This window comes from Pipistrellus kuhlii, unplaced genomic scaffold, assembly GCF_014108245.1.
Source record: "Pipistrellus kuhlii isolate mPipKuh1 unplaced genomic scaffold, mPipKuh1.p scaffold_m20_p_1, whole genome shotgun sequence".
Lineage (NCBI taxonomy): Eukaryota > Metazoa > Chordata > Mammalia > Chiroptera > Vespertilionidae > Pipistrellus > Pipistrellus kuhlii.
In genome coordinates, this window is record NW_023425404.1 from 184,988,533 (window position 1) to 185,132,711 (window position 144,179).

At 39.5% G+C, this 144,179-nt stretch overlaps 1 protein-coding gene across 7 annotated transcripts; it reads right to left on the reverse strand.

Annotated features, from left to right (window-relative positions):
- Positions 1 to 20,874: 20,874 nt before the first annotated feature.
- On the reverse strand, positions 20,875 to 108,744 carry TBC1D19 (TBC1 domain family member 19). Of its 7 annotated transcripts, none has more exons than XM_036418961.2 (21): positions 108,517 to 108,744; positions 93,429 to 93,501; positions 92,705 to 92,750; positions 89,876 to 89,951; positions 83,830 to 83,904; positions 82,645 to 82,708; positions 81,600 to 81,646; positions 78,893 to 79,003; positions 73,990 to 74,062; positions 69,654 to 69,692; positions 68,018 to 68,130; positions 66,581 to 66,655; positions 62,920 to 62,982; positions 51,597 to 51,681; positions 49,078 to 49,122; positions 37,004 to 37,036; positions 35,621 to 35,730; positions 33,413 to 33,504; positions 27,253 to 27,368; positions 22,768 to 22,838; positions 20,875 to 21,555 (listed from the first exon to the last, which is right to left on the reverse strand). In XM_036418961.2, the coding sequence occupies exons 1-21, from the start codon at positions 108,613 to 108,615 to the stop codon at positions 21,481 to 21,483; spliced, it is 1,581 nt and encodes a 526-aa protein (XP_036274854.1). In that variant the 5' UTR covers positions 108,616 to 108,744; the 3' UTR covers positions 20,875 to 21,480. The 7 variants fall into 7 exon arrangements, with proteins under 7 accessions (XP_036274854.1, XP_036274905.1, XP_036274881.1 ...); XM_036419012.2 differs by having other exon boundaries at positions 93,425 to 93,501; positions 108,517 to 108,555; XM_036418988.2 differs by lacking the exon at positions 78,893 to 79,003.
- Positions 108,745 to 144,179: the final 35,435 nt, after the last annotated feature.

The window sequence follows — 144,179 nt, forward strand, 5'->3', positions numbered from 1 at the left end:
AAGCCGGGACTCCTTAGCCTTTCGGATCCTCAGAAGGCAGGCTCTGATTTGCCTTTCTAGCCCCACCAGCCTCAGGCTCCAGTGAGCCTCCCGAAGGGATCACAAGGGTGTCTCCAACTTTTCTGGGTTCATGCTCCCATCATGCTGCTCGGTCAGAATGCCCTTTCCCGCCTTCTATCCGCCTCGGTCCCATCCTGCCTCAGGCCTGCTTCCAGCTCCTCTGTCCTCCTGGAAACTCCTCTGGATCATCTGGATCCTCGCTAATATCAATAAGCATAATTGCTCTTTGAGTGCCTGCCACAGGCCAGGTGTTTGACAAGCCTTAACACATTTCATTCCTTCAGTGAACTTGCAAGGCAAGCACTACCATGGGCATTTTGTAGGGGAGGACATCGGGTTTGAAGGGGTTAAGGAAATTCCCTGAGGTCATGCAGCTAGCAAAAGACAGGACAAGCAAGCAACTCTTGGCTTTGAACCTGCCAAGGCTTACCCTGTTTTCACCGATGGGCAGGCTGGGAGGCTGACAGCCACTTTCCGGAGGACCAGGAACCAGAAAGTCATGTTTTTAGGTGGCCAGGGCCAGGGGAGGCTTTTCAGGAAAAGGTCAACCGACGAAGGGCTTCTTTTCAGCGTCTTTATAGCCAGAGTCTCCTGGAACCCAAAAGAGACATGAAAATAATGATCGTCGTCAACACAACTCATTAAACCACTGCTTTGGGTCAGAATTCTTTCGAAACCTTTTGACAGGTACACACTGCTGTCAAGAAAAGTCTGCAGCATGCATGGACCTTCAGCCCTGAGACTGTGATCACAGGAAACATAGTGTTCCGTCTCCTAAGCAACCGTCCACCTCTCTCTTGCCATCGCGCCTGGCCCTTTGTATTGCCATGGGATCCTTGATGGCTGGAGTACAAATTCAAAATGCTCTTCAATAGCATCCAACATGGAGGAGCTATTGAAAAACACCCCTGGGCATCCTGGCCTTCTGTAGCACAAGGAGCAGAAAAGGACCTGAGCAGCAGGTGTCTGACCTATACTTCTGTTCCTGTTGACACTGATGGGTTGAGCAGGCCAGCTCATCCCACAGGCGTCCATCCATAGGCACACACGGACCTCGGCATGGTGACTGGCCGCTGTGGTCCCACCCGCACCCCTGCCCCCTTCTATTTTTAAAAAATATATTTTATTGAATTTTTACAGAGAGAAAGGGAGAGGGATAGAAAGCTAGAAACATCGATGAGAGAAAATCATCGATCAGCTGCCTCTTGCACACCCCCTACTGGGGATGTGCCTGCAACCAAGGTACATGCCCTATCGAACCTGGGACCTTTCAGTCCGCAGGCCGAAGCTCTATCCACTGAGCCAAACCGGTTTCGGCCCCTGACCCCTTCTAGGCTGAGATTTCCTCTCTCCAGTCCTGGTCACTTGGGGCATGATTCTTACCTTGTCGCTCTACGACCATCTATCTGCTCACTTGAATGCTCCGTCCACTAGGCTGCGAACTCCTGGAGAGCGATAACCATGCCCTCACGGCCATCCTCCTCGCAGTGATAGTTCACATTCTTCAGCACTAGCCGGGTGATGGGCACTGTGTTAAGCCTCCACGTGCATTGTCGGAATCCAGTCCAAACAACCCCGTGAGGCAGGCGCTCTTGGAGTTCCCTGGGGCCATTTGATTCTCAGCAAGGCCTCTCTTATTCTGAAAGCTCTTTGAAAAAAGCTACATAGAAGCATTATTTTCCCCCTTTAGCAAGGGCCTTGTCTTCCTGAGATAGAAACTTTTGGAAAGGGATTTTTAAAGAGCTGCAGTGCAATGTCAAAATAATAGGTAGGAAGTGTGGGGAGCTCAAAGACAGGCAGACCTAGATGTGAAACAGCCTCTAACAGGCTGCATGATCTTGGGCACATTCCCTCACCACTCTGAACCTCAGTGTGTGTTTTTGTTTGTTTGTTTTTTATTTTTTTGTTTAAAAAATATATTTTATTGATTTTTTGCAGAAAGGAAGAGAGAGGGACAGAGAGTTAGAAACATCGATGAGAGAGAAACATCAATCAGCTACCTCTTGCACACCCCCTTCTGGGGATGTGCCCGCAACCAAGGTACATGCCCTTGACTGGAATCGAACCCAGGACCTTTCAGTCCAGAGGCCGACGCTCTATCCACTGAGCCAAACCGGTTTCGGCTGTTTGTTTGTTTTTTAAATATATATTTTATTGATTTTTTTTTTTTTTTTTTTTTTTTTTTTTACAGAGAGGAAGAGAGAGGGACAGAGAGTTAGAAACATCTATGAGAGAGAATCATCTATCAGCTGCCTCCTGCACAGCCCCTACTGGGAATGTGCCCTCAACCAAGGTACCGTATTTTTCGGACCATAAGACGCTCCGGACCATAAGACGCACCAGTTTTTAGAGAAGGGAAATGAAGAAAAAAGATTCTGAAACAAATAGTGTCCTAAAATATTTTATGTGCATTAAAACCCAACATCACAGTCATAAACACATGTAATCAACCCTGTAAAGTAAACAGCAGCATTTAGAACTATTTTAGAGCCGGGCAAGCACACAGAGACCACACAGAGCCGGGCAAGTAAAAAAACATTTTTTTAAAAGTATATGTGTAGGCTATATTTGGACCATAAGACGCAGGGACTTTTTCCCCCCACTTCTGGGGGAAAAAAAGTGCGTCTTAGAAAAATACGGTATATGCTTTTGACCGGAATCGAACCTGGGACCCTTCAGTCCACAGGCCGACGCTCTATCCACTGAGCCAAATCGGTTTCGGCTGAACCTCAGGTTTTTTTTGTGTTTTTTTTTGTTTTTTTAATATATTTTATTGATTTTTTTTGCCCCCCTCCCTCCCTCCTGCACATCCCCTCCCTCCCCAGAGTTTTGTGTCCATTGGTTGTACTTATATGCATGTATAAAAGTCCTTCTGAACCTCAGTTTTAACAAACGTGAAGTGGGTATGATGAAACCTGTCTTGCGGTGTTGGGAAAACTAAGGAGATTATAGGCACAGAGTCTCAGTGTCTAGCCTGGTGCATGACCCATGGTAGATGTTTACGACATTACAATGATTATCATGATTTTCGTGGCCGATACTCACCCGTTAATACTAGAGAGTAAGCCAAGCTGGTGCTGAGCCTGAATTTATGTCAAGGCAGTTTTCAGTTCTCTACAAATAATTAGCCAATGTTCCCCAAGGCAGAGAACTGCTTCTCCCCTCATAAATTCAGCAATGGCTTAGCGTTAGAACATGAACTTGGCAGATGAGGATGTTGGGGTCCAGAGTGAAGATCATTTGCGTCATCAGAAGATTCACGGGACCCGCTTCAGATGAGGGTCACCGTGAAAACTCTTGCTATGGGTCAGGAGTTCCACAACCATCCGGAGCTCCTGGTCCAGGCGGCTGGGAGGCCTGAGGAGCTGCCCCCGAGGACAGAAGCAGAGGTGGGCAGAGAGCCCTTGGCCATGTCTTCTGGGTAAATCCAAAGGCGAACTTTGGAAATGCTCATGAACAACAGCTCTTGCTGTGTTTCAGGTTGCATCTGGCTGGTCGGCCTAGTCATTCCCGGGCCCAGGCATCTGCCAGTGGCCTGCAGGATGTAGCCAGCCCCTGCCTAGGATTCCAGGCTGGGCTCCTGGGCTCCTGCCAAGTGCCTGGGGCAGTCACAAGATGACTTGGGGGCTGAGAGATAAGAAGCTTAGACAAATGTCTTTAACCTCTCCCTGGCTTTCCCATATCAGATGAAAGCTTCTAGCAAAGACACAGCCTCCAAGATTCTTTACTGGGGAAGCACTGGAGGCGAAAGGACCCTTCAGATTCTTGGAGAGCCTTCTCTCCATCTGGCAGTCACCATGCCTTTGGTCTCGGCCTGGGCAGAGGAGAAGGGAGAAGGTTAGCCTCTCCCCCCCCCCCCCCCCCCCCCCGGTAGGGGGAACAAATTTATTTATAATAGATTGCTTTCTATACCTGGTAAGGGGGATGAAAGAGTTCTTACTGCCAGAAACCGGCTTGGCTCAGTGGATAGAGCATCGGTCTGCAGACTGAAGGGTCCCAGGTTTGATTCCAGTCAAGGGCATGTACCTTGGTTGCAGGCACATTCCCGGTAGGGGGTGTGTAGGAGGCAGCTGTTTCTCTCTTATCGACATTTCTAGCTCTCTATCCCTCTCCCTTCCTCTCTGTGGAAAATCAATAATATATATATATATATATATATATATATATATATATATATATATATATATTTTTTTTTTTAAAGAAAAAAGAAAAAAAAAAAAAAGAAAGAGTTCTCACTGAGGGTGGAAAACAGGAGAGACCACTGAAGAGCTAACCCTCTCAGTCAGGTTAGCAGCAGGGGCAGGAGTGTGCGCTCTGCTCTGACCTGGCTCCCAGGGACAGAGGTGGGGAGCCCCCAGCGGGCACGCTCAGGCACAGTTCTGCCGTGGGCCCTGGGCCAGGCCTCTCAGGCCAGGTCTCTCAGGCCAGGTCTGAGGAGCACCCATGTGTCTAAATTAAAATCTGTGAGGAGTGTTCCTTCTGTTTAGTCACCCCATCTCCACCCTCCTCTCCCCATCTTATCTCTCACCCGTCTAGCTATTATTTTGACATTGTATTGCCAATCTACACTTCAGTTCAAAAAGCATACCCACCTAATTTCTCAGGAATGACAAGCTCTTTTGCATTAAAGAGGGAAAATAGGATTGGTTGGTGTTTCTACCAAATAGGGTGGGTTGTTATTGTTTTTTTAAAGTGCTTTAAAAAAAAAAATCTCAGAATAAGATGTTCCCATTTGTTCTGATCTTCCTGGTCCATTCAAAATGTTTTTCAGACCTCCCCCCACCCCCACCCCCATGTGGCTCGGTGGTTGAGCACTGACTCATGATCCAAGAGGTCCTGGTTCTATTCCTGCTCAGGGCACATGCCTGGGTTGCAGGCTTGATCCCCAGTAGGAGGCGTGCAGGAGGCAACCAATCCACGTCTCTCTCTCCTCTCCCTCTTAAACAAAACAAAACATGTTTTTCAGAAACCCTTCATTCTGAAACCAGATTTTCTTTCCCCTCATACATTTAAAAAATATATATTTTATTGATTTTTTTTTTTTTTTTTACAGAGAGGAAGGGAGAGGGACAGAGTTAGAAACATTGATCAGCTGCCTCCTGCACACTCCCTACTGGGGATGTTACCTGCAACCAACATGCATGTCCTTGATCGTAATCGAACCTGAGACCTTTCAGTCCACAGGCCAATGCTCTATTCACTGAGCCAAACCAGTTTCAGCTCCTCTCACACATTTCAATAGAAGGTGTTTCTCTAACACATGGCAAGTCATCTTGGCATCTAGAATCAATCACTCCTCGTGCCCTTAATTAAATCTTCAAGTTGGAAACCAAGTAGTGAGATCCTTTATTCAAAATACCAAAAGGGAACACAGGTAGGTTTCATTGCTCATTGCAGATTGCCAGCCTCCCAGGACCTAACCCGCACTTGACAGCAGTGGACCAGGACCTTACTTCAAAGCCCTGGACACACTTTTACAGCCTGGGTGCCCCGGATGATGACAGAGGACCATCTCTGGTCATGAAAGATGTGAGTACGTTCTTTATACCAGATGGAAGCACCACCCCGGCAGTGAGCTATGTTTCTGTGTGAGTCTGACTTGAGACTCAGGCTGTCTTTTGTTATCACAAGGTGTGGTCTCCAACTGCAGGATTACAAGTCACCCTGTTATTGACAATATTTGAAAGGAGATTAGCTGGTGACTCACACGTCCGGCAGCCATATTTTGCAGAAGAGCGAGAGTCATGTGTGGTCATAAAAAAATGAAAATATTCTCACAAATAAGACTAACAATCTGTATTCTCTTCCCTGAGCGAGCTGTGTTCATTACCAGGAAAAACTCATCAATGCATTGCTTTCAGAATATATGCTATGTTTTTTTTGTTTTTTTTCTTCCATGAACTTTTTTTTTTTTTTTTTAATAAGGGGGAAATATCAATTTGTTTTTCATCAACACAGACTTCTGGAGTATAAACAAATAAGTGATATGTTACAGGGAAAGCCAGTACTGCCACCAGATGCCTATGAAAAAGAAACTTGATAATAACGCCTGTGGTCACCCTTAAACAGAACATGCAATGCAAAATTTAAGACAAAGATGGGAAACTGTGCAAGTCATAAAAAATCTAACTCCAGTTTTGGTGTTTGGCTACGGACAATGCTCAAGCCCACCGCTTCACTTTCCCTGTGTGCCCCACATCCGGACCAGCTGATGGAAAAGCACAGGTGCCTCCTCCTGGGGCCAGTGGGGCATCCAAACCATGTGAGGGCCAGTCAGTGAGCAAGAGGCCTCATCTAGCCCCACCGCTAGCCACAGTAACACCCCACGCCAGCCTCCCTTCCCTGCTCTTTCGATACGTTTATAGAGCTCCTTGGAAGGCTGCCTTGCACTCCCCAGAAAGCCTCAGAATGTGAGGAATCAACTTTTTCATAGCCTCTTGGCATAGGTGTTGCATCATTGGTTTTGACAACTGAACTGAATTGTGTGTGTATGTGTGTGTGGGGGGGGGGGGGCACGATCATAATACAATATGATCCTATTAAAAAGTTTTTACATATGTACACATGTTAATAACTAGAGGTCCGATGCACAAAAATTTATGCACTGGAGGGGTCCCCTCAGCCCAACCTGCTCCTCCCACAGTCCTAGAGCCCTCAGGAGATGTCCTACTCTCCCTTGGGGAGTGGGCCTAAACCACAGTCTGGACTCCCTCTGTAGGAGGCGTCTGGAATGATCAGGGAAGGTGCCGCCCTCATCATCCCACTGCTGCTGCTGCTGCTGCCACTGCCAGTTGCAGGGGCTGCAAAGCCTGAGCTCTGGACCTCTCAGCCCTGGGCCTCGCAGCTGCCTGAGCCCATGCCTGCCATGAGCCCAGTGGCACACAACGTTGCCTGCCCTGCCTGTGACCACTCCAGGACGCCCGAGCCACCATGCCAGCTCAGGCAGGCCCCTCTGCCTTTGTCTCCATCTCTGCTTCAGGCCTCACCTGTGCACAACCTCCTCCTATCTGGTCATGACCCCTTATGGAGTCCCAGCCTAATTTTCATATTACCTCTTTATATAGAGAGAGTATAATTGTCAGCGGAAAACAAAACCACACAGAAATACACTGAAACATTGACAGTGATTATCTCTGAGCAGTAGGAGGATATGGGTAGTGTTTTCCCTCTTCATATATCTCTGTATTTTCTAAAATTCCTGCTATAAATATGTATTATTTTACATGTAAGAAAAAAGTAGTAGCATGTAACAATCTACAATAGCTAGAATTTGAAAACAGCCTAGGTGCCCATCAGCAGATGATTGGATCAAAAAACTATGGTACATCTACACAATGGAATACTATGCTGCCATAAAAAAGAAGGAATTCTCATCATTTGCAGCAACCTGGATGGAACTGGAGAACATCATGCTGAGTGAAATAAGCCAGCCAATGAAAGAGAAACACCACATGACCTCACTCATTTATGGATAATAAAGAACATTATAAACTGATGAACCAAAAGATAGATATAGAGACAGTAAAGCAACAAGCAGACTGTCAAATTATAGCAGGGAGGGTAGGGAGATCTGGGGGAGATAATAGATCAACTGAAGGACTTGTATACATGCATATAAGTACAACCAATGGACATAAAACTCTGGGGAGGGAGGGTATGTATGGGGGAGGGGGGAATGTTAAAATATGTACACAGATAATAATTTAATGAAAAAAGGTAAAAATAAAATAAAATAAATAAAATAAGTAGTAGCATGCAATAAATGGTCAAGAATATTTTGTCTGACTCTTCCCAGGTTGCTCAGTTAGTTGGAGAGTTGTCTTCTACACCAAAAGGTTCCGGGTTCGATTCCTGGTCAGGGCACATACCTAGCTTTCTAGTTCTCTCTCTCAAATTAATAAAAATACATCCTCAGTGAGGATTTTTAAAAAAATTCTGCCTTAAGAGAAAAGAAGAAAAAAAAATGCTCAGATCATTTTGATTAGTTTTGTTAGCTTTACTAAATCCTGAAGAACATACACAGAAAAATCAAATCAAGCTTCACATGATCAATTCTTCCTCTCTGTCTTAAGACGAAGAAAAAGAAGCATAATTGCATGAAGTTAACTTTCAGCTTTTAAGAAAGTTTGAAATTAATCTCTGAAACTATTTGGATTAAAATCAGCATATGAAACACATTTCTGCTAACACACACACACACACACACACACACACACACACACGCACACACAAACAAGAACCCTTATCCTCAGAACTGAATGGCTGAACTAAACCCTTTTAACCTAGAATCATCTGAGAATGTTAATTAAAAATGTATTAACATTGGCATCCTATGTGTGTGTGGCCATTCCCTGGGAGACAGGCTGATCCTGAGAGAATTCCCCCAATCACCACCTGGGACAGGGTCTTGGGAGCTTGTTGAGCTACCCACCTGAGGAGAGAAGCATTCCTGTGGCCATACATCCTCTGGGGAACAAGGAGTTAATTGTGCTACCAGCAGAGAGGAGAGCCTGTGTAGATTTTGAGCTACATTAACCCTTTGAGGTCCCAGAGTGGCTTTCTCTGAACCCTTGGTAACTGGCAGGAAATTAAAGAGTCTCAAGAATTGGGGAGAGGGAGGAAAAGAGGTGTTACTCCATAGGGTGAACAGGCCGAGTTCTGATGACTAGTTTTACGTGGCATGTGGTAAAATGCCTTGTGAGTAGTCTTAGGAAGTGTCAGCGCACAAGCCCTGAATAAAAACCACAGTGATTCCAATGCAATACTGAGACTTACAGAACCCCTACCTGGCTGCTTTTGCGTGGGACGTCCTAAGTCTCCGCTTTACCCTTCCCTTCCCATCCCTTCGCACGCTTCTTTCCTTTCTGCCCAACCTAGAGAAAGGTGAGTCCGTTTGCTCTGCTCTAAAGGTAAGCTTTTGGCCCACTGGGTTTCTGGGTAAGTGTTTCACCGTCTCAGAAACAGGGCAAGGTAAGGCTGTGGGGGAGAGGGCTTCCTTAGCCTCTAGGCATCCAGAGGGAAGCCCTGGCTCAGCCTTTGCTTCACAAACAGCCATCCCCGCTCAGCCACAGGCCCCAGAGTTTTGAGTCAGCACTCTGGGCACCAGCTGAATCCAATATGAGCCTGCCTCCCGTTCAACAAGGTCCACACAACCTGCTGATGACAGTGGCTTGGCTTTTGCCAAGGAGAAAATTATGTAAATTAGAAGCTCGAGTGAGAACAGTACGTGTTAAGTCCTGTCGAGCTACAGTTGTCAGACCAAGTCTTGCATGTCACCAATGGAGCCAGGGCGAAAGCCAAGTCAGGCTCCATCACGCCATGTCTCCTAGGCACTCATCCCAGTCCCCATTCTTCTGGTGTTTGCTCGCTTCTCAGGGTCAGGGCCTGCACAGCGCTCCAGGAACTGCAGGGATGCAAGGCTCAGGGCCCCAGGGACACGGGAGAGCAGGACAGACTAGGCCAGTGGTCGGCAAACTCATTAGTCAACAGAGCCAAATATCAATAGTACAATGATTGAAATTTCTGTTGAGAGCCAAATTTTTTAAACTTACACTTCTAACTCCACTTCTTCAAAATAGACTTGCCCAGGCCGTGGTATTTTGTGGAAGAGCCACACTCAAGGGGCCAAAAAGCCGCATGTGGCTCACAAGCCACGGTTTGACGAACACTGGCCTAGGGGAAGAAAGGGAGACAGACAGCGGTGAAGGCACAGGCATCCAGAGAGAAGAGTGTACCTGCGAAAGCTCTTGTCCTGGGCCTGCAGTACAGCAGGCGAGCCGGCTGGCCCCTCAGCCCAGGATCCCCAGCCCACTCAGTCAGTGGGGCCATGCAGCCCAGCACCAGGTGTGAAGTGACCTGGGAGGCCCGGGAGAGCCTGCAGCTGCCTGGCTTCCCACAGGCCAGCACTGTGCCTTAGGGAAGTTTGCCTTGATTCTCTACTCTTTGTACTTATTGGTATTAAAACTATCCCAAGTCGTTCATTTCACTTTCAGAAACGCCCCAGGCCAGCAGCGTCTGTCCCTGGGAACTTGGCAGGAATATAGATCGCCAGGCCCCACCCCAGATGCACTGAATCAACGTCTGCAACTGAAGATGCTCCCAGGTGACTCCTGGGCACATTAAGGGCTGAGCCAGGGCCTCAATCATTTGGTTCTCAACGTGGCTGTACTTTGGGGAAGTTTAAAATGTACGGATTCCTGGGCTCTGTCTCCAGAGATTCTGACTTCATAATAGGGGCTGTGGCCCTGGGTATCAGGATTTTTAAATGATTCCAAGGTGATTCTAGCTGTACATTTTGAGAACCAAGAACTAAATTATTTTCAGATCTTTCCCTAGACTAGGGGATCTTGTAAAAATTCAGATTTTCATTGCATCATCCTGAAGGAATGAAGCTTCTGCAGTTCTGTGAGCCCCACGGGACAACAATGCTGCTAGTCTAGCCCAAGGACCTTACTTTGAGAAGCAAGGTTTTAAGACATATCAGAGTGACCATTTGGAAAGAAACACAGTGAAATAAACACAGAGGGAAAAAATCTAATTGTGCAATATCTGGACCCAAACAGTAGGACAGTATGGGAGAAAGAACTCAGATTCAGAAAAAATATATAAACAAATGGGACTATATCAAACTAAAAAGGTTTTCATAGCAAAGGAAACCACCAACAAAATAAAAAGACAACCTACTGAGTGGGAAAACATTCGCCAATGATATACATGATAGGGATTAATATCCAAAATTTATAAAGAACTCAATACCAACCCCCCCCCCCCACAATTCAATTAAAAAAGAGGCAGGGACATAAATAGATACTTCTCCAATGAGGGCATATAGATGGCCAAAATGAAAAGATGCTTAATGTCACTAAGGCAAACCATAGTGAGGTATTGCCTCAAACCTGTCAAATGGCTATCATCAGTCCTATCTAATAAAGGAGTAATATGTAAATTAACCATCACTCTACTACACCCACAAGCTATGTCCATCAGCCAATCAGGAGCAAATATGCAAATTAACTCAACAAAGATGGCTGCAGTTACAGAGTGAACAGGAGGCTTGAGTTTCTAATATAATTCCATTGTAGTCAGAGAACATACTTTACATGACTTGAATCTTTTTAAATCTATTGAGACTTGCTTTATGGCCCAAAATATGTTCTATATTTATAAAAGTTCTGTGTGTACTTATGAATGTAAATTTTGCTGTTGGAGTACTATATAAATGTAATAAAATTTGGTCAATAATGTTGTCTTATATTCTTACTGATGTTTCTGCCTACCTTTTCTATAAATAATGGTAGAGGGGTGTTGAAATTACTATGATTTTATATTTGTTTTCCTTGCACTTCTTTCAGTTTTGTTTCCTATATTTAGAAATTGTTATTAGTATAAACATTTAGGTGTCAGGTGGATCCTTAGGAATAGAGTCAGGAGGGTAAGGTGCGAGGTGTCCTTTCCCAGCAGCTGAGGGTTTACGATATATTGGTAATAGAAATCTGGAAAGTTAGGGGGGATGTTGTTCCTGTCCTCTGGATCATGGCACTGACCTTGTCCGAGGGCTGCAGTCCTGGGTTGGACTTCTTTATCAGGAAGTCACTGTACCTCATAGAGTGCCCCTGACAACACTTCGGTACTTAGCCACCAGCCTAACAATTTCCAGACTCTGACAGAGTTAGAGACCTCTCTCAAGATGGTATCCTATCAGTCTGCCCAGAAACATAAATCTTTCTTTCTTTACATACATGTATTCAGGTCTTTCTGTTTTATTTTTTAATATGTGTTTGTTGATTTCAGAGAGGGAGAGGGAAAGATAGAAACATCAATGATGGGAGAGAGTCATTGATCGGCTGCCTCCTGCACACCCACCCCTGGGGATTGAGCCCACAACCCCAGCATGTGCCCTGACCAGGAATCGAACTGGGACCTCCTGGTTCATAGGTCGATGCTCAACCACTGAGCCACACCAGCCAGGCTCTTTCCATTTTCTTGAGGCTCTCACACATGAAATACCTAATCACTCAGCCCCATTTCTCCTACACGAGGTGAGGAAGGCCTTCACTGAGGGTAAGGAAGACACAGTCCTGACGAAAGGTGTCAGAGGAAGAGGAATACCTGCCTATTTCTTCCGGTGGAATCTTAGCACTGACATTCTGACCCTCACATTGTCTCCCCACTGCCCCATCAGGGGTCAGCCCATCATTGGGCCTGCCATGGGCACAAGCTAAATTGTATACCAGAGATAACTTTTTGTTCTCTGTTTCATGAAAACTTTGCAATGATTCCATTTATAAGGGAGGGATTCCTCCCTCCCCTCCTTTTTTTGGGGGGTGGGGGTGGGTCTGTAATTAAAATACTCTCTATCTAAATCCTGAGTATATTGAAACAATGAACCAATGAATAGGCAGAAGCCAAGAGAGAGAGAGAGAGAGAGAGAGAGAGAGAGAGAGAGAGAGAGAGAGAGAGAGAGAGAGAGAGAGAGAGAGAACCAAATTATTGTGAAAGAAAGAAAAGCTAAGTCATCAAGTGAGTGCAGTGCTAGAGCAGAGACAGCCACAGATCTGGGTGTCTGAGCAGCAGCTGACCTATTAGATCAGACCATCCTCAGGCTGCCCGAGGGAGCAGCTGCCCCACCCGAGAGAGAAGTGGTGTGGACCACCCCCGCAGCAGGACTGACTGCTCAGTCACCTCCGAGAGGCTCAGCAAATCCATCCCTGTCTGTCCCACTCTCCTCAGAATTCTCTGCTTCTAGTCATCAATTCCCTAAACTTGCTTCTCTTAATCTGACCTAATTCCCACCCATCCTCCTCCACCCCCTCCCTAGAAAACCACTCCCTTCTGCTGCTGGCATTCCCAATCCCTGTGTGAGGTCAATAAATGCCTGTATTTCCCCTTCTTCTCTGAAGGTTCTAGTCACCTCCTCACTTACCTAAAAGCTGGTTGTGCTCAGGGGACTGGCCCTCCAGTGGACAAATTCCTTTCTCATGTGCCCGAGGTGGTTCCACAGCCTTACTTTACCCCGGGCCAAGTTTAGAGTGTCACTCCCCCTTCCCTCTTGTGAATGATCTGCTCCTTTAAGGCTCACCCCATCTGGTCATACCACTCTTCCTCCTCCAAGGTACAGCCCCCTTCTGGACTCAGGGACTGGGACATGAACATCAGTGGGGGACCATTATTTTCCTTTCCTCCTCATTTATTCTCAGTGAAACGAACTTTTACAAGCAACTCAGTTTTCTTCTGCATCCCTCCTCCTATAGTCTATCTGCCATTCTTCTTGGTGGCCTCAGCGTGCATGCTGGCAGTTCACCCACCCCCATGGACTCCGGATGTCTTGACTTCCTCGTATTTTCAGTGATGTTGTCTTCTCTTTTACCTCAGTTATCCACCAGGCCTTAGATCGTGGCATCAACAAACATGGCACCACATTTTCAAATGCTAATATCTCATTCTGACTGCAAATAGTACCCTTCCACGTTCCTTGCAGAAGTATCCTTCCTTCCAAAGTGCTTTGACCTTTGTATTGTGACCTTCAATCCACCCATTCTTCTTTACTCAAATCCACCATGACCCCTCATTACCCTTCATTTCTCTTATTTCTTATATCCTATGACTCATCGTGATAGTCTGTTCCTTATAACCCTAACATCTTTGCCACTGAATGAGCTTCAGAGGTTTAATAAACAGCACCCTCCTTCCTGCCTGAGTTGTGAGTCGAAAAATGAAAATCTAGGCAGATGGAAGCAAGTGATGTCATCTTTCTTACGGGAAGTTCATAGGGAATATGATTCAAACACAGGCTTTTCAAAATCAAGTCTCAGACACCTCGTCAGCCCTGTTCCCTCCCATCCCATGGGGTCCAGACTTTCTAAAGCTCATGGCTTAGAGCAGTACAAACCCTGTTTGCAGTGAGCTGCTGGATCCCAAGAGAAAGATGAGAAAGGGGTTGGCATTACATGCCTGCACCGATCCCAACCTCATCAGTGACCTCCCTCTCTCTACATGGGAGGAAACAGCAGGACTTGGGGGTACATTTCCCCTAATAACCTCTCTTTCTCCCTTAAACTTCCGGGGGTCATTTTCCTATCAGCATCAAAGCAATAGAAAGTAGTTTTCAAAGAACTTTTATAGATGTTATTTTATGTAATCATTATAAAAACTACAGGAGAGAAGCACCTATTTTACAGGTAAGAGAACTGAAACAATGCGAACTTACTGTCCTATGTTACAGTTGATATGCTAAACCCAATGTATCTGAGAGGAGGTTAATATATCCTTAGGATTCAGGGACTGGGGCATGAACATCAGTGGGGGGCCATTCTTTTTCTTACCATTGGACCTACATTGCCATTACTTAAAAAAAGAAAAGAGGTGTTAGTATTTATTTCCATAAAAAGTGCTGTCTCTTACCACATTTGTTATTGAAAAGGCAAACACACAAATATATATAAAAACTATGAATTCCCAGCACACTACCTTGCTCAAAGAAAGCATTTGATGTTGGTTGAATATGCATGTTTACCACACATCTAAAAAAAAGTCTTAAGAGCAGAGAAGTAATACCTAAACAATTACCTAATTTACATTATAAAGGCACTGACAGTACTTGAAGCCAAATGGTTAAGTTTAAAAAAAAAACATTTGAAGAAGCCCTTTGGATAATCAGCAACACAAAAATTAGATAATTTATCTTGTGTATTGGTATCTCTCTGCACCTCATTCTGCATCTGCCTGCCTCCTTCCCTCCCACTGTTTTATCGCTAAATTGGCCAAACTATTAAATTGCTAATTTTTAAAATATTTGTTGCACTTATTAAAAAAATAAGTATATTTAATGGAAAATTAGGTTAACTGCAACACTTCTGTATATTCCATTGCAGGTTCTAGTCAGTGAATAAAGAGGAAAAAATAAAAGGCATATAGATTTGGAAAAAAAAGTAAAATTGTCTTTATTGATATTTGTAGTTAACATTATATATGTAGAAAATCCTAGGGAAGCTTCAAAAAAGTTTAACAAGGTCTCAGGATACAAGATCAATATAAAAAAACCAATTGTATTTTCTACATATTAACAAACCATAAAAAACGAAATTAAAAATATCATTTATAACATAAATATGTAAACAATTAGGAATAATTTTAACAAAATATGTGCAAGACCTATACATGGAGAACTATAAAATATTGCTGAGTGAAATTTAAAAAGACCTAAAGAAATGGAGTGAGATACCATATTCATGTATTGGAAAACTCAATATTGTTAAGGTATCAATTGTCCCCAAACTTATCTTTAGATTCAACACTATCTCAATAAGAATCACAGCAGCTTTTTTTTTTTTAGTACAAATGGAAAATCTGATTGCAAAAGTTATTTAGAAATGCAAAGAACTTAAAATAGTCACAATACTTTTGACATAGGTAAAGAAAATTACTTGATTTCCAGATTTATTCTAAAGCTATAAAAATCAAGACAGTGTGGTACTGGAACCAGGATAGAGATATGACCATGAAACAGAATAGAGAGTCAAGAAATAAGCCCACAGATATGATGAATTGATTTCATAGAGGTGCTATTATAAAAAGGAAAAGACAGGGTGTGCTTTCCTCCCCACAGCAAATGATGTCAGAATAATCATATATCTATATGCAAAAACAGGATCCTCAACCTTTAACTTATATCATACACAAAATTTAACTAAAAAATGAAAGGATCAGAGGCCTAAAAGTAAGGGCTAAATGATAAGTTTCTAGGAGAAAACAGGAAAAAAAATCTGTGAGTTATGCAGATTTGAGATACGATATACAATGTGAATCATTAAAAAAAAAAAAAAAGGATAAACTGGACTCAACAAAATGAAAATGCTTGCTCTTTAAATATAGTTAAGAAAATGAAGAGACTAGCCTATAGGCTGGGAGAAAAATTTACAATCTGGAAGTATACCCAGAATAAAGAATTGGGCAAAAGATTTGAGCACTTTAAAAAGAATAATTGTAAGTGAAAAATAATTATGAAAAGATGCCCAACATCATTAATAATTAAGAAAATGCAAATTAAAATCACCTATTGGAATGGCTAACATGATAACAGTGAGAGTTGGTGAGGATTTGGAGCAATCAGCGCTCTTTTATACCGCTAGTGGGGATGTGAAATGGCAGAACTACTTCAGAATGAGTTTGGGCCGACATATGACCCAACAAATTCACTCCTAGGTATTTACCCCAAATAAATGAAAATATATGTCCACATGAAGGCTTGTGAACAAATGTTGATAGTAACTGTATCCATAATACACTGAAGCATGAGAACAACATGGATGTTTATTAATAATAACATATAAACCAATTGTGAAATAATCATTTAATGAAATATTACTCAGTGATAAAAAGAAATGGACTACTAATTACACAACATTGATGAATCCTGAAACATTATGCTAAGTAAAGGAAGCCAAGAACAAAAGAAGAAATATAGATACTAGTATATATGATTTCATTTACATGAACATTTAGAAAAGACCAATCTAATCTTTAGGGACAGAAGCATATCAGTGGTTGTCTGGAGTCAATGTGTCTATGGGGGACTGAATGGGAAGGGGATAACGGGAACTGATTTAGGTGATGAAAGTCCTGTGCCTTACTGTGATAGCAGTGGTGTGGTTATATACATTTGTCAAACCTTAGAGAACTGTATACTTAACATGCACACATTTTATTCTACGCAGACTATACCTTAGTGAAGTTGATATAAATGAGAAATATTGAGTGAGCTTCAGCATTTCCAGGTTTGTTTTTTCATTCAAAATATTTTTCCCTTTTGGGCCTTCCCAGACAACTCCACAAATCTTTGTTGGTAAAATAGTTGTGTGACTTTGGACAAGTAAGTTGTTATTAAGAACTGAGCAAATTTCCTCATCAGTAGAATGAGTGGATTACGCTATTAGATGATTTCATCCATTCATTCAAAAAACATTAAAGCCCACCATGGAGTAAGCACTACACCAGGCTCTAGACAGATAGAGTTGAGAAAGAAACTGTTTTTCCTTAAGGAGTCACAGTCCAGTAGAAGATAAAGACAATCACATAGTATAAGATTATGGTACAACTATGTATAGTTAGGGTATGAGGGTAATTCATAAGAGAAGCAGTCTTCCCTGATGATGCAACACCTGAGTTGGGTTTTGAGGTACCAGTAAGAGTTACATTAAGAGGAAAGAGAAGGTGTTCCAAGCACAAGGTGCTGTATGGGCGCAGGGCCAACGCAGAGAGACATACTATGTGATCAAGGTACTTCAGGTAGTTTAGTAGGTCTGGAACATAGAATTCATGCTTATAAGCTCAGGGTGGGTATTGATTTAAAAAGTTAAAAAAAAATTCCTCTTGCTTAAAATATTAGACAGGAGTCCCACCAAACAATGATTCTCATCATGATACAATGGATCGCCTAAATAACTGTACTTTGTTTAGGGTCCTCTCTGGTGCAAAGAGAATCTTTTGGCTCCGGTGATGAAATAGTCCAGGGGTAGACTGGTGGAGTGTGACCTGGACATCAACAGGTCAACAGAACAGCTTTTCATCCTTCCCATTCCTAGGCTGCAGCCCATCCAGACCCTATATCGAGCTTCCCTGAATGATTAAACCAAAGCCCCGTAATCAAGTTTCATTGGTCCTCACTGGTCTGAGATTTTGCACTGATCCTGAAGCAATCCCTGTGGCTAGAAGGTTAGCATACGGTGGCTGGCTTGGTGAGGACCCAGAGGTCCTGGGGGTAGGAGTCAGCCTCACCTGAAGTTCACAGGGTAGGGGGTAATTACCAAATAAACAATAGAGGAGAAATGATGTTTTAAGAAAAACAGATCCTTACAATTTTTAGAACAGGTCCTGGGATACGAATGCATAAGGACAATTCTCTTCTTTCATATTCCATACTAGAGATAGTCCATGGAAACTGACTTGAGAATAAAGTGATGTGAGAATCAGAACATGTATACAAAAAGCCATCACTCAATATTCCAAGCACCAGGTGAGTGGATGAATAGTTTTATGAGAACAAAGAGAAGGGCCTAATTAATTCTAATTGACAGCTCCAGGTGTCATCACAATAAAGATGTTTGAGTGGGGTCTTCAGAAAGGGAGTTCCTGATAGACAAAGTGGATGGGTTTGGCTGGTTGAGGATCAGCGTGTAATCTGTGAGGCTGAAGTGCAGGATCGTGGAGCAGTGTGGGAGCACAGCAACGGACAGACCAAGCTGCAGAGAATTTCCCTACTTTGCTACAGAGCATGGACTTTATCTGTAAGCAGTGGGGCACCATTTAACTTAAGCATGTAAGTGGCCCGTTGAATCTGTATAGACTAGTAGAGAGCTGTGGGACTAGAGTAAACATTTCCTGAGATAAGAAGGAAGGAGATAAGTATAAAGGGTCTAAAGCTAAGTTGTGAAGTGGAGGGCTGTGAAGGAGTTCAAGGAGGCTAATGGCCTCTGTTCTATGAAATAGAAAGAGTACTTGCTGAGTGGAAGGGGGTGCTGTGCAGCTAAGATAAGCTGGAAATTTCAATTAGCCAGCATGCTGCATTACCAAATGTTCTGATCAAGAAGACTGTTCAATAAGCTCTTCTAAAAGGTCACACATATTTCATTAGTGGGTGAACTGAAATCCAGAAGAGCCAAATATAGCTTAGTCTCTGAGTCTATTTCACCATCAGTGCAATGCCGTAGGTAGAATGATTACATAAGCATCCCTGGTCCCTCAGATCCTGGTGAGCACCGGCAGAGCAGATGTGAGGAGGTGTTCGAGGATGGCAGGAGTCAGTGAGGAGAATGCAGAAGGAAGGAAGCCAACAGAGGCAGTGGAGGAGGAGCAGTTAGAGATGGAGTGGGCAAAGCAGCAGACTGCCCTGAATGCAGTATTCTAAGACGCATCCGAGAGCAGCGCAGGGCTGAGGGGTTTGCGACAGCAGCAGAACGCCTGTGGCCTCCAGAACTGGCTGGAGTCACCTGTTCCAAATGCAAGGACCTTACTATGCCCTGATACGTTCGTGGTTTTTTTTTTTTTTATAGACACCACCTCACATAATCAAATAAAACCATACAGATGCTAATGAGGATGGACAGTCTTCACATGCTAGCTTCCACCACTTGACCTCAAAATGCCATCGTTAAAATTAATTACCAACATTTTATATTGGCTTGGTGCGTTGCAGTTTAAAAAGTCCCTTTCAAATATATTTTCTCATTTGCTCTGACTTAATCCTGGAAGGTACACAGAGCAAAGACAATCATTTCCTGCTACCTGTGCTCCTTGCCTGCCCCTTAATTGCAGATAAGAGAGTAAATTATCAAGGGACTCATAGGAAGAAACAAAGCTAGCCACCCTAGTGTTTTTCTACTAGACCACAAGCTGCTTTTAAAAAGGCTTATGAATACTCTCATAAAGAAAGAGGCCAATGATGGAACCTCTGTATAAGTTCGACCATAGTCGTTTAAAATTCTCTCTCTTCCTTACGTTACTTCTCATTTTCTCAGAGAGAGAAGGAGGGAGACAAGTCATAGGTGTGTGCATAATTATCCTCTGGGTGAGTGTGCATCTGCACACACAAAATGGCAAAGCATATGACCTAACTGCATCACCTGCAAAAACAACAACAATGGTTGTGTTAGGAATCAATCGCTGAATAAATTAATCCTTAGTAAGTCAATAAATACCTGATGAATAAAAGCACATAATATTTTCAAATATCTAGCTATACCAAACTCCTCTACACTTACAGTGTTATGCTAAGACTCATGTATTTCTTAATATATATATATGATTCATTAATACATTTGGATAAAACAATACAATTCTAGGCATTCAGTAAGAACACTGATATACAGTGAAACCTTGTTTCTCGAACTTCATTCATCCTGGAAGGTTGTCTGAAAACTGAATCATTTTTTCCCCATTAGAAATCATGTAAATTGAATTAATCCATTCCAGACCCCCAAATGATTCCGTTTTAACCTTTCTTATATACAGTACATGTCTATGATGCTGTTTATTCTATAAATAAGCATTTTAAAAACAAAAAAAGACATGAAGTATAAATGAAAATTTAACAAAAAAGAAAGGAAATATATAGTAAAAACTGAAATTTAACAATAATTATAAGCAGCAACAAAAGCAAAAAAAAAAAAAAAAATTCACAGCACAACATCCTGAGATTTTAACAGTGGTAAACTTATTCATGCATTCTGTTCTCTTTTGCTTGTCACCTGGGAGATGTGTGACTGGCCATACAGTATCAGCATAAAAGGGGAGCTGGGTTGAGAAGCAAATGGTTTGAGATGGGAGACGTCCGAGAAACAAGGTTCCACTCTATGATTTAGACTTTCGTTAAATTGATCAGCATCTTGAATTTGAGACTAAAATAAAAAGAATGGTGTTTGGACTTCTTTTTTTTCATACTATCATTCCCAATTACAGAAATGGTAGGCCTTTAGAAAGTAATATACGATGAGACCCTTCACTTATAATAAAGACCAATACAACAAGATTGAGCCTTGCATGATGTCAGTTCTGGAGGGAATGTTCAGTACCTATTGCTGGTCTCGCAGCTGCTCTGCCCTAGAAGTAAACCTCATTAAACAAACCGTCAGAAAAGCAAACATGGTTTTGATATTTCGTTCCCTTCCTTGAATCCTTAGGTATCCTCCAAAGTAACAGAATCTGGCAACAGGCCTCAGCAGTGTCATCTTCTAATCGCAGGATGAAAGGGTGAGAAGTTTGAACAAATTATGCCATAATTTTGACTTTCTCCCCTACCCCAGAAAATAAAGAATACAATACTGGCAGGTGGACACAATTGTATTTGACCTCTCCTAGTACAAACATTAAGTGAGAAATAAAGTGGAGAGAGATCTAGAAAAATCTCTGGGGAAAGAAACCTTGTTAAAAACACCAAAGCACATTTGAATTTCTACTTAAGAGCGTTATCTTTTCAAGTCTTCTTCCCACATCCTACCCCTCCCCTGGTTCTGAGTGAAGAACAATTTATAAGATAAAACAATACATTATCTAGAGATAAATTTACAAACTGACATAAGAGAATTGTCCCAGAGGCTGCATTACTTCTTCCAGTTTATTACAGCATCTTTAGTTCTTATTGCATATGTTGTCGCATGCTTTTTACGGGTCAGGATTGAATCTATAGTACGCTCAAGTCGCCAGAAGTTCAGTCTATTGCTTCTCTCTTGAAAATCAGCAGCATGCAGTGCAATATTTGGTGTGCCGAGTTATTTTTTCAAAAAGCAAAGAATGACTTAGGTTTAACTGAGGAGGGAACATGATCTTTATTGGCTTATATACGAAGTGGATTTTGGTTTTATGCAGTTTGCATAGTTCATGATTAGCTTCTAATGAAAAACTCTGTGTTGTCAGTGACCTTGAAGAAGATCAGGTGACAGTAGCAAACAGAAAAATCTGAAGAAGAGGCATAACTTTTAGAGTAGAAAGGTCAGCGAGAACTGCCTGAAACAAACAAACAAACAAAAGAAGAATTGTTAATGTCAGTACTCTCATCAGCAAAGGGAAGCCTGTGAAATAAGGGGCAACAATGTGATGCTGGCATCGACGCACCCTCTAAATTCTTCAGACGCGTTCTAACCTCTGCAATAAAGCTACAATGGTCCTTTTCTTCTCTGTGTATCTTAATGTCAGAGCATGTGCAAAATGCTAGCGTGGACTTTAGCCTTGAGCCTTCTTCAAATATACAAGGTAGCATGAGTTTATAAGAGGTCTAACATTTCAACTTGCTTCTATAAATAAACGTACATTAGGAATCCTCATTCTGAGGTAGCAGTATAAGGAGGAACTGACTTCAGGAAGTCATTTCGAGATGGGACTAATGTTTATTCAGTTGCAAGACGCATAAACATCCTCTTCCCTTTAAAAAAGAATGTAGGTGGCTATTTTAAGGATAAAATGTATGATTCTATGAGAGATAACAAATAAGAGTAATATGGTAAGCCACTGTTTACTTTAACCATGTGTCAGGTATACTACTGAAAAGAAACCAGCTTTAAGTAATTAACTCACAATTAGAAACAACCAAGGAAGCCCATTTATCATTAGTATAGCATACAAACCAGTGGTCGGCAAACTGCAGCTCGCGAGCCACATGTGGCTCTTTGGCACCTTGAGTGCGGCTCTTCCACAAAATACCACATGCAGGCGTGCACGTACAGTGCTATTGAAACTTTGTGGCACATGCGCAGAAGTCGGGTTTTGGCTCTCAAAAGAAATTTCAACCATTGTACTGTTGACATTTGGCTCTGTTGACTAACGAGACTGCCGACCACTGGTCCAAACACATGCCCTTTAACCCTCTCAGCTAGTTTTTCTTTGTTTTATGAGCTTAACACATGGATGCAAACACTAGTAAGAAAACATAACATAAGACCCAATAGTTTCTATTAAAATTACTAGGCATATTGTTTCCCCATAATAATTAGAATGGCTTTCTACAATAATCTTGTTTATGACTCTCTCACAAGATTATTTTCAAGTCATTAAAGAATTTTGAATACACAATACTACTTAGCTCAGAACTTACAGGTTTTACCCACGTTCAAAACTTAGGCTGTGAGTAAAGTGTGTCTCAGGCATCTGAGACTCGAGTGCCCGAGGCTGGCAGGCCCTCAGGAGCTATTTCCATCCCTTTGGAGTGAAACTTATCCTTACTTCAGCTGCAGCCAGTGATGTCACCTCCATCAGGTTGACTGCTCGGAAGGCAAACACGGCAGCTGCCAGGACTGGAAGAGAACGCACACTATTTCAACTGCTGGCCTCATCAGCCCCACAAGTGCACTGCTGTGCCCACAACCCCGCACGAGAGCTCAGAATGGGTGCTTTGCACTGCACACGCCCGCGCTGAGCGCAGGTCCTGCTACAGATCTCCAGAGCTTGCCTCTGGAGAATAGTGCCTGATAAACTGTATCTCTCAGTGTTGGGGAGAAGCAAAATTCAAAGGTCCTGAAAAGCCATTTAATAAATTGCTTCTTTCATCCTTACAACTTAAATTATAATACTTTTTCAACGGCAGGAAGCTCTAATGACTGTCTTTAAATTAAGGTTTATTTTGATGCAGGTGTTTCTTACTAATGCAATAGAGAGGCTTCTAAAAAAGTTATAAGGAGACTGGATTTTTTTTTTAATATATCACATTGTGTTTCCTATGCATTGAGATGGCATCATGACAAAAATGTGGCAAGAACAGCTTTTCTTAAAATCATCTCCACAATATTTTGTTGTATTCATATTGTTATACCGAGCATTGCTCCTTCTTTGAGGCTCACAAATGGACTTGCCTGTGGGGAGAGCTGCTGGGAGGCTGAGCCTGCATTTGGCTACAGGAAAAAGCTGAAACTGAGAAAACCATTATAAACATCTTGAAGGTTAATGTTCTACATTGAAGAGAAAACAACCTTTGGGCTTTTGTTTTCATTAAACATAAGCATAAGAAAAACGAGCAATGCTAACATGCACCACTTCTTATGTAATCTCCCACAGAAGGCCCTGTGAGAGAATGAGTCAGCGTGAGCAACGGGAGGGCCCGTGGAAGAGGAAGGCAACCCGATAAGGAGACGGTGCTCCCTGGAGATGATGCCTGACTTCTCCCTCTCCCTTGTTTACTCCGTCACCTGAGGTGGTAATGCATTCACTGCCCAATGAGGAGTGAAGTCTAGGAAATGAAATCTACAAAACTATTGGAAGTCTGGTTCCTAAGTACATTGTATAGCTAGAACCCCCCCCCCCCCTCACACACACACACACCCACACACTGGAAGACTGGTTCCTAAGTACATTGCCTAGCTAGATCGAACACACACACACACACACACACACACACACACACACACAGATTTTTACTATGGGAATAATGAAAATAGCAATTAATTATTATATCAACTCTATGAGTAAAATACTACTATCGCCCCATTTTACTACTGTGGAAACTGAGGCACTGTAAGCTTGGGTGACATGTTTAAATTACACAGATATAAAACAGTAGACTGAATAGATCTGGGCTCTGGCCAGGACAGCTAACCACCATGTGCTGACATTACTGACATGAAGGTTAGAGTAACGATTTATTCTTGACGTGGAAATCTGTGTGCTTCCTAAGACTGTCTCCTCTGCTATCCCTCAGGGTAACTTCTGAGATAGCATGAAGGGTGATGCCAGGTGGCCCTGGTGGAAGGGGAAGTCAGGGTGAGTCCCCTAATTTTCCCAGTGACAGGGAAGCACAGGCATTTTTCTAGAGGAAGACAAATTTTTGACAGCTTTGCAAAAAAAGCATGAACATTAGCCAGAGAGGAAAATTCTGGGGGGCATATGGTAGTGGTAAACAGAATTTAAGAAGTGAAGTCAGCTGGCATTATTTAACGTGTAGCAAGGCATACAAGAGATCCGCAACACAGAATGTTCCCTTTAGTTGAAAAAGAGAAAACTTGAGTACTTTACAGTCATCGAGCTTCTTTGCTTACAAGAATACTAAAAACAATCACGTATGTGAACCAGCAGCGTCTTCATGGTTTCCCAGTACCTGGAACATGTTTGACCAGGAAGACGTGTAGAAGCGAAGGCGTGTGAGCACGCCTTCCCCTCTGTGCGTAGTTTAACAGAGTCAGTGAGAGTTGGCAGGAGAGTCAGATCTGCTGTGCAGGAAAGAGTTTGCATGGCGGGAAATTGTTTTTCCAAATGCAGAGGAGGGAAGAAAGAGCAGGTCACTACGTGACCTCAGCGCCCAGAATGCTCGTGTGCTCATAACCTTTATTTATCTTGGTGTCGCATCACAGACGTTCCTCCCTGCCTGCTCTTGTTTGCTCTGCCCAGCCCTTCCACAGCATGGCTTTGTTTGTCCGGGAGGAGAGGTCTATACTTTAGGGTGTTTTCCACTGAAATCATGTTTCATCTGATATATAGAAAAGCTAATATTTACTTTGGTCTTTTGAACTATTCTCATTAATTTTAAGCAAATCTATCATGAACATTAAGGCACCTTTGCTTTAAACTGTTCTACAAAAGGCTCTGATTAATTCACAACTAAAGCCAGTCATATTTACTAAAATATTTCTAACGACTATATTTAATACCCCATTTGAGCAAAAACGGTGGATCCCAAATATTCAGAACAAAAAAATAGCAAAATATTTTAAGTAATCAAAACTAATTTGTATCCATTTCCCTGAAGTCGTCTGCCCTGTGGCTCTTTATTGGCATCCCATGGTGGAGCACCCCTCAGTCCAGTGCCATTCTACATGGTCGGTAATTCTTCCCTGTTGGTTTTTGATGGCTGCAACAGTGTAGACTGAGTTTCTACCTATTCATCATTAACTTTTTACTTCAGGTATTGCGTTCATAGCATGTGTCTGCTTAGAGCAAATGCAGTATTCAATATTAATTTATTCCTCTTTTACGTCAGCTTGCTGAAGGGCGATAAGTCACAGAAAGAGAACATTTAAAGTGGAAGAGACCTTGAAGGCCTTCTAATTCAGCATTTCTTTCTTAGCAGAAATTTCAACCCTTCAGGTGATAATTAAAAAGTCCATCTACTTTTGGAAAGTTCTAATTATTAGAAAGTACTTTCTTATACTGAACCCTTTTCATTAACACACTCTAGTCATTTTCTTTTTAAATGATACAAAAAGCTAGATACAATACTTTCAAAACTTAGGATCCACCCTGAGGAGTTATTTGGTGGAAAGACTAAAATCCTGTTGCCTGAGAACTAGGAGCAGAAAACAAGTCCATTTATTAATAGCCGGGAAAATAGGAGACTTTGTGGAAAAGAGGGGTTTCTGAGGATAGAGAAACCATGCTGATGACCCTGGCTTACCCAGCGTACACTTCGGCAAGTTGTATTATCCAGAAAGAAATGGGCGACCTGGTAAGACAGGGACCTCCCTGCACCAAAGTGTTCAGGGGATGAGGACTGCCAGAGAGAAACGCGGGAAAGAAGTGATAGCTGAGGACTTCTAAGACCCTTCTATCTCCAGTTTATATAATTCACTTCATTCAGCCAGAAGAGACGAGGGCAGACCATTCTTTCCTACTCATATTTAGATGGGGTTTAAAAACCATTTGATATAGAAAACATCAGTAAGCAATACCTCTGAGTACACCAGGGGTGATATTTATCTTTGTGACATTTTATTATTACTCTAATTTTCCTTTTCAAAATGCCACTCAATTACTCTAGACCTCTCAGCAGTCAATAATATGTTAATATGGTCCCTAGACAACCTTGGACAAGAAAAACACCTTCACTTAAGCATTATTTCTACAGAATCCCAGAAAGGTGTCATATTATACTAGCGATATAAGATAAGGAAACAAAGACTTACACAGGTCAAATAGTTTATTCAATATCACACAACTGGAGAAGGCCGGACCCTGTGCCCTGCCTGCTTTTCCGCTTTCCATCCATTGTTATAAAAACCTTGTAATACTTATTTGAATTTTCTGATAATATCAATGATAAAAATAGTTGAGTCTACTTTGTATAAGAGAAGCAAAATAATATAATCAGTGAGAATCTGTGCTCTATGTGTTATACAGTTGCCTGTGTAATATCTGTTGTAAAACGGCTGAATTATTAAATGAGAGGTGAATCTGACTTCCTGGGGGGGAAAACATAAAATATTTTTGTCTAAGAGAATACCTAAAAGAGGAAATTCAGCCACCAGGGCAGGAGTCAGGGACCACTAGCAAAAGGAAAGGTTTTGAATTTAGCATAAGTTGAAGTACAGAAGCATGGGGAGGCTCAGTGTCAGGATTTCAGGCAGCAGCTGGGCTGGAGCACAGAACAAACGCTAAGACAGTCGGAGGAATCCAGGGTAGAGTGTGTAGCTACACTCTGTGCACAGGCCTCCCAGGTGCTGAACGGTAAGCCCTGGCTGGGCTGAAAGTGGTGAAGGGGGAGAAACGAACTTCCCTGGGAGCCAAAAAGAAAGACTGGGAATAGACTGGTGTTGGGCAGTTACATGGAAGTACCTAGATCACAGAACCTCAGTACTTGCCTTCCAAGGCAGATAACATGTTCATGAATTAACAATGACAGATAAGTTTAGATGTAAACTCCAATTACAGATGGTGAATATTAGAAAGGAAAAGGGCTTTACTATAGAAACAGCATGTGTTTTACAAATAAGTACTTACTCTTACCAGCAAGAATTTCTAGAGAGTTGTATCCTAGGATTCTATCCCACAGAAGCAAGAGTTGATCTGTAGCTAAGTATCCTGAGAAAGCTCGAACCATCCATTTAAATGATATGCGAAGTCTGCAAACAAAGAAAAATAAATAAATTTTACCAATGTTTTTTTTCTTTCTTCTGAAAAGGCACTATCTTACAAAAGGCTGGAAGAGCCCAACCAATTCTGTTATTAAATGAATCTTAGAAATCACCTGAGCATTTATAACACCATGAGTCTTCAAATGATTGGTCTCAAAGTATTGAGAGGAAGAATTATATCTGCTTGATTTTCCTTTATGCTACAGCCCAGTCTTTCGAAGACTCAATTCTACCTCCTATTTTTCAGGGTATGTACTAATTAGCTCTCAGTGAATTGATCTTGTAGTCTTGACAGTTTCAGGCAAGCCATGATCATTGGAATTTTTTTTTTCCAAAATACTTGAAAGAGATACCAGGAGGAGGATCCAAGATGGCTGCACCCAGGTGAACACCTAGCCGCAGCCGCACACAACAATTTCAATAAAAAACAACTAAAATATAAAACGGTCATTGCCCAGAACTACAGGAAGGTTGACTGACTGGAAATTCTACAGCGAGAAGCAAGGAGAAAACCAGAAGGAGGCGCGGAGGAGCTGGAAAAGCCCAAGGTACGGAGACGCGGTGTGCGGAGAGGACGGAGCCGGAGAGGAGGGAGGCCGAGTGCCTGGCGGGCGTTCCCTAGCGGAAAGGAGATAAAACTCTGACTGTGCTGGGCCCCCGACTGCTCTGAACCCCGGTTCTGGGCCAGACCCCGGGGACTCAGGCTCAGCCATAGGGAGCCGGGCTGTAAGGCGGAACCCCGGGGAAGCAGCAAAAGGAGGTCCCGGAGGCGCGCACTCTGCACGCAGATCGGCTGTGCCGCGGGATTGCCCTGACGGGAAGGAGACCTGGGCTCCAGACTGCTCTGAACGCCACCTCCAATCCCACTACCAACTGAACTGAACCCCAATACCGGGCTCATTGGGAGAGAGCATAGACTGTTTGGCAGCAGGCGAAAATCGAGGGCACCTTTCTCTCAGAGGCGCCGGCAGCAGCGAGCACTGAAGGACCCGCATAGGGCGGGGCTGACAGAAGCCAAAGCTGCAGGCTCCACCCTGAAACCCCGTCCCATCTGTAACTGCGAAATGCGACAACAAAATAGATCACAAACGAAAGAAATGGAGGACAAAAAGCGTCTGGATATAGAGTTCAAATCTACGCTTATAAGGTTTTTCAAGAATTTCCAAGAAAAGATGGATAAGGCCTATGAGGATATGAAAAGAGATCAACTAGAATTAATAAGGAGTCAACAAGAAATGATAAGAGATCAACAAGAAATAAAGAATACATTGTCTGAAATAAAAAATATTTTACAGAGTCCTAAAAACAGAAGGGAAGATCGCAAGAATCAAGTCAAAGATTTGGAACATAAAGAGCCAGAAGACACTCCTCCACAGAAGCTAGAAGGCAAGAGAATCCAGAAAATTGAAGATAATGTAAGAAACCTCTGGGACAACTTCAAGCGAACCAACATCAGAATTATGGGGGTCCCAGAAGATGAGAGAGAGCAAGATATCGAAAACATACTGAAAGAAATAGTGACAGAAAACTTCCCCCATCTGGTGAAAGAGTTAGACTTACAAGCCCAGGAAGCACACAGAACTCCAAACAAAAGGAATCCAAAGAGGACCACACCGAGACACATCATTATTAAAATTCCAAGAGCAAAAGACAAAGAGAGAATATTAAAAGAAGCAAGAGCAAAGAAGGTAGTAACCTATAAAGGAGCACCTATACGATTGTCAGCTGACTTCTCAACAGAAACCATGCAAGCCAGAAGGGAATGGCAAGAAATATTCAAGGTGATGAATAGCAAGAACCTACAGCCAAAAATAATCTACCCAGCAAAGCTATCACTCAGAATCGAAGGCCAGATAAAGAGCTTCACTAATAAAAAAAAAGCTAAAGGAGTTCATCACCACTAAATCAGAATTATATGAATTGCTGAAGGGGGTTCTTTCAGAAGAGAAAGTAAACAAAGATAAAAATTATGAACAACAAATACGTAACTATCAACAAGTGAATCTAAAAACCAAGGAAATTAAAAAAATCTGATGAACAATATTAACTGTTGAACATAATAGAATCAGAGGTATAGAAGGGGAGTGAACTGACGATTCTTGGGGAAAAGGGAAGGGGGGCGTGGGAAGAGACTGAACATAAACTGTGCACCTATGGATGAGGACAATTGGGAGAGGGGAAAGGGCAGAGGGCGGGGGAGAGCAATGGTGGGGGGGAACATTTGTAATAATATGAACAATAAAAACTTATTTAAAAAAAAAAAAGAAATAACAAAAAAAAAAAAAAAAAAAAATACTTGAAAGAGTACTTGATAGCTGCATAATTTCACTACTCAATAAATTATGTTCCTACATCCCAGACAAATGGCTACATAAGTTGAATAAAAGGAATTTTTGAAGACAAAGAAAAATAGTTTTAAAATTAAAAGGAAACTAAGAAATAGATTTCTAATTTCAAACCCTTCATTTTAAAGAGGAGGGGTTACCATAACTCTGAAAGATTGACCAGAAAATGCAACTAAATTCCACCTCCTCCCCACCCCTCAAAACAAACAAGAAACAAAACAAAACAAAACAAAAAAAACCCTAAGAGGTATGAAAGCCCACTATTTATAAGCAGGTTATGTTACAACAACAATTTATCTCTGGAATCAGGAAATGAACTCTTTGGCCTGATCCCTTCTGTACTATCTATTACTATCTAAACATAATTTTCATCTCCCTGAGAGATGCTAGACAAACTCTTTGATGGAACTGTTATACTACTATGTAGGTAAATATCTGTGCTATTTTCTTAAAGCAAGAGAAGGGCCCAGGTATTGTCTTTGTTGGTGTCATATTAACTTTCGTAAGACTGAAAAAAGACCCAGAGTTTCAGAAATTTCTCAATATGAAAGAAAAAACTATTGTTCTAATAGAATAAAATACAAAGTACAAAATAATATTGACAAATTAGATGTTTTAGATGGTTTTAAAATGACTTTTTAAAGATGTCAAAGAAACTTTTGTCCAATGGATATTTAAAAATTTTAAATTCATTTGGTTTTTAAGTCTAAATTATTATCTTCAACTAATCTCATTTTACTGGATCTCTCATAGCATCTTCTTAGAACAATAGTACCATATTGTGTTCTTCCCTCCCTAGCTGGCCCTGCTCCCAATCAGCCCCACCACCCTGAATGGGGGAGGGAGGGGTTGGTGAGGTGGGCCAGCCAACCACTCGCAGCCCCTCCCCCAGCAGGCTGGACTCCACCAGTGCATGAATTGGTGCACCAGGCCTCTAATCTATATAATAAAAGCCTAAGTGACCATTAAGGCAGAACTACCATAATGACTGGTCACTATGATACACACTGACCACCGGGGGGCAGATGCTCAATGCAGGAGCTGCCCCCTGGTGGTCAGTATTTTCCCACAGGGGGAGCACCGCTCAGCCAGAAGCCAGGCTCACGGCTGGCAAGCACAGTGGTGGTGGCGGGAACCTTTCCCACCTTTGCAGCAGCACTAAGGAGCAGTGAGCCAAGCAGTAAGGAGCGAGGGGTCCCAAACTGTAAGAGGGATGTCCAACTGCCAGAGGGTGCAGGCCAGGCTGAAGGACACCTGCCCAACCCCCATCTTAGTGTATGAACATTGTGCACTGGGCCTCTAGTCAATAATAAAAAGATGATAGATTTTTACAAATATTTTGAAATTAAACAACACACTCTATATAACCCATAGTCAAAGAGAAAGTCACAAGAGAAATTAAGAAATATTTTGAATTTAATGACAATGAAAGCACAAAATATCAAAATTTGTTGGATAAAGGTAAAGCAGTCCTTTGAGGGCAATTGATAACATTATTAGAAAAGAAGAAAGCTCTCAAACCACTGATCTAACTTTAACCTTAAACAAGTAACAAGGCAAGAGCAAAATACACTTAAAACAACCAAAAGGAAGAAAATAATAAGTATAAGAGCTTATGCTATGATATTTAATGCAGAAAAACAATAGAGAAAATCAATAAAACCCAAAACTGGCTCTTTCAAAAAAGAATAAAATTAATAAACCTCTAGTCAGAATAAAAAAGAGAAGATACAAATATAAATCTCAGGGTTGGGAGAGGTGAAGTCACTCTGAGTCTAGATATCAAAAGGCTAATTGGGAATAATTAGGGAATATTATAAGTAACTTTATGTCCATAAATAAGATAACAGATAAAATGAACCAAGTACCAAAGCTTAATCAAGAAGAAATAGGTAACTTGAATAGTTCTATATCTATTAAATAAATTAAATATTGAATTAAAAAACTTTCCAACACTATCAGTTTTAATTCATGAAAGCCTTTAAAAAATTTATTTCTAGCTTGACAATTGAATTTTTATACTTTTTCCTGTATAAGATTTTTTTAAAAATATACATTTTATTGATTTTTTTACAGAGAGTAAGGGAGAATGATAGAAAGTTAGAAACATTGATGAGGGAGAAACATCCATCAGCTGCCTCCTGCACACTGGGAATGTGCCCGCAACCAAGGTACATGCCCTTGACCGGAATCAAACCTGGGACCCTTCCGACCGCAGGCTGACGCTTTATCTGCTGAGCCAAACCGGTTTTGGCCTGCATAAGATTTTTAATGTTTATCATGTCTTTAAAATAAATTTACTTTTAATGATTAAAGTGTATAAATAGGCTAGAAAAAATATCAAATATCAGAATTTTAGTTTTTAGCAATCAACTGTCTTCATTCTAGTAAAGTCTACAATATACAATATTTCTACCACATTCTTGTCTTATAATCTTCATCATTAACAGGTTCCTGTTTTTTAATGGCTACCAAGTAAATAATATCAACTTAGTATTATCAATGTATGATATAAGATGTTGTTTTTATAAATGGCAGTTCTAAGATCTAAGAAGTTTGAAATTCAATGGTGCTTTATTGAAAAAAAATAGAGACAAAGAAAAAGATCTACATATTATCTATCTAGCTAGCTAGCTAGTTAGCTATCTAATCATTCAATCTTGACACAACTACATGAGATAGAAATTCTCTTGATTTAAAAAAAGAGGAATTTAAACTATCTTGATTTAAAGGAAAAAAAAATTGAGACTTAATTTAAATAACTTTACCAGGATTATACAATTTAGCAGAGCTAGAATTTGAATCTGGGTCTGTCTCTAATCCACCCACTCACCCATCCATCTGCTGTGGCTTTAAGATAAACACTAAACTGTTCCATTTCTCATTAACTCCTTTTGTGGCTTCAAAGAGTTAATGTTCCTTTCAAATACGCCCTCCTGAATAGGGGGAAATTGCTGCACAGAGAATATAGTAACAAAACACTGTAAAGCCAATTAGAAATTTCTGTTGCCTTATATACATTGTTATTTTTAAAAAAGGGAGAAGAGAACCAATGGGATTTAAGTCCAGAGGTATCCTGCATATTCACTGATAACTCATATTGAGAAATATGAACAAATATTCTAACTTTTGGAAGGAAAAATCATAGTGTACAATCATTGATAGGTAACTGGTTTAGTTTCCTTTAACAAGAGCAAATTTTAAACTTACATAGCTTTCATAAAGTGCTCTCTGATCAATTTAGCCTAAATGGACTTAATTTTAGTATTATCACATTTCTCAGGTTTCCACAAACTTTTTTTTATTTTTTATTTTTTTATTAAGGTATTATATGTATATAAATCTTTCCATTGCCCCCCCCCCCTCCTCATACCCATACATGCCTCCCCCCCCACAAGTTTCCACAAACTTTTGCTTCAGTTTTGGCCAACACCTTTCATTATGAATAGAAATTAGTTCATTTTAGTGATAATTATACCAGGCACAAAAATCCTAGCAAATAATCCTCCCAAGAATTTTTGGTACAATGCAGACTTACAATTTACTATTTGATAACTGCTTTATGGGGAAAATTGTTAGTTTAATTTCTCTGAAAAATTACCGCATCTTTGCAAGTGATTTACAATGATGAAACAGAACCTTCTAATGTCACAATGTATTCTTCAATTAGGAGAGGAAAATACTCACGGTTGAGCCCCAATTTCTCGTAGATGATAAAAGAGTTGAGGGAGATAAGTTTGAAGAAGAGTCTCAAATAGCAAACAGAGTGACACAATACCCTGCCAACAGTAAGTCACAAGAAGAAAACATATTATAGTATTTAAAAGTGAACTCTGCTGATAAATTATTCAAATGAAAATGAGAAAACCAGTATCAACATAAATATTTTTGTCAACATATTTTTACATTGTTTAAGGGTCAAAAACAGGACATACACGAATGATTTCAACACTATATTTAAAGATACATTTTATTGCTCTTTATGGAAACCTACAGATATGCAGTGGAGCCTCCTTTCAACACAATAGGCCCCCACATAACTTGGTATGTAATATTCAGAGAGTCCAAAGAAAACATCATTTTATAGGAAAGCTGCTACTTTGTAAGCCATGCATTATCACTTAGGCCCAGCAAATTAGTTTTCTCTGGAAGCATGCCAGTTTCCAGGTATTTCTCTGGTGCCACAGCCACACCCTTTACTCTCTCCCCCCACATATCTCTTCTCAGCCAGCTGCCTCACCCAGCAGGGAAAGAATTTCCTGATTTTTTCCACTTTCTTTGAAATCCATCCATAGGGAAAGACTGACTGCTGACTGCTTGAGAGTTGCACCAGAAAGTTATCAAACAAGATTTCTTTATTATTTCATACAAAGATTATTTTTTACTGAAGTCTACTTTCCTAAAAGGGCATTATTTGTAGAGGACAGGAAGTAACCAATTTAACCAGATGTTTTGCAAGTGCATTTTTTTACTTGACAACTCTGAATGAAGTCTTTCTTGCAGCTTAGCATTCCTCGGGGTTGATTTTGGTAAGGAAGTTTTAATCCTCTTTTTGAATTTCTAAAGAAAAAGAGCTGTAATGGTTCCAAATAGTTTAATCTAGCTGTAAGCCAGGAAAGGAGCCGGCCACTTCTAAGTCTTTATTCCACGGAATAAAGAAAGGGCAGAGGCAGGGCTGGCCCAATCAATGAACTGAAAAAGGACACCTCGGGGTCCGTATGGAGACAGAGGAATACCCAGACGGCTCAGTGTTGAGCTCTGTACGGGGAAAACCCAGGGGTGTGTACTGAGCAGCCAGGTCAAAACTCTGAAGCATAAATGGTATAGAATATGAGTGTAAGAAATCTGATGCTAAGAATGAGGCATTAGAAAAGAGCATTCTTAATATACTTCTGAGGATTCAAGATTAAGCATTCATGTAAATTAAGCACTAAATCAAGGTGTCTCAGAGAGAAGAGACCAGGATAACTGGTGGTGCTCCTTGGTGCAGTCACACCCTGGTTCCTGTTATTTGCCAGCTTTCACTGGCGATGCGATGCGTGAGAGTAAACTGGAGGTGGGGGAGGGGAATGGGAATGCACAGTTTGCTGAGGGAATAAAGGACAACCATTTAGTTTAGCAGCTGTGACAGGGGCCTCTTTGGGGAAATTTGGTAGCCCCGACACCTTCCAGTTTAATGTTTCTTCCGGAAAGTAAGTCAAGTTGCTCAAAACAGGCCCAGAGGTGGAAAAAAGTGTAACTGGAATAAAATAAGCACTGCTTTTACTCAGGCTCATAGCAGGGAGAAGATACAACAAAGGACCAGCCAAAATAAAACAGATAAAAATGTTCAATGCCCAATCTGCTTCTCCTTGACTTCCATATTGAGGCCAAAGGAGCTACTTATTGAATAAATACAAGAAAAATATCTAGTATGATAACTGAGAATTAGCCAAACATGAAACTGAAAAATAAGTGACAAATACATTTTTGACTTTCATTAACAAAGAGGTGATAATGATAATCATAACAATAAAACCCGCTATGTTCATTGGAACCTGCCATGAGTCAGTGCCTCTGCAGGCCACAGAACACAACGCCAACCTCATTCCACAGGTGAGGAAATCAGTCTTCAAGAAAGGTGGGCATTTTTGCCAAAGAGGAGAATACAGACATTGCTATGTTTTTCTTTTAATATATAAAAGATCATGTAATGCAATTGATAAAGGACTTTCCCTCTTTTAATTATTACCAAAATATTTAATTATCAGTTTCTTCTTCTCATGTTTGTTTGTAAAATCTTGTTGGCAACATCAGAAGTGAAAATTTGCTGCTTTATAGTTTAATTGAGTAAGATTTTTTTCTTGGATAAAAAACAGATTAGAGTCTGATTTGATCCAGTTTTTATGAACTTACAGAAGGATGAGAAGAGATGGAATGAAGTCTGAAGAAAAAACGCACATACATCTCACGGAATATCTGATACAATTTGGAAGGCTCATTGTATAGAAAACAAAGTGGTGCAACTGGAAGAATAAAAAAAAATCATTGGTAATATTGCAGAACTACTAAAATTTAAAAGATAAATTTATGAAAACGAAAGAGCAAGTCCATCTCTTATAAAAATATTCATTCATCGATAAATTTAAACTAGAGGAAAGATTTAATCAAATTTTAAAAGACATAAATATTATAATTTGAAAGAAAGACAGTAACTAAAACTGAAGTGGTAAGGGACTAACTAGAGTTCCTGGGGGATGACTGTGATTATTCTAATCTACTGGTTCTAAGCAAATAAGTGGTTGCGGCTCAAGTATTTGTGATGCTTACATACTGATGCTTAACATATTTTTCTAAGGTAGTATACTTAACCTCTATAGCATCATCTATTTCCTTAGCAAACATTTCCTCCCTGTGTGTATAAACCTTAGACTTTTTCAATGACTAGAAATGTGAACAACCAGGAGTTGATGCATTTTGTGCTCTGAGAATTGTTAGATTTAAACTTTTGAAATCATTAATTGTCCTCCAAATCATTCAAGTACCCTTTTTAAAAACAATTTGCTCGAAAAATTCTTGCAGATGAAAATATTAAAACAGGACAAAAGGGCTAGCATTTTTTATTATTAGAGGTAAAATTTATGTCCTTAACCTTTGTAGGTTTTCTATTTTAAGTTCCTCTTATAAAAGAGATAAAGCAGAGCACCCTATAATCCACAAATGTGCACAGCGACATTACATTACAGCCTCAGTCACCCCAGCCAACACCATCAAGGAGAGCATAAGGCAAAGGTCTTAGGCCCCGACTCCTTTTCACTGAAGGCTAGTTTTCAACGTTTGGTATTACATCATTCACCATGATTATCTCATGTAGAACACCGAGGGCCTTTTTACAAAGAAAAGTATTAATTTACTGCTGATTCTTTTCACAAAAGTAAAGCACTAACGTATTTCTGTTTAGCCTAAAGGTTGGGGCAGCAACAGTGGGGACAACAATCTGCTGTCACCATATATTTGGCCCCCTTTATCCTTTACCACCTTCCTTCCCTCCTAACCACCATACTGTTGTCTGTGTCTATGAGTCTCAGTTTGTTTTAATTCTAATTTGTCAAGCTCACCATCTAAGCAATTATGATGACATTGTGTGTTTTTTTTATTGGACATATAAATAAATACAAACTCAATGTTTAAAAATGTGCACAATCACTTAAGTGTGTGGTGATGTGCTATAAAGTGTGATCTCCATGCTTAGTTGTCTAAAGTGTAATAAAACAGTGAATATTTTCAAGTTCAACTTACCATACATTGAAAATCCATGAAAAGGGATTACACCTAAAAAAATAAAAAAGTATTTCTTTTCAATTAGTATGCACACTGATTATTAGATAAACTTTAAGGATTAACTTTTAAAGGATTAAAACTGAGAAAAGAAAGTTTTCCTATTTTTTGTTTCTACCTTGTTCATGAATGTCAGAAAGACTTAGTGGTGATAACTAACAAAAGTAAATGCTTTTTAATATCTTAAAAATAGCAAACTAGAGGTTTGTAATGTATATCCAGTTAATTTTCTATTGATAATGTTGAAAAATTAAAACTTTGAATATATACTATAAAAACAGGGTAAAACTAGAAAGTAGTTCTCAGAACTAAGGTAAAGAACTAATTATATGGTCTCAGAAAATGAATAGATATGTCCTTCCTGAAAAAAATTTATCCTGTAAATGTGAAAACAATCTGTTAAAAGGAAAGGGAGCATTCCAAGGTACCCTTATATAGATACATTCCTCTGTAAACTTGTCAAAAAATTCATCATAGAATGTGGTTTAGAAAAAGTATTGGCAGGATATAGTATAAATTCAGTGTAATCTTTGGCAAGAATTACACACATGTAAATGACACATCCACTTTAGAGAAATACTCAAAGCCTAACTCTGTGTGCTAAACATCTTGTCACATTGTAAGTGAAAAATCAGAATTTGTACAACTTAGGTTCAAAACAGAAGTTCTGCAGAATACACACACTGAATATCTATCACTATGCCAAGTAAGGCTGCAAACACATTACAGGAGAAAGCTGAGAAGTTTACTGTTTTGGAAAATAGTATAGATATGCTTTAATCATCGACATGCTCAGAGGCAGAGCCCTCCGAGGTCATCTGGAGTGAGTTATAATACATTCTTATTCAGTCTCCATTTAAAGCACGTCCAGAGGCAGGGCATGCATTAGCTCCCGATGCAGCCGATTGCAAATGTTGAACAGGTTGAACTTGGCGGAGTTATTTCTCATGCTGAGTTGAAATCTGGCTCTGTGGAAGCCTCATTTATTATTCCCAGGTCTGACCACAGAGGTGACATGGAACAAGTCTAACCTGTCCTCACATAGTGGTCCTGAAGAGTGTCTTTACTCCATTTCCCCTGGACCAGCTGCAGTGAGGTGACTGAAAGCGCCAAGCATTTTCCCTTCCTGCACACCACACAGCTAAGACACTGCACAGCTGTTTCTGACCTAAGTAAAGGATTATATTCTCACCTCTTTCACATTTGTTCTTTGGTGAGCCATCCCAGTTTGGGACAAACCCTTCTTGTTCGCACCGTATTGAAGTATTCTAAGTATACCATCTAAGTCCTCATCTAAAAGTCTGAACAAGGCAGAGTGACGATAGGACTTGTCACTAGAGAAGCCCTCCATGCTGATAGTAATTCATTAATTAGCACCTTATCATGGTAAGTTAAGAGCACAGACTGAGTGTCAGACAGATTCGATTGGGTTCATCTAACTCTATCATAACAAGTTTGTGCCTTTTGGGTGATTCTTAACTTCTTAAGCTTCAGTTTCCTCACATGTCAATCAGAGATAATGCTAGAGCCTCATGATATGATCAAATGAGATATGGCTGTATCTTAGCCATCCTATATAATAAAAGGCTAATCTGCAAATAGACTGAACGGTGGAACAACCAGTCACTATGATGTGCGCTGACCACCAGGGGGCATGCATGGAACATGGCAGGCGCCAGCTGGTGGGATGGAGGAGTGGGTGAACGGGCACACCAGACCAATGTGGGGCACCAGTGAGCCTCTGTGGTTACTGAAAATTCTTTGCTCCCATGTGCCACAGTCCCACCTGGCACTTCCACCTGCTGCTGGCACCGGCCCTGCTCACTCCCAATGCTGGAGCCTCCTTGCTCACACCTGCTGCTGCTCACACCCTCTACCAGTGCCAGCCCCGGTTGTACCTGCAGCTGGCACCGGAGCCATCGCTCACACCTGCTGCTGGTGCCCAATGCTGGTCCCAACTGCTCAGCTGCTGCCAGCGCTGATCGCCCCTGAGGGCTTCTCCACCTCCCCCTGCTCCTGAGGGGCAATTGGGCAGCAGCTGCTGATGGCACCAGCCCCAGTCGCTCTGCACCCTCAGCGGTGCAAGCAGAGCTGGTGTCATTATCGTGTGGAGGCAGAAGTGGAGTGATGGTAGTGGGGCTGCCAGCAGACAGGGACTGTGGCAGGAGGGGCCAGGCAGGGGCATGGAAGATGAGCGGAGACCCAACCCTGTGCCTGCTGCAGCCTTGCAGCCCACAGTTCCTTTCAAGGTGCATGAATTTGTGCACTGGGCCCCTAGTTAATAAATAATCATCATAGGCCCTTAATAAAGCTTAATGTTGATATGATCATTCACAAGTAAGTTCATATCCCTTTGTTGTTTCTAGAAGTAATTCAATCAAAGAATATGAACAAAGTCCAATATTATTGGGAACAACCATGCCACCAACCACCTTTGGATTTTCACAGGGTATCCTTCCCCCACATCCCCTCAATCTTCCAGAACACACCTGTTCATGTTGTCCATCTGTGGCTGAATGCTGTGCTGCTTATCAATGTTCTTGTTCATCTCTGTCTGAGTAGCCATCCTGTTCTTCTAGCCTCTCCTGCTCATCACACCCAATGCCAGGACTCGCTTTGCTCCTCAGAGGAGGGAGTGCGAGGGGGATGCTGTGAGCCCCCTGCTGCCTGTTCATCACCCCGGTGTCCCTCACATGTTTCAGGTTTTCTCACTTCCCTGAGGAGCTGACAGCTTCACCAGTACCCCAGGCCCTGTTCCCTGACTTCCCCGCAGTGGGCAAGCTAGTCAGGTCCCTGGCTTGTTTCTGTGCAGCCCATGAGCTAAAGACGGCTTTTACATTTTAAGGGATTATTTCTGAAAAGCAACAAAGAAGAATGTGTGATGGAGACTGTGGCCAGAAAATGTAAGATATTTCCCACCTGGCCCTTTGCAGGAAGAATTGGCCAACCTCGGCTTTGGAATCCTGCCTATCCATTCTCTCCTGCTCCCAGCAACACTCAGCAAATATGTTTGAGCCTCCACATGTGCCGGACACGGTCCTGACAGTTAGAGCTTCCTTCTTATCAGGGACAGAAATATCATAACGAAATAGTGAGTTACGCTGGACAGTGGTGAGTGCTATGAAGGGGAACCAAGGAGGGCAGGGGGAGGCCTCACTGACAAGAGCCACAGGCGCCAGGGAGGTGAGAGTCCGGGTGGGGTGGCCTGGAAGCCCAGCTTCCGGTGGTGACAGACAGACTGCCATCAGTCTGTGCAGATTAGCAGGCTCCAGGCGGAGAGCGGGGCATCTGCTCTCTCTGCCACTAATGGAGGGAGGCAGGGGTGGGTGGGTCCTAGCAAACTACTCATGGCTCCAGTCGGTCCTATTCCGCGGCAGCTTTTCAGCCAAGGATATGACACATTACTATAAATAACCTCAACAGTGTCACCATTAGACATCCATCAAACGAATCTCTAGTCTCTCTTCTTCCCATAAAGCTGGGCTTAATTTTTTTGAAAATTATCTAAATTAACTTCCTTTATGTTCTCATTATATGTCCTCAACTCTTCGTAAACTGGTTTCTATAACCCCAACTTCTACTGCTAAACCCAGGGATCTCCTCCGTGTGTCTTGGCCCAGAGCAACTAAAAGTTCCTTCTGCAGTTGGAGCCTGGGAGGCACTGATGCCCCTGGCAGATCAGGCTCCCTGCCTCCCAGAAACTCCTGCTGTGTACACGTTTGTGCGTGGGTGCATGTGTGCATGCGTGTGGCCACTCCTTACCTGTAGCTACTCTATTGTATTTGTTTTCTCTCTCCTTCCACCTGTATGTCTTTATTGACCTGCAAGTCAATCTGGGAAAGCCCAGTATCATTCACCTCATTCTGGATTCTGTTTCTGTAAAGGACTCCGTACCCCCCTGGTCTTCAGGGAAGAAAGCTGTGAGCCATCTTTGTCTTCTAGTTCTCCCTCAGCCCTTAGCCCTAAATGTGACTGTTCCTTTCTGTCTAGGGGAAAGGACACTTCACTGTTCAGGATTTGGCCAGAATCCAACATTAGCAGCCTCCTCTCTTTCCCCTAACCCAAGCACAACTCTAATCCTACTGACTAGATTGCCACCCCTCCTTCAGCCTTGGGCTTAGGACAAGGGCTGTAGGCAATGCTCTCCTCCATCTCCAGGCCCAGGCTGGACCCACCCCTTCAAGGTTATAAACTCCACACTCCTCCGCAGGTCTCCCTGACAGTCCCTGCTCCTTACCCCCAGGCAGTTCACTAATCATAATCATACCTTGTTCTTGCCCTGATTGATTAAGGTGTCCCTTCTCCTCTATGAACCTAGACAGTCGGCATGATTTTGGCTATCCTGCTATTTACCATGTACGCTTATATCAGTTCATTAGCCTGCTTCTCCCTCCAGTATTACTCTGAGACCAAGGCAGGAGCGGGGCAGGGGGGACAGGGGGGCAGCGAGAAACATGGAGTAAAGGCCCTGATCTGGCTCACCATCAGCCAGACTCCATGTCCCTCCTTTCAGAACACAATCCAGACTGAAATTCTCAGCCCAAAGGCCCTTGGCTTGCTTCTGGACTCAGCATGGCCTCTTCGGTGCAGCTGCCCCCTGGGTGGAGAGGTGGCCAAAGGGGCTATTTGTGGGAGGTGTGAACAGAGCATGCACCTGCAGGCTGGGAGGTCCACATGCACACGCATGAAGCCCGTCCAGGTGTGGGATGAAGCCATGCCTGGGAAGGGGTGGGGATACCAGCACTAGGGACTGCTGAGGAGCTTGAGAATCTGAATTTGAACCTGGCTTCCAGATTGCTATAAAGGAATACAGAGATGGGCAAAGTAGGTTTACAGTTATATTACAAATAAATAATACAATAATTAATAAATACTAACACAAGAATAAACTCTTTTGTGTACTCACAACTCTATACCTACTTTTGCCTAGCCCTTTATCTGTTAAAACAAGAAAACAGAGTAGACTTCATCAATTTATTAGTCTGATGTATAATGTTTAAACATTTAGACTTATGGTAGGTGGGTCTCTATTTGCACTCCTTCCCTACGAAGGTTAGGAATAGACCCATCTTCACCTTTAATCCTTCAACCTCATTGGATAATAGCAGGGAGGTTGTAAAGATTAAATAAGTCATTTATGTAATGTGCTCTGCATCACACTTGATGACACAAAGTCTATACTTAACTAATGTTCCTTCTCTTATCATAGTGTATTATAAACATTTTTTCTCTCTACCACAGAATAAACTCTCTAAGCAAATTGCTATTATACAAAACTCCTATAATCTTATTGCAAAAATGTTTTCCTTTCACTAAGTTACTGTAGAAACATCTGCAAAAGCAGATTAAGATATTCAGAGATGAAGATCTTACTATTATGATTTTCAACTTCTACAAATATTTATTAAGAGTCTGCTAAGTGTAAGAACACCTTAGTCAGCACAAGGCACTTTTAAATTAGAAGCTTACAGTAAATAAAACAGTGAACTGCCAAGCAGCAGAAAGGGGTGCATGTATTAAGACAACTCACAGCTAATCACACTTTCATTACATTTCCCTCAAGGTCTGAAATCGATAGTAGTTCTTTAAGCACATAAGGTATAAGCTATATGAGGCAATGGCCACAATTCACACTACGTATTATCTTTACCATGCAACACAATATCTTCAGTGAGTAAGATGCTCAATGTGTGTTGTTAATGATAGAAATCTGAGCAATTATAAATATAATCAAATGCTTATAAATAAAATATTTAAGTATAAGAATAATTTATGAATAAGTAATCACCATATAGAACAGGAAACTCTCAATAGCCCAGTGTTGGCTTCGAAATGACCAATGAAGTCACACAGAGATGGAATTTGAATACCATGTGATTCTAGGCAAACTACCAACACTCCGAGTCTCCATTTTTATTCCTGAAAATCGCCGGCCAGTAAGAACCAACTTCATTGGGTTGTACTAAACACCAATGAGTGAATATATTTAAAGTACACAAGTATAGTGTTTAATACACAACAGATGCATTAATAACTGCAGCTATTTTATGCTCTCAGCTTAAATGTAAGAAAATCTTGTTCTGCGTTAGATAAGGATTCGTTTCAGCTTAATCAAGATTAACCAGGGCTTAAGACTCCAAGAAAAGGTACACAGTCCACTCTGTTGAAGAAGGACAAAGTCAAGATTCTGGCAAACAGAAGTAGGAGGCCTAAGAAGCACTGAAGAATCCATTAACACTCTAGGGCACATACCACCTAGAACATGTCTTTGATCTTAGAGGCTGTCATGTTCTTGGCCAGTGTTTTAAAATACTTTCCTTTGGCTCTCATCACTTCAATGTTTCAAGGGTTGAGTTTCACCCACCTGGCCATCGTCCGGGGGTGTTACTTCTAGCAGACATTGGGATGTGAGACGCCATCTCTTATCTAGCCTAAGAGTCTGCTATGAATGATTATTTTAAGATCCTAGCCTTCCCTTATCAATCTGAAGAAAGTCTTAAATATTAATTGCCCGCTCCATTCCACAGGAATAATTTCACAAAGTACAAATTTAACGGGCCTTTGACAAAGCCCAGAATGGTAAACATTGTCAACAAAAATAAATCTTAAACTAGATGAGATATAAATAGTAAATATGACTCAGAGATACCCCAAATATTAACATGCTTTGCACTTTAAATATTTTCCCTTCATTTCCTCACTGTCTCTATTAATACTTAACATTTATAGTTGTACCATAACTCTCACATCTGATTCATTTTACCATCACTCCAGTTAAAAGCACATTTTGACACTCTTTCATTTGGGATTACATAATACAGTTTATTTAATTCATTTGTTGAAATAATCATTTCCTCTGTTTATCCTCATTCCACATAAACCTACTGGTCAGGAAGACTAGGGATTAGGACAATGGATAAATTGTGTTCTAAGTATTCCCATGATCTTCCTAAATTTGAACCTCAGAATATGACTTTGTTACTTTTAGTACTTAAAATTTTCCCAAACGTCAGAACATATCTGTATTTAAATATCAATTTACAGCCGAGACCGGTTTGGCTCAATGGATAGAGCATTGGCTTGGGGATTGAAGGGACCCGGGTTCGATTCCGGTCAAGGGCATGTACCTTGGCTGCGGGCATATCCCCAGTATGGGGTGTGCAGGAGGCAGCTGATCGATGACTCTCTCTCATCAATGTTTCTAGCTCTCTATCTCTCTCCCTTCCTCTCTGTACAAAATCAATAAAATATATTTAAAGAACAAATAAATAAATAAATAAATATCAATTTACAAGTCATACTTGATATAACATTTTAATTAGGTTTACAACTTATGTCTAAAGTTTCACATCAAATTAATTTTAGATGTTTTGAATTTATTTAATTAATATAGATGACAAAGTGCATTGCTAATTATCAACTGGACGCTTGCAAGCAGATTTAAAATGACCTATTTTCATGATTTCTTCAAAAACCTTCCCTAATCTTTATTGCAAGGAGCTGTCCTGGGCACTGTAGGACATTTAGCAGCATCACGAGATACTGGTGGTACCTTCTTCCCCCTGGTTGTGATAATAAGAAGCATCTTCAGACATTGCTAAACATTCTCAGAGGGTTGGGAAGTGGGGGTAGAATTGCCCTTGGCTGAATTGCCCACTGTTCCAGGGTCTTAAAACTCCTCTACTTAATGTTCCCTGGCAATGAATGACCTTCTCTGTCTTACAGAAACAAATGGCACAGCAGATTGGGAAGTTTGCTTCAGTCTCAGCCAGCACTACGTGTAAGTCTTGCCTTCTTGCTTCTGTTCCTGCTCCTCCATATTCTTCTACATTCGTTCCCTCATTCATGTGCGAATGCTGATTGACCAGCAACCCCCTGCCACACATGGCTCCAGGTGCTGGATACCTGGCTGGGCACCAGAATTATTCCGGTCCTTGTCCTCTTGGAGCTGACATTAGAGTATCAGGAGGCTCCTTTCCTGACCGCCTTCCCTAAAATACCCATTCCCCCCTCCCCCCCATAATCAACTGCTTTCCCTTTGTTTGTCCCTGGTTCCCTGACATTATTTTCATGAGCTATTTATTTACTTGTTTACTGTGTCTCCCTCATTAGAATGTAAGCTCCTTAGCAGCAGGCACTTTTACTGTGGGCCACTCACCTAGAAGAGGGACAGAGCAGTGCATACTTATTAAATGAAAAAAATACAGACAAGTTATATGTGTTAAACAAAGAATAGAAACAAGAAAAGTGTATAAAATTCCTGTGCGGCATCCCTCTCACCTCAGAAATTTTGCTCCCCAGCTGTTTAATGAACCTGCAGCTCCACGGAAACCTGCCCATTGACAAGGCCTCCCCTGAGGTGAAGAGGTGACATCTGACACCACTGTGGCCTGTCGTGTCCACATGGGAAAGGGGGTCACAGGTAGCTGGGTGAGTGAGCAAATCTCCGCCCCCTTTGAGCACCTGCCTGGCCCGGGATGGAGTGTCCGTGAGCTGCAGGCACACCCTTCTGTGTGGGCCACTGAGACCAGGAGAGCAAGGCCAGTTTTGGTGGTGGTGGTGGTGGTGGTGGTGGTAGAAGTGTCCTTGAGATTTCAAAGTACTCCTGTCTTTGGCAGAGCTTGAGAAATGTTGGGTGATATAACAACATTGCAGATTATCATCTTGAGTAAAAACTAAAGGGATACCAGACCAACTGGTCTTTGCCTCTTCCTTTTTGGCCACTGTACACTCACTGTACAGAGGAGAGTCCTCCCTGAGTCTGGGAAGGTTCTAAAACCACCCAAGAGAAGAAAGATCCTGAAGAATTGGTATGGGAACAGCTTTGGGGCTACCCCATTAAGCATTAAACTATTTTTATTCCGCATGAAAGTCTTTCTAAAACTTAGTATATACATATTTTACTTTTTTAATATGTTAACCATTTTCTTTTCTTCTAAAAGATGCCGTAACAAACCCAGTGATGCTTTCTGAGGCATTAGGGATGGTGATTAAGAATGCTGTCAAAGAGCTTGGGTTCAGAGCTTGGCACTACCCCTCGCCAGCTGGGCGAGTTAACACTCTGTGCCTCAGCTTCTTTATCTATAAATAGGGATAACAGAAAACATTAGCACCAGCCTCAGATGGTTCTTGTAAGGATTAAATGAATTAATACATGTAATGGACTTAGCACTCTGCATGGTGTGTAGTATTGCTTGGAAAATGTTAGCTACTGCTGCTGCAACTACTATTACTGCTATTATAGCAATATTTTTTTCTGGGTCCCTTGTGCTCATTATAAATGTCTTAACTTACTATAATATGCTACAACCCAGAGATACCTTTTTAAAGGCACAGAGTTACTGGCTCTCACATAAAACAGTCCTGGACTGACTCACTGCAATGTTCTAACATGCTGTCTTGTAGTTTCCTATTTTCCTTTGTAAGGTCTCTGGTTTTTCACTTCTACTATTGTCAGTCATTTCTTCCATCTCTATCAGCCTCTTTCCATGCTTCCATTTTTACAAGGGGACATAAAAACAGTAAGCCAGGTTTGTCAGACCTGTGTGTTAGTAAGTGCTCTAAACTAGGTTGTCAAAGCTCTCCGATGAACAGACGTAACCTCACTCCACAGACATCTCTTTTGGGTTTTCAGAGGTATTTTATCTCTTGATTTAGATAAATATAAAAAATTATATGAAAATTAAGTGTCTGGTGACATAGATATAACTATGGTTCTATATACATATTAAGATTAAAAAGCCTCTAATTAATCCAAATAAATTATCATTAAACTCTTATTAGAGTTAGATACGAGGGAAACGAAAATGGATGATATACTGGGGAAATGAAAATGAACGAGCTGGCAGAACTGGGATATATATCATTCATTTTCATTTCCCCAGTATCTAGCTCTAATAAGAGTTTAATGATCATTTATTTGAACCAATTAGTGAGTCAGTCCAAGAAACTTGCAATCCAGAGGGGAGATAAAGCATAAACAAACACTGTCAAGCTAACACAATAAGAGTTACCCAGGCTTTTTACACAGGGTGCTATGGGTGCCCAGAGAAGGCCCTTGGCGACCCTGAGTGCAGGGCAGCTTCCAGAGGAGGAGGTGCTGAGCTGAGACTTGGCAGCCTGCTGAGCAGAGGTTGAAGGGACTATTCCAAGCCTGGGAACTGAGGCGGTAACCAGGTAGGAAGCAGCGTGGTGCTTTTGTAAGAGTAGGAGTGTGTGTGTGTGTGTGTGTGTGTGTGTGTGTGTGATTAATAGTTTGATATTGATAAGAAAATGTCCTCATGTGCCATGCCAAGAGGCTTGGACATTACTTATGAAGAGATAAGGCGCCTTTGAGGAACCTCTAAGAAAAAAACAGCCCTTTTCCTTCTAGATGTGTAAAAGGAAAGCATTGTGAAAGCCAGAACAACGCTAGCAAAGGCGGGGAGAAGAGAGGCCAATAGGGTGTCTGTAGCAATTAATGAGCAACAGAGACAGGAAAGCCCTGAGGAGAACAAACAGCAGTGTAGGGAGGAAGTGAGGGGTCCTGCGTAGATTTTGAAGATAAAAGTGGATGATTCTGGTGAATTATCAGATGAGGGGTCCAAGACTGAGAGGACTACTGCCAGGCTTTGGGCTTGAATTAGTGGTTAGATGAGAACAATTAACAGAGAGAAACAGCCGTTCTTTGTTTTGCTTTAAAATTTAATTTTGTTTTTCTCTTTTGAATAGTGGGCATAGGAAGATAAAATAATGAGTTCAGGTTCAGACATGTTTAGTTTGGGTTAGTTATTGTGGAGGGCAGAACTGAAGATATGAATGTTAGAGTGATTAACAAAGAGAGCCAAGAGAGCAGATAAGAAGGCCCTGAACCATGTGAAAAGGAGGGCAGCAGAACCAGGTGGGGTGGGCCCAGAGGTGACACCAGTGCTGAAGGGGGTACAGGAGGGTGGCCAAGCGGGCCTGGGACATACATGGAGAGGTGCAGAAGACAGTGAGTTGTAATGGAGTGGTCAATAAAGAAGCTAAACACGCTGGCAACAGCTGCATTTTCTGAGGACTAACTCCATACGCATGAGGCACTTTGCTGTGCTATACCTTGTACCATCTAGTATCCATACGCTCTACATGATGAGTCTGAAGATCAGCGAAGTCATGTCACTTACCCAAGGTCACAGGGTGAGCTGGCAGAACTGGGATCTGAACCCAGGTCAGATGGATTATAATCCCATGTTCTTAACTTGGAGCACAAGACCTTCTTCAAGATGCAGCTTAATATTATCATAATGAGGACAACTATATATTGCTTTTCAAGAAGCATAACTTAAAAACTATTTAACCATCTCAAGTAAATATTTAATATATAATGAGGCCGTTATACATTTGATCACTTTGTTTAACGAAAGTAGGTTATTTCAGTGAAGTATTTCTTCATAATCTTTTTATTTCGTAAACACTATACTTATCAAATTGTGAGGACATGCCCTAACCGGTTTGTCTTGGTGGATAGAGAGTTTGCCTGTGGACTGAAGGGTCCTGGGTTCGATTCCGGTCAGGAGCATATACCTTGGTTGCAGGTACATCCCCAGTGGGAGGTGTGTGGGAGGCAGCTGATCAATGTTTCTAACCCTCTATCACTCTCCTTTCCTCTATGTAAAAATATCAATAAAATATATGTATATATTTTAATTGTGAGGATAATAAAGTGCAATACAAGGCAACTTCTCATTAGAGCCCTCCTCCAGTAAAAAAAAAAAAAAGGGAGCTCCTAGGTGGATTAGTCATGTTCTTCAGAGAAAAACTAAGGGCCCTGGGCTTAGACACCTGTCTACTGAGTTTTCCCACAAATACTACCACCGGTCTCAAGGAAGACCAGAAAGGGTATCATACGCAAACCTGCTACAAACATGGAAAAGCTCATTAAAAGTGGTATCCTGTAGAAAGTATATTTTAGATGATAATTATCTATTTAAAGATAGAGAATAAGAAAGTCATTCTATTACAAAGGTTGTAATCTTCCTATTTCCCACTAGAGGAAGCAATAGCATTACTCTTACCATTTGGTGGGTAAAAGACAGCATATTCTTCTATTCCTAGTTTTCCTAAAAGAGAAAGCCATAGAGGGTTTCAGTCTGATTAAATAAGCAAAACAAAAATTAACTCACTTTGTGACTGCACTAATAATTAGTGGAATTTTAAAAAACTACAATAGTAACACTGACAATAGGATGGTGAAGGAGTGGGGTGGGGAGTAGGGGTGGGCCAGTAAGGGTCAATGGGGAAAAAAGAGGGACATATGTTTTACTTTCAACTATAAAGATTAAAAAAATAAAACTACAATAGTAAAATCTCATTTCATTGCATTTTATGATAAGGAATTAATTTGAAAATATGCCAGTCAATCGTTGATATTAGCAAATCCTTTCATCAATTGAAATCAACAGTATAAACTTAAGTACAAGGCAAGCCATAAAATAATTAAAAGAACAAATGCTTTCAAGCTTCTTAAGCTCAGAATTGTTTTTGCTAACTAGACACAACTCTAATCTATTCATTAAAGCAAGCCCTAAGCTTTGCAACGCCTCATTAGTTTACATTTTTATAGAACGTGTTGAAAAGTTAAAAATTAAACTCTTTAACTATATGGTGGTAATACTTTATGAATCCTAAAACAGTTCATATGTTCTAAGAATAAGGCTAAGTATTTGAAATCAAAATTGTCTCAAAAAATTAAAGTATACTCATCATATTCAAATGATTAAAAAAGTCTTTAAAAATAGTTTTTCCTCAAAACTTTTAAGATTCCTGAATATCTTTAGGAAGTTTTTAAGTTTGTATTGATAGTTTTTCTAACACATTGAGTCTATGGAAAAGTCACATGCAATCTTGCTCTAAGCTTTAAGGTAATATTTTTAATTAAATTTAAAACAATTTTTGTTCTTGTTGGGATGGTAGCAAAGAGGAAATGAAGAATAAGAACCATAAGTTAAGGTGGAGATAACAGGACTGATGTGTGTGTAAGGAGAGAACGGAATAAGGAAAAATAGATGATAGGTAGGTAGGCAGATAGATGATAGATAGATAGATAGATAGATAGATAGATAGATAGATAGATAAATGGATAGACAGACAGAGCAGAGCACCTGGGCTACATGTCAGGAGGCAAACAAAATTAAGTATAAGACCAGACCCCCAGCCATGTGGCTTATAATCCAGACTGGAACATGAAACATTGAGGATGTGTTTGCTAAATTTTCTGGCACAGTCTTTAAGTATTACAGAGGTTTAGAGGAGGGAGAAATTGATGATGGATTAATGGCTTGGTGGAATGGCTAGTTCCATGGTGGGCAAATTGCAGCTCTCGAGCCATATGTGGCTCTTTGGCCCCTTGAGTGTGGCTCTTCCACAAAATACCAGGGCCTGGCTGAGTCTATTTTGAAGTGACATTAGAAGAAGTTTAAGTTTAAAAAATTTGGTTCTCACAAGAAATTTCAATCATTGTACTGTTGATATTTGGCTCTGTTGACTAATGAGTTTGCCGACCACTGGGCTAGTTCTTCAAGGACATATGATTTTGCGGGAGGAACAGTGGAAATTCTTCCAGATGTGGGGAACATATGAAGACTAGAATGAACTTGGGGTCATGTAGGGTAATCAGAAAAGCAACATTAGCTGGGTGAAGACAGGAGCAACTGATGGACGGCCTTAAAACTTGGCTGAGTTTAGATGTGATTCCATGAGACAACTAAGTTGTACAATCAGGTTTTTAGCACGTGATGTTAAAGAAACAAGCAAACAAAAGGCTTCTGTAAGTTCAAGGTAGGAGCAATGGAACAGAGAGAGTTCCTAGCTTGGGTGGGGGAGCCTGATCCCAGCGTGGGATGGGGCTTGTCCTGGGGCAGGGGTTGGAGAATCAGGCAGATACTCGGACTCAGCAGATACGGGAGAAACCATTTCTTTATGGGACCAGCAGCGGGACCACACAATAGCTTTTAAGTGGTGGGTGTTCACCATTTCACAAAAAGGAGAAGTTGGGAAAGGGTTCCAGGTGAAATGAGTTCAGTTGTCAGGTGATGCAGGATTTTGAAATAGTGATGCTATTATATCTTGTACAGCTAGTGATAAAGAGGAGAAAAAAAAGTGCTAAGAATTATTGGCATACAAATTATATCAAAATCTTAAGTGTTGTAGAACATTTTGAGAGAAGAAATATAGAAAATTAAAAAAATTAGAAAAGCAAATTCATATGATAAACTTTTAAAAGGGAAAATAGAAGTCAAAAGGTAAGACAGAAACAGCAATTGAGAGAGCAGATAGTCTTGCTATGATAATGTAAGTGTTAAAAAAGATTTCCTTGCTCTGGCCAGTGTGGCTCAGTTGGTTGGAGTGTCGTCCCACACACTGAAAGGTGGCAGGTTTGATTCCAGTCAAAGCATATACAGAAGTTTCGGGTTCGATCCCTGGTTGGGGTGCATGTGGGAGGCAATGGATCAATGTCTCTCTCTCTCTCTCAAAAACTAAACTAAACTAAAATAAAACCATTAAAAATACTTCCTTTATGTTATGAAAATTTTACCTCTTATGTATGATCTTGGTGGTGAAGCACTGTTGTACGCAAAGTGACTCAACACAGATGTATCCCGGGAGAAACAAAGTAAAACCTGGGCATAACAATGGATAAAACAAACAATTAAGCACTGTTTAATTCCTTGCTATTTCCCGGTTGGGATGCATTGAGATAGAATCTTTCAAGTGCAGTACCATGCTTAGCAATGGGAAGAGCGCCCTCTATTGGTATATCCACGGTAAGTGTAACTGACAATGCCAAGTATTGTACGATGGCCAATAGTCCATCCAAGGATTTCTTACTGATAGCCCCTTAAACTTTTATAATAATAGTAAAAAATGCAAGTTGCTGACTACCAGTTGATTCTTTTATTGTGTTTTGTAGCTGTAAGTAGAAAAACATGGGGAAAATTTAACATGAGATATATACGAGGACCTAAGGAACTGCAGTGACATAGAGCAGCATGGCAAGTGCAGGAAACGGGGATTGCTGGGATGCAGCAGCAGGTGGCTGGGCATGTCAGGGTGGGAGGGAAGGCAACTCAAGATATTTCAAAGGGATGGCAGGTGCAGCAGAACAACAAAAAACAGGCCAATGCATGTTAGAAGCAGGTAGAAGGTGAGAGTATACCTGAATCAAGAATGTCTATTGGGAGGGGACTGGGTTGCTGACACCAGCCTGGAATTTTGGGGAAAGGGGCCAATCTTCAGGAAGGCAATTAGTGACAGGAAATCTGGGTTTTGGTATTAGAAGACCCAGGGTTCAAAAGATGTTACTAAGAAAAGAAGTTGGAAATGACTGGAAAAGGCAAGGCCAGTTCACAGAACAGGGACACAGAGTCAGGGCTGGACTAGAGCAGGAGTGAGTAAACGGGGAAAATATGGGCCCAAGACACAAGAAAGGGGTCAGTGTTAGAAAAATGATAAATATGAAGACTGCGCAGCAGTCAGGCCTAAGGGTGAAATGTGCACCAACCACTGCCACTGATTAATTTTATTATATTTTTGTTTTATTTTATTTTTTAAAGCATTACATACATATATATCCTTTTTCCCCCATTGACCTTCCCCCAGCCTCCCCTAACCCCTGTAATTTTACCATATTTTAAAATACTACACAAGCAATATGTGTTTATGATAAAAATAAGAAATACAGATAATCAAAATAGGAAAGGCAGTAATAATCCATGCATTAATATTTTATGAATATTCTTTCTGACTTTTTATACACACAAATAAAATTTTCAAAAATAGGATTATGACACTGTTCTATAATCTATTTTCTCTTAATAATATAAAATAAATATTTCCTACCCCATATTTTTAATGTGCAGAATATTCCACTGTATGGATGAACAAGTTTATTTAACCTATCTTTTTTATTGAACATTTAATTATCTCCACTTTTCCCACATTATATAAACAATATCACAGTGAACTTCCTTATCCTATATAATAAAGAGGTAATATTCAAACTGATCATCAAACACTCACAACATGGCTGCCTACAACCAGGCAGACAGAGTTAGTGAGGGACGACCAACGACTGAGCAAGGAGGCTGCGTGGGGCAACCAGGCTGGCAGGGGGGTTAGTGAGGGATGACCAAATGACTCACCAGCAGGCTGAAGTGAGGGGGTCAGTTAGGAGCGACCAGGGTGGCCACTCAGTGTGTGTGTGTGTGTGTATGTGTGTGTGTGTGTGTGTGTGTGTGTGTGTGTGTGTGTATGGGGGAAGTGTCCCTCAGCCCAGCCTGCACCCTCTCCAATCTGGGATCCCTCTCACAATCCAGGACTGCTGGCTCCCGACTACTCACCTGCCTGCCTTCCTGATTGTCCCTAACTGCTTCTGCCTGCCAGCCTGATTAATGTCTAACTGCTCCCCTGCCAGCCCAATTTCCTCTAGCTGCCCTCCCCTGCAGGCCCGGTCCCCCACCAACTGCTCTCCCCTCTGACCTGGTCACCCATAACTGCCCTCCCCTGATAGCCTCATTACCCCTAACCGCTCCCCCACTGCTGGTATGGTTTTGCCCACAACTGCCCATCCTGCAGGCCTGGGTCCCCCCAAACTATCCTCCTCTGCCATCCCAAATGCCCCTAACTGCCCTCCCCTGCTGACCTGGTCACCCCTAACTGCCCTCCCCTGCCAGCCTGGTCCCTCCCAACTGCCTTCCCCTGCAGACTTGGCTACCCACAACTGCCCTCCCCTTCTGACCTGGTCACCCTTAACTGCCCTCCCCTACCAGCCTCATTGCCCCTAACTGCTCTCCCCTGCAGGCCTGGGTCCCCTCAAACTGCCCTCCTCTTCAGGCCTGATTGCCCCCAACTACCCTCCCCTGTTGGCTATCTTGTGGGGGCTATCTTGTGTCCACATGGGGCAGCCATCTTGTGCATTGGAGTGGCGGTATATTTGCATATTACTCTTTTTATTAGATAAGATATATATAATTAGAGGCCTGGTGCATGAATTCATGCATGGGTGGGGTCTGGCCAGCCTGGTCAGAGTGAGGGGACATGGGTGATTGGCTGGCCTGCTTACTGATCAAATTCCTGGTCAAATTCCTGGTCGAGGGGACAATTTGCATATTAGCATTTTATTATACAAGATATACACTAAGTGGCCAGATTATTATGCATTCAGAGATCATAATAATCTGGCCACTCAGTATAAATCAGATTATTATGATCTCTGAATGCATAATAATCTGGCCACTCAGTGTATATATTAGATAGATAGAATAGCCAAGTCAATGGATATATACATTGAAAATGTGATGAATATCTGGCTAATTGACTAAATTCTTTGTTATTAACTACTCAACGTTTTGTTATGTTTACAGTGGAAAGGGGGCTATTGAGTGAGCTCAGTCTCATGTTTCCTGGCTTTCTTTTTTTATTTTCTGGCTCTTTATTTTCCAATAGAGGCCCAATGCATGAAATTCATTCCAGAGTAGGCCTTCCTTTCCCTGGCTGCCAGCACCAGCTTCCCTCTGGTACCCGGGACCTACGCTTCCCTCTGGCCCTGGTTTCATCCAGAATGATGCCTGGTCTAATTAGCATTTACCCTTTTATTATTGTAGATTATATATTCTAAATGACTATTGCTCATATTTAAAAGAGTAAATTACTTTAATATTTTATTTGGTAAACAGGTATTTAACTGAATTATCTTATTAGTTCTAATTTCAGTTAATTTCCTTAAATTTTTATATATCTATACTTGATAATTTCTGATATCTATAACTCTAATTTATTTTTTCTTATCTTATTCATTAGTGAAAAATTTAAAAATGACTCCTGTTTAGTGGGGATATTTGTAGTATTCCTACATTAAGTAATATTACCTTACATTAAAATAGCAAATATTGGTTTTATATAAATATTATTTATATATCAAGAAAATATATTTCCATTCTAGTGTATAGAGTTAGTAAAAAAAAAAAAAAAGGATGCTAGGTTGCATACAATGTGAATATACTCAGCACTGCTAAACTGTACACTTAGAAGTGGTTAAGATAGTAAACTTTATAATGTTTTTTTACCACAATTCTAAAAAAAATAGATGCTATTAAATACAGTCTCAAATATGTGTTGGGCATCTATTGTCATAATCATACTTTAAAACAGATATAATTGACATATATTAGTTTCAAGTGTACAATATAATGATTCGAAACTTGTATCTATTGTGAGATTATCAAATCATGTTTATTTTTAGACCTATAAATGTGATGAGCATTTGCCAATAATTTAGTAAAATAAACTCTTTAAGTTCTAAAATATTCTATATCTAGAAAATATTACCAAGCCAGTAAATAATATTACCCTCTTCTCTTGGGAAACTTCCCTGTATCACCATGGTAGGTAGAATAATGCCTTCCTCTCTCCCCAGCCAAGATACACATCTGAATCCCTGGAACCTGAGGACATTGTACCTTACATGACAAAAGGAGTTTTGAAGAAGTGATTAAAGTTAATTAGTTCAGAAGATTATCCTGAATTTCTTGCTAGGCCCAATGTAGTAACAAGGATCCTTATCAATAAAAGAGGCAACAGGGCAGAGCCAGGGAGAGATCCGAAGGTGCTGCCTGGCACTTGGAAGATGGAGGGAGGGGCTGCGAGCCAAGGATGCAGGGAAACTTCAGAAGCTGAAAAGGCAAGAGAAGGAATTCTCCCCCAGAGTCTCTTAGGAACACGGCCATGGCAACCCCTGGTTTAGCCCAGTGAAACTCAGTGCAGACTTCTGCCCTTCAGAACTACAAGAGAATATATTTATTTTGTTTTAAGCCACTAAATTTGTGGCAATTTGTTATAGCAACAATAATTAACTAATAAAATTAATAAAGTAATTCAACGAGTACAGTGATAACTAATATAATTAAAGTAAAATAATGCAAAAGGAAATTTTACTTACAAAAATCTTTCTACTGTTGTCTAGAGAAAAAACAATTCTTAAAGAAATGTTTGTATTAACTGTCCCTTAGGAGGCTGTTGAGAACACAGTCATGTTAGGAGAAATTCTGTGCTGAAATATATCCCTCTGGAGTCCCTTTTGCCCTAGAGAAGACGAGATATCTGAGACTGCCCTACAGAGAATACTGTGCCTGTAAGGTGATAATGCCAGAGGTGGTATATTAGACATTACATATTGGGATGTAAGCAAAGAACTGCCAACTCTCATGATGATGACATTTTCAATCAAATGAACTAGAAAGCTTAACTTTGATTACTTACTAATAAATAAAAATTAAACTTTATGAGGATGAGGTTGTACATGGATATGATTTACTTTGTTTAGAAGAGCTGTAATAAAATGGACATTTAAGTTCGAACTACGGTTGCAATCGCAGAATCATATCTAAATTGTCCACACATAGCTGCAAAAGATTTATTTGGGCCGATGGCTTTCTTTAGTCCTTTGAATATATATATATATATATATATATATATATATATATATATATATATATATATATGGTGAATGTTTTAAAGAAATAAGTTATTCATGTAATAAAAGGCACATAAGAAAGGATGGAGACTAACTGGAGAGTCTCTTTAATTTACAACTATGAGACAAGTTTTTCATTGTACTGCCCTTGTGTTTTTATCCAAATATGGAGAACTTCAAATGAGAAATTTTCAAGGATGACTTTTTTAAACACCCTGCCATAATTCACATTTTCATAAACTAAAGAGTACTGGGGCTTATGGGGCTTTGAAACTGAACAGACTGGGCCTGGCCTTGGCAGCTGTGTTAGCTTGGGCTCAGCCTCTGCTTCTCCACCTGTAAAATGGGAATAAAGTTACCTCACAGGGTATGGTAAGAATTAGTGAATAAAGTATGTGAAGTGTCTGGAGCAGAGTCTGGCACCTAATAAGCACTCTCTAAATGCATGATGAAAATAGTGCTGACAATCTCATTTGCAATGACTGGAAAATATTGGGAGAAAAATAAAAAAGAAAGGCTTTTATTTTTGCTCCAGTTTCGTGCTTAGGCATGGGCTCTCAGATCTTTTTCTTATCACATTTTTATCAAGAAAAATACATTTATAAAATTTTTCTCTTTTCTGTATCCCTGATTCCAACCTATACAGCTTTCATGTGTTTCTAATATTAATTCCTAGATCACCATGCCTGGACCTCAGTCATTCTTGATTCTTCCATCTCTCTCCACCTGTATATTTATCCAGCCACCAAAATCCCCCTGGCGCTGTTCTGTATTTGATATCTCCCTCCTTCTGTCTTTCCTTCCTACAAGTATTTATTGAACACTTACTATGTTACAGCCACATGTAAAAATACAGCCATAAGTAACAACAACAACAAAACCCCAAATCCTTATCTTCATAGAGATTATGTTTTTATGAAGGGATCCAGGATAAAAAGTAAAATGTATTATATGTCATTTGGTGTTCAGTGCCATGGAGAAACATAATGCAGACAAGAGGGATAGTGCATGCATACAAATACGCGTGCACACACACACACACACACACACACCGTATTTTCCGGCGTATAAGATGACCCCCCAATTTTAGTTAAAACGTAGGTTTAGGCCTATATTCGCTGTATAAGACTACCCCCCACTTCCGAGGCAACACCAGTTTTTTTTTTTAATAGACCGCCTATCTGACTCTGGCCAATCTGAGCAGGCTTTTTACTAGAACACAGTGTACTGTAGACAAGTGTACTGTAGACAAAAGCCTGCTCAGATTGGCCAGAGTCAGAGAGGCTGTCTATTAAAAAAAAAAACTGGTGTTGCCTCGGAAGTGGGGGGTAGTCTTATACAGCGAATATAGGCCTAAACCTACGTTTTAACTGTAAAATTGGGGAGTCGTCTTATACGCTGGAAAATACAGTGTGTGTGTGTGTGTGTGTGTGTGTGTGTGTGTGTGTGTTTGTGTGTGTGTGTGTATTGGGAGAAGTTTGCTATCTCAGTTAGGGAACTGAAACTGGTCAGGCAATCAGCTTACAGCTCCCTGGGAGCAGACAGGTAAGCCTGGAGTTGAAGGGTGAGGTCTACAAAGAGATAGAAAACTGAGAGTTGTCGGTGTATAGGTGGTATCTAAAGCCATGAGAATCACTAAGGGCAAGGACATAAAAACCTAAAGAGATCCAAGGTCTTATCCTTGTGGCACTCCAAAACAGGACAGGAAGATGAGGAGAAGCCAGCAGAAGTGAATGAATGAGAAGGAAATCCGAAATCATGATGTTCTGAAAGCCATGTGAAGAAATCAAGGAGAATCAAGGAGAGGGTATGATTAATTGAATGACCCAATAGATCAAGTAAGATCAGAAGTGGGGACGGACTATTGGATTCCGAAATATGAAGAAGTCTCTCATGACCTTTGGTAGAGCCATTGAGGAAAAAAAGAAAAGAAAAGGAAAGGAAATAAGAGAAAAGAAAAGGAAGACAAAACAAGAAAAGAAAAGAAAAGAAAAATAGAGAAAACAAAGGAAAAGAAAGGAAAAGAAAAGAGGACTGCTTTTGGAGGGTTCAAGAGAGAATAGGAGGATGGAAATTGAAAACAGTATCTACGGATTTTTAAAAAGGAGTCGTGCTAAATAAGGAAACAGGGTGGGGCAGTAGTTGGAAAGGATATAGGATCAAGAAAAATTTTTGTTTCACTTTATCTTGCTTTGATTTTCAGATGAGAGGATTAATGGAATATCTGTATACTGCGAGGAGAAATCTGAAGATAGAGAAATCGACAATGGAAAAACTACAATTGCACTGCCTATGAGTACCAAGGGGAGATGAATTTTAGAGTCCAAATGTAGGGACGGGTTTTATCAAACATAAAAGCAAAAACAGTGCCTCCATAACAGCAGAGACAGCTGAGTAGATGCAGGAAGGTGAGTACATGTGGGTTCTCTGTTGAGAGCTTTTATTTTTTTTCAGAACCAGACATTTCTTACATTTCTATTCCGAAGCCTAAACTGCACTATTCCCAGAATTTACTTCCCCTTTAATTGTGTTTGTATGGAACATTACAAATTACAGAGCCATCAAAATAATTATCAAATTATAACTATGTATTTGCCTTTCCCCTCCTTTTCCACTAAAATGTGAGCTTGAATCTTCTTATGCAGCACCTGATACAGTATCTGTATCAAAACAGACACTCACTAATTTGTCTAAATGGATACATGAATAAAGCATATATGCTTGCATCTGGTTCTTCCTTAAACTCCATTCAATGGCATTAAAATATTTGTAACCAAAGCATACTCTAAATGTCAGAACTACCATTAAGCATATGCAACATAAGCCAAGCATATGACAGAGGATTTGTCATCCAACAGAAAGAGTAAATCCCCTTTACTATAAAGAAATTCTTCCCCATGAATATTTTATACACTTTGGATAAAAAGTTAACTTGCCGATTGTCACGATGTCATTAAGTATGAAACCTAAAAATGATATTCACAATACCCAATTTACTTCCATGGAATAGAAGGCACGTTCTGTTTGAACACATTTTAAAACTCTCACATAATTTAGGACTTTCAGCACCAGGAAGTATTCTTAAGAATTTCAAGCAAAATAAAAACTGAACTTTGGAATGATAGAAAGTTGATTTATTACTCAAATTTTTATTTTTATACTAGAGGCCTGGTGCATGTAGGGCCCTCAGCCTGACATGCAGGATCGGGCCAAAACCAGCTCTCTAATATCACCTGAGGAGTTCTAGATTGCGAGAGGGAGCAGGCCAAGCTGAGAGACCCCACCAGTGAACAATCGGTGCCAGGGAAGGACACAGGAGGTTGGCCAGTCAGGGAGGAATTGCAAGAGGGAGGGCTCCAAGGAATGTCTGGCTCATTTCACTCAGTCCTGATCAGCTGGACCCCAGCAGCAAGCTAACCTACCAGTCAGAGTGTCTTCCCCCTGGTGGTCAGTACATGTCATAGCGATCAATTTTTCTCTCTCATGGGTGTTTCTATCTCTCCCCTTTCCTTCCACTCTCTTTAAAAATCAATGGAAAAATATCTTTGGGTGAGGATTAACAAAAAATAAATAATTTGTATACTGGACAGTGTTGATACCTATAAAATTTAGGTAACTACCATGAGACATTCAGGAACAATATCTGTGTATCCTTGTAACATAGGCCCAGATTTTCCTTAAAGAGGGATTGCTGAATTTTTCTCATCAGCATACAGACACAGCTATGCCACATGCCATCTAATTCTATAATCTAATCACAAACCCAATAAATAGGTTAGACCAGAACATGATCAGAAACATTAAATTCACTCCATTATTACCAACTATTTTCCCACAGAGCACTTTGTTGCTAGGCAGCTCTGCCAAAGGAAAGCTTGTACTTAATTATAAAAAAAAAAGAAAAGGCTTTCTTTTGTCTTATCTCACACATATACATACTCACACACACAAGTACATACGTATGTAAATAATTTTCCTCAGACACAAACTGGAACGCAATTTTTGATAATCAAATATTGTTTTTAATGTGTACAATTGCCTTTTTATTATTTAAAATCAACTTCTCTTCAATAATTCAGATAAATCACTAAAAGTTATTATCATGGAGAGTATGTTTTTAGTAACTATCCACATGAAGAAAATTTAATTCTGCATAATTCCCAAAGACAGAGCTTAGATGGTATAATTATCCTTTTACTTATGTTACAGAGATAAAGATCCACATTAAAGCTTATTTAGTGTCATTTCCAGGGCACTATAAGCATCAAAGGCCATGAGATCTGTGACTGAAAAAATTATATAAAATTTAAAAATAATACAATGTAGGTTAAAATATTGATAAAAATAAATCACACTCCTATAGTACTTTACGTGTCTGTGACAGTAATTTCTTTAATATCCAATGCTTGACATAACACTTTAGAACAATTTAAAAACATTTTTAATGCCCATGTCTTGAATCCTTAGCTAGAATAGAATGTAAACCCATAAATCCTATCTAATAAAAGAGTGATATGCAAATTGACCGTCACTCTAAGACACAAGATGGCTGCCCCCATGTGGACACAAGATGGCCACCACAAGGTGGCGTGCAGAGGAGGGCAGTTGTGGGTAGTTAGGGGTGACCACGTCAGCAGAGGAGGGCAGTTAAGGGTGACCAGGCCTGCAGGGGAGGGCAGTTGAGGGGGACCAGGCCTGCAGGGGAGGGCAATTGTGGGTAATCAAGCAAGCAGGAAGGGCAGTTAGGAGTGACTGGGCTGGCAAAGGATGGCAGTTGGGGAAGACCAGATTAGCAGGGGAAGGTGTGGGGGTCGGGGGGCCAGGCCTGCAGGGGAGGGCAGTTGGGGGTGATCAGGCAAGCAGAGAGGGCAGTTAGGGGTGACCAGGCTGGCTGGAGAGGGCAGTTGTGGGTGATCAGGCAAGCAAGGAGGGCAGTTAGGAGTGACCAGGCTGGCAGGTGATGGCAGTTAGAGGCAATTGGGCTGGCCATTGAGCAGTTAGGTGTTGATCAGGCTGGCAGGGGAGTGATTAGGGGGTGATCAGGCTGGCAGGCAGAAATGCTTAGGGGCAATCAGGCAAAGGCAGGTGAGCAGTTGGGAACCAGCAGTCCTGGATTGTGAGAGGGATGTCCGAGTGCCCATTTAGGCCCTATCCTACCGGGCATCCCTCAAGGGGTCCCAGATTGGAGAGGGTGCTGGCTGGGTTGAGGGACACCACCCCCGTGGACAAATTTTGTGCATCGGGCCTCTAGTGTGGTATATAAATACAATGGAATATTATTCAGCCATAAAAAAGGACATTCTTCCATTTGTGACAATCTGAATGAATCTTGAGGGCATTATGCTAAGTTAAATAAGTCAGACAGAGAAAGACAAATAACGTATGATATCACTTGCATAGGGAATCTTTTTTAAAAAAAGGCAAAGTCATAGAGACAGAAAGTAGAGTGGTGGTTACCAGGGATTGAAGGCTGGGGAAAATGAGGAGAAATTGATCAAAGGGTACAAAGTTATAAGATTATAAGTTATATACGATTAACAAATTCTGGAGATATAATGTATAGCATGATGATTATAGCTAATAATACTACTATATACATGAGTGTTGCTTAGAGAGATCTTAAATGTTCTTGCTGCAAAAGAGAAGTTATAAATATATGACAGATTGGAGGTTTAGATAATGCTGTGGTGATAATCATTTTGTAATAAATAAATGTATCTAACCAACATATTGTCCACCTTAAATTCACCCAGTGTTATATGTCAATTATATCTTAATAAAGTTGGGGGGGGGGGAGTGGAGAAAATGAATTTTTCTTCAGCAACTATTTGCCCATCCTAGAAAACAATGTGTACAAAAAAAGTAAGATATATAGGATATCTGCTTGATGCTTTCCTTTGTTCATCAATTTTTAGAATAAGTTGGTGCTCTAGCAAATTCTAAAAGTGACAAATGATATTGTAAAAAATATATCAGTAATAAGTTGTGAATTTAAATGTAGTTGATGTGTATGGAGTCAGTAACTATACTTTTTGATGCTCAAATTGTTGCATTTTTGGCCAGCAGCACCTGTTTCAGTTTCTATTACTATATAACAAACCACCCTAAAGTATAACTGGTTAAAATAACACACACACACACACACACACACACACACAAAAACAACAAAAAAAAAAAAAAACCACTCTGACTTCAACCTTGTTCTAACATCTAATCCCACATAAGAACACGAGTTAACTTTATCCCAAATTTGGAACATTTAATTTGAAATAAAATAAACATGGCTTGGATTTCAGGAGGATTCAGTTAACAACAGAGATATCTCCCAAAGTATCTGAATTAGAGAACTTAAAACAAGAACATTATACATTGTAATTTTTCAACTTACCTGATATAAATAATCTTCAAATACAAAATAATAATCATCATTGCTTGCTGTCAACTTCACATCCTGAAATTAAAAGTAGAGACTGCTGAAAACAACCTAAATAAATATGTCTACAGTACTAAGACATAAATGTAATATCTGGAAAGAATACTAAAATGATTTTACTACTTTATGTATGACTAGAGACTCAGTGCACAAATTCATGCACCAGTAGGGTCTGTCAGCCTGGCCTGAAGGATCAGGCCAAAACCAACTCTCCAACCCTCCAAGGGTCCAGGATTGCAAGAGAGTACAGACCAGGCCAAAGGACCCCACTGATGCACGATCAGGGCTGGGGAGGGACATGGAAGGTTGGCCAGCTGAGGAGGGACTGTGGGAGGGCTGTGTCCAGCCCATTTCGCTCAGTCCCGATTGGCCAGACCCCAGAAGCAAGCTAACCTACCAATCAGAGTGTCTGCTCCCTGTTGGTTAGTGCACTTCATAGCGAGCGATTGAGTGCCTTTAGCATATAATTAGAATATTATGCTTTGATTGGTTGAATGGGCTACTGGACACTTAGCATATTAGGTTTTTATTATATAGGATTATAAACTTCTCCATTAGATTTTATCACTGCTCTAAATTTACTTGACTAATATAGAATGTGATATCTTATTTGACATTAAATTGCTGACACTTTTAAAGTTTCATTAGTAATTCTTCAGTATTTATTTCAATTATATCTCTTTTTAACCCAATATTTAGGTATCTTAAATAGTGGGAAAATAGATGTAATCATAATATCCAGAAACAATAATAACAATCTGGCCCCAAATTACTGCTCCAATCTCACCCTTCACTGGTCAGGTCCACATTCTTGCCATAACCTCAAAATACAAAAAATCTACCATGGCTTTGCAATCATTCACTTGCAAGGCATCACTTACTACAAAAAACAAACAAGTAAGACAATGTTTATCTTGAAGAAGTCTACAACATCATCAGCAAGAAAACATACAAAGTAGAAGAATGGGAACAATTACAAAGAAATACTGAGGAAATCCCTGATAATATTAGTCAGTCTACAAAATTCAACTGAGCCATTGAGCAAAGCAGCAAAAAGAGGATGAAATGAGTATGGATGATGCTGGAAGTGGCTGAATGTGTGCTAGGTCTGGAAAAACTTAAAGACACCGAGTAAGAGAGAAGAAAGGGTCCAGTCCACTACATCAGAAGACAAAATGGCAAAGAGGGAGATCCACATTCTCCACAGGGGTGATATTGCCCCTCAGGGGGTGAGAATTAATTCGTGGGGGGCCAAAAATTTTACATATTGCAATGGTTTGTGGACCTCCAAAGTTCATCTTTATCCAACAAAATCTTTTCTTTAGTATTTAATTTTTACATTAGAGAAAAATTAGTTATCTTATGGGTTAGGAAAAGGAAAAGGTTGGCAAACACTGCTACAAGCTGTCAGGACATAGTAAGCAATGGGAAACTATAGACGATGTGGATAAAACACGTTTGTGAAAAAAATGCAGCCCAGAGAGAAACATTTCATAATGTAGCTTATGGAGGGTTTGATGATTTTCTATATTTAGTGTTGCCTTGTTCCATTCATTCCTTTAACTACTAAAATAATTGACTTTATTTTCAGTTAAATTAAAAATGAGTCTTTGCCAAAGGGAGTTGTAATGAAACTTCAAATAATTTTTAAAAATGCTCATTCCCTCAAGGACTGATTTTAATAACATTTGGACTTGTTTCAACAAGATCAACAGAGATCAACTAATACAAATTAGGAATAATCAGAGACAGATTTCTCCCTAAAAACTCTCATGTTGTGGTCAGGATTGATTCTGCCAAAACTTGTATTCAATTCTTCAGATACAAATTGTTTACCTCTTTCTTACAGCAGATTTTCTTTACTGATTCAAACTGAAATTTATCCTGGCAGTAAAGGCAACTCCCCCTGATATTCTGAACTCCTCTTGTGAGTCTTCTCTTAATTGACTAGGAAAGGGGTTGGAGGTCTTAAAGCTGAAAGATCTCTTGCACTGTTGCTAAAATAAATCACACAATCATAACCTCAAAATTAACAGTGGTATCTCTGATCCAAATCTATGTAAAAACTCTGAGAATTGAGACTTTTCATCAAAAGACTCTCCCTCTTAACTCTGCTCATCTTTGCTCCCTGAGAGCCTAATGGTTAAAAGTGTGGCCGAGAAGTCAATTTACCCAGATTCAAATCTTGTCTTTGCTATGTAATATGTAAATTTAAACAAGTTTCTTTCCTCTCCTGTTACCTTGGTCCCCTCAGCTGTAAAGTACTTCCTGTTTTGTTATAACACATGCCACTATGTGGCTGGTGAGTAAGGAAATGATGTCAGTATAACATTGGAAATTGTGTTGGTCCATATGCAATTTTTCTTTCAAAAAGGGAAGCCAAAACAGCAGGAGTAGAATTACAATCATGAAAGGATGATCTTTATTTCTGTATTTAAGAATGTTGAAGATGAATGACTGCATTGGGTGCTCCCTCTTCAGAAAGGCACACCCAGCCTTTGCTGCTTTATTTCCTCTCATGCCCACCTTAGCAGCAGTCCCTATAGCTCAGCCTACCACTTCAATCTACATTATTTCAGCATTTCTACTTTATTATTTTTGTACATTTTTATTAGCTCCTGCAAGAGCAGCCTGCCTGAGCTATCCAATTCATCTCCCAAGCTACCAATTATTTGCCTTTGTTAGTACTCTGGTTACCAACTGCAAAAGCTACTCAACCCTATTTTTCCCATGAGCTCTATTTTTTTAATGCATGATTGTGTAGAATGTAATTTTTTTCCAAGAAAAAAAAAATACATTTATTGCCTAAGTCCTGGTATCTGCTACTCTTATTGTAGCTGTCAGAATCAAATGACAATCTATGTAAAGAGGAACACTCTATGGCACATAGTAAGCAGTCATTAAACACTCATAGTTGTCATGTTCTCCCAGACAAATCTTCAGGTCCTCACTGTGTAATCTTCTCTCCTCCGTTTCTGAGACCTGAAATAATATAGCCTTCTCCTCTATCTTGCAAGTTCTAAATTTAAAATCCAACTGTTTTAAATAGCCTAATGGTTAATTCAGAGTTAGTCATACCCTCCATCATGTTTGCAGCATCTATTGTACATCTCAACTTCTTATCAGATAACTGGAGACAAAAACTCAATGCATCCCTCTTATAACACTTGAGACATGCTTAACCATGTCTAGAAACTAAAAGAAATAAAAAATTAAAAATGACTTCAATACAAGATAATAAACAAGTAGATCCACAAGAATGAGATAAATAAGATAAAAATATTATAGTCCGATATCTCTTTCAGTTGCTTTTTTAGTTTGTGCAGTAAACTTGAATTTATAAGGATAAGAAGTGGTTATTATTCTCTTAATTTAAAAAAATGGGAGGACCAGTAAAGGCTCATGAAGACAGGTTCAAAAGGAAAGAAGATAACATTGGATGGAGACTGTGAAATTTGAAGGTCAATCTTAACTTTAAAAGTATAATGATCACTTAGAATTATTTTTCAAGGTTAATGTGTATCATTATAAATAGTGCAGGCCCCGCATGTTAAAAGACTCTCAAAAAATGTTTAATGATAATAATGAAATGAAAAAACTATGAAAACTTACTTACTTTATAAATTAGACTGTCCACCAAAAGGTCATGTTGTATCACATTGGTCTTAAGCTGCTCATAATATAAGATATCCTAGAGTTAAAAGTAACACAAAAAAGTTAAAGGTCAATCACATTTACAAAGTCAGCCTTAAACTTTAATAAATAATTATCATCTATCTATCTATCTATCTATCTATCTATCTATCTATCTATCTATCTATCTATGTCTAAACAACTGTTACGATGGACCGATCAGAATTACTGGAATGCTTGGTCGCAATGACGCATACAGACCACCAAGGGGCAGACGTTCAATGCAGGATCTGCCCCTGGTGGTCAGTGTGCTCCCACAGGGGGAGCATTGCTCACCTAGAGCCAGGCTCACAGCTGGTGAGTGCAGTGGTGGTGGTGGAGCCTCTCCTGCCTCCATGGCAGTGCCAAGGAGCAGTGAGCAGGCAGGTGATAAGAAGCAAGCAGGCAGGTAGTTAGGAACAAGCAGGTGGGCGGTTAGGAGCGAGTAGGCAGCAGTTAGGAGCAAGGGGTCCCAGATTATGAGAGGAATGTCCAACTCCCATATGACTGACTGCAGGGATCAGGCATAAACTGGCAGTCGGATATCCCCTGAGGGGTCCCAGACTATGAGAAGTCCCTTCCCCTACCATGCACAAATTTCATGCATCAGGCCTCTAGTCTATCTATATAAAACCCTAATATGCAAATCGACCGAATGATGGAACAACCAGTCACAATGATGTGCACTGATTACCAGGGGGCAGATTACCAGCTCAACACAGGAGCTGCCCCCAGCCTGCAGGCCCTGACAGGTGGTGGCAGTGGGGGCAGGGCTGGTGAGTGGACAGTGCCAGGCCAGCCAAGGTGGGTGTGAGCAGGCCCCCCCACCCCCACACACACACCAATTTTCCTGCCAGTCGCTCTACAGATCGGCCCTGATCATCAGCCAGGCCTAGGGACCCTCCATGCACGAATTTCATGCACCAATCCTCTAGTGGTATTATAAACACTAAGAGGATAGGGGCTTTATTTTACTCACAACTACATTTTCTACACCTGGCCAATACCAGATGCTCAATAAATATTGTATATCTCATTTACTCATACTGAGTTGCCATCTTTATTTTTCCTACAACCCATTTCTACCACACATCTTCATGAACTAAATTGGCAGACCCCATTTCTTAAAAATTCACTGATTGTTCTGTTGTATGGATAAGTACACACTATCTAACTAATTATTAATAACAAAGACTATGTTAAGAACAATGATTAAATTATATCAATCTTGTCAGATAACTCAAAACTACACTGTTTTAAAACTAAAAAAAAAAAGAATGTAAATAACAGACTAAAGAACAAAAGTATTTCCATTTTGAATAACTGGTCTGAAAAAATAAAAATCAATAGTTCAAATTTGGCTTATCCTTTTCCTTCTTACCTCAGGTTGACTGGAAATATTCAAAATGAGAGCCCATAATTCAGCTCTCAGTGCTGTGGGGCTTCCTTGTCGGACATACTGTTGAGCAGCAGCACTATCTTGTTCTACTAGAACTGGCAAAAGTATATTAAAGTCTCATTAGAAATTTCATAATTTAAGAAATAACAGTGGAATCTTTAATTAAAAATCTTTTGGGAAGCCAGCATCTCATCTTTATGTCCAATATATTTATATCACATCATGACAACCTTCCTTCGCTCTCTGTATTTTAATGCGGCCCTATTTCCAGCCCTATATGTTTTAAGCCTTCAGCTCCTCCACCTCCTACCCTGCCTGGTGAAAACTGTTAATGAAGTTATCTTGAGCTAACTTTGCTTTAATTATAAGCTCCATGGGTCTGAAACTAGTGCTGCATATATATAATTTTTGGATTCTATGATCAGGTAAAGTCATATCTATAGAAATCCCAAGTTTTTTATGCACAGTCTATTAAGTCATGAATGTTCTAGTATTTGGAGTTAGTATGATTTTTAAAAGTATTTGGCTAAAAATTATAAGGATATAAGATAACCATATTATTAGGTGACTAATTCTTAGTTATCTTCCATAAACGACAAAAAAGAGGGTTTTTAAAAGAAAACCCAAAAAATGTGCTAACCTTTTCAAGAAGCCAAAATTTTTCATAAGTAGGCAAGTTCACAAAATTGATATACTATGCTTTTGCTTTTTTTTCCTTCATTTTTGTGTGTGGGTTTTTTTTAAATGAAAATGTCAGCTATTAAGTCTGGAAATAAAGCCTCCCACCTCCTACCCCGCAAACACACACACACACACAAACAAATAAAAAGACATAATAGATAACCACTGACATTTGTCCTATATACTAAGTAAAAATGACAAAGCCAAGCAAAACAAAGAAGTATGAAATTAAAAAAAATAAAATTTTTAATTTGCAATTGTGTTTAATAAAAATGTCAATTCATACAAATGAAGTTTTAAAAATAAATATGATTTTGAAAAATTATACCAGGGAGTTTAGGATATGACTATGTAATTGCCCTAGAAGGGTCATTCTGAAACAAAGACTTATTTGTAGTTCATATTTCAAATATAAAACAGGATTTACAAAAACAAAGAAAAAATCTTTAGAAGATGGGAACATTACTTCCCAGAACATCAGGCACCGGTCCAGTTATTAAGTCTCAGCATTATGAACAGTCGCCGGTAAGTGTGATGGTTACATTTTCTCCTGATGTCAGAGCATATTCCCATTAACATTAATGGGAAGTGTGTGGGCGCATCAAAGAAAGAACCTACCTCTTTGATTTTGAAATTAAATTCTACTGCTGAATGGATTAAGCTAACATCCTTGAAGAATGTGTGTCTGCATTTATTTCCTTTTTAGTGAACCATCTGTGTACATCTTTATCTGACATTTATTGATGAAGCCAAATGATGCATTTCCCCTCTTTAGAAAGATTCTCATCATGGTATCTACGCAGTTAAATATCACTCCTTTTTAGAGTTTTAGCTCTTTAGAGATTAAAATTCAGTTGGGGTGGAGGTATATGATACAGATCTTTACTTAGGACTGTCTTATTTTCAGAAATCATCGTAAGTATAATCAAAAGCTTACCTTTTTGCCCAATACGTACATGCTCATTTTCAAAAAGTTCTAAAAAAAAAAAAAGGTAAAATAAAATCAATAAACATAAATATGATCAGCCATATTTAAAATAATAATGGGTATATTTTTCTGGTATTAATACTTTTAATTATTTTAAAACTGAATGGCTCTATAGAAAAGTATAGAAATATTTATATTTATATGCAAAAATTTTTCTAAACTGTTTAAAGTTTGTAGAAATGAAGAGTTAAGTGCATTTAATTAGAATAAAAAATGACAAACTACTTTTCTTTTGTTAAAATAAAACAATATTTTCTCAAAACACCAAATGTTTCTGCTCATTCGTCTTTGGTTTTATCCTAAAAAGAGCAAAATTTTGGTTGATTGCCAGAGGTTAGGGCAGAGGTGGGGGCAAAATAGGTCAATGAAGTTAAAAGATAAAAATTTCCAGTTATAAAATAATTAAGTCATGGGATGTAATCTACAACATGGTGTCTATAGTTAATAATACTGTATTGCATATTTGAAAGTTGCTAAGAGAGTAAATCTTAAAAGTTCTTATCACAAGAAAAAAAATTCTGTAATTATATATGGTAAATGATGTTAACTAGACTTACTGTGGTAATCATTCTGTAATATATACTAATATTGAATCATTGTTATACTCCTGAAACTAATATAATATTGTATGTAATTATACCTCAATTAAAAACCATGTTGATTTATCATTGGCAAATATATTCTCCCATACAGTGAGTTTCCTTTTCAATTTGATGCTAGTTTCTTTTCTGTGCATAAGCTTTTTTTTTTTATGTAGTCCCATTTATTTATCAATATTTTCCCTTTGTTTCTCTTGCCTTAGGTGTTGTATCAGAGAACATTCTGCTATGTGAGATGTCTGATGTTTTACTGCCGTTTTCTTCTAGGGTTTTTATGGTTCACTACTTACATTTAAGTCTTTTATCCATTTTGAATTTATGTTGCATATGGTGTGAGATGGTGGTCTAGTTTCATTTCTTTTGCATGTACCTGTCCAATTACCCCAATGCCATTTATTGAAGAAACTGTCTTTACTGTATGCTCTTGTCTCCTTTGTCAAATATTAATTAGCATAATAGTTGGGGTTGATTTCTGGGTTCTCTGTTCTGTTTCATTGATCTATATGCCTGTTCTTGTGCTAGTACCAGGCTGTTTTCATTACAATGGCTTTGCAGTATAGCTTCATATCTGGTATTATTCCTCCAACTTTGTTTTGTTTTTGCTTTTTCCTCAGAAAAAATAGTTAATTGCTGTAGCTAATTCATGGTCTTTCTTGGTTCCATATAAATTTTTGGAGTATTTGTCCTAGATCTGCGAACTATGCCATTGGTATTTTAATAGGGGTTGCATTGAATCTATAGATTGGTTTGGGTAGTATGGATATTTTAATGACGTTAATTCTACCAATCCATGAACACGGTATATTCTTCCACTTGTTTATATCTTCCTTTATTTATCTCTTTTTTCAACGTTCTGTAGTTTTCTGAGTACAGGTCTTTTACTTCCTTGGTTAAGTCAATCCTAAGTATCTTGATTTGTTGTTTCATTTTAATTAGCTATCATTGCTGAGACTTAGTAACCAAAGAATCAAAGGTTGTCAGCCAATTCTTGTCTCTATAATAGTGGATGATACTACCAGGTGATACACTGAAAGCAGTACAAAATAAATTCTTTACAGAATTTATTCTATTATATGAAATACAATAATTTTGCTTTCCAAGTACCATACTATGGTCCGAGAATATGACACCCAAAGAAATCAGAACCAGAATTTCCATTCCTCAAGGAATGGTCTGAGGACCACTATGTTAATAGATGAATATACATTAGGAGATCTTGATTGGAAAAAAAAAATTCTCTGGTAAAATGTCATTAGAAGATGCTAAGATCAACATTTACTTCGGACTTCTCACAGTTTTTAACATGGTAAACCACACTGCAGCTGTATATCTTTAAAAAGTATATGGCTTAGTCTTCCCAAACCTTATTTGAAAACAAGACCCTCTTTTTCACAAGGCTTATGATGAATGTTTCATGGAACACACTTGGGAAATGCTGTACCAAATGATCATGTTTTATTCTTTCTGAAATATCGATAACAACCTGAGAAAATGTCTATTTAGCAGAACCCCCATCTAATAAGATTCATTATTATGTACTAGAGGCCAGTGCATGAAATTCGTGCATGGGGATGGAGGGAGGGGGAGTGTCCCTCAGCCCAGCCTGATCAATAAATTTTGTCCATTTAAAAAATATATTTTATTAATTTTTTACAGAGAGCAAGGGAGAAGGATAGAGAGTTAGAAACATTGATCAGAAACACTGATCACCCCAATCCTGTCACCAACTCAGGGGGAAGGAAGGGACTCTGGTGGCTAAAATCCTCAACGGAAGGACTGAACCAATCTGGGCTCCCTCTCACAATCCAGGCCTGCTGGCTCCCAACTGCTTACCTGCCTGCCTTCCTGACTGCCCCTAACCGCTTCTGCCTGCCAGACTGATCACCCCCTAACCATTCCCATACCAGCCTGATTGATGTCTAACTGCTCCCCTGCCAGCCTGTTTGCCCCCAACTTCTCTCCTCTGCCAGCCTGGTCACCCCTAACTGCCCTCCCCTACAGGGCTGATTGCCTCCAACTGCCCTTCTTTGCAGACCTGGTCCCTCTCAACTGCTCTCTCCTGCTGGCCATTTTGTGGTGGCCAACTTGTGTCCATGTAGAGGCAGGATCTTTGACCACATGGGGGCAGCCATATCGTGTGTTGGAGTAATGGTCAATCTGCATATTACTCTTTTATTAGATAGGTTAGAGGCCTGGTGCATGGGTGGGGGCCAGCTGGTTTGCCTTGAAGGGTGTCCCAGATCAGGGTGGGGGTTCCCTTGGGGCGTGGGGTGGCCTGGGCCAGGCACCTGTGGTGGTTTGCTGGCTGGTCATTCCCCCCGGTAACCCAAGCAGAGGCCCTGGTATCTGGAATTTATTTAACCTTCTACAATTGAAACTTTGTAGCCTAGAGTGGAGCCAAGCCTTCTGCTTGCTCCATGGCTGCCGCCATTTCTGTTTGGATTTGTTTACCTTCTATAATTGAAACTTTGTAGCCTTGAGTGGAGGCTTAAAACTTCCCAAATACCCATCAATAGTAGAATGGATAAATAAATGTGCATGGTATGTTGGTACAACAGACACTATAATGCAAAAAGCCCCAAATATATATAAATATACAAAGTAATATGGCTGAATCTCACAAACACAATATGGAACAAAAGAAGTCAAATATCAAAGAGTACATAACAAAATTTTATATGTTTTAATTCATATAAAGTTCAAGAATTGGCAAAACTAATCTATGCCAGAAGGAATTGAATAGTGGACTTTGACCTGGAGGGTAAAAATTAAAAGAGATTAAGAATGGGCTTCAATTTATTAATCTGTATTTGTCCAATTAATAAAAATGTCTTGAACCATATCGTATGATATACACTTTCCTCAAGGCATTAAAAACAAGTAATTTTAGAGGAAGTAATAAACACACCTTGCAGATTGCTGAGAGAGTAAAATGAGACAATATACACATAACACATAGCATATGTTCAATAACTGTTTATTATTATGTTTGTTATTATTACTAAGAATAATAAATATCCAGCTTCCTTATTTTATAGAAGAAACAAGTGCAAAGATGTAAAGCGACTTGTCCAAGACACACAGCAAGCCAGTGGCAGATGAGAGTCTAGGATAGTTCCCTGACACCTGTCTAGTATTAGTTCCACTACAATACAGGCCTCCCACATTTTAAAGCAAATTTTACTTCCTTTTTATTATAGCTAAATGTGAACCTGGGCTTTTATAATAACCATGTTGCACTTATACACAAAAAGAGAAAAGTTAAGAAAATTTTCTAAATGATTAAGGTTTAAGAGATAGTGATTTTAAATCCTGAGTTTATTCAAGGTGGAATGTCTGTGTTTGTGTAATTTGGTGCTATGAAAAATAATAAAAGTAAATAGTGATTTCCAGTAAAGAGATATATGAGTTCTGCCAATAAAGATTTTGCCAACAAAATAACATGTATGCCCCAGAACTTATCGAAATTATTTTGGGCTTCAAATAAAAAGACAAGATCAAGTAGCATTCTGATCATTATAACATACAGAATTCTATTCAATACTTAGTAGAAACCAAGGAGAGGCAAAAGTATGCTTTATTTTCAGATATAAAAATGTCATTAGATTCATTTGGAAGTAACAAGATACATTTTTACCTAGCTCTCATTTATCATTAATCATATGCCATATGGGAGAAATACTAACCAGGAGGCACTTGTGTAGAATCATCTATACCTAGTTGTCCGGTAGTTAAGCCGAGTTCTACAAATAATTCTTTCTGAAAAACAACACACACAGAATTAACATACATCTCAAACTTTGCTACATGTAAAAAAATAATAATCTTCACTGAAACATCAGTGTAAATAAAAATCACAATACAAAATGAATCTTTGCTTCCTTCAAACATCTAAAGAAGAAAAGGCCTGCCCTAGCCAGTTTGGCTCAGTGGATAGAGCAGACCACAGTGACCCGGTTCGATTCTGGTCAAGGGCACATACCTCGTTTGCAGGCTCCTCCCTGGCCAGGGACCTTGTAGGGGCTCCTGCAGGAGGCAAGTCAATGTGTTTCTCTAACATTGATATTTCTCTCTGTCTTTCCCTCTCTCTCCCCATCTCTCTCTAAAAATCAATGGAAAAATATCCTCAAGTGAGAATTAAAAAAAAAGAAGAAAAAGCAAAAGCCATTATTGAACCTTTAAATAATAATGCACTGATCAATATTAAGGAGCAGAACAACCATGATTTTGTTTTTTATTACAGTGTTGCTACATAGCATTTACATTTTTTATTTTCATGAAGAGAAAAAAAAACATGAATAGAAAAGATAAAAGCTGTTAGGAAAAATCAACATATTATGGGGAAAAACTTAAATATAAAATATTTCTCCAAAGGAAGAGCTTATAGTAGTATTTTTCTTTTTCCTAATTTCTTTTATCTAAGATTTTTACTTCGTTGTCAATGTTTTAAAAAACTTCTTTAAAAATATTATAGTTCTTGATTTTTACTTATTTTTGTCTTTTTAGTAATAGGCTAGTCAGTAAAATAAGAAATGAACTATCCTTTGAGGAAAGAAATATTAACATTCAACTCTTTCCTGAAACACACATCTGCACACACTATATGCAACCATTGTCAATTCTAATATCATTGTCTAAAATTAGCAATATAATTCTGTATCTATGCTTTGTATGGTACTGTACTTCACTCAGCTCTTAATCAACTAAGCAATGAAACTATCCAAAACAACTTAATTAATTTTTAAGTAAAATTAGACTATCAAGTGCTCTGCTAAAATAAGAATAAATTAGATTTATTCTCCAGACTTCCTCTACTTATTTAGTAATGTCTAAGGAAAGTAATCATGTTTGTCTGTTATTTTTTAAAATATATAACAATCCCATGTTATTTGTATTATTTTTCTTCCCTAAGTAATTAAATATTTCTATTAATATTTAATTGGCTTAGTGTTTTGTTACTATTCAATTGCTAAAACCAAACTTCCTTTTTCTTTAAAAAATAAAATGAATTTTAATCCTTTCCAATTATCTATTATTATTTAAGTTCATAATTTACTAGTGTCCCTCACAAGACAGTTATTGAGCCTAATAAGCATATACATTTCATTTTTGTATTAATTTTAAATAATTACCATTATATTTCAATTCTTAACTAAACTTGATTTTCATCTGTACTTTAAAATAACACTGTATCATGTTACCAATTTTTCAGATTAGAGGTAAAATTTTAATATTATTCTTCCATTTTCAACCATTGTCTTCCATTTATTTTAAACTCTTCCTTCATTAAAATCATTAGAATTAATGATAACGTATTTGATTTTTTTTAAATAAATTTGATCTTCATATTAAAGAGGGACTTAGTAAGTCCAATAAGCATTTCAGTATTAGGTTCTATTGTCACAATGGAGAACTATACTTATGCTAAGACATGTGAGGAGCATAAAAAAAACTCTGAACATTGTTTTCTATTCCACTGCTCTAGACTTTTATTCATCATCAGTACACCTGGCCCCTAAACTCAGATTACCTTTAAAATTCCCCTAAAATATTGTGCCTTCTGGGATAACTTCTTTGATATTTCAGGCTGATTTGGTTAACTCTCTATGCATATGGATTACCTTTTTCAACCTCTACCAAACCATATAATCACATTATATTAAAATTATTTTTTTACTTGTCCATCTTCCCACTACCCCAAAGCTCTTGAAAGACAGAATGGCTCATACATATTGGCACTCCCAGAACTTGGATGGTGCTAGAAGATGGGCTCAGCAACATTAAACCATACCATGGAGCTCTAGTTCTACCCTGCTGCCTCCACCTGGCTGAATCAGTACACAGAAGTTAGTGTCTGCAACTTTGTAGGAATTTTCATTTAACATGGGTGAATCTATAAAACATTGTGACCTAGATTTAAGGGCCATCCAGTATAGTAAGTACCTTATGACTCACTGAGTTTCACCAAGTTCAATACTCATACAGACAGATCATGGATACAGATAAACCATGCATCCTGCAGACAGAATCATTACACATCCAGGCCCTGTGGTTCAGGAAAGGCAGGGACAACTATCCCTAATGACAACAGGAAGAGAAGGACTAACCATATTGTCAGCAGGTGTAGCCTCAATTTCTGAAATATTAGTCACAAGTTAAGCAGGTACCAGTGGGGGGGCCCCCGATCACCCCACCGGTCACCCCACAGATAAGCCCTGATTACGGCCAAGCCTAGGAACCCTATCACTGCATGAATTTCATGCACCAGGCCTCTAGTTTTACAAATAAGAAAAGTAAAGCTCAAGTTAAAAAAACTTCCTTAGGGTCACACAGCTAGTTAGTTTGCTTCAGAATCTAATCACCTACACTATCTCTACATGCAGAAATAGTTTAAGATGTGAAATCCACTTAAAGACTTATTATAAAAACAGCATAAGTTCTCTATCTTATACACTCCTCCACATACACACACATTCATAATTGGCCCACTATCCAGGGACAACCACTTTTTTCTGGTATATATCTCCATATTTCAAGTAACAAGTGTATATTGCTATTTTAACTTACCAGTTTCAGATATTTACTGGGTTTGTTTGTTTTTAGGGGAAGTGAGGATTTCTCACCATCATCCTATATAATAAAAGGCTAATATGCAAATTAACCAAATAGCAGAACAACTGGTTGCTATGACACACACTGATCACCAGGGGGCAGACACTCAACACAAGAGCTGCCCCCTGGTGGTCAGTGCATGTCATACTGACCAGTTGCTCCACTGTTTGGTCAATTTGCATGTTAGCGTTTTATTATATAGGATGATGCAGGAGCTGACCCCTGGTGGTCAGTGCGCTACACAGGGGGAGCACCGCTCAGCCAGAAGCCAGGCTCATGGCTGGTGAGTGCAGCAGTGGTGGAAGGAGCCTCTCCTGCCTCCGCAGCAGCAATAAGGACCCCCCCCCCCAAAAAAAAAAAAAAGTGCATGAATTTCGTGCACTGGTGGGATCTGCCCGCCCCCCTCCCCCAGTGGAGGCCAATCAGGCTGGGCCAGTGAGGGAGAGGGGACACAGGAGGTTGGCCAGCCAGCTTCACCCCTGATTGGGGTGTGGGGGGGCCAATCAGAGACAGGGCCAGCCGGGGGGTTGGGGTGAGAGAGCTGCCTCACAATCATGTCTGCTGGTCAGCCACAGTGCACAAAATAGTAACTGGTTGTTCCAGTCATTCTGGCATTCCAGTCACTTGATTATATATATAAAATTAGAGGCCCATTTCACAAAATTCCTGCATCAGGGGGTTCCCTCAGCCCAGCCTGTACCCTCTCCAATCTGGGCTCCCTCTCACAATCCAGGACTGCTGGCTCCCAATTGCTCACCTGCCTGCCTTCCTGATTGCCCCTAACTGCTTCTGCCTGCCAGCCTGATCACACCCTAACCACTGCTCTGCCAGCCTGATTGATGTCTAACTGCCCCCCAGCCAGCAAGTTGTTTGCCCCCAACTTCTCTCCTCTGCCAGCCTGGTCACCCCTAACTGCTCTCCCCTGAAGGGTTGATCACCCCCAACTGGACCCTCCCAACTGTCCTCCTCTGCTGGCCATCTTGTGTCCACATGGGGGAAGGATCTTTGACCACATGGGAGCAGCTATCTTGATCTTGTATGTTGGAGTGATGGTCAATCTGCATATTACTCTTTTATTAGATAGATTAGAGGCCTGGTGCATGGGCAGGGGCCAGCTGGTTTGCCTTGAAGGGTGTCCCAGATCAGGGTGGGGGTTCCCTTGGGGAATGGGGAAGCCTGGGCAAGAGGCCTGTGGTGGTTTGCAGGCTGGCCATGCCCTCCCCCACCAGCGACCCAAGTGGAGGCCCTGGTATCTGTGATATATTTATCTTCTACAATTGAAACTTTGTAGCCTGGAGTGAAGCCAAGCCCACTGCTGACTCCGGCTGCCACCATTTCTGTTTGGTTTTATGTATCTTCTGTAATTGAAACTTTGTAGCCTGGAGTGGAGGCCTAGGCAGGCCAGGGCAGATGGAAAGCTTGCCTTCCTCCATTGCCTGGGGAAACCCTAGCCTGCTCTCTCCAGCTGCTGCCACTTTTCTTTGGATTTATCTTCTATAATTGAAACTTTGTACCCTTGAGTGGAAGGCTGGGCCAGCCAGTGTGTGTGGAAAGCTTGGCTTCCTCCATTGCCATGGAAACCCAAGCCTCCTTCCTGCTCTCTGTGGTGGCAGCCATCTTGGTTTGGGTTAATTTGCATACTTTCTCTGATTGGCTGGTGGGTGTGGCTGGTGGGCATGGCTTGTGGGAGTAGCTGAGTGGGGGTTAATTTGCATATTACTCTTTTATTAGGTAGAATAGATTCTTGATTAAATCTATATTGTTTGCATTACTATGACAATTTAAATGTAATTCACTGCTGAACCACACAACATGTTATAAATGTATTTCCTTTCTTACACTTTTTAATTAAATTCATTTAACTTTTCCTGCATACTTTAACAATCTGAAAAGATCTTTCTCAATACAATTTTGCATGTGGTTAAGCCAGTCAGATTATCTGTACTTTCAGTGTTTTTCTTGGAAATCTATACTTACCAATTCAGGGATGTCTTTTACTTTCAGAGGAACTTGGATTAAACCCAAATGAGTCCTGAAACCAAGAGAATCACCATTTTCATAATTTGGGTTGCGAAGATTAATTAATACCTTTAAAAACAAACCCAACAAAATTGGTTAGTTTTGTATAGAACGTTTATACTTCTAAAATTGGCAGTGATATTCTTGGTGTATCACCACAAAATTAAAAGCTATTTGGGGTTAATCATATACTTCAATAACATTCTAAAATACTGGAAAATTGTACTAAAATGTTAAAATACTATAAATATGCTTCTAATTAGGATGGCTTAACATTCCAACTGATGATCTACCATTTCATTATAAAAATTTAAGAATTTAATTATAAAAAAAAAACTTTTGATGGTAAAAAAAAATAAAAATTGTTTGATTATAACAATTTACCAGGAAAGGTGATAGAAAAATAAAAATTATTTGACTGTAATATTTACCAAGGTAATTTTTAGAACCAACTGTAACCCTTTTTAAAACTAATATTGACAATGTTTTTTAGAAAGATACTAAGGTAATATTGGGAGGTATCACCTCTAAACCAAACCCACATGAAAAAACAAATTTTCAGAAGCCAAGCTAACAATAAAGACAATTTACATACATTTCAAAATTAAGCAGATAAAATAACTCATGGAAATTTGCATATCCTTTAATATAGGAATCTCATATCTATGAGTATAGTTGTGGAAATAATATAAAATGTTTGCAAAAATAGTGCAGAAAGAATGCTAATAAAGTGTTGTTTATAATGGAAAAACATATAACAACTTAGACATCCCATTCAAGGGAATTACTTAAATAAATTATGATCAATTCACATAATAAAAATACAGTGTAAAAAGTAATTTATGTAAATAACAACATGAAAAATGTTCATAATATAGGATGTTTTAAAAATTATGGTGATTGTGTCTATTGCTGTATGACAGTATTATGAGTAATTTTATTTAAAATTTTTTTCTTATATATGTTTTCTTATTTTACTATCAACATTAATTGGGGGCAAGAATAATCATAAGTTTTTAAAATATTTTAAAGTTAAAACTCTTGATGAAAATCAATAATCACGAGTCCAGGGAAGGAGATGATGATGACAGAGACACTATGGTATCTGAGGAAGGCACTGAACTAATAACTAATCGCTGATAAAACGGAATGTGCTATAATACTCAAAGTTTCATAATATTGCAAACACTAAATTTAAACTGAAAATATCAATGGTATTTGTTTAAAAATAAAAGATTTAGCAAAAAATAAACCATGTTAAATACAGCACAATTTCAGACTAATTACACAGATACTGCATGGAGAACTCAAACACAGACTGGGAAAGAAAAAGAAGCTATGAGTACATTGGTGATAGGAAAGAGAAAATATTAAAAATGCAGGCACTATAACTAAGAAAATAACTATAGGAAATGTTCTTGAATTAAAGGAGAATCCCAGCATAAATAGTAAGAAAAGCATCAACTCAGCAACAGTTCCTAAGGAAACATAATATATGACTATTAGGGAGAAAACACAGTTAAAAATAACCATATAAAAATTACATGAAATTTCAGCCCTTGGTGCTAGAAAAGGAAAAAGTTTAGAAGAAACCTTTAATAAGCTAAGAGAAATAATACCATCACTGTACAGTTACTGACCAACCTAACTTCTTTTTAAATTTACAAGGAAACTATTTATACTCCAAACAACCTGATAAAATTTCTAACAATGTTTAATGCTGGTAAACTGGTAGCAGAGACAACAGGTTCAGAAAAGGAATAAAAATAAAATATGAAAGATTCACTTGTTCATTTAACAACTGTTTATTGAGCAAAAATAAGCAAAGCCTTTGTTGGAGATAGAGCAGTTGAAGACAGAAAGAGCTTGCAGCAGGTGAATTTCTATTTATGAGTATCTCCAGGGATACCTGGTAGTCTGGTCAAGATGGGATGGAATGTACTAACTTGTCATTTATAATGTTCTATTTAATAGCCCCTGTGTTTACATTGTTTATTGCCTGGACTAGAACAAGGAGGGAATAAAAAGAGAAAAGATTCCCTGAGCACCTATATGTGCCAGGCAGCAGCAGTCAACATGACTTATAGTCATTATCCTATATAATAAAGAGGTAATATGCAAATTGACCAAACGGCAGAATGACCAGTCATTATGACATGCACTGAACACCAGGGGGCAGATGATCAGGAGCTGCCCCCCTGGTGGTCAGTGTGCTCCCACAGGAGGAGCACTGCTCAGCCAAAAGCCGGGCTCATGTCTGGGAAGTGCAGTGGTGGTGGCAGGAGTCCCTCCCGCCTCCGCAGCAGCGCTCATGATCCCTGAGGGGATGTCTGTTTGCCAGCCCGAGGGGTTCCAGACTGCAAGAGGGCGCAGACCGGGCTGAGGGAATCCCCACCCACAGTGCTTGAATGTTGTGCACCGGACCTCTAGTTTTTTAATAAAAATCGTCCTAATCGATTTACTTGCCTCTAAAATTTTTCACATTCTAATTAATATATTTTCCAATAGCAATATCCAAACACAAATCTGATCATGTCATTCCACTGCATCATTGACTTGGAGGCTATTTACATGATGATTCCTCTGCCTAGAGATATTCTTATATCAACATTTCTTTCACATTTCCCCCTCATTATCATACATATATTTAATCAATAGTACTTACCTCAAGAAAATCCTTAGGTGCATAAACAGGTCTGAAATGGCTTAAATCTAGAATTAAGAAAACTGATTACAAACAAAATTTCAGTTAACACAGTACATGTTTATTAATAATAAATATTAATGATTCTTGCATTCATTACTGTGCAGTTAGATTATTAATAAGTCAAGCGTTTGAACAGGGATGATTATTTGTCACACATTGTGGTAAGTATTGGTAACACAACAATAAAAAGACAGTCCCTCTCCCTTGACAGCCTAGATGGCATATTCTGAAAGAAACTGAGTCTCCTTTCATATATTTATAATAGATTATTTATAACTGAATTGAATAAACAATGTCAATATAAAAGTTCTATATGAGAATTCTCAAAGTGCGTAGAATACAAACAATACATTCTCAGTGAATTCCTCTAATTCTAAACTGTCCTTCCTTTTGAACTTGTGTGACACACTGCTTCCTATGTTATAGCACTTAGCATTTATTTCTTGCCCAGTCCCCCACACATATTTTTAAGGAAGATAGTGAAAAATTATGTAGATGTGTACTTAAGCCATATACAGTATATGTATCATAGTAAAGTGTATATATATATATATATACACTTTACTATGATACATATATATATTTGTCACTAATTACATGTTTATAAAATTGATTGACTCGGTTTTAAACATTAAAATGACCCCACAATAAATTTCTAAAAATATTTTAGAAGTCTTAGAACTTTTCACCATTTAACTTACCTTTAAAGCTCGAAAAATATTTACTTTAACTTTGAGTCTAAGAAACCTAAGAATTATTTAATTTACTATTCTTTTATAAAAATGTTTTCAAATACTGCTTTAAAAAAGGATAATTGCCTTAAATATTTTCAAAATAAGAGAACACTGACCAAAGGTAGGAACAAAACAGATGACAGTAAATTTGTGGGAAAGGAAAGTTGCTATCTGTCCTAAAGTACTGTTAATATTGTTACTTTGGGTCCACAATTAAGAAGGCAATTTCCACCCCCATTACCACATCTTGGAATAAGCTCTTCTTATACCTGGTTCATCAGTTCCCATTTCATTCCACTTATTAAGAAGTTCTTTCTGTTCTCCAATTGGCCTCTAGAAAAGGCAATTCAAAAATTAGTTTCATTTTGTGAAGTTTAGCAATGCAGCTGAAAAATAAGAATCAATAACTCATCTAAACGTTTAAATAAGGTACTATAACATAAGGAAAAATAATTTCATTACACACAAACTTTTTTAGAATTACAATTATTATTTAACCATTATGTCTGGTTTCAGTGGCTCCGTTAATGAGTCAAAGAAAAGAAAGTAAATAAACTATACTGGTCAGTAAATTTCACACACAGAAACTGTTCCTCAGCCACATACTACATCGCTTACCCCCTCCAGCAATCTCAGAAATGCATTGCAAAGGGGACTGGCCAAAAGACTGTGACTAAGTCAGTAGCATCATCTTCCTATACAAAAGATAGTTTATTATATATACTTCCTATTTAGACAGTTTTAATATAAATTTATCTTTTTTAGCACCATCCTCTGGTGTCCGAAGTACATCCACTATATTCTGTTCAGCAGCAGGGAACAAATAGCAGGTAGGAAGAACGAAGTGAAGAGAAACTTGTTCTCTCCTAATTGGGAGCAGCTAGAAAGAATCCAGAACATTCCTCAAGCGGCTTTTCTCTCCTTTTTCATCTCTCCTTGCTCGAAGCCCCGACTGACAGATAAATGTTGAGTACTAGATCTAAGTAAAGCTAACACTATTCCATCTAAATAGTTCTGTAGAGAGATAACAAATCATTCTTTTCATTGCCTATGTTAACACTGAAAGATGGCATCATATTAGCTATTACAAGATGACTGTAAGCCATCAAAAATATGGCAATTTTGCTAATTAGCCAGAAAATAAGGAGTCAACAGGTAACTGAAATTTCTAATGTGCATCTATAACCTTTACAGCCAAGTCTCTAAATAATCTATAGTGTAAATTCTAAACTTTATTTCTACTTATTCTCAAGTTATAGGTTTATTATAAAAAGTATTACAGCATACATAACACAAATCTATATAGAATACACACACATGATTAATATTTATATATTTTTGTTTTAAAACAAACTGATATACTAGTAAAAAAAAAAGATAAATCTGCCTAAGTTAAACTTCAATATACTTTCTAGTGCTTGATTTATAGTAAAATACTTAAATATTAAAAGTACCTTTCGTGCCAATGGGATACTCAATTCAGTGCACATACTATTTAAACTCTTCAAAATTCTTTTTTCCCAACTTCCCTGAAACATAAAGAATAATCTATTATTGTTTCAGTACTGTTGACAATTAATTTAAAAAAATTAAAGATATTATGAGTTATATAGAAATGGTGAGGTTGGTTGAGATTGGTTATCTTCATACCTTAGTTCAGTCAAAAAATATTGATTAGTCTATATGCTAGCTTTTCTACTTGCAAGAACCTCAGCCAGATAGTTAAAGAAGTCATTTCCATAGATATCAGAAACAGAAATAGAATTTACTGACAATGAAGGGAAATCCAAGAAGAAAGTGGTTGCTTTCAAGCTGGGTCGACTTTAGGTTCCCTCAAGAACTCTAATCTCAATTAATTGGCATTTGTTTATTCATTCCTTTGTTTACTCACTGGCTCACTGACTAACATATATTGAATGCTTTTTATATGTCATGCACAAAACTAGGATCAGTGTGTAAATGTAATAAGGACCCTTTGACTGGTTATTATAAGAAAGAAACTCCCCAACAAGTAGAATGACTTAATCAAATGGCTTAAATAAATGACACTGAGTTCTGTTTTCAGAAGTAGTTAAGCAAAAAGCAATAAACTCCAGAGGTTGCACTGGGTAAACTGGAAGATCTACTTCAGCTCCAGTTTTATAGATAGTTAATTTTTCTCAGGTTGTATTTGTAGACGTGATTAAACCCTAACTCTCAAAAATAAATACTTAAAAAATCATAGTTATTTATGAGCTATTAAATTAAAATTTTAATATACACTTAGCATCCCCTCCAAAAAATGGAATTAGCAATGTTATTGAAAAAATGACAGTTCATTAGTACAAAATAAAAAAAGTAATGTTTTCTATCCAAAAGACTTATAAGATAAATAAAGCTTTAAAATGTTATTTAGAAGGAAAATACAATAAATGGCCTTTTACATTTAAAATGTTTAAATAGGAAGATATTACCTTTTACCCAAACTCATATCCTCGCCAAATGAAATTATTGTTGGCTTAAAATCAGTTTCCCTAATAATTGGAATGTATGATATTAATTCAAAGGATTTCAAGAATTTTATAAATAAGGTAATTTCTAAGTCATAAGAGGCACAGATTAATAAAAGAATGATAATTGTATAAAAATCTTTAAATGAATATTAGCTATCACCTTGCTATATTTTTATAACAATGAAAATAAATAAAAAGTATTTTTAAATTGTATAATATTTTGTTTTTATTTTTAAAGATTTTAATGTTGACATTATTACAGGAGTTCCCACTCTCCCTACTGTATAATAAATATGCATCATGTAAAAAAAAAAACACTTTGAAACTATGAAACTAAAAAATTATTTTCTTTACTCTGACAAAAATAAAATAAAACGAAATAATAGCTCAGATAGTTAACGGAAAAATATTTTAGTAATCCTTCTTTGATTACAAATATAACACATTTAAAATAATTTGGAAAACAGCAGAGCATTGGTCTGCAGACTGAAGGGTCCCAGGTTCGATTCCGGTCAAGGGCATGTACATTGGTTGCGGGCACACCCCCAGTGGGGGGTGTGCAAGAGGCAGCTGGTCAATGTTTCTCTCTCATTGACGTTTCTGGCTCTCTATCCCTCTCCCTTCCTCTCTGTGGAAAATCAAGAAAATATATTTAAAAAATAATAATAATAATAATAATTTGGAAAACAGAATATGTAAAGAATAAAATAATAAATATATATCCACAAATTTCCATCATCCAAAAATAATTGAGATATATGTGAGTATACATATATATACTCAATGTACATTCTTAAAGTGGAATTATATTGTCATATATTTTGATTTTACCATTTAAGATTACATTCTATGCACTTTCCTATTTCATAATATTTCCTCAAAAATTATATTTTTGATGCCATTATCTTTTGGAAATGACATGTTATATTTCAGCAAGCCCTATTGTTAGTCATTTAGATTCTTTTAAAGTTTTTACTCTTATCATGAACATAAATTTCTGTGTTTCTCTGATTCTTTCCTTTAGATAAGATTCTAGGTATGGAATTATACTAGGAAAAGGGGTATAAATAGGAGGGAACATTTTCTATTTTTTGTTTATTCAATTCATTCAACATTTTAAGTAATATATATTGAGCATCTACCACGGGACAGACACTGTGCCAGATGTTGGAGATACAGCTGGGAAAGAGACACTGATGCTGTTTCACAAGGACTTCAGAATCTAGTAATAATACAAATGAGCCTTCCCAGGTGGAGGATTAGACACAGGAAGAGTTAACTGAGCATCTGATACCTGGGGGTCAGAGAGCCTTTCAAAAGGAACTACCATCTAACCTGATCCCTGAAGAATATGCGTAAGATGGCTAGAAATACATGGGGAGTCTCAGGGAGAAGCAGCAGCATAAGCAATGATCCTCCTGCTGGAACAACTGGGAGAGGACAAATATGATTAGACAGAGAGTGTACATGTATGTGGAAGTGGGGAGGGGAGTGGGAACATGGGGAAGGATAGTGTGAGAAGCAAGAGATGAGACTTGGATCATAAAAAGGGGCAAGACCAGTTACAGCCTGATAAGCAAAAGTAAAGGTTTGGAATTGTATCCTAAAAGTCTTGGAAATTTTAAGAGGTGGAGTAACAATACAGAAGACAGAAAGACCAATTAGAAGGGGAATGAGAATTGAAATAATATAAAACTAACAAATTTCCCATTTTTGCTTAGGTTACCGGACTGATAGAAAACAGAGGAAATTCAGCCACATAGCATACCTTAAGTTTGCCTGAAGATTTCTGGACTGTTCAGAGAAATAGGCTGAATACCATTTGGAACCAGACTTCCAGGCTCAAATCCCAACTCTTTCACCTACCAGCTTTGTGAAGTTGAATGAAAGATCTTAAGAATTACTCACCTCACAAGCTTGCCATGATTATTGAGTGAACACTTGTAAAGCACTAGAATGACACCTGGCACATGATTAGAGTTCCATGTGCTTACTAGTATTTTCACAAGAAAACCCATGAACTTGTATTTATCATGACGTGTATCCTTTTCTTCAAATAGTGCTTTCTCTGAAGGGTATAGCAAAGTAGTTCCCAAGATATTTCACATTTCACATGGAAATGGGGTTCCAAGTTTGAACAACACTAAATCAAAGTGAACAGTTTCTTTACTGAAGAACTTTTTTGAGCCTTTAACATTCAGAATAGATTGTAAGCAACAAAATTAAGAAGTTTTAGATTAAAACCCAAAGTATAAAGTAAATACCCATGAGTTTATACTGATAAAAATAAGTGGATTAAATAAATGGGGGGGGGGGGGGGGAAGAGAGAAAGAAAGAGAGAGAATGAACTCTTCCATAAGAAAAAATTCCAAATAATTTGTTGATACTCCCTCCTCAAGGAAGCAGAGCATGACTACCCCTTCTTAAGTGTGGACTACACACAGTAACTTCCTTCCAAAGAGTACAGTACACAGAGGAGGGAGGGAGAGACTTGACAGTGAAGAAATCTCACAAATTCTACCTCTGCCAGATGATCAAGGTCAACATTAACAAAGCTTCCTTGCCACCTCCCCTAGAGCACACAGCACTTTCTTTTTTTTTTTTTTAACTTTTTTTTTCATTTTAATTTTACTTTTTTAATAAATCTTTATTGTTCAGATTATTACAAATGTGTTCCTATTTTTTTTTTCCTCTGACTCCACACAGCACTTTCTACCTTACATTGCAATTACCTTTTGTCCAAATTTTCTTTTTTGTTTTGTTTTGTTAAATAAATTTTATTGATTTTGTACAGAGAGAAAGGGAGAGAGATAGAGAGTTAGAAACATCGATGAGAGTCATCGATCAGCTGCCTCTTGCACACCCCCTACTGGGGATATGCCCTTGGTACATGCCCTTGACCGGAATCGAACCTGGGACCCTTCAGTCCCCAAGCCGACGCTCTATCCATTGAGCCAAACCAGTCTCGGCTGTCCAAATTTTCTTAAACCATGAGTTTATGTAAAGGCAGAATCTAAATTATTTCTGAATCTCCATAGCACACAGCAGAGTGTCTTCTCCTAGTAGGTATTTAGTAAATATGTTTTAAATGAATATTGTAATCATTGGTAGAAGAGATTGCAAATGCCTTTACTATTCATTCAACATAAACTTACTAAGCTCCTGCTATATATAGGTTAGCATACAAGATATATTGGGCATAAAAATGCTTTTAAATCATTACTGCTTTCAAATTACATAAATTTTAGAATAGTATGTACAGAAATTACTATAATGGAATGCAATTGGTGATAAGGGCCATGAAATGATTGTGTGCTACAAGAGTGTAAAGAGGGAGAGATACTTTTTAACCGTGGTAATAACAACATCAGAGATGTCATTTGAGCTGATCCTCACAAAATAAATAGGATTTTCATAATGCAAATCAGGCAGAAAGAGCTTTCCATGATGATAAAAAAAAATAAAAAAGGTATTAAAGATGCAAGAGGGAAAAAAATAATTCACTTAGATGGGCACATAGGACAATTATAAGATATGCAAAGACTGATAAAGTGAAAGGGGAAGCTGGAGACAAATAATAAAAATTCTTAAATATTGGACTTTGGAGTAGGAAATTATTTTGTTAGGCAACTGGGAGTCACTAAAAGTTTGTTAGAAGGCAGTGAAATACATTATAAGGGTTCATCTGCTTGTAGTTCAAGTTCATTGTGTTGAGATTACATAAGGTGATAGAGAGACTCATTGAAAGTTAAGAGGTATAAGAATAAGGCAAGGACGTTAATGTTTGAATCCAAGTAAGCACTCAACGATAGGCATCATGATCATCATCCTTGGTCATTGTGATCACTATGGTAATAATGATGAAAAAGAATTGAAGGCTCTAGGACTGTGGATATCATTTATAGAACTTAGTGACTATATGGATTTGGAAAACTGAGGTAAAAAGTATTTCATGTCTACATTAATATAATAATAATGGAAACCAATCATCAGAACTAGGAAAGTCAGAAGATGTACTCATTTTAGAAATAACATCAGAAACTTGGTTTTAGACATGCTGAGTTTGATCCAACAGAAGAAATGCACAGTAGACAGTTGATCATAGAGGAATGGATCCAAAAAGATGTAGAAGCAAAGCAGGAAGATATGGACGCTTAAATAAAATAACCTAAATATTTCTCAATAAAATAATTGGCAAATGTTCACAATTAGTGAGTTAGAGGTAGAATTTCAGGCTACACAATCATGGAGAAACTTGGGGAAAACCTAACCAGAAACCAGGTAATATTAGTAAATAATGAATTATAAAAGGATTGACAGGCAGCAAAATGAATCCACTGGAAGATGAATAAATGGATGTAGTAAAAATTGATGGTCAACATAAAACAAATATGATTTTCTTATTCATGTTGAGAGAAGACAACAAGTAGACAGTAGAGAGAGCCTATGCTGAGGGACACGTGACAGGAGTTATTTTCTTTTTTAATTGTTTTTTGCAGTTTTTCTGTTTAAATTATTTTATTCTTTTAAAGTGATTTTTGGTTGTTTTCAGCCCATTTATAGTGTATGTCCCTTTGAGTTCTGCAACAGAACGCAATTGAGTACATAATAGCCTGTTGTGAGAACAAATATTTTTCACATATGCCATCAGCAATACTGGCTTCAAAAGTCAAAATTTTAAGGGGACAGTGTGTCAATTCATCCCCATTTCATCCCCATTTAATATCACAGAGCTGGGGAACTTCTATCATACCAGTATTTTAAATTTCAGACCCGTATGGTACATGGTATTTTTTTTTTACTCAGTGTTTTCAGGATTACTTTACATACGTGTGATCCTTGGTTACTGAAAGTAAAAAGAAGGGTATATAAATACTATTCACATCACTTTATTGGTTCTTACCCAGTTTTTCATATAGTGAATAACATATACTCCTGACACCAATAAGGACCTCTCATTCTGCATTATATAACCTGACATGGAAAATAAAAATAAGCAATAGCCAACCTGTGCTTTCCTCATGTATACCAAAGGCTCTTTAAGATGTTCAGGAGGTACTGCAGGATTAATAGGTAGAGGAAACCTAGGAATAAGAAGAGGCAGCTTAATATTGTACATTACTATTGGTAATTAAACTAATGATCTTGCTTAGAAATTACTTACCTCTGTAGCCCATGTTATGAATGAGAGAGAATACTTATTAGCAGTATATGTATCAGCACAAGGTACAACAGCCTGACAAACTTCAACTCTTACCCTACAAGTACTGTGGTTTTAGATTAGCAATTTGGTTACTTGTTAAATTGCATAATTATCTGGATTCATAAATTGAAGTAATTTAAAATATTATTTGGCTCTGTAAATGCTCATAATTGTCATAACTATTAATTTTATCCCAGAAATATAAACATTTAGAGGAATTTTTTATGGTTAAAAAAAAAACCAATTAACATACTAACATATCAACTCTTTTCCTTTTCCATGTAATTATATATTCTATACAGTTGAAATAATAATAGAAATACATAATATATTTGAATAACCATGTTTTATTATATAATATATTCATTTTCAAATTTAATAAAATTTAAAATTTTAATGTTTTATTAATTCTTTCTGTTTTCTAACTCACTTTACATTTTATACTCAAAATGTATTGTTTTTATTAAGAAAACATTTATTTAGTCAACACATTTTTGAGCCATTCTAGGTACTAAATATATGATAGTGATTAAGGTAATATCCCCTGTTCTCATATACATGACATTCTGGTAAAGAAAGACAGTGAGTAATTATAAAAACAAATAAATACATAAAATAACAGCAGACAGTATAAGCGGCATGAGAAAATGGGAGCAGGTAATGGGATAAAGTGCTTTGGAAGGGTAAGAAAGGCATCTCGGGGAGCATCTAGGAAGAAGCAGCCCAGCATACAAAGATCTAGGGCAAAGGGAAAGCAAGCAGAAGACCTTGAGGGGGAAACATTTGGGATGGATATTTAAAAATCCTTAAAAAAACAAACAAAACAGAATGGTTGGGATAAAGGCACAGAGTGATGTGAAAACACATAGAAGGCCATGGGAAAACATGATACTCGATTTACTCCAATCTCTTTCACAAAAAAAGTATAACTTCTACTGAAGTTAGTTATAGGGCCTGTAACTGCAGCTAGGCAACTATGTTCCATAATCAAGAACCATACATTGAATTCTCAAGAAATTCCTCATCCAAAGTGGGACATCAGCATCTGAAGGGTCAATGACATACTAAGCTACCTGTACCTATCCCAGAACCTAAATGAAAGAGGCTCAAATGCCATAACACATGTTTCTAGAATAAAGTAACCTATCCTACCTCATTTAAAGACACCTTCACTTACTGATTATTTCTAGCTAATTGTTTTTCCCACTAAAGTCTATTATATATTCCGTATACCTGAATAAATCATCTTTCATAAAGGAAAACATGATACCTCAGTATTTCTTATATGCAAGGTCATTTTAAAAACCATTTTTCATGGTGCTCATTATGTCATTTGTAAAGGGACATGTGGTTTAGAATTAAGTATCGTTCCAAAATCCTTCTATTTTAATAACAATTACAGTCCTTCTAAATGCAATAAAATTTAGAAATGTAGGATTGAAATTGGGTGCACTTAATGAAGAGAGAGGGTTGTCAGATAGAAACCTGTGCATCATTCTTCACTCCTTCCTCTTCCGATCCCCTAAACTCCTCAAAATAGTTCTCAGCTTTTTCCTCCCCACTGACCCTGTTTCGGGGAACCAGCATCTCTGGTCTGCATTCACCGTCAGACTGTCCCTGCTTTTATGCTATTTTCAACCTATTTGCCAGTTTGCCTGGCTGCTAGCCAGGAGCAATGTCTTCCATATTCACCAGTGCTTGCAATCTCAGTGTCTAGCATAATGCCTGGCGTATACTAGATAACTAGTACATTGTTAAATGAATAAAATGCAAATATGATCATGTCACTATTCTGCTTACAATTTTAAATTGACACCCAAATGCTATTAGGATCCAGTCTACAAAGCCTTGAAGCACATTCCTGCCTACGTGGCTAATATCAGCCTTTACCATGGCCCTGTCCCCTATGCCACCCAGCCGTTCAACTTCTGTTCCCTCACTGAGCCACAGTTCCCCTCCAAGCCTCTGAGCCCACTGTTCCCTTTCGCCTAGAGCACGTTTCTTCACGTGCTATACTGTATTGAGCAATTCCAGATACTGGTACATAGTAGGCACTCAATAAATAACTGAGGAACGATGAAATATTAAATAATCTACAAAAGCTAACATTCTAGATCTACGTTTTTGGGTTTTTTTTGTTTTTTTGTTTGTTTGTTTGTGTTTTTTTTTAGATCTACGTTTTTGTAATGACAAACAGTTCTATATACCTCAATGGATGCTGAGAGCAAGTCCACATACACAAAGAGATTAATTTTTTGTATGATATTCTTAGTAATATCATAATTATGTTCAAAGGGTCATTTGTAAAGAGAAAAAGGGTAATATTCCAAATGGTAGAAAAGAAAATCAACAAAATTCAGTTTTCTGAAATATTAACTTACAAGAAGCATCTTATTCCCTAATTACACTGAATAAATAAATTTGTAATATAATATAAATTTTGGTGACATAAAAACTCTATATAGTTATTATTCTCAGGCAAAACTGTAATTTTTAAAGTATTAACTAATTTTAAATGCTATAAAAATACTAATAAGAAAGAATACCATGAATATATATAACATTACAGTATTCAGCATTTACAAAGTAAATATAGCTAAACATAATATTTCAACATAGGTAGGAAAAACTCACACACTCAGTTCACTATAAACAGCATTCTGAAGTTTCTTCTCCCAACCTGTTTTTTAAAAAAATAAAATTTAGAACATATTAGTTTCAAAGATAGATATATATTATAATTAAATGCATTTCACTAAAACTGTAACATTATACTCATTTATGAAAAAACTTTATCAGCTGCCAATTGCTACGTAGTGTTATTAAGAATTTAGTTCATTATATCCCTCGACAAACACTGAGTAGCCAACTTGTCTACATTACAGTATATTATTGTTTAAGTAAAACTATTGCACCATTTCTCAAGATGGGAGAAAAAAAATTCCTTCTTCTAACATTAAGTTGCTCAACAAATGCTAAAATCCCTAGCCATTGCACAACTAGTACTATGAGAACTGTGCCTAGAGGAAGGCAAGGAAGAGCCAGGCAGCCTGGCTGGTGTGGCTCAATGGTTGAGCATTAACCTATGAACCAGGAGGTCATGGTTTGATTTCTGGTCAGGGTACATGCCTGGGTTGCAGGCTTGATCCTCGGTGTGGGACGTGCAGGAGGCAGCCAATCAATGATTCTCTCTCATTATTGATGTTTCTCCATCTCTCTGCCTCTCCCTTCCTCTCTGAAATCAATAAAACTACAGGAAGGGAGAGGAAGAGAGATGGAGAAACATCAATATTTCCTTTAAATACAGTATTTCCTTATTTTGGCTTAAAGAATTAGAAAGAAAAAGCAACTTACAAACCTGATGTTTTAAAGAATCTCTTAATATCTTCTTTTAGAGATTCAAGTTTAATATCAGTTCTCTGAAGACTGGCCTAATTTTAGAAAAAAAGAAAAGGAGGTCAAGATAAGTCATTGGGTTGATATTTAATGTTAATGAAAATTTTTTAAAAGCGTGTCCAAATGTACAGACCATTTAAAAACCTCGCTCTGAGGTCAGAGCACCTGGGAATTAACTAGATAAGCTCAAAAGTCAGAACTCTTTTTCAGTTACTCTGAAATAGAGGATCTGTGGTAGTAAACATTTCTACTCAAAATATAAAAACGTTTGGCTCATGACTATCTAACAACATCTAGTGCTCTTATCTTCATGAATATTTAACATCATTTTTCCAATAGAAAAAATAGATTTTATAAGTTCATTCTCCTAATATTATAATCAACATATACAGCATCTACACCTAATGACCAAAAGTCCAGTTGCATCATTAAAATAGATTTTTGAATAGAATTTTCCTCTTTGAATTGCTGCTCAATGTGAACCTGTATTTGTTGTGCATATTTATGGAAAATATATAAAACTACTATTTCACAAATGCTTACGAGTGTCTCTTTCATCTTCAACTTAAGCTTTTTCTTCTACTGATATTTCATACTGTATTTTTTACCAAAAATAGAAATTTCTCGAACCTATAATGGCTTCATGACTTTCAATGTGTTGATCTTTCATCATTTAGCTCTCTCTATCAGAAGAAGCCTACTTCTTAAGAAGTTATTTCTATTAGAGTACCTCATAAGCATTTCAAACCTATGAAATAAAAATATAATCTTCCATTTACTGCCTTTCTCCTTATCTTCTATTTTTTGGACCTCATCCATGCAATTACTAAACACCAGATCTTCCAACTCAGAAACATCTGTTATTCTCAATTTCATTCTAACTCTTCTAGGATTTAACCCATTTCTGGAAAGATAGCATTGATGACAATAAGTTGTTTTTGCTTTTTATAATCTCCCTGATTTCCACATAAAAACAGACCAAGCAACTCGATACCAAAAGCAAAATCCCATGGAAAACATGTGCAACAAAACTTGATAATATATCCCCTAGAAGCCTAACAATACAAGCAACTGGGGACACAAGATCTATAATGGATGGTAGTAGCATCTGTGGAGGGGAAACAGAGGGAAGCAGTAGGGCATCTGATGTATGTAAAAACAGAGAACTTCAAAATAGCCAACAAGTTCATTGGAACATATGATAAGCCAATTTTAGAACAGGAGCTGAAACTGAGAAGGGTTTGGCTTCATCCAATCAAGAGAATTAGGTCTGAAGATACTGGAGCAGCCTAGCACCTGTGAATTTTTGAAACTGATCAGTGTACCCTTTTCAGACAAGGCCACCTTGAGGAAAAAAATATTGATAACAAGAATTGAGAATGACAGGGAACCAACTTGTTACCTTGAAAACTGGTAAATAAAGTAAAAGTAATTTATCTTGCTTTTCCTATGGTAACTGTACCACTGGGCAAACAAATCTATACTAATAAAAGGATAATATGCTAATTAGACTGGAGGAATTCCAGTCAAAGCCATGCTGGAGAGGGCCAAGGCAGAGGCAGTTAGGAGCAATCAGGCCAACAGGGGAGGGTAGTTAGGGGGCAATCAGGCTGGCAGGGGAGCAGTTAGGGGTGATCAGGCAGGCAGACAGGTGAGCAGTTAGGAGCCAGCGGTCCCAGATTGCAAGAGGGATGTCTGGATTGGAGAGAGTGCAGGCCTGGCTGAGGGACTTCCCCCTCCAGGGCCCTCTCTTCCTCCCCACCACCTCCCTGCCCCAGGCACAATTTTCCTGCACCAAGCCTCTAGTCTATAACAATAAAAGGGTAATATGCTAATTAGACTGGACATCTTCTTCTGGACGTTCTTCCTGACTAAGCCAGGGCCAGAGGGAAACCAGCTGAATCCCAGGTGTCTGCAGGCAGCCCAGAAGAAGCCAGCCCAGGTTTTGGGTGCCAGAGGGAAGCCTGTGCCAGCAGCCGGAGGAAGGAAGGCCTACTTTTGCACAAATTTTTGTACATCAGGCCTCTATTAGTAGATAAGAGGAAATGTCTCTTTATAAAGGAATTCCAGCTAATAATTAAAACAGATATGATATAACTAGAATATCACCATTTTGCAACCCCCAATAAATTACTAATTCTAGGCATTGAGCAGAAACAGCTAATAACATTGCAAAAGACAGACACTATGCGCTTCTCGGTAAAAGAACACTTGCTGCCAACATTGGCGGCCACCTGCGTCCGCTCTAGCTGTCAATTTACAAGTCACACAAAGGACAGAGGAACATGTTACACTTCACCATGGGTGTGCAATCAGAAAAACCCAGTATGTGAGAAATTTTAAAGGTCAAATGGGCCAGATCTTCAGCAATAAATTATAAAGAAAAAGAAGGGAGGAGAAGGAAACCTGTAAGTTTTTAAGGACTTTAAAAGGCACATCAAAAATATTTTTTTAATTGGCAAGACCAAGTTAGATAGACCAATGGATATACATTTGGTTAATAAAACTAACAAGAAATGCAGGAAAGTGATTACCAAATCAGGTGGTGGGGGAGAAAAGGGTTTGTGACGAGGATGGGGCAAATGAAGGGGTTTCTGGTATGGCTGACAAAGTTTCTTCCCCCCCGCCCCCTTATATTTTTCCTTTTTATTTTTTCAAGAAAAATGACTTTAAATATAATAGTTTACATGTAATAATCCTTAATATTTCGAGAAAATGATCTTAAATATAATGTTACATACAATAAACATGAATATCTCTAGAAAAACAAATTTAATTATGACGTTACATGCAATAAATACCAATTATTCAAGAAAAAGTATCTTACATATAATACTACATGCAATAAAAATTAATATTTCAAGAGTAAAAGAATTTTAAGTTTAATAATATTACCAAAACTGCATCAACATATTATGATAAAACAAAAATTGTGAGAAATATCAAAAATCTGCAAATAACAGGATATTTTGATGAACAAAAATAGCTCTATTTTTGTTTATCAGTTTATGTTGTTCATTATATTCCACAAATGAGTTCCGTCATATGATATTTATCTTTCTCTGACTGGCTTATTTCACTTAGCATGATGCTTTTAAAATCTATTTTGTTGGATATTCCAGCTTTTTTTTTTTTTTTTTTCCATTTACAGAGAAAAATTTTTTTCCATCCCTTCATTTTCATTCTGTGTGTATCTTTTGTTTTGAGGTGGATCTCTTGTAGACAGCATATAGTTTGGTCATATATCTATTCAACTTAATTTAATTGGAGCATTTAATCCATTTACCTTAAGGGTTATTATTAGAGCATTTAATCCATTTACATTTAGGGTTATTATTGAGAGGTACTTATTTATAGCTATTTTAATTCTATATTGCTAGGTTTCTCTCTCTGTTTCTTCTTCTCAGCAATCCTTTACAGAAATCCCTTTAGCATTTATTGTAATACTTGCTTAGTGGTGTTGAACTCTTTTAGCCTTATTTATTTATTTTTTTTAATTTTTTTTGTCTGGGAAGCTCTTTATTTGACCTTCTATTTTGAATGTTAGCCTTGCTGGATATAATAATCTTGGTCTCAGATTCTTGCTTTCCATTACTTTGAGTAGTTCATTCCATTCATTTTTGGCCTGTAGAGTTTCTGATGAGAAATCAGGTATCAGCCTATGGAAACTCCTTTGTAGGTAACAGTTTTCTTTTTTCTTGCTGCCTTTAAGATTCTCTCTTTGTCTTTTATTTTTGACATTTTAATTATGATGTATCTGGGTGTGGGTCTGTTTGGGTTCTTCTTGTTTTGGGTTCTCTGTGCCTCCTGAACTTTTGTGACTTTTTCCTTTACCAGGTTAGGGAAGTTCTCTACCATTATTTCTTCAAACACCTTCTCTATTCCTTTTTCCCTTTCTGCCTCTTCAAGCACACCTACTATTCAATATTGTTACGTTTCATATTGTACCACAACTCTCTTAAGCTGTCCTCCTATTTTATAATTGTTTTTTTTTCTTTTTGATACTCTAATTGAGTGATATTTTCAACTCTAACTTCTAATTCATTGATTTGATTATCAGCTTCCCCTAATCTTCTGTATATTTCCTCCCAATGTGTTCTTTATTTGTTTTATGTTATTCTTTATCTCAGACTGTTCTTTTTTCACAGCTACTATATCTTTTTTCATACCTTTGAGCATTTTTACCATCATTTCTCTGAACTGTTTCAGATAAATCTCTTATCTCTGCTTCATTTATCTCTTCTTCTGGAGAATTCACTAGTTCTTTCAGGGGGGGGTGGGGGGAGAGGTTGTTTCTTTGTTTCCTCATTTTGGTTGTCTGTTTGGGTTTGACACTATGTTTTAGGTAGATCTTCTATATCTGTCAATCTCTAATGCAGGACAATGTTAAAGGCTGTTACTGACTAATTGGATCAGACACAAACTCTACAGATTCTAACTTGAATTGCCCCCAGGCAATTGTCCTCAGATATGGCAAGAGTTTTTTCAACAGGGTGGGGCAATTGCTTCTGCCTGGAGGCTAATTGTTACTTTTAATCTCTTTAGTGGCCTCAGGGCAAAGTGTTTTCCAATAGGGTGTGTCATCTGTCTCCTGCCCCTCCCCCCAAGCAAGGCATATGTCTATGTAAGAAAGATGTCCTCTGCTGTGTGAGGGAATGAGTCAACCCAGGAAACTTGGAGTGTCTACCTTTGGAGCTCTATCCCCTAAGTCCCCAGTCCTGGGTTCTGCTCTCACAGCTCCAGTCTATTTCACCTCCCTCTGCCAGAACACAAAGTGGGTGGCTCCAAAGGGAATTTTTGTGCATTGGCCCTTTAAGAGGGTACCTGAACTTTCAGCTGCCACTCCCTGGCAGACAGCACTCCACAGCTTTTCACAGCTAGATGTTATGTGGGTACCCTCCTCAGTTTGGTGTTTTCTGCTGGGGAGCCCTGCTTTGGAATTAGATCCCAGAGTTCTCAGTGGCTTCCCCCATAGCTTGAGATATTTCTCCAGGACTTTATAATAATAGCTAAGATTTGGAAACAGCCTAATAGCACATCAGCAGATGAGTGGATTAGAAAACTGTGGTACATCTACACTAGGGATGTCGAACTCAATCAGAGAAGGGGCCAAAATCTAAAATCCAGCCTAAATTGCGGGCCGAATGGTTTACTGAACAGTCATAAACTGTCATTGTGATGGAAACGCAGCGGAGTGCAGTGATGACAGTGCGGTGCGGGCCACATTGCAAGGCCTGGCGGGACAGATTTGGCCCGCGGGCCTTGTGTTTGACACATGTGATCTACACCATGGAATATTACGCTTCTGTAAAAAAGAAATAACCCTTTTCATTCACCTGAAGAGGATTATGCTAAGTGAAATAAGTCAGTTAGAGAAAGATAAATATCACATGATCTCACTCATATGTGGGATATAATGAACAACATAAACTGATGAACAAAAATAGATCCAGAGACATAGAAGCACGGAACAGTCTGTCAATCCTCAGAGGGAGAGCAGGGTAAAGTAGGGGAGGGGATAAGAGATCAACCAAAGGACTTGTATGCATGTATATGAGCATAACCAATGGACACAGACACTACGGGGGTGGACGCATGTGCTGGGAGTTGGGAATAGGGAGTGACTAATAGGGAAAAAAGGAAATATATGCAATATTATATGTAATACTTTAAACAATAAAGAATTTTTTTTAAATGTTGAATTGGATATTCCTGTTGCTTCCTAATAGTTTTGGTTCTTTCTAAAATTGTAGACCAGATCTGTTTCTGTAATTCTAGTAGTCCTGGTAGACATGCATTATAGCCAGGAATGAGTTTTAGTTTCCAAATGGGAGGTCTGGCTCTGTGCAAGCTGACCATGCCGTATACTCAATCTATGTTGTGTAACTGGAGCCCTGCTCTGGTTTCTCTCACCTGGGGATGGGGCCCTCTCTGGCTTTCTTTTGCTGACATCACCAAGCCGGCCCTCTTCTCTGCCAGCACGGGCTGTCTTATCCACCCCTTATGCCACAGTTTTACTTCTTAGCCTCTTTTCATAACATATTTTATGCCTGAAACAGTCTAAACTTCCCCTTTACTAATCAATCGTTTCCCTCTCATTTCAAGTTGGCCTTGCCTAATTCAAGAATCTGACATGACCTTCTCTAAGTAACTCAGTGCTGAAGTAAAATATGAAGAGATATCTTACTTACACAAAGCAAACCTACATTTTAATAGGCATCTTATCCCTCAAGTACATAAATTCTATGAAGACAAGAGGTTACCTATTTTGAAATCCTGTACACCATCATCCACTTCTTCACTGTCTAATCCTTTCCAGGATTAAAGAGTATGATAGTAGCCACGGTAGATATGAGTAAGGATAATATCACTTCAGATTCACTCAAACTCAATCTGAGTCCCTGAATTATTCATATATATCACCTGCACTAGCCCAAGCAAGAGCTTCCCCTAGTGTTTGCCAATTCCCACCTTTGAGAGAAAAAAGACAGACAGGTGATAATAAGCTTTAGTCATGGCAAAGGCTTTTAAATGCCAATACATGTTCTATCTATCCATGCCTTACATAAAACATCTTTAATTAAAATCTATTTAATCAAATCCATTTGATCTGCATTTTTCTAAAATAAATAAGAAAGGTCATATTCTTTTCTCTTTTTATGATCTCTAAATTCTGGTGCCAATTACTGGTAATGAAGAATACAAAAACAGTATTTGAGATACAATCTCATACAATTTTTAGTAGAGGCACTAGCCTTGAGATGCTCTTGGGTTCTAGACTATGACAACATCCTGTCATTTATATTATTTCTTCTCTCTCCAAAGCCTATCTTCTTTCAGGTTCCTTCCTTTCACAATTCTATTATTTATAATAATAATCTGAACAACAAGACCTATTAAATATTTAATGGAATGGTAATAACATTTGAGGTTTTACACAACATCCATTTTAAGTACAAATAATGCATGATACAAAGTAATAATGCTGATTTGGTGCTAGACATCAAATGTGGATTTAGGCTATTATCCTAATGTCTAGAGGATGAGTGAGCAAATACAATTTTAAGATGGAGATTGACTTCATAATAAAGTAACTCAAGAAACTCAGAAAAAAAATAACACCACAACATAATCCCTTTCTAGAACCACAAAATTCCATGTTATCACACTAATATCTTAAATAATTAAACTTCAATAAATAAAAAGATGCATTAAAATAGAGTTAACGTTTAATTATAATACTAAAAGAGAAGCAATAGTAGGGAAAATTTATATGGTTTAGAAATGTGCTGTGTGGTTTTATTTTTCTAATTAATTTGGGCCACACTGCTCTAGACCCTCTGCGTAGACACAGACAGGCAAAATCAAAGCAGTTCATAAAATGCCCACTAGATTAAAATTTTAAAGGCATGTAACAAATAAACAGCCAGTTGTTTAAAAGTATATTATCAAAGCTGGTTGTAAAATTGCCTTTAAGAGTTATCTGATTTATATTGCATGTCTGAGCTAATTGATACAAACTAAGGCAAAGCTGTTATCACTTTTTTTTCCAAGTCCAAAACTGCACTACTTTTGAAAGATCTATAATTACATTTCCATGAATCTACTAGAGGCCCAGAGCATGAAAACTCATGCACTGGAGGGGGGGGTCCCCTCAGCCCAGCCTGCCCCCTCTCACAGTCCAGGAGCCCTCAGGGGCAGAAGGCGACCCAGCGATCAGAGGAAGGTGATGCCCCATCACACCTCTGCTGCTGCCACTGCCAGTAGCACAAGCCTTGCTCGGCTGGCCCTAGTTACCTGAGCCCTGCGTGGCCTTGGGCAGCTGGGCAGCCACCACTATCCAAGGCTTGCCTTCACCTTGGGCCTGCCCTGGGTAGCCACCACCCGAGGCTTGCCTGAGGCTCAGGCCAGCCCTGGGCAACTGGGGTGCTGAGGGGGTTGGGGGACTTCATAGGCAGGTGTGCCTGCCACCCCAGCAGGGCTGAGGGGACTGGGCACCACCATCTTGTGGCTGTGGGCGCCTCCATCTTTGAGGGCGGGGCAGTCAATTAGCATACCCCCTCCTTATTGGCTGTGGGCTCTACTAGCTTTGTTACGGTACTAGGGTCAATTAGCATATTCCCTCTTTATTAGATAATAGTATAGGTCTGTTATTTTCTTTATCTTAAGAACTAGTCAAATACAGGTTTTGAGTGTCCCATGTAATCATCTCCTTACACTGCTTTATCTTTTTATTTCCTTGCCCTATTTTTTTTTATTAACCATTAAATGTTATAGATGCAGATACATAACCCTTTACTTGAAATTCCAAAATCTGAAGAGCTTTGAAAACTAGTGATCGAATTGTGGCAAAATCTGCCCTGATTTGAACTCATTTGATGGCAAAATCTAATCTGACCTAAATTGACACAAGACTATTTATAGTCCTTATTGATCACACTGAGTGTGAAAATTCATACATTTGCCACATAAATATTATTCTCTATAATTACTGGATGCTGCAAGAACTTGGTAAGGATATTAAAGAACATATAGAATATACATAAATTACTTTTCTAAAATTTGAAAAACATGTGAATTTTGAAACATATCTGGCCCCAGGTTTTGGGTAAGGCATTGTCGACCTGTACTTATTTTCAACACTATCATCTCTACATGAAGGTGGTATTTAATCTTATTCACTGTTGTATGCCCTGGGCCTAGAATTGTGCCTGACATAATAAATACTCTTAAAACACAATAATTTTTTTTAAAAAACACAAACATACAATTTTAAAAGGGGCAAAAGATCTGAACAGACATCTCACCAAAGACATATAGATGGCAAATGAATATATGAGAAGATGCTTAGTCCATGCTATTAACCAAAGAATTTATGTGCATATATGCATAACTTATAGACACAGATTATAATATGGTGAAGCCTGGAAGGGGGGTGCTGGGGCTGGGGTGAGGTAGAGGAAATAAATAATGGGGAGGGGGGGAAAGGAGACAACTGTAATACTTTCAACAATAAAGATAAATTTAAAAAACAAAAAATAAATAAATTTCAAATTAAAACAACATGAGATATTACAACATACCTATTAGAATAGCTAAAATCTAAAACACTGAATGCTGATGAGGATGTGGAGTAACAGAAACTCTCATTCATTGCTGGGAATGCAAAATGGTATGGCCACATTGGAAGACAAGTTGTCAGCTTCTAACAAAGTTAATCATAGTTTTAGTCATATAATCAGCAACCACCCTCTTGATATTTACCCAAATAAGTTGAAAATGTATGTTGACAAAAAAAAAATCTATACAGGAATGTTTACAGCAGTTGTCTTCATAAATGCCAAAACTTGGAAGCAACCGACATCCTTCAATAGGCGAACTTATAAGCAAACTGATACATCCACACAAAAAATATTATTCAGCAAAAAACAAACATAGAAGAACTTAATGTATATTACTAAGTGAAAGAAGCCAGTTTGAAAAAGCTATATACTGTATGATCCCAACTATATGACATTCTAAAAGGCAAAACTATAGTGACAGTAAAAAAATGAAAAAATAAATAAAATAAATAAATCACTGATCACTGATTGCCAGGGATTTAGAAGGAGAGAGAGGAATGAGGAGGTGGGAGCACAGATTTTTCAGACAGTGAAACTATCTTGTAAGACACTGGGATAGTGGACAGAAGACATTATACATTTGTCAAAACCCATAACTATACAAATAAAAAGTGAAGCCTGATGTAAACTAAGGACTTTAGCAATAATGTATCAAGATTGGTTCACTAATTGCAACAAATGTACCACACTACACACATGTTAATAATAGGAGAACCTGCGCAAGAGGAGAGAGGATGTGTGGGAACTCAGTACCTTCTGCTCAATTTTTTCTGTAAACCTAAAACCATTCTAAAAAATCAAGTCTGCTAATAAAAATAAATAAACCTCCTCAAAGAAAATCTGAGACACAGGCTTCATTCGAGAATTCTTCCAAGCATTTAAGGAGAAAAAAAAAAAAAACAACCTCATACCAACCTTTCAGCAAATAGAAAATAAAAAAAGAGGGAACACTTTCCTATTCATTTTATCAGGCCAGTATAACCTTGATATAACACTTATGGCAGACATTACTAAAAAGGAAAATTACAGACCAATCTTTCTGGACATAGATGCAATCTTTAAACACTTAAGAATAGAGTTTTGATAATGCATAGGATGTAGAAAGCCAGCACAAGATGTGTTACTCTCATCCTAACAAATGAGAAAAAGCAGTCTAATCTACAAAATCATAACTTCTGAATCCACCAGAAAATTGAAGATATAAGACAATCCGGTGAACTAAATTCCAAAGAGTAACAAGCCCCTCCAAGGACAGTGAGGACCCCAAATGTTTGACAAAGAACAGGAGGAGAAGAAGGCTCCCATACAAAAGTGAGAAAGAAGAATTTAGCTAAGAATTCAACAATTGCAGAGTAGATGTGGGCTAGCATGTCCATTTACAGTAGAATAACTGGGAGGTCAGAACTCAAGGGCGATTCCCACCCCCTTGCATGCTCTTTTCCATGGGTCCACACCAGGTGCCCACACGGAAGACGGAGGGCAGAGCATGGAGCTGCACAGAGCCCCCTTTTGCGGCACAGGTGTGCATGGAGGGACAGGCTGCCACCGCAGAACAAGCATAAAACCAAACTCTCCTCTCCTGGAGGAAAATGCCTCAGACCTCTAAGGAAAACTCAGAAACCAAACCACTCTGAAAGGCAGTAATTCATTGCTTCTGGGAGTAAGGCAGATGCAAAACCATCTTCCTCATGGAAAGGTAAGAACACCTTTGGGCCCCGGATCCTACACCAGTCTGAAGCAGAGGAAGCCAGCACTAGGGCAGAGCAGGGACCTCTGTCACCCATTATCTGCCACCGACACAAGGCAGAATTTGACTGCAAAGGGAGAAGAGGAAGGAACACTGAGAAAGACCTACCCCAGCGCACGTGGATGGGGCCAGGGCCAGGAGAATTAGAACACCTGCGCTGCCATGCGCTCAGCACGGGTGACAAGCAGCAGACTACTGCTGGGAGGGCTAAGAGCATGGAGAGAGACTCCCCTCTGGGGCACAGGCAAGCAGGGACAAGTGTCCTAGAAACACTGAGAAAATCCCCCAGGAACCCCGGAACCCTTTCTAAGGACAAAGTGCACAGCAGGCCACCAAATCTGAAGCCGTGATACAACTGAAGCTAATGGCATGATAATAAAACATCTGGCAGTGTTGACTGAAGCCTCTTCAAAGTAAGATACAGAACACTTGAACAAAATTGTCTATTTGACCTCATTGACATTTGCAGGACAGTAAGTGCAGAACACTAATGCTTTTCAAGTACACATTCAACAAGATGAATAGCCCAAATAGATTTTTTTTAAAAAATTTTTATTAAAAATGCTTCCACAAAGAAAATTCCAGGCCTTACTGACCTTACTCGAAATTCCACCAGACATTTGTGGAAGAAATAATATTAATTCTACATAAAATCTTCCAGAAAATAAGAGAAGGGAACACTGCCCAACTCAGTTTCTGAGATCAGTACTAATATCAAAACTAGACAAAGATATTAAAATAAAACTACAAACCAATATTTTTATGAAAATATTCATAAAATCTTCAATAAACTATTAGGAAATTAAATCAAGATATATATAAAAATAACAATGTATTGTAACCAAGTGAAATTTATCCCTGAAATGCTAAAACAATCAGTATTGTTCACCATAGTAACATATTAAAAATAAAAAAAAATCACATATATAAGAAGGTACTTAACAAAATTCAACATTCATTCATAATAAAACTCTCAGAAAAACAGGAGTAAGAAAGAGTTTCTCATACCTAATAAAAAGTATCTATACAGCATTGTACTGGAAACAGTAGCCAATAAAACAAGGCAAGAAAAATAAAAAACATATATATGGGAAAGGAAAAAGTAAAATTGTCTTTATTCACATAATAGCAATATACAAAAGAGGTACAATAATAAATAAGTTTAGTAAGGCTGCAGGATACATGGCAAAAAGACAAATATCTATTGTAATTCTACATACTAACAAGAAACAATTGGAAATTGAAATGAGAAAAAAAAATCAGCATTTATAATGCCATAAAAAAAGAAATACTTAGGGGGAAATCTTAAAATATGTGCAATATTTGTATATTGAACTGTAAAACACCAACAATAGAAAGTAAAGATATAAACAAATGAAGAGATAAAGTATATTCATTAGCCAGAAAATTCAATATTGTTAAGAGGTCAATTCTCCTCAAATTGATCTATAAATTCAACAAAACCCCAATCCAAACCCAGGAAGATTTTTTGTAGTACCGTATTTTTCAGACCATAAGACGAACTTTTTTTCCCCCAGAAGTGGGGGGAAAAAGTCCCTGCGTCTTATGGTCCAAATATAGCCTACAGTGACTAGGGGTGTCAAACTCAATCAGAGAAGGGGCCAAAATCTAAAATCCAGCCTAAATCACGGGCTGAATGGTTTACTGAACAGTCATAAACTGTCATTGTGATGGAAACGCAGCGGAGTGCAGTGATGACAGCGCGGTGCGGGCCACATTGCAAGGCCTGGCAGGATGGATTTGGCCCGCGGGCCTTGTGTTTGACACATGTGGAAAAGAAAGTTTTTTTACTTGCCCGGCTCTGTGTGGTCTCTGTGTGCTTGCCCGGCTCTAAAATGGTTCTAAATGCTGCTGTTTACTTTACGGGGTTGATTACATGTGTTTATGACTGTGATGTTGGGTTTTAATGCACATAAAATATTTTAGAATATTTTGTTTCAGAATCTTTTTTTCTTCATTTCCCTTCTCTAAAAACTGGTGCGTCTTATGGTCCGGAGCGTCTTATGGTCCGGAAAATACGGTAATTTATAAGATAACTATAAATTTTATATGGCAAAGCAAAGATAAAATCTATATGGCAAAGCAAAGGACGTAGAATAAACAAAAAATTTTTTTAAAAAAGTTGGACTAATTACCTGATTTCTAGACTTACTATAAAGTTACAAAAGTAAAAAAAAAAAAAAAATGTAGCATTAGCATTACTGATAGACAAACAGGTCAATGGAACAGAATAGAGAGCCAGACACAGTCCTGTGTATATGTGTGTGTGTGTGTGTGTGTGTGTGTGTGTGTGTGTGTACAAAAGGAATTTTCAACAAAAGTGCCATGGAAATCTGCAAATAAGCACTAGAAATAGGTGTGGTATTGGGCATCTATGTGCAAAAGAAAAAAAAAGCTTTACATAGCAACATACACAACAATGAACTGGAAATGGATCACAGATCTAAATGTAGAAGCTAAAACTATAAAACTGCTAGAGGAAAGATTCTTAGGTAAGGCACAAAAAACACAAATCATAAAAGAAATTGATAAAAACATGTCACCAAAATTAAAATGTTTTGCTATTTGAAAGACTCAGTTAAGATGAAAAGATAAGCCACAGACTGGGAGAAAATATTTGCAACATTTGTGCCCTTTATATAAAGAATCCTTACAATTCAACAATGAGAGAACAAACTATTTTTGTAATGGGCAAAGGATTTGAACAGCTTACTTCACCAAAGAAGATATAAGCATGATAACACGCTCGATATCATTGGTATTAGGAAAATGTGATTAAAGTTTCAGTGCGGTATCATTACTCTCCTTCCAGAACATTGTAATTAATATATAAAAATTAATTTAAAAAAACTGACATAGGTATTAGCAAGGATGCAGAGCAACTGAAACTCTCATAATTGCTGGTGGAAATGCAAAACTGCTACAGCCACTTTGGAAAAGTCTGGCATATTCTTACAGAATTAAACATATACTTATCATACAACTTAGCCATTCTACTCCTAACTATTTATCCCAGAGGAAAAAAAAACAAAACACAAATATCCAAACAAAACCCTACACCAGAATGTTTGTATCAGATTTACTTAAAACCACCATAACAGGAAACAACCCATAACTTCATAACCCATGATGTCCCCAGCAATCAATGATCACGGATAAAAAAAATCACAGACTATCCAAACAATGAACTATTACTCAACAATAAAAAGGAGCAGAATTGCCCTGGATGACTTGGCTCAGCGGATAGAGCGTCGGCCTGTGGACTGAAAGGTCCCAGGTTCGATTCCCGGTGGAGGTCACATGCCTGGGTTGCGGGCTTGATCCCCAGTGTGAGGCGTGCAGAAGGTAGCCAATCAATGATAGTCTCTCATCATTGATGTTTCTATCTCTTCCTCTCCCTTTCTCTTTGAAATCAATAAAAATACATTTTTTTTAAAAAAGGAATAGAACTTATGTGGGAATCAGACCTATCAGGGTACGTAAATATCTAATCACTATGTTGTACGCCTTATACTAACATAATACTGTAAGTTAACTGTCATTGAAAACTAAAAACAATTTTTTTTCCAAAAGAAAACTACTGAGATACCAACAACACGAATGAGTCACAAAAGCATGATTCTAAAGGGCAGGAACCAGGCACAAAAAATGTGCATCCTGTATAATTCCATTTGCATGGCACTCACACATACACAAAGATCTCTTCATCACCCTCTGCATTAAAGGACCCAGCACACAGGGAAATGCTCAGCGAATGCGGGTGGACGGACAGAGGGCGGATGGCTGCAGGGAGGGGAGAGGCAGGAAGGTGAGCGATGCTAAGGCACAAACCCACGGACAGAAGAGGAAAAAGTGAGGCAAGGCGTGGCCCAAACTGATACGAGCCGTTTTTAATATTAGACCCTGTGAAAGGCTATAAGAAGAATAAACATCTCTAGCGTTTCTGTGTCCTAAAGAAAGGCATGATGCGCCCCACCCTCCTTCAAACACCCATTACCCCACGCGCGAGGCTGAGCTTGGGGACCTGGAGGAGAGGGCTTTCCGCGCCAGGAGCGGAGCTGGGAGACCGGAGGGGCTGCAGCCGGGGTCACAGGGATTCATTCCCCCGGAGCCCGCCCGCCACAGCCCCGTCCCCACCCCTTCCCACCGGCCTCACTCACCCAGGCCTGGCGTTCCAGCTGAGCGTACAAATTGGAGCCCTTGAGTTTCTGTACTATCTGGGCAATGCTGAGAGACAGATCCGACTCCTCCTGCCACATTTCCCCTGCCGCAGCCCGCCAGGCGGCGGGGACAGGCCGCCGGCGCGGAGACAACGGGCTGTGGGGTCCGGCTTAAAGGCTAGTGACACTTCTCCCGGACCTTATTACGCTGGGACGCCTCAGCGGGGCGTTACCAGGCAACCGCCCGGCGTGCGTCCGTTCCTCTCTGGGGTCCCCCCGCGCCTGACGACCCCAGCACCTGCGTTCCGAGTGCAGAAACGACACCAGGGGGGTAGATCTTCATGGCATTGTTCCTGCTTAGTCTGTGGTTGAAAGGCAAGAAGAGTTCTTTCCTCCAGAGCTACCGTGCCGCCTCCGATGCACGAGGGAAACTCGGAAAGTTGCTTATTCTTATGTTTTATTATAAAAGGTCCTTCCTCTTCCACCTTTCCATCTCTGCAGAAAGACATGCAAATTACTTGCAAGAATAATCAGGCTCTCTGATCCTAGCAATGTGAACTTGGGCGAGGTACTTAAATTTCAGAACTCAGTGTCCGCCTCTCTAAAATAATATGTACCCAGTTCACTGATATTGTGATGATACGCTGAGGTAACAATTATAAGGCTGTCTAGCACTATACTTAGCTCTCCGTCTTATTTGCATTTCTCCTGCTTCTATTTGCTGTGGGTTTATGCCAGGAATAAACAAACGAGGTCTTCTCATCTAACAACTTATCCAGGACGCGTTTATTATCAAGTTTTCTGGGACACATTGGCAATTCAAGGATGACTAAGACATTGTCCCAGTCTTCAAGGAATATGCCATCTAGATTCCTCTTCTTTCATTTATTCGGTCACTTATTTAGAATTCATTCAACTTTCAACTTACTGCACAGTCACATACAGGAATCTGTGTGCCCACAAAGTAAAACATGATTCTTGCCTTCAAGGAAACATCAAAGCTTTTTAGGAAAATCAGAAGTAGCTGAGTTAACTAATTGAATGATATTACCAAAGGCAACTAGAAAAAGGCCTATGGGATAATACACAAACTAAAATAATATTGACAAAATAACAAAGAATTTATTTCAAATGTCTCTATGCATATATATTTTAAATTAAATTTTGTTGGGGTGGCATTGGTCAACATGAGCATATAGGTTTCATGCATGGATTTCTAAGTTACAAAATCTGTATATAGCACCATGTGTCCACCACCCAAAGTCAAGTCTTCTGTCACCTCATATTAGGACCCCTTCTTCTTCTCCCTCCCCCAATCCCTGTCCTTGCAATCACCACACTGCTATTTGTGCTCATAAGTTTCAGTTTCATTTCCCACATATGAGTGAAATTGTATGGTTCTTAACTTTTTCTGTCTGACTTATTTCTCTTAGCATAATGCTCATCTCTGTTGTTTCAAATGATGCTGTTTCATCCTTTCTAATGGCTGAGTAATATTCCACTGTGTATAGGTACCACATCTTTTTTTATTCAGTCCTCCATTACAGGGCACTTTGACTGCTTCCATGTCTTGGCCATCATGAATAATGCTGCAATGAACATGGGGTTGCATATATATTTGCATATAAATGATTTTTAGTTTTTCGGGTATATACCGGAGTGGGGTTGTTGGGTCATACGGTAGCTCTATTTATAATTTTTTGAGGACTCTCCAGACTGCTTTCCATAGTGGCTGTATCAGTTTACATTCCCACCAGCAGTGAATGAGGGTTCCCTTTTCTCCACAACCTCTCCAACACTTGTTATTGTTTGTCTTGTTAATAATGGACCTGTAACAGGTGTAAGGTGGTATCTCGTTGTAGTTTTAACTTACATTTTCCTAACTTATGCATATGTTTTAAGTAAAGCAGAGGTCAGATTCCAATAGAACAGACCAACATTGCTGCAAAAACTGTAATCTAACCTCCTTAAACATTAATGTGCTTAGGAATCACTTTTTTTTTTTTTAATTCAACAGGCCTCTAGTGGGATCTGTTAATCTGCATTTCTGGAAACTCCCAGGAGATTGTGACCCTGTTGGTCCAAGGGCTACATTCTGAATAACAAAGGACCAAAAGAGGTAAACAATGGGAATTCAAAGGGGCTGGATCTCTGGCATCTATGCATGACACCTGGCATTCATAAAACCTCTGTTCAGCCGAGACTGGTTTGGCTCAATGGATAGAGCGTGGGCTTGGGGACTGAAGGGTTCCGGGTTCGATTCCGGTCAAGGGCATGTACCTTGGTTGCGGGCATATCCCCAGTACGGGGTGTGCAAGAGGCAGCTGATCGATGACTCTCTCTCATCGATGTTTCTAACTCTCTATCTCTCTCCCTTCCTCTCTGTACAAAATCAATAAAATATATTTAAAAAAATAAAAATAAAAAAATAAACATAAAACCTCTGTTCAGAAATTGTAATGGGAAATGCAAGAGTCCAAGTAATCTATTTGGTCAGGGTTATTTGTTAAAAACAATTTTGGAAAGAAGCAGGCAGGGGAAAACAAAGTACTTAAAGACAATTAATGACAGACTCTACCCAACGTGTAATTTCTCTACACAACATGTGATTTCTCTACAAAACATTCTCCTACAACTCAAAATTTCTCAGACTTGCAGATGAGTGAATCTTGACTTTTTACCACTTCTTCATCACAACACCCTGCCATTCATGAATCTCCCAGCACAAACCTCACTTTAAACAGCATCAAAAGAAAGAAAATGATGGCGACAGTTCTTTTGAGATAAAAAGAGATGATGTGATTAATAACTAAAAAGATAAGGGTGCTTATGCTGAGAAGATTAAAAATCACAGAGGGGAAAGAAGATGAAGATGTGGAGCAGAAGAAAAGGCAAAGTTCCTGGAGAAAGAAACTGCCTAAGCTCCTTCCTGCTATGTACCCTTGGGACTTCATGAGTTCCTTCCCGCAAGAGGGTTTCAACTTTCTCACTAGTAACAAGAGAGTAAAATACCCACCTGAAAGGATAGTGTGAAAAACAAACATACCCAGCATTAAAACATTAATAAGTATGAATGAATGAAATGTTAAAATTGAGATAACAAAACAAATGCTGTGTACTGTTGACATGGGAATGGATGAAATAAATGTAGCAACATACATGAACATGTACAGAGTCTTTAAAAAGTTGTGTTTTTTAAAATTTTTAAATATATTTTATTGATTTTCCACAGAAAAGAAGGAAGAGAGCTAGAGAGCTAGAAACATTGATGAGAGAGAAACATCGACCAATGTATTGTACATGCCCTTGACTAGAATCGAACCTGGGACCTTTCAGTCCACAGACCGACACTCTATCCACTGAGCCAAACCGGTTTCGGCAAAAGTTGTGGGGTTTTCTTTTTTTGTTTTTTGTGTTTTTTTTTTAAGAAGAGAATAATTTGAAGTCTTCAAAACAACAACTTTGAAGTTTGGATTTGATTCTGAGGCATGGCCAAGCAAAAAAAAAAAAAAAAAAAAAATTAATTCCAACATTTAAACTTTGTTTTTTACATAGATAGAAGCATGTGTGTTGGAGTATAATACAATTCCTGGATGCCCTTTGTTCTCTTTTTATGATTCAATTTAGCAAAACTTTTCAGAGCAACTGTTCTGTGATAGAAATAGCAGAAACACACTCACACACACACACACAAAAAAAAAAAAATGAGTAAGAAATTGTCCCTTCTCTCAAGGAATTCTCAATCTCAAATGGATGATGAAGCCAAAACTCACGGAGCTATAATGGTACAGAGACCCTGTTAATCTCCCACCCATGCATCTAGAAATTACATGATATACTTTGAAATCACTGTTACAGTACATAAGAAACAGAATGTGTAGATTCCAATCTTCATCTCACAAAGGGGAACTTTGACTTGGAAATTCTTACTCTACCCAGAGTGTGTAAGGATTGTGAAAACATTCTATTTCTGACATTTTGGAGTAGACCAGGACTCAGCTTAACAGATTAGTAGAAAAAGGGATCCAAGCCCATCTGAGTAGTTAAACCTATATAAACAGAGACAAAAGACAAACAGAGGCAGAGTGACATCTCCTCAAAATTCCCTCCAATTCAGAACAGAGGCATTTCATGGCCAACTGTGTAAGGCTCTGGGCCCAGTCCTGCCGTTCTCAGGCCTGCTCTACTTTGATCCATTTCCATACAACGTGAGCCTAACACAAACATGAGGTGCACTTTAAGGTATACTGGAGCATGTTCTTACTCTATTCACATGTGTGTGGCCTGCATAAACCTTACAATCTGCAATGGAAAGTATTTTCAGCTCTTGGCAGGCTGTATCTGCTGAATAGATTGATTGAGCTGTGTGATCTCTGGAATTGACTTTAAAAATAAAAAGCATATCGCCCTAACCGGTTTGGCATCAGCCTGTGGTCTAACGGGTCCCAAGTTTGATTCTGGTCAAGGGCATGTACCTTGGTTGCGGGCACATCCCGAGTAAGGGGTGTGCAGGAGGTAGCTGATCAATGTTTTTCTCTCATCGATGTTTCTAACTCTCTATCCCTCTCCCTTCCTCTCTGTAAAAAAAAAAAATCAATAAAATATATATTTAAAATAAAATAAAAATATTATGCATGTTGTATTGTGAATAACTGGCCTCATTGTCTTTGGGAACAAATGAGCTCATGTCCTGCCACTGGATAAATAGCACCCGCCTTCATGCTGGAACAGGGCCTCCAGCTCCTTTTCAAAGTCTTGTCCAGTTACTTTGGGAGTCCTCAGGAAGTGGCTAAGAAAAAGTCTGTTTGTGATGTGCTCTGCCTGCTTCCATGATGTCTGATGCCCCAAAGCCAGGGTCCAGGCTGAGTATCAGGCTGAGTATGCCGTCTTTCACTTCCCCATTCTTCATGGCTCTAAATAGGGAGAACTGGGCAGCTGGCTCTGTGAGCAAGCTCTGGACTGTGCTGACTCACAGCAGAAATTCCAAGCAACAGCGATTTAAAACATAGAATATTTATTATTACCAACAGGTCTGGACCAGGGTCCCAAGGTTGGCTCAATAACTCAGCTGTGTTTGTCTTTCTTTCCCCTTCAGCCATCTTTGGCATGTTGGCTTCCACTCTCCAGTTTATTGCCTCCATCCTAAGGTGACTGTAGTTCCAAATACCACTCTCTCCTTCCACTGCCTACAGAGGCAGGCATGAAGGGGGATGGGATGAGAAAAATAAAAAAAGTTCTCAATGACTATGTATGGTTCTCTTTTGAGGAAAGGCTGGTTTCCCAAGAAGACTTAGCCATACATCTTATTGCCTGAAGCTGTGTCACATGACCATTTCTAGCTGAAAGAGAGGCAAGCAAGGAATGATCTGGTGTTTTATCCTCAATCCTGAGAGAATGATGAAGGAGAAGAATAGCTTGTAGGTTCTCCAGAGGGACAAAACCAATAGAAGGGACAGATATAGACATAAATGATAGATTATAGATATAGATATAGACATAGATGATAGATGATAGATATAGATATAGACATAGATGATAGATGATAGACAATAGATATAGATATATAGACATAGATATAGTTACATAGATACATAGATTTATTTTTTAAAATTGACTCACATGATTGTAGGGACTAGAAAATCTGAAATCTATAGGGCAAGTCAGCAGGCTGGAAATTCAGGTAAGAGTTGATGCCACAGTCCAAAATCCATAGGGCAGCAGACAAAAAACTCAAGCAGAATTAGTTACAGACTTGAAACTAAATTCTTCCTTCTCCAGGAAACCTCAATTTTTGCTCTTATGGTCTCCAGATGATTGAATGAGGCCCACCCATATTATGGAAGGCACTGTGCTGTATTGGGAGTCAACTGACTGCTGATTCTAACTAACTCCAACAACCTAGGTTAGCGCTTGACCAGACAATGGGGCACTTTAGTCTAACCAGGTTAACGTATAAAAGTAACCATCACATCGCCAAAACCGGTTTGGCTAAGTGGTAGAGCGTCAGTCTGTGGACTGAAAGGTCCCAAGTTCGATTCTGGTCAGGACTATGTACATTGGTTGCGGGCACATCCCCAGTGGGGTTGTGCAGGAGACAGCTGGTCGATGTTTCACATCAACGTTTCTATCTCTCTATCTCTCTCCCTTCCTCTCTGTAAAAAATCAATAAAATATATTAAAAAGGAAAAAAAAAAAGTAACCATCACAAGAGCATCTGTCTTCTTACCACAGTTCGTTAACAGCCTTGTCCTAGTTACACTTTGTCCTCTCCACAAAGTTCCATTCTACTTGAACCCCTCTTTGTCTGCCTGACATTCTGACTTTCTCTAAGGCACTTCAATTCTGAATTTCTGTTTTATGGAGCTCTTTGGCCCTTACACTGCTGCACTGTTCTTCGGTTACTAGTTTGTCCCTGCTAAATTGGCCTCCACTCTTGTGACTGAACTCTTGAGCTGGGTCCAGAGCCCCTTTCCAGGGTGTTGCTTGTCAGGCATGTATGTCCCCTAGTCCATTGTGCTTGATCCCAAACAAGGTGTGATTTTTCTCTCCAGATTCCCAAAACAAAGTTTAATTCATGATTAAACATGAAATACCTGTCAAATACAATAGTACTTTTGTTAAGGGAAAGGGAAGGTGGCAGAGTCAAGCCACAGCTTCTGGAGAAAAGGCAGGCGAGTGGTAGCTATGATTCACCATTAGTATTTTAGTCAGACTGTGTGTGTGTGTGTGTGTGTGTGTGTGTGTGTGTGTGCGCTAGTATGTGTGTGATGTTTGATATAAAAACATACTAGAGCTGAAACCGGTTTGGCTCAGTGGTAGAGCGTCGGTCTGCGGACTGAAAGGTCCCAGGTTCGATTCTGGTCAAGGGCATGTACATTGGTTGCGGGCACATCCCCAGTAGGGGGTGTGCAAGAGGCAGCTGGTCGATGTTTCTCTCTCGTCGACGTTTCTAGCTCTCTATCCCTCTCTCCTCCTCTCTGAAAAAAATCAATAAAATATATTTTTAAAAATAAAAAAATAAAAAATAAATAAAAACATACTAGAAACAATTTAAAGGAGTGTCATTGAGCCCTAGCAGGTTTGGCTCAGTGAATAGAGCATCAGCCTGTGGAGTGAAGAATCCCGGGTTCGATTCAGTTTTACAGTTTTAATCCCCAGTAGGAGGCATTCAGGATACAGCTGATCAATGATTCTCTCCCATCAATGATTTTCTATCACTATCTCCCTCTCCCTCTCTAAAATCAATAAAAAATATTTTTAAAAGTGTCATTGACATTCTATATGAGATAAATGTTTCCATTCAACTGACTTGTTTGCAATTAACAACTTCACTTGACAATACAAATAAAGAAAGGGGCAGGAAATGTGGAGGATTGAAAAGCACATTTTAAGGTTTTCAAGATATAAGTCAAGGTGTAAAATTCTTCTATAAATTTCAAGGATTACATTTTTATGTTCCTGCAACATGGACTGTCAGAATTAGAACAAACCTGGGAAGCCTAATAAATTCATTTTCCTTTTGACAAGAGTGAAATTTGCTATTTCCAAGAGTAAAATTAATGGAATTGTTTCAAGTCACACAACAAGTTGGAGGCATACCTCCAAGTTCACAGCCAAGTTTTCTGATGATTTGTCCCATGCATTCGCACAATTCCAGAATGCTTATTTTTAGTGTGTGTGGTTTGTTGTTGTCATTGTCTATTTTCTCTTTCTTTCTTTCTTTCTTTCTTTCTTTCTTTCTTTCTTTCTTTCTTCCTTCCTTCCTTCCTTCCTTCCTTCCTTCCTTCCTTCCTTCCTTCCTCCCTCCCTCCCTCCCTCCCTCCCTCCCTCCCTCCCTCCCTCCCTCCCTCCCTCCCTTCCTTCCTTCCTTCCTTCCTTCCTTCCTTTTTTTTTTTTCTTTTAAGCTTAGAGATGCAGAGATTCAACATGGAGGAGAAAATATTATCTCATTTAACTCGTGTAATACCTTCTAAGATAGATGTTGTTTTCTTTAAATTTTACAGACCATCAAACATTATATATCTTAGCAAAGTTACAATAAACTTTATAATGACAGAGCTGGGATTTGAATTTGGCTTATTTAGCATTACATTTCCTCTCTGGGATAGATGGGGGTAATTTTTGCCTCAAAAATATTCAGGTCCCACCTTTGCCTTACAAACCCAACTGGAGATAAAAATGATAATTTCAGAAATTCCTTTTCTTCATAATTATAAATTTAAACTTGAGAAATTCTACTTACTAAACAGGTTACAAAGTATAAAATGGGAGAATGCTTCCTTTTATTCATTGTGTATTTCTGCACATCCCTACAAAAGTTCCTCTGGACATCTAATATCTCCCTCTACATTATTAATTTCTACACATTAGAAGAAGAATAAGATTTTATTAAATCTTAGAGATGCAATCTTGAAAATGTAAGAAATAGGATTAGTAAGAAAAAAAGGAGCATGGGACTCTGCAGCTAAATAATACTATTTTGGTCTATTCTTCTGGAAAACGTATGTTTTCTCTAATAAATGGGTAGACCTAAGGGTCATTTTTTCTATTCTTCATTTGAAAGATAATAACAAAATGCAGGGAATTATTATCTTTGTATCTGAGAGCAATTATTCCTCTAGCTAGCCCTTGAGTTAAGTGGGCTTTATTAGATTTTGAAGTATGTTGGCATTTACCCAAGAGTCTATTGTTTTGCTCAAAAGAGTTTTGTTAGCCAAATATTTTTATTTATTTATTTTTTTTTTAGTAACTAAATCACCTGAGACACTGGGGTATTATTTAGTTTAAAAAGACTTACTTAGATAAATCTGATATAAATTTAAATGAAATTCATCTTTAGATTCTGCAAAGAGAAAATATTATCTGAGAAGAGAAGTATAGTGGTCATGAACTTGGGGCTCATGGTCTAACTCTAAGCCTATTGGTACTTGGGTTAGAAACTAGGATCAGCCATTTACTAGTTGTGTGATCTTGGTTACTTCTCTAAGGTTCTTGCTGCCTCAGTTTTCTCATCTATAAAATGGGGATAATACCACTTCCTACTTCATTCAGCTATTATGAGAACTAAATGAGTCACTGAGTGTTAAGTACTTAGAAGCATGCCTGGTTCCTGGAAGGTCTTAGGGAATGTTTAAACCAGAGCTTCTCAGACTTGGGTAGGTATTAGAATTTCCTAATGAACTTGACAAAAATACAAAGACTAGGGTTCTGGTCTATCTCAATGAGCTTGGGCCTTTATCTTTTTTATTAGCTTTCCAGGTGACTCTGGTACACATTCGATATTAAAAATCACTCGTTTAAAAAATATCCATAAACAGTAGTTTATCCTACGGAGGAATACACACTGGAGGGGGGTGGAGTGCCTATCCATGCTTCCACATAGACCAATCTATTCATTGGCTAGTGCTGCCATAATAATCTCCCACAGACTGGGTGATGTAAGCAACAGAAATGTATTTCTCACCATTCTGAAAGTGGGAAGTCCAAGGTCAAGTTGTTGAAGGTTTGGTTTCTCCTGAGGCCTCTCCTGCTGTCATTCACCTGTATAGAGCTTATAAGCAGAGTCCTTACCTGTATTCTTCATTTCCATTCCATCCCATTCTGGTGCACACTCAGAGGCCTGATAATGAGGCCAGGAGATGGTGCAAAATGCTGCCTGAAGGAGGTGGCTGACATTTGCCATAAATCTCCACTCTTTTTTTTTTTTTAATATATTTTATTGATTTTTTACAGAGAGAAAGGGAGAGGGATAGAGAGCTAGAAACATTGATGAGAGAGAAACATCAACCAACTGCCTCTTGCACACCCCCTACCGGGGATATGCCCTTAACCAATGTACATGCCCTTGACCGGAATCGAACCTGGGACCTTTCAGTCCGCAGACCGATGCTCTACCACTGAGCCAAACCGGCTTCGGCAAATCTCCACTCTTTAGACTTCAGGGGCGACCTAGTGGACGTGGGAAGGGGGAGACAGAAGCTTTGCTGGTTAGCACCCACTTTATTGACTGCAAATACATCACAAAGGTGACAATTTTGAGAAGCAGGTACAGTACTAAGACCTTTTGTGTGTTTCCTCTGAGCCTCGTCTCAGAATAATCTGCATTTCCCAGCATTTATATCTCATCTGTTGCCAATGACTAGCCTCTTATTTTTGGTGTCAGGAAGACCCAGATACTCTGCCCTCTGTCCCCTACAGGATGGCATTCCCAAGGATTACTACAGGAAGCGCCCCAACCATGCAATTCAACCCTCTACCCAATATCATACCTTTTTTGCCTAATTTACTTCTGCTCTTTCATCTTTTTGCTTTCTTTAGAATTTCCACCGGTAGAATCATTAAAGTTAAATAAGTTCATAATAACCAATTAATAGCCATTTTCCTTTTACAGTAATTATCTGTCTCTGTGTGTTTTATTCAGTCATTTTTTTTAGTTATTCCTAACTTTTTCCAATTGCTCCACTTGTCTTCTAGGACTTCCTCTTTTGCATGGCAAGTTGTAACTTAGTTTTCATCCCAAAGGAAAGAAAGAGATGTGATTAAGGCCATGTGCCTTAGGCTTTCAGATATTCATTTAAAAAATATTTATCCCGTGTCTTCCATGTGACCAGCTCCAACCCAGATACTAAAGGCACAGCAGTGGACCAGAATCTGGTCTTACAGCGCTTACACCCCACAGAGCAAATGCACGGTAAAGGTGTAACCAAATAATCTTTTTAAAAGGACTATGTTCAATAATCCTATTGGTTTAAAGAAAATTAAACACTGTGATGGATGGAGGTGTCTGTTGTATAGATTGGGAGGTCAGAAAAGGCATCTCTAACATTTGACAAGAATGACCTAGTTTCCTTAGTCACCGACATCAAACTATGCTAATCTTCTAAATAATTAGTACAAACTTAATGATAATTATTGCTGTGTGACTGAATGAAAATCAAAAGAAACAAAGCCCAGGCTGCTAGTGGTTGGAAATTTGGTAGCTCTGAGCAGCAAGGTTCTGCAGGTTGATGGATAGATGTGGGTGAGAGCAGACCTTTCTCATTCAGTACAAACTCCTGCTTCAGTTAGTTCTGCCCCGCCCCCTCCCCACTGTTTTCTGGGCACCAGGAATTTCTTTGCTCTCAGATGAGTGTGAATACTCAGGGGTTAGCCTTCCAGAGACCCTGCCATTATACTGAAACTTTTCCAATCTTTGTCTTAATGAGCACTTGCACTTAAAATACACCTTATCATGCCAACGAGATGCTGGCTTCTGATTACAAATTGCAGCTCAATTGCTTCAGTCCTTTCTCTTACATGATATTTTTTCTTCAACGAATTTTTGGTTATATGAGTTGGGCTGGTTGTATCTGACTATGTGATATGCATTTATTAAGCTAGCAGTCATCAAATCTGTGCCTTAAGTTATCAATTATATTCCAGGCAGAAACAAATTCTTCCTTGACAGTAATGCAGGCTTGAATTAGATTGTGTCCATGACTGTAAATATGGATGATAAAGAATTTAGGCAGCCCTGTGTGGCTTAGTGGTTGAGCATCAACCTGTGAACCAGGAGGTCATGGTTCAATTCCCAGTCAGGGCACATGCCCAAGTTGTGGGCTCGATCACCAATGTGGGGCATACAGGAGGCACCGATCAATGATTCTCTCTCATCATTGATGTTTCTCTCTCTCTCTCTCTCTCTCTCTCTCTCTCTCTCTCTCTCTCTCTCTCTGAAATCAATAAAAATATATTTTTTTAAAATTTAAGCAGTCATAGATACTTGGGAATAGTCAGGTGGCCAAAATACCTAGAAAATTGATTATTTGGGGGGTGGGTGTTTCCCCCACACACACTCAATTTTCCTTCAGCATGCAGCCTAGGAATTGTAAATGCTCAATCTCACGGCAGATTACAAATGTACCAGCATGAGGCATCAGGTTTTCCTCAGGAGGAACAGCTTCTCCATGGACTGTTAGATTACACTGTCCATTTTCTTAGGAATTCTTTGACATTAATCTTAAATGTAACCTTTGCTCTTTAAGATGAGCTTCTGAATTTTAAACACAAAACTGGAGACAGTTAATGACATATAACAAACAGCCAATTCAGATTTTATTGGCTTTATCACTCAGTTAAACGATTTCCTTCCTTGTAAGGCCAACCAAAACAAACGGATGTTGAATGGAAAAATCTCGGAGACAAACAGATCATCTCAGAGCATTCTGAGTGATCTCATGAAGCCTGGGAAAAGAATAACCTCTTCTACTCCAAAGTTGGATTTACTCCAGAGGCATGCCAGCTAGCATTCTCTAGGTTTGAAGTTTATGGAATAAATGTCTTTCTGGAGCCACCAGAGGCCTCGGGGCTTGTAAAACGGTGCCATGTGGTAGAGTGGACAAAGACCAGGCTCTCGTTCTGGTTCTGCTACAAATTCAGTGTGAGATTCTTTGGGTCTCAGTGACTCTAAAAACATTATCTCTAAAGATCTTTCATCAAAAATCTACAATGGTGTAAAGCTAACAAGGAGTCCAACAGCTCAGCAATGCTATATTTTAGGGAAGGATATCTTTGGTAAGGTGATGAAAGAACCTAGAATTAAAGAGAATCTGTTGACTTTCTAGTATGAAATATTAAAGCTCATGAATACTTACAGAATTATAAACTAATAATGATTAACCTACGGACAAAAGGTACTGATTATCATAGATCAAAACCAAACATTGATAGGCAGTGGAATAGTGACATCTTCTATTTCTCAGATGTACTAGAAGTTCAGTTGCACTTATGTAATAACAACAGCAGCAGCAGCAACAAAAAAGCGAACATACTATACCTGGCCGTTGTCTAAATAACAATACATCTTAAGAGACTTTCTTAATCAACAAGATGTTTGGTTCTCACATCATCAGCTTCCTTATATTAAATCATTTTGTACATCAAAATTACAAGTCAACTACAGAACAACCATCATTCAGAACCACCTGAAATCTAGCTGAACAGAAATCCTACAACTAAGAACATGAAGAAGGAGGCACATTGAAACTCATAGGAAGGGGGGAGATGTGGAATGGGCTGGTCTCACACTCACATGTGACAGATAAAAATCAGGAGGAATATCTTGGCTGCAGAGTTTCCCTCTGAGGAGCAAGGTGATCCAGTCTCACACAGCCCCCCACCCCCACCCTCCAGCTTAGGGTTCCAGCACCAGGAATAGAAGTCCCTGTAACTTCTGGCCTAAAAACTAGTGGGAATTGTGGCTGAGTAAGAAAGAGGGCTGCTGGAGCCCTAGGCAGTTCCTCTTAAAGGGCAACATGCAAACTTATTTGGACTCACTCCTCTGAGTTCCAGGGCTGGAGATGGTTGAAAAGGTGAAAGGAGAGGAGGATCCAAGATGGCTGCTCGGGTAGACACCTAACCGCAGCAGCACACAACAATTTCAATGGAATACAACTAAAATGTAGAGTGGACATCGCCCAGAGCTACAGGTAGTCGACTGACTGAAAATTCTACAACAAGAAGGAAAGAGAAAACCAGAATGAAAATCAGAGGAGCTGAAAAAAAGCCTAAGGTACGGAGACATGCTGTGCGCTTGCATGCATGTGCGCAGAGAGGTCGCAGCCGGAGAGGAGGAGAGTGCTGGGTGCTGCCTGGCGTTCCCTAGCAGGAAGGAAATAAAACCCCCAGCCTGGGCTGAACCCCCGAACCGGCAGCGCTGAGCCCCAGATATGAGCCAGACCCTGGGGGCCCAGGATCCGGCGGGGGAGATGGGGCTGTGAGGCAGAACCCCAAGCGAGCAGTGAAAAGCAGGGCCCCCGGAGTCGCGCGCACATTGTGCGCAGAGGACTGAATGTTGACTCTGATGCTGGATTACCCTAGTGGGAAGAAACAAAGCCTCCAGCGGCGCTGAGCCTCAGTCCGGACTGCTCTGAACCCCAGTCCTGGACCAGACCCTGGGGACCCAGGCTCAGGCAGGGGGAGACAGGGCTGTGAGGCGGAATCCCAGAGGAGTGGTGAAAAGCGGAGCCCCCAGAGTTGCGCGCACTGCGAGCAGAGGACAGTCTGTTGACTCTGATCCTAGACTCCCCTAGCTGGAAGGAGAAAAAAAAAAAAAAGCTCCAGATTGGAGGAATGCGACAGGGAGCAGGAGCCCCTGCCGGACACCAGCCAGCCGGGCGCCGGCAGGGAGCCTGGCAACGGGGCCCCCGGGGGGGGGGTGCCCCTGAGCCTTCGACCTTTGAGCTCGGGCAACGGAGCCAAGGCCGGGGGCTGCTTCCTGGGTGGCGCCGACCCCGGCAACAGGCTGAAGCAGTGCAGGAGCCCGCGGAGAACAAAGGGGTGCCACAGGCCAACCTGCTGAGCTCCCAGGACAAGGAGGAAGAAACCAAAGTTCTCAATGTGAAGAAATCAAGTGAGAGCAAAAGATAGTAAAATTACTTAAGAAAGAATACAAAGAAGATCTTGAAAAATCAAAGATCTTGAAAAATCAAAGACTAAGTCAGAACTCAACTCACCAGCCAACATTGCAACATAAATGCATTTAAAAAAAAAAGAAAAAAAAAAAAAAGGACAGAATGTTGGAATAGCGGCAATTAGGCCTAGAGTGCCCAGGCACAAAGCAATGGCAACCAGGCCCGGAGCAGCAATGGTCAGGCCCAAGAGCAGCAGCAGCCAGAACCAGAGCAACAACAGCCAGCACTGGAGCAGCCAGACCTGGGGCAGTGGCAGCCAGGCCTGAGGCGGAGGCAGTCAAGCCCAGGGTGGCCAGTCCAGGAACACCCAGACCCGGAGTGGCCGGGCCCGGAGAAGCCGGGCCCAGAGCAGCCGGGTTTGGGAGCAGCCAGGCCCAGAACAGCAGTAGCCAAGCCCGGAGCATCCAGGCTGGGAGCGGCCAGACTCGGAGCGGCCGGGCTCGGGGCAGCTGGGCCCAGAGCAGCCGGGTCTGGTGCAGCCAGGCCCGGAGCAGCAGCTGCCAGGCCAGGAGCGGCCAGGCCCGGAGCAGCCGGGTCTGGTGCGGCCAGGCCCGGAGCAGCGGCTGCCAGGCTGGAGGCGGCCAGGCCCGGAGCAGCTGGGTCTGGTGCGGCCAGGCCCGGAGCAGCGGCTGCCAGGCTGGGAGCAGCCAGGCCTGGAGCAGCGGCTGTCAGGCTGGGAGCGGCCAGGCCCAGAGCAGCTGGGTCTTGTGCGGCCAGGCCTGGAGCAGCGGCTGCCAGGCTGGGAGCAGCCAGGCCCGGAGTGGCCGGGCCCGGAGCAGCCAGGTCGGGTGCGGCCAGGCCTGGAGCAGCAGCAGCCAGGCCCAGAGCAACTAGGTCGGGACCGGCGGTGACCAGACCCGGAGCAGCTGGTTGTGGAACGAACCAGAGCAACAGAGGCCAGGCCTGAAGCAGCCAGGCCCAGAACAGCTCGCTCCTCACCTGCCCCTGCCCCACGGCTGCCTCTCAGACATGGCTGGAAACTTTTGTGGGAACTTGAGGGTCTGCTGAATCAAGTGATGAAGGCTTAGATCTGGATGTGTTGAGTTAGTATAGGGCTGGGGTGTTGATCTGTGTTGATCTGTGAGTGCCTTGGGTGGGGCCTGGATGAGGCTGGTTGACCTATTTGGAAATGTCTTTTGTGTGAAATGTATTATTGGGCATATGGTGGTATTATTGATATGAGAAAATGCTAAGTAACTGATTTACTATCTGAAAAGGGATTTACTATCGGGGAAAGGGAGGGAGGAAGAGACTGAACATAAACTGCACCTATGGATGAGGACAATGGGGGATGGGAAGGGGGCAGAGGGTGGGGTGGGAACCTGGTGGAGGGGGGAAGAAATGAGGAACCTTTGTAACAATATGAACAATAAAGATTGATTAAAAAAAAAAAAAGAAAAGGTGAAAGGATTAAGAAGTACAGATTGGTAGTAACAGAATAGTCATGGGGATGTAAAGTATGACACAGGGAATATAGTCAATAATATCCTAATAACTATGTATGGTGTCAGATGGGTATGAGATTTATCCAAATGATCAGTTAGTAAGCTAGTCACTAAGATATACATATGAAACTAATATAATTTATATGTCAACTTTAATTATAAAAAGAAAAACTAATTTCAAAGAAAAAATTTTTAAAAAAGGAAAAAATAAAGCATTTTGATCTGTGTTTTTCACTAATCAGAATAATTTCTTGTCCTTAATTTTCTTAACTATAAAATAACAGGTTTGGCCAAAATAACTCTAAAATTCTCCCCATCTCTAAAATTCTGAGTCTACATTTTTGGATAGTTTGCAAATATGGACTTTAATTCATTAAATTCAACCAAATATAAGAAATGTAGCTTCCTCAGCCACTCCTAGCACCAACACAGTCTGGGGAGGCCAGATGGATGCCTGCTACACCACCCCCTCGCCCTGCACCACCACCAGAACAAAAGCTGCATGTGGTGTGTACTAGTATGTATTCACGGGATATTCTCTTGAGTTGTCCACTTGCTGAAATCCACAACCTATGGAGGCACCACCACAGTTTCCCGCCCCCACACATTTATCTTAGGGCAGAGACAGATTTCTCCTCACCTTCTCTGGGGTCGAGTTTACCATTGGTTGCCTGGATGGCCACCGGACTTAGTCGACAGGCCTTAGAGAGACTTCCTCCCTGTACTATAAATCATAGATGTTGTGAGGGTGTGGAGGTTGCGGGCTGCAAAAGAGAAGAAGGAAAAGAGGAGGGTGGGCAGGCAGCCAGAGAAGAAATCCAGGAGGAAGGAAAGAGACCTGATACAATGGGCTTCAAGGGCAGTATGCATCCCAATGGTGCTTCCCGCTAAAAACTGGACTTGGTAAGTATGTATTCACATGATATTTTCTTGAGTTGTCCACTTGAAAAACCTGTATTTTTATTTTGTTTGTTTTTTTTGTTCAGTTCCATACAAAGACTCCTATTTATTTATATCTGATGTATTCATTTTTTTATTTTATTTAAAAACCCATATGGTGCCCTGACTGGTTTCGCTTCGTGGATATAGGGTCAGCCTGGGGACTGAAAGATCTCAGGTTCGATTCTGGTCAAGGGCATGTACCTTGGTTGTAGGCGCATCCCCAGTGGGGGATGTACAGGAGGCAGCTGATTGATATTTCTCTCTCATCAATGTTTCTGACTCTCTATCCCTCTCCCTTCCTCTCTCTGTAAAAAAAATAAATAAATAAAATAAAAAATCAATAAAATATATTTAAAAAATAAAATAAAATAAAACCCGTATGGTTTTATGGAAAAATAAAATAAAATAAAAAGAAGAAGAAGAAATGTATGCTGAGCCTTGCAAGATCTAAAGAGAGGAGCACTTTACCAGAAAGCAAAATGGTTTCCTAGAAAATTTCATTTGGGGACTATCAAAAAGGACACTTCAAGTCGTATATTCTCCCTTCCCCCAGAAAACCTCTCCTGCTGCCAGACCTGAATTACAGATTCATGTGTTTAACTTCAGACCTTATCTTCTGGTAAAATACAAATGCCTCCGGAAAGGTCACACATTTAACATTATCAGTCATTTTACCTTTGTTTGAATGAATTTTTTTCTTTTCAGTCTGACCCTGTCTGGTTCCATAAAAGATTTGAAGCTGCTTCCTGGGAATGAGTTGAGATCAGATTTTATGAAAGCCCAGAGGGGCCAGGGGAGAACACAGGGGCCAGGGTTTCAACAATAAGAAAAGCTCTATGTAAATTGCAAAGTGCTGTAAAAATATTAGATGTTGTTATTAATAACGGGGAGAGGCTGGCTGGCTAAAGATAAGCCTTACTCATCTCCCAATGATTCAGAGTCTGCTATTTCAACATGCCAAATTGTTCTTTATTCTTCTATGAGTCGTAATGTTCCTTTTGTGATTCTTTGGGCACTTTGTTTGAAAAAGAAATCCATTCATAATTTGTTCTCTGCCTTGCTCATGTTGCTTTTCTATTTCCTGCATGGCATGAAATTCTCTTAGCTGCTCTGCTGTCTGGGACCACTATTTGCAGCCTCATGATCTTCTCTGCTTCCTGGAAATGCAAAGATCTTTTCTCTATCTTTGCAGAATAGGTATCTATTAAGCTCAGAAAGGGAAGGAAAAAAGAAAAAAAAAAAGAATGACTTTAATTTGAAATGACTCTCTCAACATGACCAGAGCTGACTGGAGCAACACTAATAGGTCTGTCAGAAACAACAAAGACATAAGCCATTTTCAAAGATACAAAAATCAAGACATTTCTAAATTGTACTGTACAGATCTGGTCTCAAAGATAACAAAACCTTAAGAAAGAAAGATAAAGAAATGCTTAAACCCTGAGAATTAGAATGACACTATGTCAACGTAGTAGAAGATGCCAGTGCAAGAGGAAGCGCCAGGAAAGAGAAGCAGTCCTCTGGGGGCAGCCTTTCTGACCCTGCCCCCTGCCGGCAGAACCAATATTGAATAAACAATTAACATATCCTGTTAAGGAACTGTTTTACCATTGTGTAACTCTTGGCCCAATTTTGCTTTCTCTAGAACAGGATTGTTAGATCAAGTTCTTTTTATATGCATTTATCTTATAAAAATAAAGTTAAACTTCAGTGTTATGTACTGTTAGGACTGCCCATATTTAGTCACTGGCCGTATTGTACACCAAGCAATGGTAAGTACCCTGACTGAAGGGTTTCAAGAAGGGCTGACCATGGTTGTCTGACACATTTCACTTTCAGCAGTGTGGGACCCATGGACTTGAGCAGGGGGAAGTCACTTTAGATAGTGTGCTCATGTTTCAATAAAATCACCCCCCCCCCCAAAAAAAAGGGTCAAATAACAACAATAAAAAGATACCTGCAGAGAAAGCCTCAACCAAACTATATTGTATTTATAATCAAAGGACACACACGCAAAATAGCTAAGTTGTATTTTGTAACTCCTGGTACAAGCCCTTTGTCAACCACATGACAATGTAAGATATTATTAAAAATAATGATATAACTAGAAGTTGGCCATATTCCTTGACAATTTTAATAAATCTATATAAAATATTGGTTTGCATCCACTTTTTAAGTGCTTCTCCTCACTTTAAATGTACATTGTAGTTTAGATATTAGTTATTGATAGTCTGGAGACATCACTGAGAAGGAAACCCCTATTTGTAACAAACTGCTGTTTGGAATTTTCTGCTGCTATTCTTAGATAAAATGTTGCTTTCTAGTCTGCTTTAGCCTGTTTGAAGAATGATGATAATAAACTTAGCTGTATGACCTTGTAGGCCAGAGACTAGATATGCCCATAATCTTAATGCCATGCCAGCTGCATTTTTTAATTGGATAGAATTGTATTGTTTTCAAGGCTAGCATCGAGATAACCACTGAATGCACATAGGGCTGTCTCTTTAATAAAAAGGGAAGTTCTGCTTGTGGCTTTTGCTTAGAATTTGAAATCATTTTCTCTAGGCCCATCGCGCGATGAATAATCTAAGTCTCTCCAAACTCTCCTTCTGCATTGTTTGATTGTTCGGGAACTCTGTAACATCACCATTTTTAAGTCCCTTAAAATCAAGCAGGAAAGGATTCTGGGAAGAAGGCAGAGTAGAAAATATCAGGAATCCATCCACTCACTCAGGTAATAATCACACTGACAGAATCTGTCTGATATAACAATTTTTGGAACTCTGGAGTCTATTGAAGGCTTGCAACTTTTGGGGGAAGGCTTGGGTGGACAATTTTGATCAATTTCAGCTCTTAGCTCAGCACCAGCTAATCATCACCCACTCTGGTGGCAAGGAGCTGTGCACATGTTCCTGGAGCCACTTGCTTGCAGCGTGTGGGAGCCAGGGTCGGCAATAAAAACCGTACAATACTAGGGATCTGTAGTCTGATTCTGATGGTGGCTTCTGATCGCAGAAGTAAAGAGACAGAGGTGGCCAGTGTTGTCACACTTCCCTGCATTGTGCTACGCCCCTATTTCTCCGGGTGAAGTGATTTTCAGAAGATATGAAGGGCTGGAGCCTTTGTTTTCTCCCTTCACTTTTTGTTTATTTCCTTTATTTCTTTTTTGATTCAGGCATTAAAGACTAGAACATTCAAAAGCAGCCACACATAAGGGGGAAATTAGAGAGTCACCATTTGCCGAAGGAAAGGTACAGGCTCAGAAAAGGCCTAAAATGGGACTTAATTTACAACTCAGATCAACTCTTGCCAAGACACAGTCCACGGCAATCAAAACTAAGAAAAGCAAAGCAACAAAAACAAAAACCCAGAAAAACCTGGGCAAAGGGGAGAATTTGATTTCCAGTTACCACATTATTAGATACAAATGTCTAGTTTTCAACAACAAAAACTCACAAGACATACAAAGAAATAGAAAAGGGAAAAACATACATACACAAAGGAAAATATATACATATACATTTAAAAACTGTCTCCAACTCTAGCTAGTTTGGCTCAGTGGATGGAGAATTGGTCTGTGGATTGAAGGGTACCAGATTCAATTTAGGTTAAGGGCACATGCCCTGATTGTGGGCTATATCCTCAGTAGGGGGAATGCAGGAGGCAGCTGATCAATAATTCTCATTCATCGTTGATGTTTCTATCTCTCTCTCCCTTTTCCTTTCTCTCTAAAATCAATAAAAATATATTTAAAAAATAAAAATAAAGTAATAACTGTCTCCAAGAAAGATCTGATGACCTATTAGCAAAGACTTTAAAACAACTGTCTTGATGGTCAAAGGTTAAAGAAAGACATAATGAAACTCAAGAAAATGATGTATGAATAAAACTAAATACCAATAAAGAGATAGAAATACTAAAAATAAACCTAAAAGAAATTCTGAAGCTTGAAGTACAGAAACTGAAATGAAAAAATTTACTAGAGGGATTCAAAGGCAACTTTGAGTGGGCAGAAAAAAGAAAGAACCAACTTCAGGATAGGACAATAGAAATGATCAAGTGTGAAGGACAGAAATAAAAATAGATTTTAGAAAAGTGAACAGAACCTAAGGGACCAGTGGGACACCATCTAGAAGAAAAGAAGGAGAGAATATTTGAAGAAACAATGGTCAAAAACTTCCCAAATTTGATGAAAGACATGAATATAAACATCCAAGAAACTCAAAAAACTTCAAGTATAATATAATATTGTTGGAAGATGTCAAAAATAAACCCTGAAAATTTTAATAAATTAGTGTTAGTACAAGTTAAGTTGCCAGGGTTCTTGTTCCAGCATTACAAAGGGTTCAGCAATCTGGAGAAAGGCTGTGTGTAGATTAAATAAGAGTCCAGAGATGACAGATAATTTTGAAAGGCATTGGGAGGTCAGAGAAGAGCCTGGCCAGCATGGCTCAGTGGTTGAGTGTCAACCTATGAATCAGGAGCCTGTGGCTCAACATTCTTGGTCAAGGCACATGCCCAGGTTGTGAGCTGGATCCCCAGTGTGGGGTGATCCCCAGTGTGAGGCATGCTGATCTGTGATTCTCTCTCATCATTGATATTTTTCTCTCTCTCCCTCTCCCTGTCTTAGGAGTGGGGGAGGGGGAATATATATGATATATATATATATATATATATATATATATATATATATATATATATATAATTTTTTAAAAGAAAGAAAGATGTTTTACTTAAAATCTGTGTTAGAGTCACTCCTGATGGGGCAAGAGTACTGATAGCAATAAATAAACACATCGCTGGGGGAGACTGAAATAGAGCACTGCTGGTTTGTATGGCATTCTAGTGACACTCTCTTGTCCTCACAGAAAAGACCAGCAGATTGGTAAGATTTACATGCTTTGTGTATGTTTGTATGTAAAATAAGAAAAAAGTAGTATTATCCTTTAAGTTTCACAATGATTTTACCTTGAGATAACAGCTTTGTCTGTGGGGTGTGTCACAGGTTTCAACAAGATGAGAAATGAGCACGAAACCCATTGGGAACCCATGCTAAGCTGAGTTATCGGTTCCTTTTTTTGTTTTGTTTTCTTTTCTTTTTTTAAATATATTTTATTGATTTTTTTTTACAGAGAGGAAGGAAGAGGGATGGAGAGCTAGAAACATCGATGAGAGAGAAACATCAACCAGCTGCCTCTTGCAAGCCCCCCCACTGGGGATGTGACCGCAATCAATGCACATGCAGGACTCCCCAGTCCACAGACCGACGCTCTATCCACTGAGCCAAACCGGTTTTGGCTGAGTTATCAGTTTTGGTTATTCATTTTCCTGCTATAAAATTACACTCCAAAACCCTTGATGTGGACGTGTGGTGAGCAGAGTGCTCTTTCTACTTTGAAATCTGGATTTAGGCTGTGACTCATTTTGGCCAAGGGAATGGGATGTTAGAGCAGAGGTAAATTACACTAGCCAGTCCCTGAGAAGAACACGCCTGGGTGGCTGCTGCCTGGGCTCTGGAATGAGACTCATGGAGCAGCCCAGAGCCAAGTCCATTAACCACAGCCAAAAAGCAGAGTCATCCCAGACCTGGAGCAAGAAAAAAAATGCTTACACCGAGACCACTGAGGACAAACAAAGCAGTTATCCCAAGGTAAAATCATTGTGAAACTTAAAGATAATACTTTATTTTTTGTACAAATAAAATGTAAATCTTACCAATCTGACCTTTCTGTGATGACAAGGGAATGCCACTAGAATACTACCTTACAGATGTTTTTGAAATAAGTAAATATATTTGATCTGTCATTTCAAGGTAAAGGTAATTTTTAAAGATGAGTACAAAGGTCATTGCTTCTTGCTAATACATTTATGCAATGAAGGGATTATTTTGGAAACTGGTGCTGGGAATTTTTCACAATTATTTCATGTTACTGCTCCAAAGAGTTTAAGTTTGTTACCTGTAAAAGCAGCCATATTTGCACACTTGAAAAACATGGAAACTGAATTTTCTGCTGTTTAAAAACCCTCTATTGAGGTTAAGATCAGTGTATTTTACTGTGTGTAATAATTATTTTTACTAATTAAAGAATTTATTTTTTTTAAAAAAACACCTTTATTGTTGAAAGTAATATACATGCCCCCCATTTTCTTTCATTGATCCCTTCTAGCCCACCCCTGTGCCCTGCCCCAGGCCTTCACCCCCTATTGTCTGTTTCCATGGGTTATGCATATATGCATAGCAATTCTTTAGTTTATCTCTTCCACCCACCCTCTCCCGCCTTCCCTCTGAGTAAATAAAGAATTGCAATGGGTTTGAATGCCATTTGTTAAAAATATAGACAGAACACCTTACAATTAGTTTATAAAAATAAATGATTGACATCTGGGAAGATGGAAATTTCCTAGCTGAATTTCAGTAACAGCCCTTGCATAATTGATAGGTGGGAATGAAAAAAAATGAATATCATTATTTGGCAAACAAAGCAAATGATTCACTCGTTTGGTTCCATCTACATATCTTTGTGAAGCATCTTTTTCAGGTATGATGAACATAAAATCAAGTGTCAAAATAAGCTGAAATTAGAAGTAGACCTTTGAATATCCGTAATACAAAATGGTAAATTAAGACTTTCAAAAACAGTGAAGCACATTCAATGACTCTGCTGCTACTAAAAATATTGTGATTATCAATAATATATGGTAATGGATATAAATAACATATTGAGTACAACAGATTTATGTATCACCAATAAATAAAGCTATTTTAACATATCTTATTTTATATCATTTTAAAATATTCAATTAGAAAATTTTATAATGATAAAATTATGGCAAATACGGGGGGGGGGGGGGGGGAGGACTGTCTTTGATCTGATCCAGGAGTGGAACCTCTGCAACATAGTGGCTGGCCCAGGGCTGAGGAGGAAGCTGCCAAAATTGATGGCCCCTCGGTCCCATTTCTGTCCCCCATATGTTACTCCCAGACTTCGTGATCCCTAAGGACCACCAGGGAGCCGAGTCCGATGCAATAAACAAAAGAGCCTTTTCCATGCTAGCATGGGCTGCCCCACTCACGCTGGCAGCATGGCGGAAGAGAGTGAATTTCTCCCAGTCCAGGGGTTTTACTCGGGTCGGTGGTGATGTCACTGCCTCGGCTAACCCTGATTGGTTGGGCGAGGGCTAGGGATAACTCCGCCCTGCTGGGCGGAGTTGGGAGCTCATCCTCGCCCCGCCCTGTCCTCTCACCCCCATGAAGAGCATAGCCAGTGAATTCTAGGATTTGTGGTATCTGATTTATGACTGATATCACGTTTAATGTGCAGACAGAGTTATGAAGTCCCAGGTGCCCTGCTGATGGTCTCAGCTCCTGATGCCAGTGTGAGGGTCTGTGTTCCCTTCTGCATCGCTAAAGACTTAATCCCTCCTTTCTCCCTCCAGAAGTGAATCCCGTCAGTGATATGAACAAAATCAATAACAAGCAGAAGCTTTGAACTTATTCATTCCCCAAAGGCTGCAAAGACCACACCCCCAAGCCCCAAATCAAATCCAGCACTGGGGATACAATAGAGAGCTTAAACCAGCATGGCCTTGCTCCTAGAGTTTCACACTAGTGGGAGCACACTTGACTCAACAAGGCATGCAAACAGGTGTAGAAATGCAAGTTGCCTTGAGGAAAGGGACAGAGCTCTATAAAAAGGGATGCACCTAGTTTTAGAGATCAGGAAAACTGACATTTGAGTTGAGATTTAAAGGATGAGAAGAAGGAATCAGCATGTTCAATGGCTGTGGGTCTGCCCATTAGGGAACTCCTTAAGGAGACAGTGCACCTTATACTATTGCTGTGCCTGACATTCAGTGTCAAGCTTCAGAAGCTCAGTAAACATCTATTGATGGAAGATTTATTCCAAACTAGAGGCCCGGTGCACAAATTCATGAATGAGTGAGGTCCCTAAGGGTGGCCTGGGGAGAGTGGGCCCCAGCTCACGCTCCCAGCCTCGCAGCCCCACAGCCCCACCTGGCATCCCACCTTGGCCTGATGCCACCCCCTCACCTGCTCCACCATCCTACCTGTTGAGCAATCAATTGGGGCTGGGCCCCCCACTCAGCTCCCTCAGCATCTGGGAGCCAGGTGGTGGCCCTGCCCCTGTTGCCACCACTGGTCATCAACTGCAGAGCGATCGGTGGGGCAATTGGGCCCCTGCTCACACCTGCCTTGGCATGGTGCCACCTGCTCACCTGCTCCACCATCCTGCTGCAATCCCACTCTCATTGGGGCTCATTGGGGCCAGCAGTGCTTCTACTGCCACCTGCTGCCAGTGCCACATCTCCAATGCCTGCGATGTTCTGTGCCACCCCCTGGTGGTCAGCTCACGTCATAGCAAGTAGTTGAACTCCAGTCTCCAAGTTGAATTCCCCATTGAAGGACCATATGAGGGGACAATTTGCATATTAGGTTTTTATTATATAGGCTAGCAAAACATTTCTGAAGTGATGGTTATTTCTGCCCATTCAGCACACCCCCTCAAAAGCAGAGAAATGGATTTCTCCTCCAACTGAGTGATTGCTCTGTCCTACCTTTAACCCGGTCCTTCAGCCATTTCTCTGTGGAAGGCCACAGTGTTCCATTTACCTGGACTTGGAAAAGGGTTGAAAGGTAAGAAAGTATGAACCATGAGGTCATGGTTTGTTCCTGATCAGGGCACATGCCTAGGTTGCAGGCTCAGTCCCCAGTGTGGGGGGTGCTGGAGGCAGCCAATTAATGATTCTCTCTCTCCCTTTTTCTTCTTCTCTGAAATCAATAATATCCTATATAATAAAAGGCTAATATGCAAATCGACCAAACAGCAGAATGACTGGTCACTGTTACACACCTTGGCCATCAGGGGGCAGATGCTTAATGCAGGAGCAACACCTTGGTGGTCATTGCACTTCCACAGGGGGAATGCTGCTCAGCCAGAAGCCAGGTTCATGGCTGGCAAGCACAGCGGCAGTGGTAGGAGCCTCTCCCATCTCTGCAGCAGCGCTAAGGATGTACGACTGCCACCTTAGTCCCATTACCCATTGGGAGTTCAACTGGGAAGGGCCTAAGCTGACAGTCAGACATCCCTCAAGAGCTCCCAGACTGTTAGAGGGTGCAGGCCGGGCTGATGGACCGCCCCCTTGAGTGCACAAATTTTGTGCACTGGGCCTCTAGTATATACTAGTATATATAAAAGGAGTGGATGCCACTGTTATACAATCAACAGGGGAAACACTCAGCAAAGAGTTACAATACAGTGTGAAAAGAACAAAGACAAACTATAAACGGGATACAGTGATTCTGCACTACAGGACCATTCCAATTTCATCTTGTCATTTACCATTTATGGAGAACTAATATTTAAATGGCAATTGCTCCTGTCCTCTGACTCCCCAAAATGTGAAGGTGAACAATTTACATAAAATGCAATGCAGTTTTAAAAATCTTACTATTACCCTTTCATATCCTACTGTATAACTATAAGTTTAAATCAAGTAGCCAGTTAGCATGCCTTCCTCTCAGTTGCAAAGTAAGAAATTGTTTTAGAGCAGGGACATTAGGGCACATCTTTTCAACCTGTCCCCTCTTTTACCATGAAAAGATTGGCTTTTATGCTTTCTTCACACATTTCTATTCCTTGAAACCTTGTCCTAGCTCCTCATCAGGTTCTGTCAAATTCTTTCTAAAGTAGAGTTTGGACCCAAAGCTTGAACTTAAAGATAATAGGAGCTTTCTTGGTTTGTTTGTGACTTTCCTGGACATAGATTCAGGGGAGGTTTGGATGTGCCTCATAGAGCCTATGTGACCCAGAGCAAGTTATCAATCTCTGTGAATCTCAGTTTGCTTATGAGTTAAATGTGGTGGTGGTGGTGGGGGGTGATAACATTATTTCTCTTATAGGATACCATAGTGCCTGTCTCTTTAAGAGCATACAACAATTGCCAGCTGTCATCTCTCTGTAGTGTTGGGTCCAGTGTGAGTTGCACTAAGAGCTGATTCTCTACCTGTCCTGTGTACACCCAAGTCTTTCACAACCCGAGTCACTGCCATTCATTTCCCCCCTAAATTACCTCACTTGTTCCCTTTGAAGTTTATTTTTATTCTTGATGGATCATTTTCTCTTTGGTAAAGGTGACTTTGAGTTCCATTTATTTTCCCCAATGTGTTAACAACAAATCTCAGTGGAGTAATCAACAAGCAATATAAACAAGCCTTCACATGTTTTCATTCCCATAATAAGAACTAAATCATTTTGACCTCTATCTCCTAGGGTACCAATCAGCCTGAGTCTCCAGGGTGACTTCCAGCCACCTGTCGGCCTACTTGTACCACATCTTCCTGATTTAATGAGGAAAATCATTATCATCATCAGATTTTCATTAACAGCCTGAAGCAGTGCTAAGGGGAGAGAGAGAGAGACAGACAGAGAGAGAAACGTCAGAAAGAACTGATCTTGCTTAAAGAGAGAGACATCCGAATACAAAAACTTGAATAGAACATGTGGTCACTAGGAAACAAACAAAGGATAACATATTTGACTGCATTTTAGGGCTGGGAGACAAGTTTTGGTATATTAGCTATGATATTATTCTAAGTCACATCCTGTTCAAGGAACTTGGGCTATAGAACTAATAGAAACTCCTTGCCTTCATGGAGTTATAACCTAGTGAAAGTGACAGATAAAATTATTAAATATATGAATGCATATATTGCATTAAGTTGTCATTAGTAATTATGAAGAAAATAAAACCATGTAGTAAGGTTAAGAAGAATGAGGATGGAAAGTGAGGATTCTATTATTTAAGAAACTAGAGGCCTGGTGCACAAAATTTGTGCCCTGGGGGTGGGGGGGGGTCACCCTCAGCCTGGATTGCAAGAGGGTACAGGCCAGGTTGAGGGATCCCATTGATGTATGATCAGGGCTGGGGAGAGATGCGGGAGGTTGGCCAGGCAGGGAGGGACTGCAAGAGGGCTCCAGGCATGTCTGGTCCATCTCACTCAGTCCTGATAGGTCTGGACTTCAGCAGCAAACTAACCTACCTATTGAAGCATCTGCCCCCTGGTGATTAGTGCACGTCATAGCAAGTGGGTGAGCAATCTTAGCATATAATTAGCATATTATGCTTTGATTGGTTGAACAGCTGACCAGACAACCAAACACTTAGCATATTAAGCTTTTATTATATAAGATAATGGTCAAGAGGCCTTGTTTTAAATGAAGTAATATTTGAAGCAGATTTCTTAATGGAGTGAGATGTCTGGCAATACATGTATCTGTGGGAATATTTCTCAGGCAGAGGGACACAAGTGCAAAGGCCCTGAGGCAGGAATGGCTTGACACATTACAGAAACAGTAAGGACAGTGCAGCTAGAGCACGGTGGCAGGATATGGGAGAAGGAAGGAGGAGGGGATAAAGTCAGAGAGATGGTGGAGTAGGGGTGTGGGTACCTAGATCGTGTAGGGTCTTGTAGGATTCAGAATGGCTTTAGATCTTGTTCTGAGTGAAGCAGGAAGCTGCTTGACAGGGACAGCAACAGGCCATGTAGAAGCTTTGTCAGTGCTACAGCTGAGAGACAATGGTGGTTTAGACTGTGTGGGTAGTGCTGGAAGTGGAGAGAAATGGTCAGACTATGGCTTATTTTGGCAAGATTTACTGATGGATTAGATATGGAGGATAGGAGAAAGCAATGGATCAAGGGTTTTGGCCTGAGCAACTGGGAGACTGAGCTAACATGTACCGAGATGAACGAGGAATGAGTTTGAGATTTGGGGTGGAGTGGCGAATTAAGAGTTTGGTTTCGTCATATCAAGCAGGGCCAAGATCAAAGTAAAGCAAGCATTATTCTTGACATGGGCAGGGAATTTTCTTATTTTTAAAGGGCACTAAAAGTATCAATTATAAAGATATTCTAAATAAAAAGTATTGCCAAAAAAATGATGTTGAAGAAAATATCAGAATTTTAAGTAAAGTCAGGATCTTATTTGTTTTATGACCCTGCATTATGATGCCACCAGAGCAATCATTTGCATCAGCCTGTGGTCCTGGTGTTCCCTCTATGAGGGCTGACAATGGCATTAGAACCGATCAGGCCACACAGGGTTTACATATAAAGTCATTTTTTAATGTAGCACTTTTATTACCTTTTCCCACTTGGTTCAGAATACTGCAGTATATGTTGGTAAGTGTACATAGGGACTCACGTGTTTGCCTTTGCCTCAGGCTCCAATATGCTCAGCACAGCACTGTATCCCAGCAGAAAGACTGAGTCTAGATAGATAGCATGGAGTAGAGAAGAAAAGTGGGAGCAGAAGTGTAGGGCCTGAGCACATAGATGTGGTATTTAAAACCCCAGAACTGGTTGAGGTCAGATGGAAGGAAAGCATGAAGACAGAGGAGGTCAGAAGTCTGAAGGGCACACCCTGGGGAGGGAAGGAGGAGGTGAGGAGAGATCAAAAGGAGCAGCCAGGAGAGGATTTGAGAGGGATGTTGCTGAGATCAAACAGCAAGAGTGTTTCAAGAAGGAGAGGCTATAAAATTATATAGAGATATGATCTATAAGGTGGGTAAAGTTTTTTTTATGAATAAAGGTTTAGGGATTTTATTTTATTTACTTATTTATTGCCATTTAATTATTTTTTTATTTTTCAATTACAGTTGACATGCAATACTCTAATATAGTATAACCCCCCATCATTAAGATGAGTAATTATTTTTTAAAGTTTTAATAAACTTGTAGTGGGTTGGAATGGTGGTTCCCAAAAAGGTATGTCCATTAATAATGAATGCTCCATTATTTGGGTAAAGGGTCTTTTGCAGACATAATCCCATTGAGGAATCTTGAGATGAGGAGATCACCCTGAATTCTCCAGATGGGCCCTAAATCAAATGCCCAGTGTCCTTCTAAGAAGGAGGGAGAGAGACATTACACAGCCAGAATAGGACAAAGCCATGTGAAGATGGAGACAGAGACTGGAATGATGCTGCCACAAGTCAAGGAAACCAGTGGGTGCTGGGAGTCACCATGAGCAGGAAGAGACAAGAATCTCCCCAGAACCTCTCAAGGGGGCATGGCCATGCTGGCACCTGGATTTTAGACTTTTGGCCTCTGTTGAGTTGTTCTAAGCCACCAAGTTTATGGTAATTTGTTATAGCAACTCCAGCAAATGAGTATAAAACTCTAGAATTAAGGGTGTGGGGAAACCAATGCTCTCACACATTAGTGATGGGTGAGAAATTACAGGGTAACCTTTACAGAGGGCAACTGGCAATGCTTATCAAAATGTCAAACCCACACACCATTTGAACTAGTAATCCCAATTTCAGGAATTTATTATACAGCTATACTCACATGCCTATAAACATTATGTATGTGCAAGGTTATTTATTGAAGCATTGTAGCAATAGACTGGAAATAATTTAAATGTGTTGACCTTTGTGTTAAATGAGCTTGATTTTATGAGGTACAAAATAAAATATAATTTATTTTTTCTCTCAACATGGGCCTAGATTTTTTTCTGCCCCAGGATGAAATTGCAAGCTATTCTCATATTTTATTTACCCGTCATTTAAGACAATAAAAAATGCCTTTGGTAGTTTTTAAATTGGCCCTATTATATTAGCCTGAATATCCAGCCCAGGACAATATCAAAATTGTCATATTTTTAACCTATTTAAGGATATTCCTTCCCCACAACCACAGGCTCTAAGTCTGCCATGGGGAAGGGGCATGGCTGGCTGCCTATTTATTATTTATTTATTTATTTATTTATTTATTTATTTATTAGCTCCTCTCCTGTTACAGAGTCAGCCTCTGACTTTTCCCAGGTTAGTGGGGGTGGGCAGTGGTGGGGAGAGGAAAGAGAGGTTATGGTCAGATATATTCCGACAAAGGTGTCAATGTGTATCATTGAGATTTACACTAACTGTATTAACAAACCATCTTAAATTAGACTCAACAGGGACATTTATCTCTCGTCCATGTCACAGGCAATGAATCAGCATTTGAGCTGGGTTGGGAGGCAGAACTCTGATCCACAAGTCATGCAAAGCTCCCCTCCTTCCAGGTTATAGTTTCTCCATTTTTCAGAGCCTCATCCTGCTCTGCTGTTGGTGAGAAAGAAAAAGCAGAGGATCCCTTGGATGAACTTTAGTTGGGAAGGGGTCTAGCATGCAACTCCTGCCCACACTCCATTGGCTGTCACTCAGTCACATGTTCCCAGCAAACTGCAAGGGCAGCTGGGAAATACACTCTGTGTGCCTGGGAGTTGCAATGCATGGCATCATCTCTACTATATGGAGGTTCCCAAAGCTGATTCTTTCTCTGGTGGGATGTTTCCAGGGATTCCCTAGAGATGCCCCGGGAGATGGCAGCTTCCTTAATGTGGAGGGTCTCCTCTCTCATTGGCTACTATAATTCCTCCTAAGCCTGAGGATATCTGGCTGTTCCCTCCCTCTGTTGGGGCCACATTACCCTTCCGGAAAGTTCTTCTGGATGGAGCCCAATAGAACTCCACATTGAGTCCTTCCAATTGGCCACCAGTTGGTCTTGCAGGAAGCATTTGTGCTCCGCATCAGCAAACTGCAGTTTGCTCCCACTCAGCCACCTAAGGCTGCATCGCAGGCCACCTGCCTGCAGAATTTTGCAGAAGTAGGTCAAATCCCAGTGCTCCTTCAACTCCAGGGAACACGTGACAAGCTCTCTTGTAACCTGCAGAATTTGGGTTACATGGGAAAGCAGCACCCTCCTCCACGCCCTCGTCAAAGGAAGGCAGAGCACACGCAGAGACAACTCTTTCCTCAGTGACCTCTCCAGGTCATCATGTGGGGGCCACCACACGAGTTTTTTTTAAAATACCTTTTGTAAGCCCTGCATAGATGGTCTAGCTTCTCACTCTGGAAAGTAGAAGCTCTCGACATATTTTCTTGCTTATGATATTTGTGCCACGTAAAAGCTCTTTGTTGTTGGTTGATTATTTGTTTAATGCAGCCAAATTTCTCATTCTTTTGGCCCTAGGTAAAAAAAAATTTTTTCTTATCCTACTCAGGGCCTTAGAAACTTGGGTTTTCTTTCAGTTCTCCCATTATTAGCTGAGCTGCTATGGGAAAATTGCATTACAGGTTCGAACCTTGGTTTCTTTACCAGTAAAATGGAGTGATAATATGCAAGTTACATTCATTGTGGAGGTCAAGCATAGTATAGCCTGTGAAAGCCTAGTTACTGTGCTCAGACTAGGTGTTCTATGAGAAAGATCTGCCTCCATTCTCATTTTAAATGTTTTTTAAAATATGTTTTTATTGATATCAGAGAGGAAGGAAAAGGGAGAGAAACATCAATGAATCATTGATTAGCTACCTCCTGTGCACCCCCTACTGGGTATGGAGCCCACAACTCAGATTGTGCCCTGACCAGTGATCCAACAGTGATATCCTGCTTCATGGGTTGATGCTCAACCACTGACAGAGTGATTTAAGGTAAACTTTCGATTTTACTTTATTTCAGCCACCCCCAAATAAACATTGCTAAATTGCAAAAACTATCTACTGCTCTCTGGTAAGATCTTTCTGAATATAAGATGCCCTGGAAAGACTGATGATATGCTCTGAAACAAAGCAAAGAAAGGATGTATTTGGTTTGCAACGGACCATTGGATTTCTGTACAGTGTTTGGATAACACATAGTCCTGACATTACCAGGGAACCCTGGCAAGTGTCCACACACCCTGGCAGTGATGCGGGTGGTCCTGATGTGTGAAGTCAACCCCTGGCATTTGCAGTTAAAACAATGAAATCACAAGCCAAGCCTAAGGTCTACTGCAGCCTGCTGGGTATCTGTTTGCTGCATAAGGCATCTCCTTTTTCTGGGAAACCAGATGGGTTTGAAAAGGGGTAGCTCTGAGCATTTCAGGAGTCAGAGATGAAATTTTCAGCTGCTTCCGATTCAGATTCCAGGGTCTTTGATCAAGCTCCCACCGTGCAGTGGGGCACGTGCTGGAGCCCTATCAGTTTTGAAGTAATTGGGGAATAAGACAATGGAATTCTATTTTAGCAAGCAGGTGTGTTGGCTCTTTGATGCCACCTCTCTAAAGTAGGGAGGAATGCCACACACGTTCCCAGCTGAGGTTGAAGTAGGCTGGTAGTCGGCAAACTGCGGCGGCGGCTTGCGAGCTACATGTGGTTCTTTGGCCCCTTATGTTTGGCTCTTCCACAAAAAAAGTACCACAGCCTGGGCGAGTCTATTTTGAAGCAATGGCATTAGAAGAAGTTTAAGTTTAAAAAAGTTGGCTCTCAAAAGAAGTTTCAATCATTGTACTGTTGATATTTGGCTCTGTTGACTAATGAGTTTGCCGACCACTGTGGCCTTTTTGCAGTCTCTTTAGGGCCACCTTTTGCGTTTCTGTGCCTTTTCTTGGTGATTTCTCTGTTTAATTCAGTCCCCGTGTGTAATGGTGAAGTGCTGTCTTCTGTTCCTAAGTTCGAAAAGGCTGTGCCACATTTTGTAGAGAAGATAACAATTTAGATCAGTTTCAGGCATAAGTTCTAGTGCCATTGGCCGTGAATTCAATGTTAATGAGTCCACAACATGCTAAGGTATTTTTAAACTGAAACACACGTGAAATAAGGTATGTATTAATCTATTGATAAACATGTTGTGACCAGAGGCTTGCAAGTGCCTAACCTTGTATTTCCCCTTGGAGCAATGGTTCAGTGTCAATTAATATAAAGTTCTTGGCAATTCTATAGAACATTCATTACTGCAAATAATAAGAATCAACTGTAATAATAGTAATAATAATAATAATAATATACCAATGTGGTCATTTTGTTATTTTTTTAATGACATAATCGTTAGAACTATTATTATAAGACAGAAAAAATGGGCAATAGAACATCCTGGTTCCTATGTCTCATGGTAACAGAAATTAAAGCTTATACCCACTTAAGATTTGCAGTAACAACTGGAGGTGTAGCCGTCATGTAGGCATGGCTGCAGGCCATCAGGGACCCATTTAGTCCCTGCACCTTATTTGGCCCTTTCTTTCAGATTCTCCAAATGCCTGTTGCAGGATGTGGTCAACCTACTTTGATGGAGATCAGTAAATGCAATTTTTTCACAGTTGTTGGGGTTGCCAATAGAAAGTGTTAACAAGATGAAAGGGTTGAGAAAATCAGCTCTAGGAAAAAAGACTAACAAAATTGGTGTTATTTTCCTCAAGGAAAGAGGAAGAAGCATGATAAGTGGAGGGAGGCCATCATTAAGGGATATGAGTAGGTATTCTGTCTAAGGACAAATAGGTTGGGCTGGCAGCACAGCAAAGTTTGCTAATGGAGTTGAGACTTCCTGGTGCATCCATAGATCCCAAGATAAAATGAGTTCTGAGCTACTTAAAAAAAAAAAAAAAAAAAAAAAAAGATGCTTTCTCCGAAACCAGTTTGGCTCAGTGGATAGAGCATCGGCCTGAGAAAGATCCCAGGTTCAATTCCAGTCAAGGGAATGTACCTTGGTTGTGGGCACATCCCCAGTAGGGGGTGTGCAGGAGGCACCTGATTGATGTTTCTCTCTCATTAATGTTTCTAGCTTCCTATCCCTCTCCCTTCCTCTCTGTAAAAACTCAATAAAATATTTTTTTTAAAAAGCTTTCTTTTTTTTTCTATTGACAATATTTTCTTAATCAGAAAAGTATTATGAACAAAACTTAAACCTGCTGAAATCCCATCAACAAGAGATAGCTACTGTTAAATTTTTAAGACATTTTTAGAGCAGTTTTAGGTTCTCAACAAAAATCAGAGAAAGATATAGAGATTTCCTATATACCTCCTGCTCACATTTGCATTAGCCTCCCCCATTATCAGTATCACTCACCAGAGTGGTGCATTTGCTACCAAGGATGAACCAACACTGACACATCAGAATGACCCAGTCCATAGTTTACCTTGGGTTTCACTCTTCGTGCACATTCTATGGGTTTGGACAAATGTATAATGACATGTACCCATCATTATAGTATGGATATATATCATTAGACATTTAAAATGATTAAAAATCCTCTGAACTCTGCCTATTCATTCTCTGCCCCCAAGGCAACCAATGATCCTTTATTGGCAACCACTGATCCTTTATTGTCTCCACAATTTTGTCTTTTCCAGATGTCATATAGTTGAAATCACACAGCATGTGACCTTTCATATGGGCTTCATCCACTTAGTAATATGCATTTGAGAATCCTCCTGGTCTTTTCATTACTCCATAGCACATTTCTTTTTAGTGCTTAATACTATTCTGTTTTCTGAATATGCCACAACTGATCCATTCACCTACTGAAAGACACCATGGTTGCTTTCAAGTTTTGGAAATTAAGAATAAAGTTGCTGTGAACATTTGCATGTAGGTTGTTGTGTAGAAACAAGTTTTTAACTTCTTTGGGTAAATACCAAGGAGCATGATTGCTTGGTTGTATGGTAAGAGAATGTTTAGTTTTGTAAGAAACTATCAAACTGTTTTCCAAAGAGTTGTTTTGGTTTTGGACTTCCACCAGCAATGCATGAGAGCACTTATTACTCCACATCCTTGCCAGCATTTGGTATTGTCAATGTTCTATATTTTGGGCATTTTAGTGTATAAATGGTATGGGTGGTATCTCAAAGTTGTTTTAATTTGCCACCTTTATATCTTTTTGGTGAGGTATCTGTTAAGTTCTTTGGTCCATTGTTTTAATCAGGTTTTTTTTTTTTTATTATTGTTTAGTTTTAAGGGCCCTTTGCATATTTTGGTAGCAGACCTTTATCAGAAATGTCTTTTGGAAATATT

Excerpts from the sequence above, each read along its gene's own strand:
- TBC1D19 (XM_036418961.2), bottom strand. The coding sequence starts at position 108,615 with ATGTGGCAGGAGGAGTCGGATCTGTCTCTCAGCATTGCCCAGATAGTA. Across the intron at positions 62,983-66,580 it reads TGGACAGTCTAATTTATAAA|GATGTGAAGTTGACAGCAAG; the intron begins GTAAGTAAGTTT and ends TTTTAATTTCAG. Across the intron at positions 49,123-51,596 it reads ACCAAGATCATACATAAGAG|GAAAACTAGGAATAGAAGAA; the intron begins GTAAAATTTTCA and ends TTTCTCTTTTAG.